General features: G+C 46.8%; 2 protein-coding genes across 2 annotated transcripts; one reads left to right on the top strand and one right to left on the bottom strand.

Moving 5' to 3' along the window:
• Positions 1 to 53,012: 53,012 nt before the first annotated feature.
• On the top strand, positions 53,013 to 88,680 carry rad51d (RAD51 paralog D). Its single transcript, XM_080509450.1, has 10 exons — positions 53,013 to 53,378; positions 54,332 to 54,393; positions 63,548 to 63,666; positions 76,142 to 76,223; positions 76,323 to 76,457; positions 77,365 to 77,460; positions 77,542 to 77,632; positions 87,504 to 87,574; positions 87,984 to 88,133; positions 88,567 to 88,680. The coding sequence occupies exons 1-10, from the start codon at positions 53,297 to 53,299 to the stop codon at positions 88,654 to 88,656; spliced, it is 978 nt and encodes a 325-aa protein (XP_080365576.1). The 5' UTR covers positions 53,013 to 53,296; the 3' UTR covers positions 88,657 to 88,680.
• A 141-nt stretch (positions 88,681 to 88,821) lies between these two features.
• lig3 (ligase III, DNA, ATP-dependent) lies at positions 88,822 to 110,102 on the bottom strand. The gene is made up of 21 exons (XM_080508377.1): positions 110,033 to 110,102; positions 108,773 to 109,307; positions 107,279 to 107,407; positions 100,785 to 101,015; positions 100,373 to 100,524; positions 100,035 to 100,201; positions 97,930 to 98,007; positions 97,682 to 97,850; positions 96,954 to 97,109; positions 95,230 to 95,361; positions 92,020 to 92,099; positions 91,479 to 91,566; positions 91,325 to 91,402; positions 91,038 to 91,161; positions 90,579 to 90,721; positions 90,418 to 90,492; positions 90,099 to 90,245; positions 89,886 to 90,021; positions 89,566 to 89,648; positions 89,397 to 89,483; positions 88,822 to 89,259 (listed from the first exon to the last, which is right to left on the bottom strand). Exons 2-21 carry the CDS (start codon positions 109,278 to 109,280, stop codon positions 89,026 to 89,028), a joined length of 2,997 nt encoding a protein of 998 aa, XP_080364503.1. The 5' UTR covers positions 109,281 to 109,307; positions 110,033 to 110,102; the 3' UTR covers positions 88,822 to 89,025.
• Between the last annotated feature and the right edge of the window lie 34,077 nt (positions 110,103 to 144,179).

The following is a 144,179-nucleotide window of genomic DNA, read 5'->3' as shown; positions in this document are numbered from 1 at the left end:
TGCAGCCGCTGCTGAGCCTTCTTAGTGATTGCCGTGATGTTCTCTGTCCAGGAGATGTTGTTGGAGATGATGACGCCAAGAAACCGGAAGGTGTGAACCCTCTCCACGCACTCGCCGTTGATGTAGAGGGGGGCTAGGTCGGTGCTGTGTTTCCTGAAGTCAACGATGATCTCCTTAGTTTTCTTGGTGTTCAGAGCCAGGTTATTCTCTGAGCACCAGTCTGCCAGCTTCCGGACTTCCTCTCTGTAGGCTGCCTCGTCCCCCTTCGAGATGAGTCCGACCACCGTAGTGTCGTCCGCGAACTTCACTATGAGGTTGTTGTGGGTCGGACTGCAGTCGTAGGTGTAGAGGCAGTACAGAAGAGGGCTCAGCACACAGCCCTGTGGAGAACCGGTACTCAGCGTGCGGGTGGAGGAGAGGTGGGGGCCAAGTCTTACAGTCTGGGGCCGGTTGGAGAGAAAGTCCTTAATCCAGGCACATGTGAGGGAGGGGAGGCCAAGAGTGTCCAGTTTTGTAATGAGGATGTCCAGTATTATTGTATTAAAGGCAGAACTGTAATCCACAAAGAGCATCCGAACGTAGCTCTTCTGTTGCTCCAGGTGGTGCAGAGCAAAGTGGAGAGCTACAGTGATGGCGTCCTCAGTGGATCTGTTCGCCCGGTATGCGAACTGGTAGGGGTCGAGATCTTGGGGGAGGTAGTCCTTGATGTGCTGTAGAACTAGCCTCTCGAAGCACTTCATGATTACCGGGGTGAGGGCCACCGGCCGGTAGTCATTCAGGGTGGTGACGGGAGACTTCTTCGGCACCGGGATTATTGTGGCTGATTTGAGGCAGGACGGGATGACTGGCTGGGCCAGGGAGAGGTTGAAGATCCTGGTGAAGGTGGTGGTGAACTGGTGGGCGCATGCTCTGAGCACCTTGCCAGGAACTCCGTCTGGGCCAGTAGTTTTCCGGGGGTTCACTGCCAGGAGCACCCGTCTGACATCATGCTCCTGTACAGTCAGTGGAGTGGTGGGGGAGCCTGGTGGGGGCCCACAGCAGCACTCATCTGTTCGAGCCCTGCCCCCAGGCAGGGCTCGAACAGATGAGTGCTGCTGTGGTAACTCGAAGCGAGCAAAGAAGTTATTTAGCTCCTCTGCTAGCGGCGCACTCAGGTCTGCTGTTGTTACATCACAGCCTCTGAAGTTGGTGATGTGATGTATGCACCGCCACACCTCCCGGGAGTTGTTGCTGGACAGGTGGGACTGTATTCTCATCCCGTGGTCCGCCTTGGCTTTTTTGATGCCTTTCTTCAGGTCAGCCCGAGCAGTCCTGTACAGAGCTCTGTCACCTGACCTGAAGGCAGCGTCGTGGGCCCTGAGGAGTGAGCGGACCTGGCTGGTCATCCAGGGTTTCTGGTTTGGGAAAACCCGGATGGTTTTGTTGACGGTCACATTCCCGATGCAGAACTTGATGTAGTCCAGTACCGTTCCTGTGTACGTCTCCAGTTCCTGGTGTTCAAATAAGTCCCAGTCTGTTCGGCTGAAGACTCTTCCCCCATGTACTCAGCCAGTCACCAATTGGTTGAAGCTCTCAGGATTTGACACCTTCAAATCCACAAACTTTCAACAAAAAGCCTGCAAAAGCAGTCTTGTAGCCTTCTCCTGTGAACACCGGGGAGATAGGAGCTGCATTTTAGCAGCTCAGCTCACCCAGCGTTAGCATACAGCTAACACCAGAGGCCTTCACTCTTCAACTCCTCTGCTGACTCGACCACGAGGGTCAGACCTTCTTCTGAGCCAGAGACCAGCACCCAGAGTCTGCTCTCTCATCAACCAAGGAAAACCAACCGGTTTCTCCAGGACGGACCAGGGAAACGACACCTCACAGAACCTCTTTGTGTTTTCCTCAACCAGCAGGAAAACCATCACAGACCTGAGCGACCAGCTCCTCAGTCTGGACAAAAAGAACAACCAGGAGCTGCAAAGAAGGACTCCTGAAACATCAACTCCATCTTCTTCTCCTCAGCCTGCAGAACCAGCAACCACAGTTAGCAGGAGGTGCTAACTACAGGAGAAGACACCAGCTTCCCTCCAGCAGGACAACAACTGAACTCCTTCAAGGAAGTGGGAGCAACAACTGGGCTTTACCTGGGATTAGTTAAACCTGATGCTATGCATAGAACTGTTTCTATTACAGTGATTGAGTTCTATTGATAATGATATTAGGAGCAGTTATCAACCTGTAAACCAATGTTAGCTTTGCTAGAAACACAGGGTCTGCATGCTAATCTTTGCTTTACTAACTAGTTAACTCACAATCCTACACATATCACATCAAAGACAACATCACACAGTAACTGAACACCATCTGACGACTCCTGACGTTTTACAAAACAAGTCTCATTCACATAAACTCATTCTAGAAATGGTTCTTTAGCAGAGACACACAGGAAGCAGACGCTAAAGACTAGCTTCCATGTTCCATTGTTCTCCAGCACATGGTTGAGACCCAGGACAGACTTCCTGCTCTCTGATAACCTCCATTTGGAATGTAGTTTCTTGTGATCAGCCATCTTGTTTTGTAGTTCCATCACACGTTTCACACACACACACTCCCTACCTCTCTCTCTCTCTTTCTCTTTCTCTCTCTCCACACACACACACTTACACACACCAAGCCGTATATAGGCAGTTAGAATCTGTGTTTCATTGTAAATAAATATAATTTTTGGAATCATACTTGCTGTGTTATTAATGAGCAAAAAGGTGAATGAAATGTCGACCTCTTCTGTGTCAAAAACTCCAAAATCCTTCAACCTTTACTGTTAATTCTGGTAATTGTAATTAATTTAACTATTAATTCAAGTTCCCGATTAACTGTTAAGTATATCTTATGAGACTGATAGAACTGAATTGGCAATCATTTCCTGTTACGACAGGTGGTGCTCCGAGGTTCTGATACAGATCCGATTAAATTTTCGATAACATAATTAGTAACTATCTTTGATAATTATTAATCATTATCGATAGCCAACCACAACAAAAATGGTTCCTAATGATCCTTATGAGGTAAGAAATCCCTACAGTCGTAATGATCGTCACTCTTGACTTGTCAGCAATACTCAAATGTTTTCATTAGTCATAAACCCTCCCGTTGTTGTTCAAATACAATGCTTTAAGCTCATGACTTGTTTTATGAACTGGGTTTATTGAAACATCGGTGAGTGACACAGCATCGCGGTCTACACACACACACACACACACACACACACACACACACATACTCAAGTAACAGTACTCGCAAAACAAGCGGTGATGTACAGGATAGCTGTGTTTCCACTGCACAAAAAGTGCAGGGATGGAACGGAGCCTTATGGAGTGGTACGGCAAAGTGTAACAGGAGCCAAATCCGGTACCCATTTCCACTGCAGAAAGGAGATTAAAAAGTAGGCGGGGCTTAGAGCGCCGCAGATATGTGATGTTACAACAGTCGTCTTAGCCAGGCGGCAGAACTGGATCTTATAAATCTTCTGTTGTTGTGTCTTCACCTGAGTGTCCAAGACACATGGCCAGAGATCAGATGACACAACTACAACATCTGTCATCGACCTCCGGCCTTGGGTGTCCTGGTGCCACGTGCACTTATGGACACCCCTGTGCTCGAACATGGTGTTCGTTATGGACAAGCTGTGACGAGCACAGAAGTCCAATAACAGAACACCTCTCGGGTTCAGATCGGGGAGGGCCACATTCGCTTCCATACGTTTTAACTTTACGGCTTATTTGCTTTCAGAAATACAGCTGCCAATATTTACCATTCATCCTAGGCCACTGAAATGTTACAAATAATTCACTTAACAACATGAGTCGAGTTGAATATTGGTCACAGGCTGTTGTTGTGGGAGCTCCTCTCAGGAAAAGATCATGCAGATCCTCTGGTAACGGAATGTCATGTTTAGAAACTTTTCAGACCAAAGCAATGGGTTTGACTCAATCAGCGTTAGCCCCGCCCACTGAGTTTGATGGGCAAGTTTGACAGATAAAATAAATTCATGAAGTCGTGCAACACCAAACCATGAAATAATTAAATACATCATGAAATAATTATATATCGTTTTACAAATGAATTCATATTTTAATTAATGACAAATTTAATGACACATTTATATATTTAATTCCAATATTCATTAATTATGACACATTTAATTAATTATTTAATGGCGTATTTAATTTTGGTAGAGTCAGCCCTCCATAACAGTTTGCATGATACAAATGAATCCATGGTGGTCTGAAAGCGCTGTGGTTCGATTTGGTTCATTTTACAGATGCCGTTGTGTTTATTCTTTTTTTTTAGTTGATCAGCTATAATCCAGTAGCCTATTACTATTGCAGGATTACTATTGAAATGACACATCATCAGTAGAGTGAAACTAACCCTCTCACGACGGTCTAAACCAGCTCACATTCCCCATTAGTGCGTGAACAATCCACTGCTTGGTGAATTGTTCTTCACAATGACATGGATGAGCCGACATCCAAGGATCAAAAAGCGACGTTTCTATGAACGCTTAGCTGCCACAAGGCAGTTCTCCTCTGGAAACGTTTCTGACACATCCTGCTTAAAAGCCAAAACATCTGTATTCATTCTGAAAATCAAAATCAAGTGACCTTTTGCCCTCCTGCAGCCAGGAGACAGGTGCTGATGAGCACGAGTGACTTTTCCCATTTACACAACTATAGAGTCTGATCAATTTCAAAAAGTTCCACCTTGAAAGACGTATTCAAATAGTTGCATTGTCAGTGGCTCCAAGTTACGTTAACGGAATTATTGCCGTTTGTTGTTTTCCACATAGACGAGAAAAAGACTCAACGTCCTTGAAGGCTGACGCAGCTTCTGTTCCTGTTTTTATGTTTTCTGAAGTATTTCCTGGTGTTTTATTCCGACAGATAACAGGCCAGTCACACAAACTGTGATCTCTGTGATCGGGTGACAGGATATTTCCAGCGCGGCCACAATGAAGCCTGACAGCAGAAATACCTTTAACTATATAAAACATCAATAGCAAATGTCAGATTTCAGTGTCAGTCCTTCAAAATCAAAGAGAGCAACTTCTTTCCAGACACTTTTCACCGAGGCTGCTGAGTCACAGGGGGAGGATCCATCATCGCAGAGGCGGGCGGAGCAGGTTTGCCCTGACAGCTGCCTCTATAGACCACAATGCAACGTCGAGACCAGACATGTTGCATCATGAGGCGAGCACCGCAGCTCTTCGTGGAACTGCTGAAAGTTGTCTCCTCGCCGTGCTGTTTCTCTCTTCTACATCATTGCCACCTGAAGCTGCTCCTCATGAGACAATGGAGCGATGTCGCCTCCTGAAATAGGAGAGAAATGAAAATCATAACTGTCACCCCCGGTATGCAGCGGGAATCTGCTCTCTTACAGTTGAGCTGGAGGAACTTCTGTTTCTTATTTTTTTTTTTTATTGAAAGAACGACATTTTTAAATACATTACAGTCATTCCAATGTGCTTTTATAGAGACAATTGAAAAGCCCAACATATCCACATGAGCAAGCAGGTGTATTTGTGACTGTGGAAAGGAAAAACTCCCCCAACAAGGAGAAACCTTTGTAGAAACCAGAGTCAGAGGTGGAGGAATTCTGCGGACCGGTTGGGGTGAAAGGATAGAGGAGAGGAGAGGAGAGGAGAGGAGAGGAGAGGAGAGGATAGAGGAGAGGAGAGGAGAGACAGAGAAAGACTTGGTGGGGAGATACATACAATACCCTTGTTAGTGCTACATACAATAATACATTAACCACAGTGATCTAAATATTTTCCAACTGCCATGAGATTAAACCAGCCTGAGCAACAACAGAGCAAAAACCAATGTAATCACAACAATTATAACAAAATCAAAAACAAAAGGACATAAAACAAAAAACAAAAACAAAAACAAAAAACAAACAAAAAAAACAACAACAAAAAAGCAAACAACAACTTAATTTTGATAATTAACAGAACAATCTCGTCAATGAGGAGTGGAAGTGTGTGTGTGTGTGTGTGTGTGTGTGTGTGTGTGTGGTTTGTCCTCTGGATGTGAATGGAACTGTTGTGGGGGGGCCCGCAGTACCACCCCGGGGGCCGAGGCCACCAGGGCCGGACGCCGCCGGATCCAGGGAGGCCCCGACAAACCCCCCCGGAGAGCCACGCCCCAACCCGGAAGCCACCAGATGGAACGTGGAGAGAGGACCCCCCCCCCCCCCCCCAGGCCAGAGGGGCCCACAAGAGAAGTAAAGGGCACAGAGCCCCGGGCCCCGACCCGAGCCGCCAAGCTGGGACCGGCCAGTGCAGCGCCCCCAGGCCACGCGGGCAGGGAGCCCCCCTGGCCCCGACAGCGGCGCCTGCCGCACCACCGAGGGCCATCCCCCCACCACCCCCCCAACCCCGGCGGGACAGAGAGGGCCCCAGCCCCCGAGCCCCAGATCATCCCCCCCAGACCAGGAAGAGTGAAGGCCCAGCCAGGCCCGGCCGGAGGACAGCCACCCTCCAACCCCCAGGAGCCCCAATGCCACCCCCCCCCCCCCCCCCCCCCATCACCTAATCCCAGCCTACCCACACACCCACACCCAAGCATACGCATACGCATACGCACACACAGACACACACACACACACACACACAGACACACACACACATACACATACACACACAAACATACATATCTACATATATACAGACATACGTACATACATTTATTTGGTTGGGAGGGGGGTGCCCCCCACTCCCCAGGCCCCCACCAGGCCACTGTAGGATCTCATTCTCCACCAATCCAACTGTGAATCGGGAGGGAGAACCACTACCCAGCCCCCCCAGGGCGCCACGCCTGAGCGAGCATGCCCCCCGTACTCCAGCCGCACTCACCCCGGAACATGGTGGGACCACAGCGGGAGGTTCTGGGGGGAGCCCCCACCCCCCCTCCACCCTGTGGGGTGTTGGGTGCATGTGGAGGTGTGTATTTGTGTTTTGAAGAGGTGGTGCAATGTGTGTGTCTAGGGTGCGGTTTAAAATTGAGGGGTAGCGGGGGCCCGGGTGTTCTACCACTGCCCAGCGGCAGAACCCCGAAAGCCAGCTGATCCCCTCAAGACCCTGCGTGACTAAGTGTAGTTAAAATTGTGGGCGGCGCAAAGTCGGGGGAGGGGCAGACCACAGTTAAGTGGCCTGGACCCCCCGTCCACTGGCCCCTATTGTTGAATGAGGTAAGGTGAGGTAAGGTAGGAGGGGCTGAGAGGGAGAAGGTCCCCCCGTCGCTAGGACTTAGCCCAGCTGGACCTCCCGCGCCGCCCCACCCCACCCCCAAGTGGCCGGCCTGGAACACAGGGACCAACACCCACTCCGACAAGGCACCACAAGAGGACCCGGACAGGAAGCCCCCCCCACCCCACCCGACAGCCGAAGAGCAGAGTCTAAGACCCGCATGGCCCAGCACGAGCCCGGCTGGAGGCCAGCGGCTAGGGAGCATAGACCCCCCCCACACACACTCACATACTCACATTAGACGACACCCATACTTATATATAGAATACACTCCCCCACACACACACACCTACGCTCACATTCACCGTCCCCCCACACACACACCTACCCGCACACACCAATCCACACTCGTATGAGTGTGAATTGAATGTGAGCGTAGGTGTGTGTGCGTGTGGGAGTGTGTAATATATATATAAGTATGGGTGTCGTCCTATGTGAGTATGTGAGGGTGTGTGGGGGGGGTCTATGCTCCCTAGCCGCTGGCCTCCAGCCGGGCTCGTGCTGGGCCATGCGGGTCTTAGACTCTGCTCTTCGGCTGTCGGGTGGGGTGGGGGGGGCTTCCTGTCCGGGTCCTCTTGTGGTGGCTTGTCGGAGTGGGTGTTGGTCCCTGTGTTCCAGGCCGGCCACTTCGGGGTGGGGCGGGGCGGCGCGGGAGGTCCAGCTGGGCCAAGTCCTAGCGACGGGGGGACCTTCTCCCTCTGGGCCCCTCCTACCTTACCTCACCTTATCTCATTCAACAATAGGGGCCAGTGGACGGGGGGTCCAGGCCACTTAACTGTGGTCTGCCCCTCCCCCGACTTTGCGCCGCCCACAATTTTAACTACACTTAGTCACACAGGGTCTTGAGGGGATCAGCTGGCTTTCGGGGTTCTGCCGCTGGGCAGCGGTAGAACCCCCCCCGCTACCCCTCAATTTTAATCCGCACCCTAGACACACACATTGCACCACCTCTTCAAAACACAAATACACACCTCCACATGCATCCAACACCCCACAGGGTGGAGGGGGGGGTGGGGGCTCCCCCCAGCACCTCCCGCTGTGGTCCCGCCGTGTTCCGGGGTGAGTGCGGCTGGAGTACGGGGGGCACGCTCGCTCGGGCGTGGCACCTCCGGGGGGGCTGGGTAGTGGTTCTCCCTCCCTATTCACAGTTGTATTGGTGGAGGACGAGATCCCGTAGTGGCCTGGTGGGGGCCTGGGGAGTGGGGGGCACCCCCTCCCAACCAAATAAATGTATGTACGTATGTCTGTATATATGTAGACATGTATGTCTGTGTGTGTATGTGTATGCTTGGTGTGTGTGTCTGTGTGTGTGTGTGTGTGTGTATGCGTATGCCTGGGTATGGGTGTGTGGGTGGGCTGGGATTAGGTGGTGGGGGGGGGGGGGGACATTGGGGATCCTGGGGGTTGGAGGGTGGCTGTCCTCCGGCCGGGCCTGGCTGGGCCTTCGCTCTTCCTGGTCTGGGGGGGGGGGGCTGGTCTGGGTCTCAGCGGCTGGGGCCTTCTCTGTCCCGCCGGGGGTTGGGGGGGTGGTGGTGGGATGGCCCCCGGGGGTGCGGCGGGCTCCGCTGTCGGGGCCGGGGGGGCTCCCTGCCGGGTGGCCTGGGGGCGCTGCACTGGCCGGTCCCGGCTTGGCGGCTCGGTCGGGGCCCGGGGCTCTGCGCCCTTTATCCTTCTCCTGTGGGCCCCTCTGGCCTGGGGGGGTCCTCTCTGCGCGCTCCGTCTGGTGCCTTCCGGGTTGGGGCGTGGCTCTCCGGGGGGGTTTGTTGGGGCCTCCCTGGATCCGGTGGGTCGCTGGGTGCCGGAGTGGCGACGTCCGGCCCTGGTGGCCTTGGGCTCCGGGGTGGTGCTGCGGCCCCCCCACAACAGTTCCATTCACATCCAGAGGACAAACCACACACACACACACACACACACACACACACACACACACACACACACACACACACACACACACACACACACACTTCTACTCCTCATTGACGAGATTGTTCTGTTAATTATCAAAACCAAGTTGTTGTTTGCTTTTGTTGTTGTTGTGTTTTATTTATTTATTTATTTATTTATTTATTTATTTATTTATTTATTTATTTATTTATTTATTTATTTATTTATTTATTTATTTATTTATTTATTTATTTATTTATTTATTTATTTATTTATTTTTGTTTTATGTCCTTTTGTTTTTGCTTTTGCTATAATGTTTGTCATTATTTAGGTCTTTTGCTCTGTTGTTGCTCAGGCTGGTTTCATCTCATGACAGTTGGAAAATATTTAGATCACTGTGGTTAATGTATTATCAAAAAGAAAAGAAAAAATGGATGTAGCACTAACAAGGGTATTGTATGTATTTTTCACCAAGTCTTTCTCTGTCTCTCCTCTCCTCTCCTCTCCTCTCCTCTCCTCTCCTCTCCTCTCCTCTCCTCTCCTCTCATCTCATCTCATCTCATCTCATCTCATCTCATCTCATCTCATCTCATCTCATCTCATCTCCTCTCCTCTCCTCTCCTCTCCTCTCCTCTCCTCTCCTGTCCTCTCATCTCATCTCATCTCATCTCATCTCATCTCATCTCATCTCATCTCCTCTCCTCTCCTCTCCTCTCCTCTCCTCTCCTCTCCTGTCCTCTCATCTCATCTCATCTCATCTCATCTCATCTCATCTCATCTCATCTCATCTCCTCTCCTCTCCTGTCCTCTCTTCTCCTCTTTTCTCCTCTCATTCTATCTCTCTGTCTTCCCTCTCCTCTCCTCTCCTCTCCTCTCCTCTCCTCTATCCTTTCACCCCAACCGGTCTGCAGAATGCCGTCACCTCTGACTCTGGTTTCTACAAAGTTTCTCCCTGTTGGGGGAGTTTTTCCTTTCCACAGTCACAAACACACCTGCTTGCTCATGTGGATATGTTGGGCTTTTCTATTTTCTCTATAAAAGCAAATTGGAATGACTGTAATGTATTTAAAAATGTCTTTCTTTTAATTAAACCCCCCCCCCCCCAAAAAAAAACAGAGAGCATGGACATGTATTACATTAGTGTAGCTCGCCCCTCTCTCACCATGCAGTATATATTACATTAGTGTAGCTCGGTGAGGCGGAGGGCGACCTGCTCAGTCTGCTAAGTAGGGACTCAATGCTCTCTGTTTTTTTTGGGGGGGTTTTTTGGGGGTTTTTTTTTTATTCTGAATGTCCTGAATATTTTTTATTCAGGACACTCTGAAGAAACACTATAACATGAAGGACATGGGTCAGCTATCCTACATTCTGGGCATCTCAGTGGTCCAAGACAAGACAAGAAACCATGTTATACTTCATCAGAGACAGTACCTTGAGAATATTCTACAAAAGTCTGGAATGGACAGTGCTAATCCAGTCGCAACTCCAACTGACACAAATGTCAAGTTGAGAAAGAACTATGATGTCAGTAAACCTGTAAACTCAAGTACCTATCAGTCAATGGTTGGAAGTTTACCGTATACTCCTGTTGGGCCCGGAATCCAAGCTCTCCTTCAAGCAGTTCTCCCCCAAGAGAACAGGCTGCAAGAACAATGGGAAGGTAATAAAACAGCAGGGGGGAGGACAGCAACCTGAGAGGGCCACAAGCCCCAGGTTGGAAAAGCCACATTATTGGTTGAGCCCGACCCGGACACCACAGGTGTCTGAAATGCAACTTGGTCCAACCCAGCTCACAACCAACTGCCCCCCACTTCTCAACCTGGTCTCCAAGCAGGGAGCACCGGGGTAATCAAGAGAACACAAAAGTGGATCACAAGAACCAAACCACGTTTCAGCCCGCTGGCAAGCAGAACACACTGTTTGGACTTTCCTTTTTCTCTTTTCCCTTTTTCTTTTTGTGGATCCTGGGAGCCATATGCGAAACTGCACCACCCCCAACCCCCCCACCCACCCTTTCTTTGTACATCGTGTTTGCTGTTTAGTAGATTAGATCTCCGTGTTAGGTGACGTTTGTTACTTGATTGTGTTGGTTTATGAAGTAATTTCTGAATTATTTATGAATTAATGCATTTTTGTTAATAAACACCTGTTGGCTGAATTGATCGATTCCTGGTAATTATTGTGTATTTATTATTGATAATTCGCTGGTTTGTAACAGTTTGTGCTCGAATCTCACACTTCTCCCTGTTATTTAAAGACCTAGTGAAATGTAAAACACTACTTTGCAAAAAACGATGGTTGGGTGACTACTTATAAGGTTTCTCCGACTCTGCCCCACCACTGTTGTCACATAACAAAGTTATTTGAATTTTGAATCTCCAGCCGAGGAAGTCGGGGGAATCCTTCTTTGTGAGCGTGACGTCAAGAGTTGTGCAGATCTCCATCTGTTGTGTTTACATTGGCTTGCGTTGTTTCCCTCTTAAATATCAAAGTTTTAACAGTGTTCTGAAGTTATAGTCGGCGTTTTATGAGCCTTGACGAAAGATTGAGCATGAAAGAGACCTGAGAGAGGAGAAAAGGAGCACAGGCGGCGGGAGCCGCTAACTCGCGCGGCTAGTAGACGATCAAGTAATACCTGGACTCATCTTCGGTGATTCCGCGCAGTCGGAAAAGCGCTTCGACATGATTCACAAAGCCGGGTCGTTCTTCCAAAAGTCAGGAAGCCTCAAAGCCGTGGTGAAAACTGCCGGCTGCTGAGGTAAGGACGAACAGTCTTCTGCTTCCTCAAACATGTTCCAGACAGGGTCATCAATGGCAGAACGACACATTCTGTGTCTTCTTCATCAATCACTGGGTTTGAAATGCCCGATGATGATGAAATATCGTTAAATTCGGCCCTCTTCGCCATCAAAACTGTGATCCGCCACAATGTAAACACAACTTGGGCGTGTGTACATCCAGTGACGTCACTCTATTATTGTCAGAAGCGATTCGCCGAGCAGCGAAAATACCGCTGTTTATCGGCTATTTTCTTGCAGATTGCCGTGTTTTAACATTTTACCCTTCAGCCAGTTAGCATAAAAAGGATCCGAGAAGTGATAGCCAGAGTGTTTTGGAGGTCGAATTTTCATTTCACTAGGACTTTAAGATTGCTATATTTTGCACAGGAATAGTAACTAACTTAAATGACCTTTTTACAAACAAGACTGATATTTTGGTATTAGCTATTTCCAGTTTAGCTGGTGCCCCAATTTCATTATTATTTGAGAAATAATCAATTTATTCAAATTAATAATTTTTCTCACAGCTATGAAAACAATCCTAAGATACTTGAAAGGCACATTAAACCTGGGACTCAAATACCAGAGGTCAGACACTGGAACTTTGGTTGGATTCTCAGACACTGACTGGGCAGGAGATCAGGATGATCGACGCTCTACGACTGGAAACATCTTCCTTCTTGCTGGAGGTGCTGTCAGTTGGTTAAGCAAGAAACAAGCAACAGCTGCACTTTTCACTGCAGAAGCAAAGTATGTTGCTTTGAGCCAGGCTGCACAAGAAGGAACCTGGCTGAGATGACTACTAACTGAACTTGGATTGGAGACCACACCAACATTCATACAGGAGAATAATCAAGGAGCAATTGCAATCGCAAAGAATACTGTTGACCATGCAAGAACAAAGCACATAGATATCAGCTACCACTACATTCGTGAATGTGTCCAAAATGGACAAATGCAACTGAAGTATTGTTCAACGGGTAGAACGAAGGCTGACATCTTAAACCAAGCCATTGCCTAAACAGAAGTTTGAATACCTCAGAGAGGAGATTGGACTGTGCCCAATTTAAAGGGTGTAAAATGTGAAAAAAGACCTATACTGTGTTCATTGTTAAGATGTGTGCCACATGTTTTTGTGTTAAAAGGAAATTAAAGAGTTGAGTTATGTAACCAGGTTTTAAAGGTTGGCAGGTATATAACCTTTTTTTTTTGTTTGTTTTTTTAAAAAAAGACAACAGTCGCTGTAAAATTGAAAATACCATGGTAAAATTAAGTGGGAGTGTTGTTATAGTCATTTTATAATATATGTTCTAAATGCATTACTGCCATCAAGTGGTACGGCTGTGTTACTCTCTTTAATAAAAAACCATGAAAACAAACTACAAGAACATTGACAGTTTGAGTTTGTCATGTGGCAGTGATTCAACAATTATGAATGTAAAGCCTCATTTTTTCAAGTAAAAACACAAAACTTTCATAGCATTTCTGGAGTCCATTTACACGACAATGGAGCTCAGAGACACTGAGAACACAACTTTTTGGAAACGGCTTCCAAAGTGGTACTCTCCGTTGATAGTAACTTGTAGTTCTGCACAAGCTCAGTAGAGACAATCAGAACAATGTTTTCTCCGTGGTGTCATGACTCCCAGTCCATATTTTCCTGGACTTGGAACTTTTATTTTGACAGTCACCATAATAACAATATAACTTGGTGGTCCGTCCACTGGAATGCCTGTGCTTTCCTTGTAAATGTTTAGAGCTCATTGTTCTCTGCTGCATGTGTGTGGTTTAATTACAAAAACAAACAACAGCAACAACTAGTTGACCGACATACTAATTACATTGTTTCCAGAACGTTGCTGTGTAAACATGAATCTTTTCAGAAACGAAAAGGCCAAAATTATGCTTTTCCACTTGAAACGTTGTTTTGTAGATGAGGCCTCAGTAGTCTCAGTACTCACGGGGAACATGCAAACTCCTCTTATATAGTGATTCCAGCCCACTAATCCAACAGAAATCACTGTACCACAAATCCTCAATCAGACTTCTTCCAATCCAGATCAGACTGAAGGTCTGAGTCGCAGCTCAGGTCACACTGAAACTTTCAACTCTGTTGTCTCCCCACCTGCTGTAAATGTACAGATATCAAGTATTTATCAGGGGAGAGAAGGATGATGAAAAAGGACTGAGCAGCTTTGAGTTGCAGTTGATGTGGTCAAGGTGACACCTACAAACAACATAACTGTCTGGAAACAAATAAAAATGACCCTTCAGGTTTCTGTCTGTATGCAGAGCTTTTCTTCACATCGTACATGGATAGAAATGACTTCCACTGCCTGACATGATGCATACTTAGCAAGCAGCAGCAATAGTGAGAATAACCTCCAGCAGGAGAAACTGTTGCAGCTCTGAGTTACTTTCTATATATTTTGGACATGAGGTTTTCTGTTCGAGCCTCTTTATGGTGCAAACTGCCTTCAGAGCAGCAACAAAACCTGTCCAAGAAAACTAAATAGACAGTATGAACTGTTTACCCACATTTAAACTATCCAATACTGAAATAGTTGAGCTGAGCCAGCTACTGTCTGGCTCACAATAGTTTGGTCTTATTTTACTGCCCATGGATTAGTGGAAGTGAGTCAAATCTCCACAAACAGTCTGTTTACGTAAACGTTTCTTTAGCTTTTCTTGGCATTGCTTTACTGTCCGGTGGTGTCCGTGGGCCCCGTCGGCTTGGAGATGCTTGGAGACACTCATAACGGGTCGCTCCATCTTGCTCCCGCTGAATCCTCTGGTCGACCACAGACTACAGACCAGTAGGTGGTCATGGAAAAGCCCTGTAATCTGTGACCCCACAGCCTATGTGAGGCTCCAGAAGTAAAGAAAGTCTGTCATCACCCTCACTAGGTCCACATTTCAGTGAATGAGATCGCTCATCCAGGCAAATCAGTTTCCCTCCATGACATCATGAGAGGAAATAACCCTTCCCTCCAGTTGTGGATTTTAAAGGCAATCTTTCCTATCAGTTTATATTTTCGTATACATGTGTGTTTGCTTTACTACTTGTAAAAAGCTATTGTGCATAATTGACAAACTCTCTGTAATAAGCTCCTGTCAGCCTTCATTGGGATGTATTCAGAAACTCAGGAGTTTTTCATTTAATATATCATTGAATCATTGAACATTGAATTTTCACACAAACACACCTCATGAAATACATCACGCTGTTCCAACTTTTAATCCCAACTCCATTGTTTGATTTGTGCAGCTGTGAGACAAAAACACTCTAATTTGAAACTGCTGTGTAATCTGTGCAGCGTTTGGTGTCTCTCTATCCTCCCACGCCTCCACTTTCATAATTCCAGCATGCGTCTTTTTTCTTTCCTCTGCAGTCTGAGCCGAGTGTCCAGCATTCTGCTGCTCTTTCAAATCATGTGGAAGGAGTTCATTGTGTTCCCAATCAAGATAGTTTTTCAAGCCAAGGACTAAAAAAGGCCTTTGTCCATCACAGTGCAGCAGACAGCTTATTTGAGTGATGTGGACTGGAGGTATGAACCTTTGTAAGCAGGTCCTGTTCTTCCCTTCCCGGTGGAAGCCTGAAAGGTGAAGAGGGTCTGTCTTGTCATACAAGTCATACAAGTAAAAGACACAAAAATAAAGCAGATGTGTCATGCAGCCAAGCTGGAACTGCAGGTGAGCAGATGGCTCATGCAGGAACACCAAACCTGCTTCATCCAGTGTCTGATGAAAAATTCATCCATTCCCTTAAAAATGTAATTCAAATGACGAGATCAGGCTGATGGCTGCTGGATTTGGTGCCGACGGCTCCTGTCATGGTGTCCTGACAGCCGTCCAGACTCACTTGTTTTCAGGGTCTTTCTTTCAGCCGCCGTGAACAGGAGTGTGTGGGAGTGTGTTTGGCTCCCAAAGCACAGGAATCTTAAAGTTGCTTAGCAGGATTGCTTCTGGCTGCACAGTCGACAGTTGTTGATTACAGTGTCCTCTTTGCAAAAGTGTGGGAGTTGTTTACATTGTTAACAAGCCGGCTGGGAGGGAATGAATACATTCATTCATGTAGCTGCCGGTGAGTTCACTCATGCCCCATTTACATGACAACATTTTAGCTGAAAATGCAGAAAAGTGTTGAAGTGCGATGTCTGTCACCCGTAATGATCTTTGCAAGTATATGTGATGTATGTTATTTTCCGTGGTCACTGCTAAATAAAAGGGGCCGCACTTCTTCTCTGCTGGAGAGTGAGTGAGTGCCACATGCCTGAGTTTAGAATATGTCTCATGTGCCATTTTGTTTAGCGACTAGCTACTTTGGTCCGTGTGAGTGTAGTGATGTCTACATCAGCTGTAACATCCGGAGGGAGCGCTGGGACAGTGAGAGATACAACCGCTGCTAGGGATTCCACAATGAATCGTTCTGAAGATTGTTTCCACAGAAATAGCAGAAACAGTCAAATTGATGTAGCACGCATGTTGGGCCACTAGTTGGTGCTGTTGCTTGTGTTTGGTAATGAAACCACACACACATAGCAGAGAACAACAGGCTGTAAACATTAACATTGGGAGAACACGGACATTCTAGTGAACAGACCAAGTTGGATTGTTATTACTGTGACTGTCAAACTAAAAGTATCAAGTCCAGGAGAATATGGACTAGGAGTCATGACACCACGGAGGAAATGTTCTTCTTATTGTCTCTACTGAGCATGTGCAGAACTCCAAGTTACTATGGCTGTGTTGTGTCTTCCTTATTTCCACAGAGTATTTCAGAAAAGTTGCATTTTCCCACGATGAGAAGGAGCCTGAGCGTTTTTAAGAGTTCCACTTTGGGAGCCTTTTTGCAAAAAGTTGCACTTTCAATGACTCCTTTGTCGTGTAAACAGGGATTCGGCTACATTCAACACGATTTTCTGCTCACAGTGACCCATATCCAATCTGTGATCATTGTATTTCAGATTTTTTTCACACAAGACTGAGGCCTCCATCGTATTTGGTTATGAATCGGATAATTATCTGATGTCTTTCAATGTGATTGCTCTGTGAACAGTCCAGTCGCATGTATGCGACTTCCATGTCGTTGACATGAGACTGATGTCACAAATCTGTGCCGGAGTGAGTGGCTCCACCAAATGTGAGGAAAAAACTGAAGAAACAGACATGGTGGACAGAGGTGATGGGACTGATCTTTGGAAAACTTGCAGTTTTGTGTCAATGAATCTCAATATTCACTTCGTAAACAACGTAGCCAAGGTGATGTCATGCCTTCTTCGGCACATACGGTTCATTTTACAGTCAAATAACTTTCACACTGCAGTGTGACGGAGGTCGCGTTTAAAATGTAGTGTGAACGATCATGCAAAGAAACAAGATCTCGGCAAGAAATCAGAATTGAGCCTCAAGACCTGCAGTGTGAACGGAGCAGCTCTGCAGCTTTACAGCAGCATCAATGATCAACCATTTCAAACCTCAGTTATTAGAGTAGTCAGTTACTGATACACCATTGTTGACATCTGCTAAATGAAATACAGCATCAGCATACCTATTAAATTGATGGAAACCCCATGAGCAGGACACCAGGGATCAGAGAAAACCAGAAGCAGACACTTTGTACAAAGCAGGAATCCTCTTAATGCTTTGAATGAGGTTTGTGTCTAAAGGAACCTTGAGGGTTCCTCATGTGCTGCTAGTGAATAAAATAAATATCAGCAAGTCTATTGCTTCTCACTCAGCACATTCTGATTGATTCAGAGTTAGTATTACCTGTAAAAACTGCTAGGCAAAACCCTGCAGCTTCACTTCATACAAAAAAAAACTGAAAACCTTCCTGTCTGGCCTGTTGCCATTGGGCCACGCAGCGATCTTCATGTAATAACTTGCAAATGCGCCTCTCAGATGGTGGAAATGTATTTTTAACCTTTGCCACCTTCACAGTGGGACTCTGGAGCTTTGAAGTTTGGAGCTGGGATTGTGATGTGCTGCTATCACCATGGAAGAGAGAGTAGGTTCCAACGTCTCCGTGCTTTGACTCGCGGAAACGTTATCACCGGTAGCCAACGCCACAGTTCAACACTTTTCAAATGTGATGATACAAGTCACAATGTCATCATCCAGACGTGGTAATTCTGATTACGTTATCTACTGGGGTTGGTGGTGAGTTGAGAATGCAATGGATTACATCCTGATTAACTTTTGCTTGCACACAGACATCGGGCAAGTTGAAGTTTTGGAGCTTGACTGGCTGAGAACCTGAGCCTCCAGTCAGTAAAAACTCTACAATACCATGAGCAGGCAACGTTTCAGTCGACCACACGACATGAATCCTCTCTAGATCAGGAGGAACCAGAGGGTCAGGTTAAGAGGTGTAGTTTAAATCTGATATTTTCTTTATTAGGGTTAGGGGCATCCAGAAACCCTGTGACAGCCTGGGGACCTATTTTATACAAGATTGCTTGAATGCCCAAACACTCTGATTGGTCAAGCACGGAGACATCATTGACTGTTATTTTTCCTGCTATCAATATACATGTATTAAGGTCTAATAAGGCTGACTTGACATGTATATACAATTATATTGTCTTGTTGCCATCAAACCCGCCGTGCATTGTGTGTAACACATTTGTGGTTGTTCAGATGGGGAGACAGGGGACCTCCAGTGCGAGAATGCAGTGGGGCCGCAGCGGACCCTGCCTATGGGGCAGATGACGATTTTGTTATCACTGTGCATGGGGGTCCACATGTGGGGTGGAAGCCACTGATTGACTGGGAAGCTTTCACTCAAAGCTTTCCTCAGGCTGCTTATTGGATGAACTGCTAGAATGAAAATCACTCACTACTCACTATAGGCCTGGGTAAAAAGCATGATCAAATCAGGTGGGCCCGGACCTAAAATGGGTGGGCCCGGACACACCCGGGCCCAATAGCAGTGAAGGGTCGGAGGAGGGCTGGACACGGCCGATTGATTGCAAAAGACGGTGGGGGGGCGGGGGGGGTCTCATTAAATGAGTCTTTAATTCTGCAAAGGAAGAAAAAGTATCTCCAATGCGAAACGCCATCTATGCAAATGACACCGTGAAGTAGGTGACGTGATGACATCACTGCGCTCGACCAATCAGAACGTTGTCCGGACAAATAGCAAAAGTCGCTGCGGTTCCGTGACAGGACAAATATACACTTGGAAAACCTAAATGATCCTTGTATTGAACATTTTGAGTGTACAATGCTGAAAGGGGTGTGTCACACCATACATGTTTAACAGCCATTTAATAGTGTGTGGCTGCAGCACACAGCTGAGGCTGCAGCGGCTGCAGCCAGTGCTGTACCTCACTGTGACTGACAGCGGCTGTCACTTAGATATGATGAAACCAAGCGGTAAGAATGAATATGATTTATATATCACACTTGTCATTATGGCATGACTTGATTTGACTCGTTGAGTCAAAGCGGTCGAGACAAGTGCAAGTCTGGAGTCACTGAGCCAAGAGTCACAGCAAGTCTGAGTCATTTTTTTATCTCATCGAGTCGAATGAAAAAGTCATAAAATCGAGACTCGAGTCCAAGTTTCCTATCTCTGGTATACATGAAAAAGCTGTCGTCTTTTCAGGCATGTAGGTTTTTACTTGTACAAGGTGTTTTTTAAAAACCTTCTAAAAAGATGAAACGCCAAAACCTTCTGAACAAACTCAGGCCCCATTTACTCGACAACATTTTGAAAAAATTATGTCCATTTCCCGGTAAACAGCAGAAATGTGAAAAACGACATTGTTAGAATGTTGCTCCACAAGTATATGTTGTTTGTTTTTGGAATTAAACCACAAACACATGCAGCGGAGAACAATACACTACAAACATTGTTATTATTGTCTGTCTACTGAGCATGTGCAGAACAACTGGTTAATATGGCAATGCAGTAGCAGAATGCGCAGTAGCAGCATTTAAAAAAAGTTCAGTTTTTCATAGAGACAGAGCATTTTCAAAAAGTTATGTTTTCAGGGGGCTTTTTCACCGGAAAGAACCAGGGGCTAGTTTGGAGCCAGGGCCAAAGTTTGCACCAGTTCTTTGTCTTTCCACTGCCCAAACCAGTTCTTAACAGGGGCTAAACTGGGGCTACCCTTCATTGCTTGGCCTGTCAGGGTTTGTGAACTCAATTGCACGGCAGACAAGAAGCTCAGTTCAACAGTGTTTTAGTCTCAAAAAAACAAGGTCAAAACCAGTGCAGGCGATTGAGGAGAAAATCCAGGAGGCAAAGTCGGGCAGGCAGGCAGAAGGTCGAAAACACACAAAGGCAACACGAGGGGAAAAAAGGTGGGTACAAATGGTGTAAGAAACTCAGACGAACTGGCAACTGGAGCTACAAGAGAGGGAACTAAATACACACACTAATGACGATAACAAACAGCTGTGATCAGGAGGAGGAAACAGGAGTGCACAGGGGCGGAGCCAAGGGGAACACAGGAGGGAAGGAGAGAAAGCAGGATCATGAAAGTACCTCCCCCTCAAGGGCCGGCTCCTGACGGCCCAGGCAGGTCCGGGTGGGTGTCATAAAAGTCTTGGATGAGGGAGGGGTCATGAATGTTACTTGACGGGACCCATGAGCGCTCCTCTGGGCCACATCCCTACCAGTCCACCAGGAATTGGTGATCCTTCCCCCAACGCCAGACCGCCAGGAGCTTGCGGACAGTATAAACAGTCTCTCCGCTGTCCAGTATCCGGGGGGGTGGAGGGGGTTTTGAAGGGACCAGAGGGCTTTCGGCAGTGGGTTTGACGTGGGAAACGTGGAAAGAGGGATGGATACGGATGTTCCTGGGGAGTTGGAGACGAACAGCCACGGGATTTATTACTTTGGAAATGGGAAAGGGGCCAATGAATCGTGGGGTTAACTTGCGTGATGGTCCCTGGAGTCGGAGGTTCTTAGTGGAAAGGCACACGCGCTGACCTGGCCGGTAGATGGGTGCCTGTGAGTGACGACGGTCAGCGTAGACCTTATGAGATGCCGCCGCTCGGAGAAGACGCTGGCGGGCTTGGATCCAGACCCCGCGGCACCTCCGAACCAGGGCAGCCACCGAGGGAACATGAACCTCCTTCTCCAGGGCTGGGAAGAGTGGGGGCTGAAAACCATAAACGCAATGAAAAGGTGAGAGTCCAGTTGATGCAGAGGGAAGGGAATTGTGTGCATACTCCACCCAGATGATGTTCTTGGACCAGGAGGAGGGTTGTTGGTGGGACAGGAGACGAAGGCCAGCCTCCAAGACCTGGTTAAGACGCTCTGTCTGTCCATTAGACTGAGGGTAGTAGCCAGAGGAGAGACTCGGGGAGGCTCCGATGAGGGCGCAGAACTCCTTCCAGAAATGGGAAGTGAACTGGGGGCTGCGATCTTAAACCAGATCCTGAGGGAGACCATGAAGCTGGAAAACATGAAGGAGGACTAATTCAGCGGTCTCTTTGGCAGAGGGTAGTTTAGTGAGGGAATGAAATGAGCCATCTTCCGTCAACTACAGTTAGGACGGTGGTTTTGCCATGGGATTCGGGAAGTCCAGTGACAAAATCCAAGGCAATGTGGGACCAGGGACCAGACAGAGGGAGGAGATTTCCTGCAGGGGGTGAGTTACCGGACTTGCAACGGGAGCACTCAGGACAGGCTGCCACATACTCCCTGACATCTGCCCACAGTTTGGGCCACCAAAAGTGTTGTTGGACCGAGGCCAATATCCGAATGACCCCCGGGTGGACTGCCAACTGAGAAGCATGAGCCCATTGAAGGACCTGGGAACGGAGCTCTCGTGGAACAAACAAGCGGTTATCGGGGATGTTGTCAGGTACCTGCTGTCCCATGAGAGCGTCCGACACTCTCTGCTCCACTTCCCTTAGGACAGCCCCGATGACCTTGGCTGAGGGGATGACAGACTCGGGCTGGGCGGTGGCCTCCCCCTCCTCGTAGATGAATGCATCAGGTTTGGCGTTCTTCTCTCCCGGTCTGAATGTCAGAGAAAAGTTAACGCGTGCAATGAACAAACTCCAACGGGCTTGCCTTGAATTTAACCTCTTTGCAATTCTCAGATACTCAAGATTCTTGTGGTCTGTCCACACGATGAAGGGTTGGGGAGAGCCCTCCAGCCAATGCCGCCATTCCTCAAGAGCCAATTTGATGGCCAGCAGCTCCCTGTCTCCCACACAGTAGTTCCTCTCAGACTCTGAAAGGCGACGAGAAAAGAATGCACACGGGTGAAGGCGGCCATCGGAAACTGACCTTTGTGACAGGACTGCCCCCACGCCCAAATCTGAGGCGTCGACCTCCACCACGAATTGCCTCTCGGGATCTGGTTGAACGAGAATGGGGGCCGAGCAGAAAGCTGTCCAGAGGTTCTTGAATGTCTGGTCAGCCTCAGGGGTCCATGAGAATGGAGAACAGTGGAGGTGAGTCTGTGCAATGGGGCTGCAACCATGCTGAAATCTTTACTGAACTTTCTGTAAAAGTTGGCAAAGCCAAGGAACTGCTGTAGTTGTTTGCGGTTCTCTGGAGTGGGCCATGAGGCGACAACGCTGACCTTGGCAGGGTCCATCCGGATGTGTCCTGGGGAAATGATCAGACCAAGAAATGACGCGTCCAGCCCAGTTGCATTGGTTCCTCTGTGCAGGAGGAGGATGCCGGAGGAGCAGAAGGCGGCCGACGAGTGGGCAACGGTGGTCGTCCGTGAACTTATATTGGAGCTTGCAGATCTTTCCTCCTTGAGTCCTGAGTCGCACACCCCCAGTCAGCCGAACACCGCTCCGTTGAAACAGGTTCGTGAATGCCTGAAGGAAGACGGCTGCAGTGATGCATGTAGCTGCCCGGTTAGTCCACTCGGCCGCCGCCGACGTCGCTGCTTGTCCACCCAGGTGGGAAATGATGAAGGCCACATTGACTCGTTCTGTCGGGAAGGCAGCTGACCGGAGCTCGAAATGCAGCTCACACTGGGTGACAAACTGCTGTAGCATCTCCGTTTCACCTGAAAAACATGGTGGAGGAGCCATCGGAACCAGCGACGGAGGTATGACAGGAAGTACGGGGGTCTGGGTCTGTAGTAGGTTCCTCACCTGCACCGAGAGGGTGTTTAGCTGTACGCCGAGAGCGGAGAGGACCTGATCACTTTGTGCGATGTGCCACTGAAGAAGAGTACTCAGGAAATGGAGATCTTGTGGAGCCTCCGGTGGTTCGGTGCAAACTTGTCTGCCGTCTGAGTCCATGGCCAGTTCGTACTGTCAGGGTTTGTGAACTCAATTGCACAGCAGACAAGAAGCTCAGTTCAACAGTGTTTTATTAAAAAAAAAAAAAAAAAAACACAGCAGAAGCAAAGTCAGGCAGTCCAAGATCAAAACCAGAGCAGGCAATGGAGGAGGAAATCCAGGAGGCAAGGTCGGGCAGGCAGAAGGTCGAAAATATACAAAGTAAGAAACTCAGACGAACTGGCAACTGGAGCTACAAGAGAGGGAACTAAATACACACACTAATGACAATAACAAACAGCTGTGATCAGGAGGAGGAAGCAGGAGAGCACAGGGGCGGAGCTAAGGGGAACACAGGAGGGGAGGAGAGAAAGCAGGATCATGACAGGGCCAGTGTAGGGATTTCTTACCTCATAAGGAACCATTTATGATGCGGTTGGCTATCAATAATGATTAATAATTATCAAAGATAGTTATTAATTATGTTATTGAAATTTAAAGTGATCTGTATCAGATACCTCGGAGCACCACCTGTCTTAACAGGAAATGATAGCCAATTCAGTTATATCAGTCTCATAAGGTTCAAGGTTCAAGGTTCAAGGTGTTTTATTTGTCATATCGCCAGTAAAAGCCAGGTTTCACGGAGAATGAAATTCTTATTTTGCCGTTCGCGCTGAAGCCGACCTATATAATAAGTATGCACAAGAGAATAAAATATAGAAAATAAAAATAAAATAAAGTAAAGTAACAGAGCAGTGCAGTGCAAAAAATAGTGTGAAGTGAGATGTGCAAAGTAAACATGTGCAAAGTAAACATGTCAGCAGCTGTTCAAGAGTCTGATGGCAATGGGGAAGAAAGAGTTTTTCAGTCCGTTGGTTTTGCTTTTCAAGCTTCTGAACCTCCGGCCTGAGGGCAGAGGGTGAACAGTCTGTGTTGTGGGTGGGTGGGGTCTTTAAGTACGGAGGCAGCTCTACTGTGGACCCTGTGCTGGTAGATGCTCTGCAGAGAGGGCAGTGGTGTTCTGGTGATCTTCTCGGCCGTCTTAACCACTCTCTGCAGGCCACTGCGCTCCGCCATAGTAGTGTTGCCGTACCAGGCTGTGATGCAGCTGGTTAAGGTGCTCTCAACCACACAGCTGTACAAGTTCCTGAGTATCCTGGCAGGCATGCCGAATTTCTTCAGCCTCCTCAGGAAGTACAGCCGTTGTTGGGCCCTCTTGACCACCTGTGTGGTGTTGAATGTCCAGGCGAGGTCCTCGCTGATGTGGACACCCAGGTATTTGAAGCTGCTCACCCTCTCCACCTCAAGCTCCCGGATAGACAGTGGATGATGAGGTCTCCTCTCCTTCCTCCTGTCCACTATCATCTCCTTTGTCTTGTCAGTGTTAAGGGAGAGGTTGTTGTCCTCACACCAAGCCACTAGACCAGCACCTCCCTCCTGTAAGCCGCTTCATCAGCCCCTGTGATGCGTCCAATCACAGCGGTGTTATCTGCGAACTTCAGGATGATGTTGTCCTTGTGGGAGGCGACACAGTCATGTGTGAACAAGGTGTAGAAGATGGGGCTGAGGACACATCCCTGAGGGGTGCCAGTGTTGGTGATGATGCTGGCTGAAGTCCTGTTTCCAATCCTGACAGACTGGGGCCTGCCAGTCAGGAAGTCTAGGAGCCAGTCAGGAAGTCTAGGAGCCAGTCAGGAAGTCTAGGCGCCAGTCAGGAGGTCTAGGAGCCAGACAGGAAGTCTAGGAGCCAGTCAGGAAGTCTAGGAGCCAGACAGGAAGTCTAGGAGCCAGTCAGGAAGTCTAGGAGCCAGTCAGGAAGTCTAGGAGCCAGTCACAGAGGGAGGGTTGCAGTCCGAGTGTGTGTAGTTTGTGTGTGAGTTTGTGGGGGATGACTGTGTTAAATGCTGAGCTGTAGTCCACAAAGAGTATCCTGATGTAGGATGCACAGCAGACAAGAAGCTCAGTTCAACAGTGTTTTATTCTAAAAAACAAAAAAAAACAAAGCAGAAGCAAAGTCAGGCAGTCCAAGATCAAAACCAGAGCAGGCAATGGAGGAGGAAATCCAGGAGGCAAGGTCGGGCAGGCAGAAGGTCTCTCATCTGTTTTCCAGATGAGAGAGGGAATAGTGGAGTACAGCAGTGATGGGACCATCTGAGGTGGACCTGTTTGGCCGGTATGCAAATTGTAGGGGGTCAAGTGTCTCTGGTAGGCTGCTCTGAATGTGGGCCTTCACCACCCTCTCGAAGCATTTTGCGATGATTGGAGTGAGTGCTACTGGCCTGTAGTCATTCAGACAGGTGGGGGGGCTTGTCTTGGGGAGGGGAATGATGGTTGTGGTTTTGAAGCAGGTGGGCACAACGCTCTGGCTGAGGGAGATGTTGAATATGGAGGTGAGGACATCAGCCAGCTCATCTGCACATGCTCTGAGTGCCCTCCCCGGGATGTTGTCTGGTCCTGGGGCCTTCCGGGGGTTAATCCTCCTCAGAGCTCTGTGTACCTGGCTCTTTGTGACTGTTGGGGGAGGAGAGAGGTGTTGAGTGGCCTGCAGGGTCTGGGTGTGTGTGGGCCTCCTTTCTGTGTCGGGGGTGGAGATCTCGAACCGGGTGTAGAACGTGTTGAGATCATCTGGTAGGCTGTCTGTGGGGTTGATGATGCTGGTGGAGGCTCTGTAGTCAGTGATGTGCTGCAAGCCCTGCCACATCCGCCCTGGGTCCGCAGCAGTGTAGAAGCTGTTCTGCCTCTCTGTACTGCCTCTTAGCTGCTTTGATGGCTCTCCTCAGTCCGTACTTTGCAGCTTTGTACTCCTCCTCATTTCTAGATCTGAAGGCGAGGGAGCGAATGCGCAGCATGTGTCGTACTTGACCGGTGATCCAGGGCTTCTGGTTGGGGAACTTCCTGACTCGTGAGGTGGGCACGATGTTGTCAACACAGGTGCTGATGTACCCAGTCACATGTTCAGCATAGTCCTGTATGTTAACAGAAGAGTCCTCCAGAGTGGCTGCAGCTTTGAACACCTCCCAGTCTTTCAGAGCAACACAGTCCTGCAGGGTGCTCTCAAATTCTGGGGTCCAGAGTTTGACCTGTTTGGTGACAGGGTTTGTCTGTTTCAGTCTCTGTCTGTATGCCGGGTACATGAAGAGGGATATGTGGTCAGAGTGGCCGAAGTGGGGGCGGGGTGCAGCCTTGTATGCACCACGTATGTTGCTGTAGACATGGTCCAGTGTGTTTTTATTCCGGGTGGGAATGTCCACATGTTGGTAGTATTTGGGGAGTACAGTCCGTAGTTTGCACTGGTTGAAGTCGCCGGCGACAATAAAAACAGCATCAGGGTGAGCGGTCTCTAGCGCGCTGATGACGTCATGGAGCTGGCCGAGCGCTGCAGCTGAGTTAGCTCTCGGGTGAATGTAAACAGCGGCCAGAAACACAGCAGTAAATTCCCTTGGTAGATAGTAGGGACGGCACTTCAGCAGTAGAAACTCCATGTCTGGCAAGCAGTGTGTCTGGACAGTCTGTACATCTCCACACCACGAGTTGTTTACAAACACACACACCCCTCCCTCTCTCCCCTTACCGGAGGCTGCGGTCCCGTCTCCTCGGTGTATGGAGTGAGTTTGTAGCTGGATTGCGCATTCCGGTACTTTGCTTGAAAGCCAGGTCTCGGTGAAAATTAGAGCACAGCACTCTCTAACTTCCCGCTGTGTTGTTATCCTGGCGCGCAGCTCGTCCAGTTTGTTTTCCAGCGCCCGCATGTTGGCTAGTAGGAGGCTAGGTAGCGGTGGTCTGCTAGCACGCGATTTTAGCATAGCATGTAGCCCTCCCCTCTTGCCTCGTTTGCGTCGTCGTCTCCGGAGCGCTCTCCTGGGGTCACCTAGCACACTGGGGCTCGATGCTTCGGGGGCTTCCTGGGGGTGGTGGTGGGGGCTGCTGCTGCGGTGGCTGCTGCGGCGGACAATGTGTTGTAGTTCCGGTGGTATGGGTCCAGTCGATCCCACGTGTTTGTGAGAGCTATCAATGTCCAAAAGTGTCTGTCTGTTGTATGTTAGCAGTGCACAGCATCTGTGTACTGCAGAAAGAGCGAAAAACACTATATACACTATATACAAGTCAATAAAAAGTCGGCGTAGAGCGAAGCGAGCAAACACGTCTGCCACGGGGGGCGCCATCTTGTTAACAATAATAATAAGATATACTAAACAGTTAATCAGGAATTTGAATTAATAGTTAAATTAATTACAATTACCAGAATTAACAGTAAAGCTTAAAGGATTTTGGAGTTCTTGACACAGAAGAGGTCGACATTTCATTCACCTTTGTGCTCATTAATAAAACAGCAAGTATGATTCCACAAATTATATTTATTTACAATGAAAACAAATAAGCACCTACCTACCTATATATACAGCTTGGTGTGTGTGTGTGGGGGGGGGGGGGAGAGAGAGAGAAAGAGAGAGAGAGAGAGAGAGAGAGGTGGAGGGAGTGTGTGTGTGAGACGTGTGACGGAACTACAAAACAAGATGGCGGATCACAAGAAACTACATTCCAAATGGAGGTTATCAGAGAGCAGGAAGTCTGTCCTGGGTCTCCACCATGTGCTGGAGAACAATGGAACATGGAAGCTAGTCTTTAGCGTCTGCTTCCTGTGTGTCTCTCCTAAAGGACCATTTCTGGAATGAGTCGGTGTGAATGAGACTTGTAAAACGTCAGGAGTCATCAGATGGTGTTCAGTTACTGTGTGATGTTGTCTTTGATGTGATATGTGTAGGATTGTGAGTTAACTAGTTAGTAAAGCAAAGATTAGCATGCAGACCCTGTGTCTGTGGCAGAGCTAACGTTGGTTTACAGGTTGGTAACTGCTCCTAATATCATTATCAATAGAACTCAATCACTGTAATAGAATCAACACATCTTCATGAAAGTTAAACAGTTCTATCATAGCATCAGGTTTAACTAATCCCAGGTAAAGCCCAGTTGTTGTTACCACTTTGTTGAAAGAGTTCGGTTGTTGTCCTGGCTGGAGGGAAGCTGGTGTCTTCTCCTGTAGTTAGCACTTCCTGCTAACTGTGGTTTGCTGGTTCTGCAGGCTGAGGAGAAGAAGATGAAGTTTGTTGCAACCCCCCCCCCCCCCTGGTGGCCAAGGTGGGAAAAACCTATTGGGATGTGACGTGTGAGTGCGGTGTATTGTGGGTCGTCAGAAAAGGTAAACAGTGAGCAGGGTGGTGTTGTTGGAGGGAAGCACACAGTACCTGTTAGTTATATTGCAATATTATACAATATTGAGACGAGAATAAAGGCCGAGTTCATCTACTAAGTAACCGCCTCGCTGACTGGTTCTTCAGCATGTTGACCCGGACCACTGGACAAAAGTTACCACTACGAGCCGAGGAGTATTGGTGCACTCCCAACTACGGTTCGGAGCGGGAAGCCAGAAAGGTAACAAGTTGATGTTTCAGGAGTCCTTCTTTGCAGCTCCTGGTTGTCCCTTTTGTCCAGACTGAGGAGCTGGTTGCTCAGGTCTGTGATGGTTTTCCTACTGGTTGAAGAAACACAAAGAAGTTCTGTGAGGCGTTGTTTCCCTGGTCCCGTCCTGGAGAAACTGGTTGGTTTTCCTTGGTTGATGGGAGAGCAGCCTCTAGGCGCTGATCTCTGGGTCCAGGGAAGGTCTGACCCTCGTGGTGGGTCAGCAGAGGAGTTGAGGAGTGAAGGCCCCTGGTTGCAGGCCTCTGGTGTTAGCTGTATGCTAATGCTGGGTGAGCTGCCTCCAGCAACCCACCTACTTGGGGAAGACTCACTGCAAGACTCTCTGCAAGACTGCTTTTGCAGGCTTTTTGTTGAAAGTTTGTGGATTCGAAGGTGTCGAATCCTGAGAGCTTCAAACAATCAGTGACTGGCTGAGTATATGGGGGAAGTGTCTTGTGAGCAGAAAGTGGGGAAGGTTCTGCTGCAGCAAAAGGTCCTCCCACTGGGTGTGATGGTCAATCACATTCGTGTGTCTGAATTCATATGTCATGACTGTGTATCATGACAAATGACAATTGCCCTTCCTTAGAAATGAAAAAACTTTATGTGGTCTTGTGAGATCCCAACACCAGTGAAGAACCAGGCTGGAGCCAGACGCGTCATCAGGTGGAGGCGGAGTTATCGCTGGTGCTATCGCTACTTACAAGGCGGAAGAGAAGCGAACCGGCTTTCTGAAAACTACAACCACCACGGAGCCCCGAAATGGTTATCGAGAAAAAAATTAAAATAAAGCATTGGAACGATGTAATCGGTCGCTCCCCGTTGTTAATATTAGGAGGGAACGAGATAATTTAATCCTTGATCGCGGCGCCGCAGCTCTTGAGGTGCAGAGCTCCTTAATTACACTCTCAGATATAGAATTTAGAAGCAGTTTTCTATTGTTTTCACGCTTTTCATCGTAACATCATTCAAACTAATTTCACTTTCATGTCTTGTTTCGCATTATGACCGCGGGATGAGCCGCTGTGCAATCCAGTATGGGGCTGCATTGCGCTCTGCTCAGAGACGCACCACTATTTTTTTTATGACAGAACTTTATAATGAAGCAATACTTTTGCTTCATCAGCAACTAAAAACCAAACTACATACTACTGTAAATGAAAGCTGGATTTTTAACCATAAAATGAGCATTTTAATGGCTTCATGTGAAAGAGAACTTTAATCAGCGTGTGTTTACGTAGGTTTTCCATTATAAACGGCTGTAGAGCTGCATTCTATCATTCTCCACCTCCATTCCTCCTGATGTTGAAGCATTTGATTCAGACACATCCAGAAATAAAATGAAAGGAGCAGAAATTCACTACTGCCCAAATGTTGAAAAATAAGCCCCAAGCTCATTAACACGTCTCTCTCTCTCTCTCTCTCTCTCTCTCTTTATTTTGCTAATATGCAGCGTTTGGGCATCGTGAGGCGTTCATACAGCCCGTGGGCCTCACCGCTTCACATGGTGCCGAAGGCAGACGGATTATGGCGGCCATGTGGAGATTTTCGCCGCCTTAACAATATCACTGTGCACGATCGCTATCCCGTTCCGCATATTCAAGACTTTTCTGTGCGTTTGGCACGTGTGTGTTTTCTAAAGTGGACCTGGTGCGCGGTTATCACCAGGTTCCTGTGCGTGCAGATGATGTGCCTAAGAGTGCAGTGATTACCCCGTTCGGGCTTTTTGAGTTCCTGCGCATTCCTTTTGGCCTTAAAGGGGCAGCACAGACTTTTCAGAGGTTAATGGACTCGGTGCTGCGCGACCTTGCTTTCGTGTTTGTTTACCTGGACGACATCTTGGTGGCTAGTTCTTCAGTTGAAGAGCATTTGTCACACCTAAAGCAAGTTTTTCAGCACCTTGAGGAACACGGCCTTATTGTTAATCCTGCCAAGTGCCAGTTTGGTCTGCCTGTGATTGACTTTTTGGGTCATGGTATTTCAGCTCAGGGTGCCATTCCGTTGCCTTCTAAGGTGCAGGCGGTGACAGATTTCCCTCGTCCAGCCTCGGTTAAGGCCCTGCAGGAGTTTTTGGGCATTATTAATTTCTACAACTGCTTTCTTCCGCGTTCCACCTTCTGCAGCCGCTTTATGGGGCTTTGCGTTTGAAGAAAGGCTCCGATCCAGTTGACTGGACACCAGATTGTGTCCAGGCCTTTGAGAATGCCAAGACTACTCTTGCTGATTCAGCTCTTTTAGCCCATCCAGCACCTTTAGCACCAATCTCTTTAACGACTGACATGTCTGATATAGCGGTGGGGGCTGTGGTGGAACAGCAGGTGGATGGAGTTTGGTAGCCTCTTGCATTTTTCAGCCGCAAGTTACGAGATAGCGAACGCAAGTATAGTGTTTTCGACCACGAGTTGTTGGTGTTATATCTTGCGACTCATCATTTCCGTTTCCTTTTGGAGGGCCGTTCATTCACAGCTTATGTGGATCACAAACCATTGAAATTTGCGATGTCTAAGGTGACGGAGCCGTGGTCTGCTTGACAGCAGCGCCATTTGGCATCCATCTCCGAGTTTACGACCGATATTCGGCATATGGCTGGTAAGGCGAATTGTGTCGCTGATTGTCTGTCTCATGTGCTTGTGTGTCCGGTGCATCTGGGGGTGGATTTTGCTGCTATGGCTGCCGACCAATCCGATGACTCAGACATTTTGACCCTCCAGTCTGCAAGTACGGGCTTTCGGCTGGAGAATGTGGTTTTGGAGGAAGGTGGTCTGTCTCTCCTCTGCGATGTCTCTACGGGTTGGCCTCGCCCCCGTAGTTCCACTTTCTTGGCGCCACCGCCTTTTCGATTCTATTCATTCCCTTTCTCACCCAGGAGTGCGGGTGTCAGTGAAATTGGTCGGGGCTAAGTTTGTGTGGCCGGGCCTTCGCCGCGATGTTAAAGAGTGGGCAGCTGCGTGTGTCGCGTGTCAGCGTGCTAAGGTCTACCAGCACACTAAGTCACCCCTGGAACCGTTTCCCATCCCGGCGAGACGTTTTGATCACGTGCATGTGGATTTGGTGGGTCCTCTGCCTCCTTCGCAGGGTTTTACACAACTGCTTACAATGGTAGTTCGAACCACCAGGTGGCCAGAGGCGGTTCCTCTGTCCTCCACGACTTCCGCAGATGTGGCGCACGCGTTCCTTTCTGCTTGGGTCTCGCGTTTTGGTACCCTGTCAGATATTACCTCCGACAGGGGCCCCCAGTTTGTGTCAGAACTTTGGTCTGTGATTAGTGGGTCTCTGGGTGTGCAGGTACATCGTACCACTGCATATCACCTTCAGGCAAATGGCTTGTGTGAGCGTTTTCACCGGTCCCTTAAAGCAGCGCTGCGTGCCGCACTGTCTGATGGTAACTGGGTGGACCGTTTGCCTTGGGTAATGCTGGGGTTGCGTTCGGCTCCTAAGGAGGATCTAAATGCGCCGCCTGCCGAGCTCGTGTTTTGTCAGCCGCTTCGTCTTCCTGGGGAATTTTTGCCTGTGAGTTCTGCGCCACGACACCGGCCATTTTACTCCAGCGGTTTTTTGGCTCCGGGCCCCATTCACCACTGTTTTCCACGGTCGTTTGTTCCGGCGGAGCTTAATTCGGCCCGTTTCGTTTTCGTACGACATGATGCTCACCGCTCGCGCTAACAACCCCCGTATGATGGCCCCTTTAAGGTCCTGGAGAGGGGTCCTAAAGTTTTTGTGCTGGATATGGGTGGGTGTAGGGAGTGCATTTCATTAGACAGGCTGAAGCCCGCTTTTGTGATGGCCGATGAGGTCGTGTGTCCTGCCCAGCTTCCCCGTCGTGGTCGTCCTCCTTCAAGACCCCCTGTGCTTTCTCCTCCTCATGGACGCCCTGCTCGCCGAGTTTTGCCTGCGGTTTCGCATGACTGACAACGCAGCCGTTATGGCCGACCGTTAAAGCCTCCTGTGAGGTTCTGACTGGTTTCCCAGATGTGCCTTCTGGGTGTTCGGGCGGGAGCTGTGTAGCGGCCGTTGGGATCCAGGCCTCTCACCCAGATTATCATACATATGTGATATGTGATACTGTTTAGTATATTTTTACTTTAAGGCTGTAAATCCTGTTAAAAGCCGCTCGCGGTACAGTCATGTGGTCGGGATGCGCTGCTGCTGGAGACAGATGACCTCCCCCTCCACCCTCCTCCTCCACCTCAAGTGACTGACGATAAAAGACAAAGACCACTGAGCCTTTCCACCGTCCCTGTTCAAATATTTAAGTCACAAATTTAAGAAACAGATAAAACTGAACTTTATCAGTCTGCTGTGGTCTGTTTTGGGGTCCAGCAGTGTGATCGGGTGCTGCACCCATGATGTCACTCTCCTCCATGATATCATTCTCTTCTGACCACCTTCACATCAGATTTTTCTTGCCCACCTCTGCAGTTACTGATCTCAGTGGTTCTCACACAGGGGTGACAAAGTGCTGCTTGTTCTTTCTTTTATTAGTGATTCCACTACCCCTACCACCAAATAATCTCATTTTCCACCTCCTCCATGACCATTTCTCTCTCCATAAATTTCCATTTCTTCATCTTTTCTGTCAGGACTTAGTGTCAAATGCCGGAAATCAGGAGGCTGATTGAGATGCAAAAATATCGATGAGGCAATTTGCATTGACCATTTATAGTAGAAAGTGGGTGATGTGCAAACATAATTTTATTGATCCCAATTTTTTTTGTCGCACGCCATTTTCAGTTTTTCGGCGCACCTACATTTTTAGTAGGAATCCTATGCAACTTTTTATAAATGAGGCCCTTGTTCTGGATAAAACTGGATAAAACGTGTTTTGAAATGGAGGAAACCATTGAACTTTCAAAACAGACTGCTTTTAAATACGATTAAAACTTCTTCAATGCCAGATTGCACTTGTTTGAAATGGTTTAGACCTTAGGCCTCTTACCGGGAGGTGAGACTGCTCACCACTCCTCCGCCATCAGTCTCCTGCTTTGGTGATGAACGACAGGAACATCGAACTGCATCACTCACTCTTCAGGCACCAATGAATAATTTCAGCCTTCTTAATATCAATCAATCAATCAATCAATCAATCAATCAATCAATCACATTTTATTTGTATAGCCCTTTACAATAACCCAGTGGTACCCAAAGTGCTTTACAACAAAGCTATAAAAACAATACATTAAGAAATAAATACAAGAATAATACATAAAAACAATAAATAAAACACAGGTGCTGACTGTGGGAGGTGCGACAGTGCTGCAGGTTGGTGAAGCCTTCCAGAGATTCATAAAAACAGAGCATACAGAATAAATACACTGCTCTAGACAGAGTTAAAAGCCAACCTAAAAAAATGGGTTTTCAGCTTTGATTTAAAAATGCCGAGATCAGTAGTGGTGCGAATGTCGGGGGGCAGTTTGTTCCACAGTCTGGGAGCAGCAACAGTAAAAGAGCGATCGCCCCACTGTTTGTATCTCAACCTTGGAATGTCTAAAAGAAGCTGACCTGAAGAACCAGGGCCCTGCCATGGTCACGTATAGTTAAAATATCAGACAAGTAAGAGGGACCCAGGACATTGATGGCATTAAAAACAAACAACAGAAGTTTAAAATCGATTCTGAAACGAACTGGAAGCCAGTGGAGAGACGGCAGCACAGGGGGAATGTGTTCATGTCTGGATGAGTTTGTAAGATATCTGGCAACGGCATTCTGCACTAGTTGAAGACGTGAAATGGAAGACTGGCTGAGGCCAACATAAAGGGCATTACAGTAGTCCAGTCTTGAGCTAATAAAAGCATGTATTGCCTTCTCAAGATCCTGTTGATTCAGAAACAGCTTCACTTTGGCCAGGAGACAGAGCTGATAAAAACTGGCTTTGACAACAGAACTAATCTGTTTATCAAATTTAAGACCGTTGTTGAACGTTACCCCAAGATTTGTAACAAGTGGTTTAAAATAGGGGGCCAGAGCACCAGAGTGTGTTTTAAAGACATTCGACATAGGTGATGTGCCAAACAAGATGCATTCTGTTTTTGTGTCATTTAAATGCAAAAAGTTGTGTACCAACCACTGCTTTATATCAGTAAAACAATCCATTAGCCTTGTAAGAGCAGTGCTTTCATTGGGTCTCATGGGTAAATATATCTGCAGATCATCAGCATAGAGGTGAAAAGACAGATTGTGTTTTCTTATAATTGATCCCAGAGGTAGCATATACAAGGAAAAAAGAACAGGGCCGAGAACAGATCCCTGTGGCACCCCACAAGGGAGAGATGCACGTGAAGAGCAGAGGTCACCAATCATCACAGAGAAGCTCCTGTTTGCCAAGTATGACCTAAAGCATTGGAGGGCGGTGCCACGGATGCCAGCATACTGCTCTGGGCGAGATAGAAGGACTGCATGGTCGACTGTATCAAAGGCTGCTGTGAGGCCCAGCAGCACCAACACAGCGGGGTTCCCAGCATCCAAGGACAAGGCAATGTCGTTATGCACCCTTAGTAGTGCTGACTCAGTGCTATGTCTGGATCTAAAACCAGATTGGAACTTGTCAATAGCACAAATTGTCTCTAAAAATTTCTGTAATTGGATAAAAACAACTTTTTCTAAGACCTTAGAAAATGAAAGACAAATGGGAAACAGGCCTGAAATTGGACATCACAGAGGGGTCAAGGTGCGGTTTTTTAAGGAAATGCCTAACCACAGCATGTTTGAAGGCAGCTGGGACGGACCCTGAACTAAGGCAAGTGTTTATAAGAACAAGCAGACTGGGTCCAACAGAATTAAAAACCTCCTTCAAAAATTTTGCTTGAATTATATCTAAGGGACAGTTAGTGGGTTTCATGCCACTAACCACCTTAGTGAAAAAAGGTAAAGAAATGGTCTCAAACTGCTGGAAAACAGCAGGTTGCATAGAAGGAGCACTCACATCATCAGGGGACGCACCTAGGGTATTACTGATAGTCCGCTTGACTGATGCCACTTTGTCAGTAAAAAAAGTGAGAAATTCTTCACAGGTTGCGGTGGAGGCATCAGACAAGACGGCGGGGCGTGGGTTTATAACAGAATCAATAGTGGTAAACAACAGTCTTGGCTGATGAGAACTGTTGGCTATAATGGAGGACAGATATCTGGACTTAGCCTCCTTGAGAGATCTCTGGTAAGCAGCCAAACTATCCCTTAACCAGCCAAGAGATACATGCAGTTTGCCTTTTTTCCACCGCCGTTCAGCCTGTCTGCATTGCTGTCTGAACTGAGTGTCCTGAACCCAGAAGCAGACCTCAAGCAGAAAATTGTTTGCAAACGTCAATGTTTTATTGAGGAAACAGGGAAAGGGGAGCTGGAACGGTTACGGGACCCGGGGGAATCTCTGGGGGGCCTCTTGGAACCGGGACGGGGAACTTCTTGGAACCGGGACGGGACCCGGACGGGGAACTTCTAGGAACTGGGACGGGGAACTTCTTGGAACCGGGACGGGGAACTTCTTGGAACCGGGACGGGAAACTTCTTGGAACCGGGACGGGACCCGGACAGGGAACTTCTAGGAACCGGGACGGGACCCGGACGGGGAACTTCTTGGAACCGGGACGGGACCCGGACGGGGAACTTCTTGGAACCGGGACGGGACCCGGACGGGGAACTTCTTGGAACCGGGACGGGACCCGGACGGGGAACTTCTTGAAACAGGGAAGGGACCCGGACGGGGAACTTCTTGAAACAGGGAAGGGACCCGGACGGGGAACTTCTTGAAACAGGGAAGGGACCCGGACGGGGAACTTCTTGAAACAGGGAAGGGACCCAGACGGGGAACTTCTAGGAACCGGGACGGGGAACTTCTTGGAACCGGGACGGAACCCGGACGGGGAACTTCTAGGAACCGGGACGGGACCCGGGCGGGGAACTTCTAGGAACCGGGACGGGACCCGGGCGGGGAACTTCTAGGAACCGGGACGGGACCCGGGCGGGGAACTTCTTGGAACCGGGACGGGACCCGGGCGGGGAACTTCTTGGAACCGGGACGGGACCCGGGCGGGGAACTTCTTGGAACCGGGACGGGACTCGGACGGGGAACTTCTAGGAACCGGGACGGGACCTGGACGGGGAACTTCTAGGAACCGGGACGGGACCCGGACGGGGAACTTCTTGGAACCAGGAAACCGGAACGGGGACCTCCCCGGGGAGGACACTCACTCCCCGGGGAGGACAACACCGACTCACCTGCGGGCAGCAGCCAACAGGGGACTCTCCACACGGACTGAAGACTAGGCAATCCTCTGGCACCGGACCCACCTCACTGCAGGGCTTAAGACTGCATGGCAATCAATTAGCTGATTGCCTGCAGGAGTGCCAGAGAGGATCCGGTGCTAGAGCGAGGTGTGTGACTCCTGACAGTACCCCCCCCTCAATGGTCGCCACCTGGCGACCTACCCGGCGTAGATCCCCGAGAGCATCCGGGGGGGGCTGGAGGAGACTGGGACCGGGGCATCTGGGGCTGGGAGCGTGGTGCTTGAGGTCCGCTGGGTTCATCCTTGGCCAGAGGATTCTGTCACGGCTGGGAGCCGGCGCGTGGAGTGTCCTGAACCCAGAAGCAGACCTCAAGCAGAAAATTGTTTGCAAACGTCAATGTTTTATTGAGGAAACAGGAAAAGGGGAGCTTGAACGGTGACGGGACCCGGGGGAACTCTGGGGGGCCTCTTGGAACCGGGACGGGACCCGGGGGAATCTCTGGGGGGCCTCCTGGAACCGGGACGGGACCCGGGGGAATCTCTGGGGGGCCTCCTGGAACCGGGACGGGACCCGGACGGGGAACTTCTAGGAACCGGGACGGGACCCGGACGGGGAACTTCTAGGAACCGGGACAGGGAACTTCTTGGAACCGGGACGGGGAACTTCTTGGAACCGGGACCTTCTTGGAACCGGGACGGGAAACTTCTTGGAACCGGGACCTTCTTGGAATCGGGACGGGAAACTTCTTGGAACCGGGACGGGACCCGGACGGGGAACTTCTAGGAACCAGGACGGGACCCGGACGGGGAACTTCTTGGAACCGGGACGGGACCCGGACGGGGAACTTCTAGGAACCGGGACGGGGAACTTCTTGGAACCGGGACGGGACCCGGATGGGGAACTTCTAGGAACCGGGACGGGACCCGGACGGGGAGCTTCTTGGAACCAGGAAAAAGGAACGGGGACCTCCCCGGGGAGGACAACACCGACTCACCTGCGGCAGCAGCCAACAGGGGACTCTCCACACGGACTGAAGAATAGACAATCCTCTGGCAGCGGACCCTCCTCACTGCAGGGCTTAAGACTGCATGGCAATCAATTAGCTGATTGCCTGCAGGAGTGCCAGAGAGGATCCGGTGCTAGAGCGAGGTGTGTGACTCCTGACATTTTTGCCGAAATGGTGCAACAGAGTACAGAATTGCAGAGCATGTTGAATGAAACTTGGAGAGCAGGCCATCAGGACAAGGAGGAGAAACCAGCCCCCTGTCAGCATGCAGATGAGAGACCCTAAAGGCAGTGGCAAACTCTCCAGCCGTCGATGAAGTGAAGATACGGCGTCTGCGAGCTGTAGAAACAGGCTTATTGGCAGGTGGGGGGGCAGCAAAGTCAAAAACAATGGGGAAGTGATCCCAGATCGCTGTGTCCACTATTTCTCTGAGGGAAACTGAAAGTCCATGAGAGATGACGAGGTCAAGGGTGTGCCCGTACTCATGTGTTGGTGCATTTATAGACTGAGTGAGACCAAAGGAGTCCAGGAGGCCTTTAAACTCATTAGCCTGTTGATTTGCTGCACAACAAACATGAATATTAAAGTCTCCACAGATCAATAATTTATCAACTTTTGAGATAAAATCAGACAAGAACTCAGAGAACTCTTGAATAAAGTCCTTATTATATTTGGGAGGGCGATAGACTGTGGCACACAACACGGGGCAGGCGAAGTCAATCACAAACAGTTGCAGTTCGAAGCTGGAATAATTATTAGTGGTTATCATTCAGCACCTGAAGCTCTCCTTAAATATTGCAGCAAGACCGCCGCCACGACCTGTAGCTCGCGGGGTGCTAAAGAAGGAACAGCCGGGGGGGCGAAGCTCGGAGAAGGCGCTGTTATCTGTCAGGAGTCACACACCTCGCTCCAGCACCGGATCCTCTCTGGCACTCCTGCAGGCAATCAGCTAATTGATTGTCAAGCAGTCTTAAGCCCTGCAGGGAGGAGGGCCCGGGGCCAGAGGATTGCCTAGTCTTCACTCCGTGTGGAGGTGAGTCGGTGTTGTCCTCCCCGGGGAGTGAGTGTCCTCCCCGGGGTGGTTCCCGTTCCTGTTCCCGTTCCTGTTCCGACGCCTGTTCCAAGAAGTCTCCCCGGGTCCCGTCCCGGTGCCAAGAAGCCCCCCCAGAGATTCCCCGGGTCCCGTCCCGGCTCCAAGAAGTTCCCCCGGGTCCCGTCCCGGTTCCAAGAGGCCCCCCCGGAGATTCCCCCGGGTCCCGTCCCGGTTCCAAGAGGCCCCCCCCCAGAGATTCCCCCGGGTCCCGTCCCGGTTCCAAGAGGCCCCCCCAGAGATTCCCCCGGGTCCCGTCCCGGTTCCAAGAGGCCCCCCCAGAGATTCACCCGGGTCCCGTCCCGGTTCCAAGAGGCCCCACAGAGATTCCCCCGGGTCCCCTCCCGGTTCCAAGAGGCCCCCCTGAGATTCCCCCGGGTCCCGTCCCGGTTCCAAGAGGTTCCCCGGGTCCCGTCACCGTTCCAGCTCCCCTTTCCCTGTTCCCTCAATAAACCTTACTGTTTGCAAACAACTTCCTGCTTGAGGTCTGCTTCTGGGTTCAGGACACTCCACACGCCGGCTCCCAGCCGTGACAGTTATCGCCTGGTTTCAATATGCAATAGTAAATCTAATTCATTTAATAATAACAAACAATGCACACTTCCTGCTTGGTAAATTAGTCTTATTTATGGTGCAAATAGCTTCGAAACGCTATAAGCATTCATTACATGCCAGATAATAATTACAGGAATTAAAGTTTCTTTGTAGCTCTCTAAACAGCACTGCAGTGGCTTTCTGTTAATTTAAGACACTTCTGCCCGAGTCTTCTTTGTATTAACCATCTTATTTGTTTGGAACCAAACAGATAATCAGCCCTGTGCATAGAAATTGGTGGCTAATTCAGAATGACCATGCGGTCCAGAGAGCAGCCAGTCTTTTTGCAAATTTAATCTTAATGTTTTCAATGTGAGGCCTGAGGAGACTGAAGCTGAGAGATTATCTGAATCCACAAAACTCTGGTTTAGGTTTTGTGTCTTTCTGATTACGTAAAGATGTAAAACCTTTTCGAAATAAAGTCTTGATCATTTTCCTGTTGAGATCTTCTAATGGAGTCTCTCCTCCACCAGCAGACATTTTTCTTATTCATCCTCTCAAAAGCATCAGATTTACATTGGTTCTGTCTATTGTGTTCAAATAATTCACGTTACGCAGGAAATCCAATGTTCAGTGTTTCTTCCATTTCTTCACATTGCAGTACAAAGTTGGCCATTTTCCAGGCTCAGATCTTCAGAGGAGAGCGGTCGTACTCAAACAGATCGCACGCTGTGTCCAACAAGAACAAACACAGCGAAGTTGCAGGTGCACTTCCAGAAGGCCGCAGTACTTCGACCTCGGTGACCTCTGCAGGGCGTGAGGAACACGCAATAGAAACATGCACAAAGACGATCTCTGTGGAAACTCAGCAGGACAAATAACCACTTCATCTACTATTAGGTCAAATCTGGCATAAAGCAGGATCTCTGTCTCCCAGAGGGTCCCAGGTATAACCAGGAACAAAAGGCACCAGAGGAAAATCTTTTTTTTCTACTCAGCCTAACTTAAAAGAAAAATTAAATTTCTCACGTAGGAGTGAGACAAGAAAAGACTGTAGTTTGGCATTTTGCTCCTAAAAGTCACAGTCTGTGTTTAGTGTTTTGCTGCAGAGATTCAGCACAAAGGAATAAAAATAAATCCCTCGTTTGGAAAAACACCTCTGCCAGCTGACGTCACCTCACACACCAACCTGGATAATCCTGTGCAGGGAAAATGGTGGAAATGTCACCACAGAGGCGAGGTTGGTTCCATTTCCAGCTCTTACATTTGGTTAAAAATTAGCATTTAAATTCTGTGGAGCTGGAAATATTGAATCAATTTGAAGGACATTTTCTGTACAAATTGATGTGTAACTGATAGTGGAGGAAGGTGCTCTATCATCTGGATGTTAGTTGATGTTACATCAGCTATTTCTTCCACATTTTTAATATAAATTCTACAATCAGGAGACCTGATTATAAAAAAAAGAAAAGAACAAAAAACACAATAAATACCATATGATATGCACCTCAAAAATGAGCACAACTGTTCTTTTTCCTATAATCTTCCTTTAAATTGCCATTGTTAGTTTGGATTAAAATAAAGCAATTTACTGTGAGCCTTATTAAAAATCTAATACAAAAGGGAATAACTTCATGCAGGAGATATAATCTCTTTATTATTACAAAGCTTCTTTTGACCTTTGGTTCATATTGAACATGTGTAGTCATGTTGAATGGCGTTCCAAGAGAGTCACTCAAAGCCTTTTCTAATGGAAAGAAATGTTTTATTCATGATCAGCAGGTAAAACTTCATTACTCCCACATGTTCTTAATCTGGACTTTAATGCAGTTGATTTGAGCTGAATTATATGGACATATCAAGGGAGCCACGAGAGATATTTTCTTCTGTTCCTTCCAAAACATATCAGATCAAATAAATTTGACTTTATTTATAGATTGAATAATCTTTTTTTTTTTTTTTAATGGGGGGGGGGGGGGGGGTTAAACAGTAAGAAGATGTGAATAAGAACTGTAGGGATTTCTTACCTCATAAGGATCACTATTTATGTTTTGGTTGGCTATCGATAATGATTAATAATTATCAATGATAGTTATTGATTATGTTATATACATTTAATCTGATCTGTATCAGATACCTCAGCGCACCACCTGTCTTAACAGGAAATTATAGTCAATTCAGTTCTATCAGTCTCATAAGATATACTAAACAGTTAATCAGGAATGTGAATTAATAGTTAAATTAATTACAATTACCAGAATTAACAGTAAAGCTTGAAGGATTTTGGAGTTCTTAACACAGAAGAGGTCGACATTACATTCACCTTTGTGCACATTAATAAAACAGTAATTATGATTCCAAAAGTTATATTTATTAACAATGAAAACAAATAAAACACAGATTCTAACTACCTATATACAGCTGGGTGTGTGTAGATGTGCGTGTGTGTGTGTGTGTGTGTGTGTGTGTGTGTGTGTGTGTGTGTGTGTGTGTGTGTGTGTGTGTGTGTGTGTGTGTGTGTGTGATGTGTGATGGAACTACAAAACAAGATGGCGAGTCAGAAGAAACGACATTCAAATGGAGGTTATCAGAGAGCAGGAGGTCTGTCCTGGGTCTCGGCCATGTGCTGGAGAACAATGGAACATGGAAGCTAGTCTTTAGCGTCTGCTTCCTGTGTGTCTCTGCTAAAGGACCATTTCTGGAATTAGTTTATGTGAATGCACTTGTTTTGTAAAATGTCAGGAGTCGTCAGATGGTGTTCAGTTACTGTGTGATGTTGTCTTTGATGTGATATGTGTAGGATTGTGAGTTAACTAGTTAGTAAAGCAGATTAGCATGCAGACCCTGTGTCTGTGGCAGAGCTAACGTTGGTTTACAAGTTGATAACTGCTCCGAATATCATTATCAATAGAACTCAATCACTGTAATAGAATCAACACATCTTCATAAAGTTAAACAGTTCTATCATAGCATCAGGTTTAACTAATCCCAGATAAAGCCCAGTTGTTGTTCCCACTTCCTTGAAGGAGTTTGGTTGTTGTCCTGGCTGGAGGGAAGCTGGTGTCTTCTCCTGTAGTTAGCACCTCCTGCTAACTGTGGTTGCTGGTTCTGCAGGCTGAGGAGAAGAAGATGAAGTTGATGTTTCAGGAGTCCTTCTTTGCAGCTCCTGGTTGTTCCTTTTGTCCAGACTGAGGAGCTGGTCGCTCAGATCTGTGATGGTTTTCCTGCTGGTTGACGAAAACACAAAGAAGTTCTGTGAGGAGTCGTTTCCCTGGTCCGTCCTGGAGAAACCGGTTGGTTTTCCTTGGTTGATGGGAGATCAGACTCTGGGTGCTGGTCTCCGGGTCCTGGGAAGGTCTGACCCTCGTGGTCGGGTCAGCAGAGGAGTTGAGGAGTGAAGGCCCTGGTTGCAGGCCTCTGGTGTTAGCTGTATGCTAACGCTGGGTGAGTTGAGCTGCTGGGAAGCAGCTCTTCCCACAGTGTTCACAGGAGAAAGCTCGCTGCCAGATTCTCTTGCAAGACTGCTTTTGCAGGCTTTTCTTGAAAGTATGTGGATTCGAAGGTGTCGAATCCTGAGAGCTTTAACCAATCAGTGACTGGCTGATTGCATGGGGGAAGCGTCTTTTCAGCAGAAAACGGGGGAGGAATGCTGTGGCAAACGACCCCCCCCCCACTGGGTGTGATGGTCAATCACATTCCTGGGTCAGAATTCATATGTCATGACTGTGTATCATGACATATAAAAATTGTCTTTCCTTAGAAATGAACAAACTTTCTGTGGTCTTGTGAGATTCCAACAGAACTAAAGAGGATGAAAGGTTTTCAGGTTGACAGCTTGCACGGTTTGGAGTGCTGTCCACACTCAAACTGGTTGTAGCTGGATTAAATGGATCGTTCCCATCCTCATGTCACCGCCGTGTCACTCCGGGAAAGCGTCTGTGGAAAGGGAATCTAAAGTGGTCCAGCATTGAGCTGCGGAGCGCTGAGACAGTGACAAGCTAAGCCAAAGTCAATGACTTTTTGAGCTGGAGAGGCTCAGTATGTGGGAGTTCATGATGCTCCCGTCACAGCTCCTCTCAACTCTGAAGTGCCTCCGAGCCGCGAGGAGTTCCACGGGAACCTGATTTACAGCCGGAACAAAGTCAACCCCCAAAATCCTCTGGGCCAGACCACCACACACCTCCAATCAACAGTTGAAGGATTTCATTTTTCATTGTGCTCACAGTTTCAGAATTTTGTCCGGTGTTCACCTGCTGACACACCAACTCTGATCTCTGATTTGTCAAAACATTACAGTGAAGACAAACTGGCTTAAGTTTCCAGATCTGCTTTGGGCCCCGTTTGCACGACAACAAATACGAGTGTATCCACACTTTTGGGGGTCCATTTACACGGAACCAGATGCACTGCATACGCAAAGTTTTTATCCCGGCTCCCAAGGTGGAAAGATTCTTTCACAGTCACTAATCCCTCCTGCAGAGACTGATGGAGGCTATGTAGCCTGTTACTGCACATCTCTCCCTCTCCCTCCTGCTCATCCAGTTGTAAACAAACATGGCGGCCCCACAGTGGTATAATTCTTCTGCGTTTTATCATCCATATCAGTAGTTTTATTGTTGAGACTCACCCCTAATAGCATCCAATGCATCATCAGTCCATGCGGATGTTGGGTTCTCTCCATTTTCTTCACATTTATAGTGTATTGTTCTCTAGACTAGTGATGACGCTAAAGGCAACTCGGCATGGCAGCTGCCAGCTCCTTAAAGTCGCATGAGGCTTTCAGCTGGCATGCCCGAGTCAATTCAATTCAATTCAATTCGACTTTATTTATATAGCACCAAATACAACACACTCATCCACAGGTGCTTTTAACAGAGAAAAACCCAATGGATCCAAATGAGCAAGCAGATTTATTTGCGATTGTGGGAAGGAAAAACTCCCTGTAACAGGAAGCAACCTTTGCAGAAACCAGACTCCGAGGTGACAGCTTTCTGCTGACTGGTTGGGGTGAAAGGATAGAGGAGAGTAGAGGAGAGGCTAGATAGAGAGATAGATTAGAGGAGGTATATAGGTACATATATGTACCTATATGCGCATATAGGTACATATATGTGCATATAGGTACATATATGTGCATAAAATATAGGAAAACGGCCAATTTTATATATGTCACATATATTCAAAACCTGCATCAAAACCTATATTAAAACATATATGTTTATATAGGTTCTTTACATGTGGGCATCAACACGGTTCACATTTCACTCGAAAACTCCGGTAAAACTTAGTTTTACGACTCCTTACGCACACAATATTATCCTTAACATGTTACAACCCAGATAATATGCTTTACATTTGTGAATCTTAAGTATTTACCAACCTGTGATAAAGAAAAGAGAGAGCACATGCGTTGATCGCCGTTTACTTCCTGACATGCGCCGTCTAATGGACAGTATAGGAATTACACTTGACTCAAAAGAGCTTGTATTTGAACCAAATGATTCTAAACAAATAAAATAAAAATATGTTTTACGGGTGGGGTGTTTATTTCCATTCTTTCTATAATATAACTATATTAAAGCCTCTACACATTTGGTGGGTATAACGGTGAATGTGTATAAGCTGTAATGTGAATCTGGAAGTGACTTGAAATTGTAAAAAAGGCTTGAATGACAAAATAAAGAAAACGACAAACCATTTTGTTATACATTTCCTTCTTTTCCACTATCTTCATACAAGAAAGAATTGTCCTTATAAATGTTTCTGGAAAACATGTAGACACCATAGCTTTCCATCTCCTCTCACTTAATTGCCATCGTTAAATTACATAACATGCCAATTACATGTGACACCAATTTCACGTGTTCGCACATACATAAGTTCTTCTTGCATAATTGTTTTTTAGTTAGTTCTTAGTTATTGCCTTGATATGACAGTTGCCAAAGTGAGATATGAAGTATCTTCTTCCTCGATGTTGATCATTGGCTGAACAGGCCAAGCCTCTTGGCTGTGGAGGAGGAAGGAGGGACCCTGACTCCATCTATTCGGCCTTGAAAGCTCTTTGAGAGTTTTGCCCCTCGTGATGTCATCCTTGGCGTTTGGTTTGACCAGTCTCTGTCCCTCGACAGCCATTCGAGACGTCTGGTCAAAAACTGTTTTTTCCATTTGAGAAACATCGCCAAGCTAAGGCCAATTTTATCCAACTCTGATCTTGAAGTGGTAATTCACGCTTTTATCTCGTCTCGTTTAGATTATTGTAACTCCCTTTTTACTTGTTTTAACAAATCTGCTTGGAACCGACTCCAAATGGTCCAAAATGCTGCAAAATGCCTTTTAACAGGATGTAGCAGAGGGTCTCACATTACTCCTATTTTATATTCTCTGCACTGGCTCCCCATCAAATTTCGAATTGAATTCAAGATTTTAGTTCTGACTTTTAGAGCGTTACAAGGTCAGGCTCCTAAATATGTGTCTGACTTGTTGTGCCCCTGGTACTCCCCCGGTCGCTCCTTTAGGTTCTCAGGCCAGAACCTCCTCACTGTTCTGCGGACCCTCTTCAAAGGCCAAGTCTCCTCTGGTTTTAAAGCTGTTTCTCCTAGATTGTGGAACGACCTTCCTTTGTCGCTGCGTGTAGCTGACTCTGTTGATTCTTTTAAGAAGCAGCTGAAAACACGGCTGTTCAGACAAGCTTTTAGTTGACACGGCTGTGATTTGTTTAATCTTTATTCCGTCCTTACTATTTTATTGTGTCCGTACTATTTTACTGTGTCCGTACTATTTTATTGTGTCCATACTATTTTATTGTTGTCCGTACTATTTTATTGTTTTTATGCCTCTGTGAAGCACCTTGTGATTTTATCTGTGAAAGGTGCTATATAAATAAAGTTTATTCTTCTTCTTCTTCATCAGCTGGGGGTCTCGCTGAGTCCAAATACCTCCAAAAATGTGGATCTGTTAGGTCCTGGATTTTGGCTATCCGTGTATGGACCAAAACTTTGAAACGGCATGACTCTGACTGCAGCCAACTCAAAACTGTTGTAGAGTCAGACCACAGAGTGATACTGTTTAACTCCAGAGTAAGCTCTGACTTCAGGAGTTTTGCAAGTTGGGCTCCGGTTACAGCTGCACAAAGTTCCAGCCAAGGGATTGACATCTGGCGTTTGGGTGCCACTCGGGAGCGAGCCAAGAGGAAAGAGAGATGGACTTGACCTTGGTCATCTAATGTTCGAATGTATGCAAAAGATCCATAGACCTGCTCTGATGCATCACAGAAGATGTGTATCTGTTGGTTGCTGTTTGAGAGAGTAACATCAGCTGGGGTGCAGCACCAAGGCAGAACAACTTGAGGGAGGGTACAGAACTCACTCTCCCACTCCTCCCGCTACCTCTTCAAATCAGAAGGAAGCAGTGAGTCATCCCAGTCTTGCTTTTTCCCAGAAAGGACTAAGCAGCACTTTAGGATGGGTGCTAAAGGGCAGGCTTTATCAAAGAGGGTGATATTGTGACACTAAGACCTTGTAGATGTTTCACATAGTCAGGATGCCAAAATCAAAGGGCCGATGTTTGTACCCGAGAGTGTAATCATGGATGTGCCAGCTGAGCCCAAGTGTGTTCTCAGATGAGACCATCTTATCCTGAGCAAGCCATAGCTCACTGCTATTTGACTGAGCCTCTTTGGGTAGATGGCTGATGATGTTTGGCTCAATACTTGACCACTGAAAAAGGTAAAATCCTCCTGAAGCCAGCAGTGATCTTAACTTGTCTACTAGCGCTTTGGCTTCCATTGAAGTACCGTATTTTCCGCCCTATAAGGCACCTGAATACCTCAAATTTTCTCAAAAGCTGCCAGTGCGCCTTATAACCCAGTGCGCCTTATATATGGAAGAATTGCTCTACTTGAGACTGCTATTTGACAGCTGAACAACCAGAAGCTTTTATTTTGACAACACTAACTTCTCAACTGGATCTTCAGAGCGGACGACACTCCACACAACACATTCATCACTCATGGTTGCACACCAACATTCTAACAAACCAAAATAAACTAGATGGAATAATGACTCCCTAAACTGGGGAACAAAAACACATAAACACAATCAACACAACACCAAGTCCAACAAAAACCCACAATAACCTCCAACAATACAAAACATGAATTCATCCTGAGCTCCTCAGTGCAGCCGATAGAAACTCCCATAATTCATTGCAGCTGTTTGTGGTGTTTTAAATGCAATTATTGGGGGTTATATTTGGTTTGTGGTGTCGGTAATAATTGTGTTGTGTTGTGTTTTTGTTGCTTAGTTCATGTAGTTTAGTTTATTACCGGTAGTTGTAAGTTGTCAACCAGCAGTGAAGAAGGTTTTGTGTGTAGTGTCCTCCTGGCATAGGCTGCAGGTAGGACTATCAAAATAAAGTGTGTGCACCTCTCTGGGTGTTAGAATCAGTGGAAAATGTAACCTAATGGCTTTGAGCTATAAAGGTTGTGACCACTGGTCTATTCCATGTGCCTTATAATGCGGTGCGCCTTATATATAAACAAAGTTGTAAATTATGTCAATTGATGTAGGTACTCCGGTGCGCCTTATAGTGCCTTATAGTGCGGACAATGCGGTAGGCACACTTTGCAGACAGTTGTCCACATAGAAGCAATGCTCAACAGGGAATCTAACATCTTCACCTTTGGCACTGTGATCCATTACATGGCGTTGCAGAGCATATGTCGCACAACAGGGGCTGCATGTAGTGCCAAAGGGAAGGACCTGTCACTTGTATATATCAGGAGGCTTGTCTCGAACCAGGTCCCACCACACAAATCAGAGCAAGGATCGATCCTCTGGAAGGAGGTGAATTTGTGAAACATGCCTTTGATGTCCCCACTGATGGCAATGGAGTGTTCGCGGAAATGAAGTCGCACCCCCAGTAAGGAAGCACCAAATGTAGGTCCCGGCAGCAAGTAATTGTTCAGGTTGAGCCCTTGATACTGATAAAAACAGTTAAAGACTATTCGATTCTTGTTGTTATGACTCACCATGTGATGGGGATGAACCACAACTCACTTTGCTGTTCAGGTGTTTCTTGATGGTTTTTTGCCACAGCTTGGATTAACTTCCTAATCTCGGCACAGGAGGCTGTGACACGTTCTGGGTCTTTCCTGAGGTGTCTCAGTGCTACGCAGGTTAGGCATGACTGACTCTTGGAAGGCTTGGAAAATGGGTGTGTTCTTCTTCTGCAGGAGAGAGGTTGCATAACGAAAGATCCCGTTGACCTCCACGTGTGTTGTTTTGGTTTTAAGCAGGTTTATTGCCTCTTTGTCTTCTCTGGAGCGTGTTACAGTTTTTTCACTCCTGTATGGCAGGATGTCAGCTTGCCAGAGCTTTTTCACATGTCTCCATAACTCAGCATCTTGAGGAGCACCCAATGTGAACAGACACTGTCTGGGTTGCAGACATCTTTCTATTGTTTTCATAGGCCCCTGTAGAGTCCAGCCCAATTTGGTTCGAACTGCAGACGGTCCATCCACCAACCCAAATCAAGAAGGGTTATGAGCTGAGAATGATCTGTGCCTATGAGCACCAAAGACTGCACATTGTTGAATGAGTGCAGAGGAAGGCCTGAAAGGTGTCTGTATTGTTTCTTCAGGCTCTCAAATGTGTAGGAATGCTATGGCAATCTTTGATGTTCTGCAGTGAAAGCGCCTGTAATGGTAAAGCATTTCTGGCTGTTGAAGGCTGGCGAAACTTGAAACGAGACACATGAACCATTGAGTGTCTGACTGTCTTTTCTGATGGTTCTCAAGTCATGGGTCTCGGGGGGTCCTTGTAAGCCTAGTTTTCATGCAGCAACTGTCAGCAACATTGGATGTCCAGAACCATCATTGCGGAGAGCATATGTTTCTAGGCTCCTATCTTTATGATGCAAAGTCACCTGTATCACTTTCAGCAGGACCTTGCTGTAGGTTGGTGGTCTTTCTAGGTACAGTATGTCTGCAGTGGTACTGACCAGACAGCTTTCCTCTCATCTCTTGTGTTCACTTCATGGAGCGCCTGGAGATGTTTCTCTTGGGTGAGTCCAAGGGAATATATATATATATATATATATATACACACACACACACACACACACACACATATATATATATACACACACACACACACACACACACACATATATATATATATATATATTAGGATACAAAATTTTTTACTGTAATCCGTTACAGTACATAACAAATGTGTAATCTCGTTACAGGTATATTGGATAAAAACTGGGATTACTGAGCAGGATTATAATAGCTGCATATTCTAGTTTATTCCTTCTTATTCTGTGTCACATGTGCCGTCCGCTGGCATTGCGACACTTCCCGAGCTGTCAGGCTGGCTCACTGAAGTGTTGCCATGGATACTGCAGCCAGCTGCTCTCATCACTATGTTTTAAAGTGGGAGGAGTTTCTTCTCTGTACTTCTCTGTACAATGCAAATTATGCCTCCCAGCAGTGAAAGTGCTATGAATGTCCAGGAACTTGACGTCTCACCTGAAGAAACATCTGGTAGGATAAAACCCGCTCACTTTCACTGATCCACTCCTGGACTCTGTCAACTAGTTTTATTAGCTCATAACCTGTCAGTAACCTGCCAATACCAGTACTGGTGCTGATGGTAGGAAGACATTCTCAATATGTTTAGAGAATCTCATGTTTTAGGTATTAATTGGGGCAACACACGCCATTTTTTTTCTCGAGTTTGCTCGTTGACTGAGTAGTGGGTTGTTCAGTTATTATCAATCAGTGATTCATGCTGCCAGATACAGCCTCTCATCAGATTTAGTCTGGGGAAAAAACAACATTAAAACCAACAAGGACACGGGATGAGAGAGAGAGAGATTTTTGGAAAAGATAGACACATTTTCTTGAATAGAAATTAAAAGCTTTATTTATATTGTGGTTTTGATTCTATAAAGAAAAAAAAAATCACACCTGATTGTTTACTGAGTTTTGATAGTTCAAAACATGTGCAGTGCAATTTGTGTACAAGATGTGTCAATACACTGAGCAGACAACACAGTCTATTCTTTCTTGTCTTTAGTTTTTATGTTTGCTGGTAAAGTAATCCAAAAGTAACTAAAAGTCCTCGGTCGATTGGACAACAAAACAGAATAGATTAATGGCGTTTTGCTGCCAGTAGGTGGCACACTAAAACCACAGCAACTCAACTCTAGAAAATCCACACATCAGCATACTCAGTAGAGTAAACAATAACCATTAGTAATGAAACAAACGTGTCCAACTTCAATTCCCTCTGTCCAAGCCTTTCTAACAACCGGCTTTGGCAGTGGAAAGACAAAGAACTGGTGCCAAGTCTGGCCCTGGCTCCAAACTGGCCCCTTGTTCTTTCTGGTGGACAAGCCCCTTGTGTCTGCTGCTGCATTGTAAATGCACTCCGTTTTTTTTACGGATTAGATGTTGTCACGTAAAACGTTGTCGTGTAAACGGGGCCTTAGTTTGTAGAAAATGTATCCTTGTGTTTATATTTGACATGGGCTGAATTATCAATATTTATCCTCACCATGGTCCCATATTATACTAAATCGACTTTTCTGTGCTTTAAACGTCATACAATTGCTATTTGGGGTTCATATACATCCCCAAAGTGTTTTTTTCATTGATTCCCTCAAGCTTGAGTTCACAGAGATCTTTAGCCCCGTTTCCACCGTACAAAAAGTACCGGCCTAGACCGGTCTAAACCGCTCCGGTTCGCGTGTCACGACAGGAATGCGGTCTAAACCGCTCCAGACCGCTCCAAAGGCGACCGCTTTTCCGCTCCCCTTCCGTTGGGGTGCCAGGACCATGGAACGGGTCTGAGGTTGAGCTTCTGTCTGCTGATTGGTCAGTGATTTACGACACGCCCTCAATATGTTAATGTGCTGGCTGGATCCTCTGCTGTCAGTGTGGTCAGCTGTGCACTGGTTGTTTTTATTTTCATTTTCTTTTCTTTGCTGCTCAACTTTAGTGTTTGTTGTGAAAGAGCGGACTTGAGGCAGGGGGAGACCGGGGGGAGGGACTTTGCATCGCGTTGGAGCTTTCTGTTAGCAGCATAGCGCTCGCCGTGGCGTGGATGCGCGTCCGGGACACCGGAGTCTGGAGCTTTCGTCTCCGGCGCTGACCGCGCTCCGGCAGCTCCGCTATCCAGAGGCGGTCAGTGTTCTGTTCAGCCGCGGTCAGTGGCGCTTTATCGTGGGGACAGACCGCGGAAGCGATGAAAAGGAGCTCGGAGCTCGGAGCTCGGCGCCTCCGTGTTCCTGCGCTGAGCTGCCGGACCGCGATCAGCGCCGGAGTGGAGAACCTCCTGCGTTGGAGCAGAAAGCTCAGACTCCCGTGTCTGTGCCTCAGCCAACCGGGGGGAACGCTCCGGCCACTTGCCCCACACCCGAGCGCTTGAGCAAGGGCAAGTCGCCCCAAGTCGCTGGCAAGTAGCCGGAGGGTTCGCTCTCTCACAACAAACACGGAAGTTGCGCTGCAGCTCTCCGCTGCAAAAAATGACTGCTGCAAAAAGTAACTTTTTTTTTTCCGCTGCAAAAAATAACAGTGCAAAGTGGAGAATTTAAGCAACAACAGAGGATTCACAAGATCTACATCTGACGACTTTCTTTTCTGTTATAATGTCACATTTCTGCGGAGCTCATAAGCCCCGCCCACTTTTAACGCTCCTCTCTGCAGTGGGGACACGACCCAAAATTTCGGTCGGGGTCTCTATTCCGTACCGCTCCGCTCCGTCCCGGCACTTGTGTGCGGTGGAACCGGGGCTTTTCTCTGTTCTAACTGTTGGGGGAACTCAACAGGTTGATTCAATTTTTGGATGATGCAGCACAGCCTTGCTGACTCAGCACAGAGCTGGAGAAGCCCGCCTCCAGGAAGATTGGCATGCGGGCAAACCAAAACAAGACACGCCCACGAATGTGCCAAGGAGCGTGTCAGTAAGTCTGTAAGTACATTACTACAACTACGAGCTTGAGCTGCTGGCTACGTCACCCAGGGGGTGGGGGGAGGCGGCTGTGGTCTGGGCTGCAGTCTCCGTGAGGGTGGAGGAGGCAGAGGAGCTGAGAACTACCCGTTTCATTAGAAGTGACGTCAGCTCAGTCCAAGAAATAACTATAATTTCACAAGTTTTGAGTGTTGTATACTGTATCACCCAAATTATTATACAACATGAGCAGGACGGTCTGTGAAACATGAAATATAGCGAAATATGGGTCCTTTAAATAACCATTGACCTGGATGTTAGTGTTTAATTATCTCCATCACGTTTCCATCAAAATGTTTAATATAAAGTCGTATTAGAAATAACGAAATGATTTCAAGTCTTTGATTATTTTTTATTCTATTTAATTCATGACCTAAAATAAAATAAAAGTCTCACAACGTTTCAAGGGGGAAATTACTACGCTACCCAGAATGCAAAGCGGAAAACGGAGCGACGGCAAGCTGAAGCTATTGCCTTTGACACTTCGCGTAATTTTTTGACACAAATCAACAGAAACCCGAAATTAAGGGCAACATATTGCCAAGCCTTTGCTTTACCTACACAAAGAAATACTTTAATCGGTTAAACTTTGAGGAAAGCGTCCAGAAAGTTGTCCATCTCGTCCTGCGCGAACAAACAGGTCGCGAAAAGTTTCACGAGTTAGCGGCTAAGCTAAAAACAACAGCTTGGTCTGAAACGAGCTGAATCGACTTGTGTGTTTTACTAGAACGGCTTTAATCAGAGGTGAACCAACTGCTTCCGTTTTTATTTATTCACGGTGTAAGGTTTTAAATCGGCTGCAACAGCATGGTGGTCCTGAGAGAGGGAATGTGTCCTGGACTGGAAGAAGATTTATTGAGAGAGCTACGAGCTGCTGGCGTTAGGACAGGTATGTGTGTGTGTGCGCGCGTGTGTATACACTTGCCTATCTATGTATGCACCTGCGTCTGTGTGTGTGTGTGTGTGTGTGTGTGTGTGTGTGTGTGTGTGTGTGTGTGTGTGTGTGTGTGTGTGTGTGTGTGTGTGTGTGTGTATACCTGCCTCTATGTGTGCGTGTGTCTGTGTATGTATGTCTGACTGACTGACTGACCGACCCACATATCTGTGTATAAACCTGCATTTGTGTATGTACCTGTGTGTGTGCGCATTTGTATACACTTGCCTATCTGTGTACGTACCTGCATCTGTGTGTGTGTGTGTGTGTGTGTGTGTGTGTGTGTATACACAACATATTGTATTGTTCTCAGACTGTGCACCTTATCCCCACCCTCCTTCTTGCACTATTTTCCTTACCATGTTTTTTGCATATTCTGCACTTTTTTGTTCTTTTTTTCTTAATATGTTTCTTACATATTCTGTACACTGTTGCACTGTTACTGGAGTTTTTTTTAAATCTCATTGTACCTGGTATAGTGACAATAAAAGGCATTCTATTCTATTCTATTCTATTTTACCTGCCTCTATGTGTACGTGTGTCTGTGTATGTCTGACTGATTGACTGACTGTGTGTACACCTACCTATCTGTGTATGTACGTGTGTGTGTGCGCGCGTCTGTGTGTGTGTGTGTGCACCCGCCTATCTGTGTAGGTACCTGCATCTGTGTGTGCGTGTGTGTGTGTGTGTGTATGTCTGTCGCTCTGTCTGTGTGCGTGTGTGTGTGCACGTACCTATCTGTGTATAAACCTGCATCTGTGTGTGTGTGTGTGTGTGTGTGTGTATGTCTGTCGCTCTGTCTGTGTGCGTGTGTGTGTGCACGTACCTATCTGTGTATAAACCTGCATCTGTGTGTGTGTGTGTGTGTGTGTGTGTGTGTGTGTGTGTGTGTGTGTGTGTGTGCGCAGTGGAGGAACTGGTCTCGTCCGACATAGAGGAACTTGCTCGGAGATGCTCTGTATCCTATAAGGTATGTACACATATTTTTATGGTTATTGGTAGAAGTAATGGATTCCAAATACTGACATTACTCTCAATACTCCCCACTGTAGAGTCAGTCCAGAGGGGTTGTAGAGCCACACATGGCTCCAGAGCCACCTGCAGCTCAGATTGGGTTTTGTTGGTTACTGCCGTGGCGTTAAGAGGATCGAAACTGAAAACGCCCACGTTGCTTTTGAAGAGTGGGACGGTCAGAACCTGAACAATATCACATTGATTTCATTCACAGTTTCTCCCACACGCTTAGATATTTTTACTTTCTGTTCACCTTTAACAGATAAAAACCTCCCATGGGGCTTATTATTTACTCTGGAGCCAAACGAGGCGTCCGGCTAAAAGGCATGCAAAGCTCTGCTGGTTCAAATTCTGGTTGATCATCACTTTGAGTGTTTAAATGCAATTTCCACACAACACAGCTGCAGCAGGCATCTTCATGTTGGCAGTCGTTGTAATTGAATAGCAGTATTGAAATTTTAAAAAGTGGCTTCATAAGGGAGTAAAAATAACCTGCTGGCTGTAGGTGATGTGTAAACATAAGTGCGTTGCCACAAGGAAATGGAGAGTCAACTCCCAGTTTTCCCACAAGTCCTGCATTATCATTGAGAAGCTCATCAGAGAAATCTAGTCCAACTCTGAGCTGACCTCAACATGTGTTGTTTTTTTTGTGTTTTTTTTAAATCCGCCAAAGTTTTCAGAGGTGTAAAAGCACAAATCATCACGTGAGGAATGCAGAAGAGCCTCGCAGATAAAGTCAGTAGTCATGTGGGTGGATGGGTTGTTGCAATCAGCCTTTCTTGGATTAAAAAAACAAAAAAGAAAGTGTGAGTGAATAAAACCTCTCTTGCTTGAGCAATCTGGACATGCAGAAACAAAGAAGAAAGTCTTAAAAACTCAGTTTGATTAAATTGAGATATTCCTCAGTAGAAAATAAAGACTTATCTTGTTCTAGTTTGCAGCTGCAGCCACTGATCCTGCAGGAAGGTCCAATGCTACCTGCTAGTTTGTGATCACTGAAGAGTGGTTGTTACCATTTGAAGCAATGCCATTAAGTTGGTCCAACTGTTTCCAACTATTTTCCTTTTTCAGTGAGGCAATAAGAAAGATCTCCCAGCTCTCTAAACCTAAAGCAGCCGATCTAAGAAATGGGTGTAACGCAAGCAGAGCCAAACCACATTGTTATGTTTTATTTTACTATTAAAATGTATTCAGTATAAACAAAGCATATGAAGATGTAACATGAAATCATACCTGTTTCAATTTATAGTAATAATAGAAATCATATTACCTATACTTCTACATACAACGTAGTAGTAAAGTTAAGGATAAATCACGTATAGATTAAACTGTTATCATAGACATTCACTGAGTTCTGACTTTTCTCAAGTCGCCTGATATAACAAACAGTTGTACTTACAAAACTAAAACAGATGTTGGCAACAAAATACATTAAAATAAAGAATAGAAAAGAAAAAGGATAAAAAGTGGGGGGTGTTTAGATCTCCATTGCATGTAATAATGTTTTCCATCTTCTCTCAAATTTGTCTAGTTTCAGTTGTACTCTAGCAGTAGTTTTTTCCATAAAACAACACTTTTTACTCTGTCCATCCACTGTATTAAGTGTGTGTGTGTGTGTGTGGGGGGGGGGGTCATGATTGTGATACTTTTCTTTGCTTATCAGGAGCAGGATCCTCAGTATTTAGTTATGTAATATTCCAAGTAAGGATGGGGCCGATCCGATCCAGTGTCGGTGTCGGGTTCCGATACACTTTTCACTACTTTCCCTACTGTCTATGATCTTTAGGCAATCCCAGAATATGTGTGTGAAGTATTTGACTTCACAAACCACATTTGTGTGTGTCTTTGAAGTAAGGCTGGGCGATATGGCCTCAAATCAATATCACAACATATTGAGCAGTTCACCTGGATAACGATAAATGGATGATAACTACTCCACTGTGCCCCCTGCACAAAAAAACCCCCACTAGATGTAGTAGTTATATTGATAGTATCACTCCCCTGGACCTATTTATTGCCACTTTAAAGGACTGTGAAACTACACTGTCTGAAAATAAATGAAAAAAATACAAATGAAGAACTTTTAATTAAGATTTATTGAAGAGCTGATGAGCACAGATTACTTGAAATGAGAAGAACTGAGAGCGGATTATACCGTGACTTCATCTGTATTGCATCTGAAAACACAGATTTCGCCACAGTGATATGAAAAAAGACCTATCTAACCTAAATCCAGCCCGACGAATGGTCCGTTACTGCAGGGCGGTCTGCTACACGGCACTGTGCACGCGATGGAGGCGTGGATTCCCGCAGCTCGCGTCACTCTGCCGCTGATTCTAAATATGGAGAATTTGCTTCGATGGCTTCTAAAGCCGTTCACTTCAGCCACTGCAACAGCCGCTACAACTTCTGAACCTCCTCCATCGCCTCCTCTCTCCATTTTTATGACAGACTGGATGGGTGGAGTCACGTCTCTCATGCAGTACAGCGTCTTACAGGGACATGCTACCTACACACAACACCAACCTTTTTTTTTTTTAAACACCGAATATACCAACATGGGCAAAATGACGTCGGTAATTTTCCTAAATTTCAGTATCGGTAAATTTTCGGTTTATTACTCAGACCTACTTTGATGATCTCACCACTCTTTATATCAGTGATTCCCAACCGGGGGTACACGGACCCCTAGGGGTACGCGAGGGTATTGCAGGGGGTACGCAGAAAGATTATAAATTAGCCTACAGTATCCACACACAAAAAAAAAAAAATTATACTATATTATATTGTATTATATCATGAATTTTAGTAAGGCCATATGTTTATTTTCCATGAGTAGCAGTTCGTCCACAGTGATTGTAACACTACAATGCACATAATATGAAAAGACTATAAAGTGGCACGCTTTAAAAAAAAAAAAAAAAAAGGTTCACGTTCTTGCTGCGGGCGCGCACGATTCGCGAAGCTAGCTAACTCTAGCTGCATACCGACTGTAAACATGGATGCATGGCTAGGCAGGAGTCAACGTCCAGCTACCGCTACTGCTACCGTCGCCTCGGACGCAGGCACAGGGGAGCCCAGTGAAAAAAGGAATTATGAAAGACTTATGAAAGACAAGCAAGCGCAAGTGTCTCATTAAAAGGTATGTTTTTACACTCACAATAATTGTTTTATTTAAATGAGCAGTTGGATAGATAGAAAGACAAAGGGTTAAATATAATAATCACACACGAGAGAGGGGGTACTTTTCACATGGAAACCAGCTCAAGGGGTACACTGGTCAAAAAGGTTGGGAACCACTGCTTTATATGATGATCTCACCACTCTTTATATGATGATCTCACCACTCTTTATATGATGATCTCACCACTCTTTATATGATGATCTCACCACTCTTTATATGTTTACATTTAGATGAAAAATATTCAGGACACACCAAAGAGGAAAAAGCTTCTATTAGGTTTTGTTTACATGAGAATGATTTCAAGTTAACTTTTGTAGTGTTTCGGGTGTCTGTTTACACGACAATTCAGAGTCGCTGAAAATGAAAACGTCTCTTAATGTGAAGCTTTTGGAAAACGCTTCATCTCCACGGAGACCAGGAATACACAACCTTGTGAAACGCTTCCATTGCACATGTACACCACGGCCGAATTAAATAATTCTTCTGCACATGCTCAGTAGATGAACAATAACATAATGGTTTCATTACAAAAACAAACAACAGCACCAACTGGTGGCCCAACATGTCATTTATATCGTTTTCAGTGTTTCTGCTGTTTCCGTGGAAATGGGCATCATTTTAAAAAGGTTGCCACGTAAAACTTTTCCGAAGTAAAAGCACAAAAACAAGTTTTCACTTGAAACGTCACATAAACGGGCCTGAGTCTCTGAACTTGAGTCTCATGGGGAACATGCAAACTCCACATTTACTGCCTAAAGATTCCAGCTCACAATCGAACTTCGGGTGCTCTGGCAGTGCGACCCACTTCTCCCACCTGCCACCAACCCCATGGAACTTCACAGTCATTCTCTTCTTTTTTTTCCCCCTAATTTTATTTATTTTTTTATTTTTAGGAGAGGAAAGACAGAGAGATTAGTGCTACATACATTTTTCTTTTTTTTCCCATTATAATACAGTAATCACAGTGATCTAAATATTTTCCAACTGCCATGAGATTAAACCAGCCTGAGCAACAACAGAGCAAAAACCAAAATAATCACAACAATGATAGCAAAGACAAAAACAAAAGGACACAAAACAAACAAACAAACAAACAAACAAACAAACAAAAACCACAACAACAACATGATTTTGATACTTGACAATAGCAAAAAATAAGAAAAATCAGCAGTAAATTTCATCAATGAGGAGTGGAAGAGTGTGTGTGTGTGTGTGTGTGTGTGTGTGTGTGTGTGTGTGTGTGTGTGTGTGTGTGTGTGTGTGTGTGTGTGTGTGTGTGTGTGTGTGTGTGTGTGTGTGTGTGGGTGTGTGGTTTGTCCTCTGGATGTGAATGGAACTGTTGTGGGGGGGCCCGCAGTACCACCCCGGAAGGCACCAGACGGAGCGCGTAGAGAGGATCCCCCCCAGGCCCCCAGGCCCCAACCCGAGCCGCCAAGCCAGGACCGGCCAGTGCAGCGCCCCCAGGCCACACGGCAGGGATCCCCCCCCGACCCCGGCAGCAGAGGCAGCCGCACCACCGGGGGCCATCCCCCCACCACATCCCCAACCCCAGCGGGACAGAGAAGGCCCCAGCCGCCGAGCCCCAGATCAGCCCCTTCCCCCCCCAGACCAGGAAGAGCTAAGGCCCAGCCAGCCCCGGCTGGAGCACAGCCACCCTCCAACCCCCAGGAGCCCCAATGCCACCCCCCCCCACCACCCCATCACCTAATCCCAGCCCACACACACACACACCCACACCTAAGCATACGCATACACACACCCAGACACACACACACACACACACACACAGACACACCCACACCAAGCATACGCATAAACACACACACACACACACACACACACACACACACACACACACACACACACACCAAGCATACGCATACACATACAGACACACACACATACATTTATTTGGTTGGGAGGGGGATGCCCCCCACTCCCCAGGCCCCCACCAGGCCACTGTAGGATCTCATTCTCCACCAATCCGACCGTGAATAGGGAGGGAGAACCACTACCCAGCCCCCCCAGAGCGCCACGCCCGAGCGAGCGTGCCCCCCGTACTCCAGCCGCACTCAACCCGGAACACGGTGGGACCACAGCGGGAGGTGCTGTGCCCCTCCCCCCCTCCACCCTGTGGGGTGTTGGATGCATGTAGAGGTGTGTATTTGAGTTTTGAAGAGGTGGTGCAATGTGTGTGTCTAAGTTGCAGTTTAAAATTGAGGGGTGGCGGGGGCCCGGGTGTTTGGGCCCACTGAAAGCCAGCTGATCCCCTCAAGACCCTGCGTGACTAAGTGTAGTTAAAATTGTGGGCGGTGCAAAGTCGGGGGAGGGGCAGACCACAGTTAAGTGGCCTGGACCCCCCGTCCACTGGCCTCTATTGTTGAATGAGGTAAGGTGAGGTAAGGTAGGAGGGGCTGAGAGGGAGAAGGTCCCCCCGTCGCTAGGACTTGGCCCAGCTGGACCCCCCGCGCCGCCCCACCCCACCCCCAAGTGGCCGGCCTGGAAGACGGGGACCAACACCCTCTCCGACAAGCCACCGCAAGAGGACCCGGACAGGAAGCCCCCCCCACCCCACGGCCGAAGAGCAGAGTCTAAGACCCGCATGGCCCAGCACGAGCCCGGCTGGAGGCCAGCGGCTAGGAAGCATAGACCCCCCCCCCCAACCTCACATACTCAAACAAGACGACACCCATACTTATATATAGAATACACACCCCCACATGCACACACTCATCCACACTCACATTCACCCCCCCCCCACACAAACAAACACACGCAGACACTTACACACACCCACCCGTACACACCCATCCACACTCGCACCCCCCCCCCCCCACACACACGCGCGCACACACTCACACCCACGTCCCCGGACCATCTTCCATATAAAACCCCCGGGGGTCATCTCCAGTCAGCTGTCCATCCAGGCCGGGAGCCCCACTGCTCCGATCCAGGGGTGAGCCAGACCCGGAGCACGGAAGCCGGGGACACACGGTCATTCTCACTTTCACAGTGGAAAGTCGGTTATGTAAACGGGAAATAATTGTGTTGTCGCAATGAAGATGCGCTAATAATCTTCTTTTACAGATGATGACTTTGTCACATCCAGAACAGCACCGGCATGGAAACTACATTGCTTTCAGAAGCTTGCTGTGTAAATGTGAACATTTTTCAAAAACGAAATGGGAAAACAAAACGTTTTCACATGAAACGTTGTCGTGTGACCTGGCCGTGAATTTGCCTCCCAGATCATCCTACCAACTGGCGATCTCGCTTTTAACTGATACTCAACAGATTAGTCTCTTTCCCTGAAGAAGTTTCAGCCATTGGACATGAATTGTAGCAGGAGGCTTGAGGAGACACTGATTACACCCTGTTGAAGAACACCGAGCCGCTCTTTCTTGAGAAAGTTGGACTCTCCGGTGATTGATGAGTTCCTCAGACAGTCAGAAGCATTTTCATGTAAAACAGAAATCCAGAGCTGCTGTAGGACAGCAGGGAAACACTGAGTCTTGACCTGATTCATTAGCCAGCGCTCGCTCTTCCTACACATTCTATATTGGCTTCATCACCAGGAGACAGTGAGACATTTAGGAGAACAGCTTTCATACGCATCTCAGAAATGTAGATCTTATCACCATATGTTTGTGTGTACCATTTTGACCACTTTCAGATAAAAATGCAAAACACATTTAATCTTCCGGCTAGTTTATCAACTGAAATTTACTGGAACTTCAGTTGCATTTATGAAATTTAAGAACTGCTTCTAAAACCTTAAGCCATCTTAAGCTGTTTTTGACTGTTTGTCATTTTAGCTGCTTCGGTCATTTTTAGATTACCTCAGCTTTTTTAATCTTAAATTGTAACATTTGTTTTTAGTCTTTCATTTTGTGCCACACACACACACACACACACACACACACACACACACACACACACACACACACACACACACACACACACACACACACACACACACACACACACACACACACACACACACACACACACACACACACACACACACACATTCTTGAGCATCTTCCTCTCAATGTTACACAGTATTATAGCGCATTATCAAGACATTTAACACGATTCCTTTTTCTAAACAACTTATTTTTTATTTGCAGTAAGTCATGAAGTAACTCCACTACTTGTAACTGTAGTCTGTTGCTTAACCTCATCACTTTAATCAAGATTGGTTATTTTCATTGTTGCTTTCCTTCATATTCACTCCATCTCTTTGAATGACACATATGCACAAACATCTTCACAGTCAATGTGGAATATTGTGAAATTATTCCAGCTCTGGAGAGCATAAAAGAAACGTGCATATTATAAATATCTTCAAGTTACAAGAGGAACAAAGACTAATGTGCTTTTCACTTGACTGGGTTTGTAGAGTTAAATGGAATGGAGATACCGTTCAGAGGTGGTGCTGATTGACTGGCCACTGAAAGAGACTGGCAGGCAGCGACCGCCGATCCTCTCCTCCATCACTGTGTCCCCGAGCCCAGGCTCAGACTTTCCTCTCATTTTCTCGCTAATGAATGCGCAAGCAAGGAGCTCATGCAGCTTTTTGTTCATTTGTTGGAGTGCAGTTCTCATGCAGGCTTAAGTGGCTGCGGGCGGGAAAGAAGCCTCAGTGAAGCAGTAAGACATTCCCACCAGTGGCCTCATTTTCCTTTAGCTCTCAGAGTTTACAGGGAAACAGTCTGATAGCAAAGACCAATATCTGTGATCATGTCACAAGCTCCATGTTCAAACTCGAAGACCTTGTTTACAACACAACTTTTCACTGAACACGCATAGATTTAGAATTTTCCTTTTCGAAAAACATTCGCCTTTACACGTTACGAAAAAGGTGCCTGTTTCCACGAAAACTCGGAAATGGTGAAAATGATGTAGTTTTCATGTTGGGCTACCAGTGGGCGCTGTTACAAGTTAGTTCCTGTCGTAGGTTAGTTTGGCTGTGACATAATCGTGAACGATGCTTATGAACATGAGTTATTTTGCTCTCCATAAATGCAGACACCGTAACACTGAAACTATCCAAGTCCGGACGAAGCATTGTAGCAAATTGTTGAAAATCTCACAACTTGAAACTTGAAGTAAAAACGGGACATGTGGTTCTTCAGAAAACAGACCAGAAGATGAACGATAAAACCCTTTAAACAAGCCACAGTTGTGTGTTTAGCACTTTGGATGAAAATCCTAATGTCAGGAAGTGGTCTAGTTCTTCAGGAAGTAGTTCTGTAAGACGTGGTCTTGTTCTGAAGGAAGTAGTTCTGGAGGAAGTGGTCTAGTTCTGGAGGAAGTGGTCTAGTTCTGCAGGAAGTAGTTCTGTAAGACGTGGTCTTGTTCTGAAGGAAGTGGTCTAGTTCTGCAGGAAGTAGTTCTGTAAGACGTGGTCTTGTTCTGAAGGAAGTGGTCTAGTTCTGCAGGAAGTAGTTCTGGAGGAAGTGGTCTATTTCTGCAGGAAGTAGTTCTGTAGGAAGTGGTCTATTTCTGCAGGAAGTAGTTCTGTAGGAAGTAGTTCTGTAGGAAGTGGTCTATTTCTGCAGGAAGTAGTTCTGTAGGAAGTAGTTCTGTAGGAAGTGGTCTATTTCTGCAGGAAGTAGTTCTGTAGGAAGTAGTTCTGTGGGAAGTGGTCTACTTCTACAGGAAGTGGTCTAGTTCTGCAGGAAGTAGTTCTGAAGGAAGCAGTCTATTTTTGCAGGAAGTAGTTCTGTAGGAAATGGTCTTGTTCTGCAGGAAGTGGTCGAGTTCTGCAGGAAGTAGTTCTGCAGGAAGTCGTTCAGCAGGAATTGATCCAGTTCTGCAGTAAATAGTTCTGCAGGAAGTAGTTCTGCAGGAAGCAGTTCTGCAGGAAGCAGTTCTGCAGGAAGTGGTCTAGTTCTGATCCAGCTCTCCTCGTGTGTTTCAGGCTCTGTTCGCCGTCCGCCGGGTTCTGCTGGCTCAGCACACGGCGTTTCCAGTCTCTGGAGCAGATTTGTACCAGGAACTGTTGAGCTCCACAGCCATCCTCTCCACTGGGAACTCCAGGTGACCAGACTGCACGCACGCACGCACACACGCACGCACGCACGCACGCACGCACGCACCAGGCCTCCAGCTCCACCACTGCAGGTGGACTAAGCCTCCAGCTCCACCACCACTGCTGCACTAAGCCTCCAGCTCCACCACTGCAGCTGCACTAAACTGGCCTCCAGCTCCACCATTGTAGCTGCACTAAGCCACCAGCTCCACCACTGTAGCTGTATTAAGCCTCCAGCTCCACCACTGCAGCTTCACTAAGCCTCCAGCTCCACCACTGTAGCTTCACTAAGCCTCCAGCTCCACCACTGTAGCTGTATTAAGCCTCCAGCTCCACCACTTCGACTCTACTAAGCCTCCAGCTCCACCACTGCAGCTTCACTAAGCCTCCAGCTCCACCACTGTAGCTGTATTAAGCCTCCAGCTCCACCACTGCAGCTTCACTAAGCCTCCAGCTCCACCACTTCAGCTCTACTAAGCCTCCAGCTCCACCACTGCAGCTTCACTAAGCCACCAGCTCCACCACTGTAGCTGTATTAAGCCTCCAGCTCCACCACTGCAGCTTCACTAAGCCTCCAGCTCCACCACTGCAGCTTCACTAAGCCTCCAGCTCCACCACTGCAGCTTCACTAAGCCACCAGCTCCACCACTGTAGCTGTATTAAGCCTCCAACTCCACCACTGCAGCTTCACTAAGCCACCAGCTCCACCACTGTAGCTGTATTAAGCCTCCAGCTCCACCACTGCAGCTTCACTAAGCCTCCAGCTCCACCACTGTAGCTTCACTAAGCCTCCAGCTCCACCACTGTAGCTGTATTAAGCCTCCAGCTCCACCACTTCGACTCTACTAAGCCTCCAGCTCCACCACTGCAGCTTCACTAAGCCTCCAGCTCCACCACTGTAGCTGTATTAAGCCTCCAGCTCCACCACTGCAGCTTCACTAAGCCTCCAGCTCCACCACTTCAGCTCTACTAAGCCTCCAGCTCCACCACTGCAGCTTCACTAAGCCACCAGCTCCACCACTGTAGCTGTATTAAGCCTCCAGCTCCACCACTGCAGCTTCACTAAGCCTCCAGCTCCACCACTGCAGCTTCACTAAGCCTCCAGCTCCACCACTGCAGCTTCACTAAGCCACCAGCTCCACCACTGTAGCTGTATTAAGCCTCCAGCTCCACCACTGCAGCTTCACTAAGCCTCCAGCTCCACCACTGCAGCTTCACTAAGCTGGCCTCCAGCTCCACCGCTTCCAAGTGAAAAAACGACAAAACTACAGACAGGTCTTTTAAAACACTTTTGCAGCACATCAGAAAATGAAAATTTAATGATTTGAGTGAAAGCAGAAGTTACCACAGCGTGCAGCACATTGTGCACTGAAGCATTAAACGGGAGCATCTCCTGACCACTGTGTGGAGCCATCATGGGATCCAGTGGATCAACAGAAATCCGCTATATCAACAGGATCCACTACATGCATGTAAATCCACATGATTCAGAGGGTTCAGGGGATCCATGCAATTCACAGTATTAAATGGATCCATTGGATTAAATTGATACACAAGTTTCTCAGGATCGGCTAGTGTTCACTGGGTCCACAAGATTTGCAGGAACAGCATGATCAACTGGAATTCACTGGAGCCAATGTGTACACAGTTTCCTCGGGAGCCGCAGTATTCAACCGATACAAACATTTGCAGGAACCACATGATTTGCTGGATCCACAGGAATATAGTGGATAGTATGGATCAAGAGGGTCCACTGGATCCCTTGGTCAAGAGGATCCACTGGAACTGCAGGTTAAACATTTTACTGCCATGAGGAAAAATGTGCCTCAGTCAGGAGGATGAATGGGGTGATCGTGGCTTAGTGGTAGAGTCGGTCGTCCAATAATCAGAGGGCTGGCAATTTGAATCCCACTCTATCCAAGTCATTGTCGTTGTGTCCTTGGGCAAGGTACTTTACCCACATTATTGCCTTGTATGCATGGGTATGAATGGTGCATGTATGATGGTGGTAGTCAGAGTTGGTGTAAAATGTCAGCCTCTGTCAGCATGCCCCAGGGCAGCTGTGGCTACAATGGAACTTACCACAACCAGTGGGACTGGTGTGAATGAATAATGGTTTCTGTACGCGCTTTGAGTCAGCCTGAAAAAAGCGCTACACAAATCCAAGCCATTATTATTATTATGCTTGTGGATGAATGTGTGAAATAGTCCTATGTGGCATCATTTAGATGTCAGGCCCTTTTTCGTTCCTCTTTTCATCCAGTTAAACTCTCAGACTCCGAATAATGAAGAACCACAGGTGTTTTCTTTTGACTCCTTGTGGCTCTTTTTCAGTGGTTTCCATGAATTACTCAGCACTCTGGAGCAGAGACTTGAAGCTGTGACGAGCGTCTGTGTGTCTCTGCTGCCCTCTGCTGACCACAGATCAGCTGAGGTATTGAAGCCACAGTCAAATCTGAAAAAAAATGTCATAACTCTAAAAAAGTATTAATGATTTTCTATGGTTATACCTGTAATAGAAGAGCAACTGCATTTATAGATTTAATTTTATTATTATTGATTATTGATGATCCAGTGTGACTCAGATATAATATTTATCTTGGGTTTCTGTCTAATATACTGATAATAAGCAATTCTATTGCTGTAATTGCTGGAGGTTGCAGTAACTCTGCATGGTAATATTATATCCAGGTTATATAGCATCTTCCTCCTCTAACATCCAGATTATAGAGCATCTTCTCCCTACTCACATCGAGATTATAGAGCATCTTCCTCCTGATAACATCCAGATTATAGAGCATCTTTATCCTCTAACATCCAGATTGTAGAGCATCTTCTTTCTCTAACATCTATTATAGCGCATCTTCCTCCTATAACGTATATTATAGAGCAACTTCCTCTTCCAAAAATACAAATTATAGAGCATCTTCCTCCGAGATCATCCAGATTATAGCGAATCTTCCTCCTCTAACATCTGTTATAGAGCATCTTCCTCCTCAAACATCCAGATCATAGAGCATCTTCCTCCTACTCATCTATATTATAGAGCATCTTCCGTCTTCTAATTTCTAGATCATAGAGCATCTTCCTCCTCAAACATCCAGATCATAGAGCATCTTCCTCCTACTCATCTATATTATAGAGCATCTTCCTTCTTCTAATTTCTAGATCATAGAGCATCTTCCTCCTCTAACATCCAGATTATAGAGCACCGTCCTTCTACTAACATCTGTCACGGGCAACGGACAGGACCCAAGTGCAGGACTCTGGAGGCAGGCTGAGTTCAATCAAGTCTTTTATTTACAATGACTGTACAGACCGACGAGTTGCAGGCTGCTCCTCGACCTGAGGAGCACAGCAGACTTGTACTCCAACACACTGGACAGGACGGACGAGACATGGTGATGACAGAAATTGTCCACAGGTGTGGAACAGGACCGCCCAGACCTGTTGCCCGCCCACTCTTAAAGGGAGATCTCAGCCTACCTCCTGACAGTACCCCCCCCCCCCCCTCCACGACCGGCTCCAGACGGCCCAGGCCTCTCAGAATGCTGCCTGTGGAAGTCCCTGATCATGTCTGGATCCTAAATGTCCCTAGCAGGTACCCAGGCACGTTCCTCAGGGCCATACCCCTCCCAGTCAACCAGGTATTGAAACCCCTGTCCACGCCGGTGAGCTGCCAGGAGTCGCTTGACAGAAAAAACCTCCTCACCCTCTACAATACGGGGAGGAGGAGGGGCTCTTGAGGAGGGAACCAGGGGGCTAACCCAGGCAGGTTTAACCTTTGACACGTGAAAGGTGGGGTGGACACGAAGCGAGCGGGGCAAACCAGCTTGACTATAGGATAAGGTCCAATAAACCTCGAAGCCAGCTTCTTCGCGTCTGAGCGGATAGGCAGGTCCCGGGTGGAGAGCCACACACGCTGACCCACAGCGTAAGTAGGTGCAGGAGCCTGGCGCCGGAGTGCAAGCCTCTTGCGCTCTGCAGAACACTGCAAGAGCTTGCTTCTGGCCTTGAGCCAAGCGCGCTTGCATCGCCGCACCAACGCAAGAGCTTAAGGGACACTAACCTCCGATTCCAGGGCAGGGAACAGGGGAGGTTGGGACCCATACACGCACTCAAAGAGAGACAGCCCAGTGGATGAACAGGGAAGGGAGTTGTGTACTCTACCCAGACTAACTGCCTGTACCACGAAGCCGGACTGTCAGAGACCAGACACCGAAGGATGGACTCCAGCTCCTGGTTCACCCTCTCTGTTTGGCCATTAGACTCTGAGTGGTACCCGGACGAAAGGCTCACCGTAGTTCCCAACAGCCTGCAAAACTCCCTCCAAAACCGAGACACGAACTGAGGCCCCCTGCCAGAGACAATGTCCCGCGGGAACCCATGAAGGCGGAACACATGAGTAAACATCACCTCTGCCAGCTCCTTGGCTGATGGGAGTTTCGCTATGGGCACAAAGTGGGCCATCTTAGAAAACCGGTCCACTACGGTGAGGATGGTGGTAAACCCTTCTGCGTCTGGGAGGCCAGTGACAAAGTCAATGGATAGGTCTGCCCATGCTAGGGTGGGTACCCGGAGCGGCTGCAACAGACCAGAGGGGTGAGAACGAGCACAAACAGGGCAAGCCCGGACATACTCACGGACCTCCCTGTTCATTCCTGGCTGACATTGCTGTCAGCTGTATTGATGTAAGGAGACATCTAAAACGTGCAGGGCTGTGGCCCTCGAGGACCAGGATTGCCCACCCCTGCGCTAGACCGTACAGGGGAACACACAAACAGGCAATTGGGAGGGCAACCTGGCCGCACCGTCACCCCCTCCAGAGCCCGCCAAACCTGCTCCTCATTCTTCCACGTCACCGCCCCCACCACACAGGTCAGAGGTAAAATTGGCGTGGGGGAACGTGGAGCAGGATCCGGCTCAACGACCCAGGAAAGGGCATCAGGCTTCGCGTTCTTAGACCCAGGCCGATACGACACCACAAAGTCAAACCTGGTGAAGAACAGAGCCCACCGGTCTCGCCGAGAATTTAGCCCATCTTCCTCCTACAAACATCTAGATTGTAGAGCATCTTCCTCCTCCAATATCTAATATTGAGCATCTTCCGACTCCTAACATATAAATTATAGAGCATCTTCCTTCTCTACCATCCAGATTATAGAGCATCTTCCTACTCATAACATGTGTAGGGATTTTCTACCACATCATACTTTTGTAAGTACGGCTGGATGTCTACTGCGGTAGCAGGAAGACAATGGTGGATGTGAAAGCTTTGGGAGATTTCACACCGGAATCAGAGATTTTTTGGTTTGTACCAAAGTGTATGTTGATATTAATATTGCACAAATATGAATGAAAGTCGACTTTGCTATGCCCTCGCGCGGGGCGCCATTATGTAGGGATTTTCTACCTCATATGGATCACTATTTATGTTTTGGTTGGCTATCGATAATGATTAATAATTATCAAAGATAGTTATTAATAATGTTTATGTAATTTAATCTGATGTGTAGCAGAACCTCGGAGCTCCACCTGTCGTAACAGGAAATTATAGCCAATTCAGTTCTATCAGTCTCATAAGATATACTAAACAGTTAATCAGGAATTTGAATTCATAGTTAAATTAATTACAATTACCAGAATTAATAGTAAAGCTTGAAGGATTTTGGAGTTCTTGACACAGAAGAGGTCGACATTTCATTCACCTTTGTGCTCATTAATAAAACAGCAAGTATGATTCCAAAAATTATATTTATTAACAATGAAAACAAATAAAACACAGAATCTAACTACCTATATACAGCTGGGTGTGTGTAGGTGCATGTGTGTGTGTGGAGAGAGAAAGAGAGAGAGAGAGTTGGAGGGAGTGTGTGTGTGAGACGTGTGATGAACTACAAAACAAGATGGCGATCACAAGAAACTACATTCCAAATGGAGGTTATCAGAGAGCAGGAAGTCTGTCCTGGGTCTCGGCCATGTGCTGATAGCTATAGAACAATAGAAGCTAGCCACAGCATCTGCTTCTGTGTGTCTCTGCTAAAGGACCATTTCTAGAATGAGTTTATGTGACTGCGATTTGTCTTGTAAAACGTCAGGAGTCGTCAGATGGTGTTCAGTTACTGTGTGATGTTGTCTTTGATGTGATATGTGTAGGATTGTGAGTTAACTAGTTAGTAAAGCAAAGATTAGTATGCAGACCCTGTGTCTGTGGCAGAGCTAACGTTGGTTTACAGGTTGATAACTGCTCCGAATATCATTATCTATAGAACTCAATCACTGTAACAGAATCAACACATCTTCATAAAGTTAAACAGTTCTATCATAGCATCAGGTTTAACTAATCTCAGGTAAAGCCCAGTTGTTGTTCCCACTTCCTTGAAGGAGTTCAGTTGTTGTCCTGCTGGAGGGAAGCTGGTGTCTTCTCCTGTAGTTAGCACCTCCTGCTAACTGTGGTTGCTGGTTCTGCAGGCTGAGGAGAGGAAGATGAAGTTGATGTTTCAGGAGTCCTTCTTTGCAGCTCCTGGTTGTTCCTTTGTTCAGACTGAGGAGCTGGTCTCTCAGGTCTGTGATGGTTTTCCTGCTTGTTCAGGAAAAACACAAAGAAGTTCTGTGAGGCGTTGTTTCCCTGGTCCGTCCTGGAGAAACCGGGTGGTTCCCTGGAGAGCAGACTCTGGGTGCTGGTCTCTGGATCAGAGGGTGGTCTGGCCCTCGTGGTCAGGTCAGCAGAAGAGTTGAGGAGTGAAGGCCTCTGGTTGCAAGAGCGTCTGGTGTTAGCTGTGTGCTAACGCTGGGGGAGCTGCTCTCCAGCAACCCACCTCCTTGGAGTTTGCTTTGCAAGAGAGAGAGAAGCCTGGCTTCGCAGGCTCTTTGTTCCACGTGTGGATTCAGAGGTGTCAAAGCCTGAGAGCTTCAACCAATCAGTGACTGGCTGATTGCATGGGGGAAGAGTCTTGTGAGCAGAAAGGGGGGGAGGAAGGTCCTGCAGAAGGCCCTCCGCCCCCACTGGGTGTGATGGTCAATCACATTCCTGGGTCAGAATTCATGTCATGACTGCGTCTCATGACAAATGAAGATTGTCTCTAACCTAAAAATGAACAAACTTTCTGTGGTCTTGTGAGATCCCAACACATGCAAATTGTAGAGCATCATCCTCTTCTAACATCCAGATTATAGAGCATCTGTCTCCTCTAACATCTAGATTAAAGAGTAACTTCCTCCTACCATCTACATTATAGAGAATCTTCCTTTTACTAACATCCAGATTATAGACCAGGCCTATTCAACTGGCGGCCCACGGGCCAACTCCGGCCCGCGGGTGACATCAGACCGGCCCGCAGATCAGTTCTATTTACTTTTTTTTTTTTTTTTATAAAAAAAAAAAAAAGAAAGACATTTTAAATACATTACAGTCATTCCAATTTGCTTTTATAGAGAAAATAGAAAAGCCCAACATATCCACATGAGCAGCAGGTGTGTTTGTGACTGTGGAAAGGAAAAACTCCCCCAACAGGGAGAAACCTTTGTAGAAACCAGAGTCAGAGGTGGAGGAATTCTGCTGACCGGTTGGGGTGAAAGGATAGAGGAGAGGATAGAGGAGAGGAGAGGAGAGGAGAGGAGAGACAGAGAAAGACTTGGTGGAAAAAAAAATACATACTTGTTAGTGCTACATACATTTTTTTTCTTTTTAATAATACAGTAATCACAGTGATCTAAATATTTTCCAACTGCCATGAGATGAAACCAGCCTGAGCAACAACAGAGCAAAAAACAAAATAATCACAACAATTATAACTAAAGCAAAAACAAAAGGACATTAAACAAAGAAAAAAAAGGAAAAGAGACAAACAGAATGAAACAAAAAAAACAAAAAACTAAATAAAAAGCCGTGGTATTAAGTCTGTTCGATAAACAGCTTTTGTTGTCAGATGCTCAAAATGTTCAGCGACTGTGTGACATGAAATCCATTGGCAAGTTCAGCTAATCTTTCAATTCTGATCATCTGTTTGCCCTCTTCTGTGGATTGTTGAAAGAAAGGGATTTGTATTACAAGTAGAGATGTCAGAATTTACTAAATTATACAGAAAGACATACATAATCTTTCAGATGTTTCAAATATGTGTTTATGGGGCTGTAACAGCCTTTGTTCCAAAACAAAAACAGTATGATGTGTATAAAGTCAGTGATTTGTACTTTTTGCCATGTACCAAAATAAAACACTTTTGAATGTGGCAGAGCATTGTGTCAGGTTGAGATCAGGAATAATAGCTGAGGGAATTGTCCGGCCCCCGGGTCCTTAGCTTTCTGAAAATGTGGCCCTCCCAAAAATATAGTTGAATAGTCCTGTTATAGACCATCTTCCTCTTCTAACCTTCACTGGATGGACATCCATCACTAGAACTCAGCACTGCATCTAGAAACTTTTTCAATTAATGATTTTTAGTATTTTGAACAACATTGATAAAGAAGAAATGATATAAATAAAAGCTGTCATCGAGTTTGTAGATTTTTCACTGGTCAGGATGTTTGATGATGGAGGTTTCAAAGCTGTCACGGTTCACTCTCAGAGACTCAGGTGCGGACAGAAACACAGCAATCAGGAGTACTCTCATAACACTTTATTAAGTGACAAGGCAATGAACCCAAAACCAAAATACCAAGGAAAGCAAAACTCTAACCAGACATAACTAAAGACTACCCAGCTACTTTACCAAAACAAAACTATAAGGACCCAGCAGGAGACTTAAAGAGCACACTGCCTGGAAGGAAGTGGCAAATGCGGAATGGCGTGGCTGGCGCTGGAGGACACGGGAGGTGGTGTTGTGCGGAAGCTTGGAGTGGGTCAAGAACAGAGTCACAGGCAGGAGCTTGGTGCAGCAGGGTGGGTCCAGTACTGCAGCAGAAGAGAGGCAGATTAACACAGAGCCACACAGACTGAGGCAAGGCAAGGCAGAGCAGGGTACAACTAACTGTTGGTAGTTCTACGGTCTGACGCCGAGTCTTCATCTGATGCCAGCTTTATAGAGAGAGAAGTGCATTGTTGAGTGAAGCCACACCCTGCTGCAGGTGAGAGCACTCAGGTAATCAGCACTGCACTCCTCCACACCTCACACAGCATGCAGCACACGCCCACCTAGGAAAAAGGAAAGGAGGGAGGGGGAAGGGAAAAAATGCTGCCACGAGGCAGAGCCATAGGTGGAGGTCATGACAAAAGCTTCGTGTTCTTGTGGGTTAATGAATTTAACATTTTAAACACTCGCTGCACAGACTGTTTGAACCTCAGAACGGGCCAATCAGGTCGCAGTTTTCTGCGTCTATGACCTTTCATTAGCACGAGTATGACCACATCAAGCTTGACCGTGGGAATCAGGCGTGACGACTGCAACCACTGTTTTAAAAGGACAACGTGGAAGTTTAGGTTCTGTTTTCCACAACCTGCATGGATATATATCACATTGCGTAAACGATACGATAGGAAAACAAACAGGATTATTACATCCGTAATGTGCAATGATGATTAATCTGCAACAGTTTCAGCTTTTTGTGGCTCTTTTGAACAGTTTGCCTCAGTTTTCTTTCCATTTTTAGAGGCTTCAGGTGTTTCAGACATTTTTAGTTCTTTCTTTTATTACCTACTTAGGCTACTTTGACTGTTTCAGCCACTTTTGTTGTGGCTTGAAGTTAGAACCCCAAAGCAGAGCCCAGAGACTGATCAAACAGAGTTAAAAAAATGTATTTTCCAAACGGCAGGCAGGACAGGCAGTGGAGACAGGGGGGGGGCTGGCTGGCAGGCTGGCAACGACACTCCAGGAGAGGCACAACAAACCTGAGCACAGGAACAAGTATTAACATCCAAAAAATGGCAGAGAACTAGACTAGAATCCGAACAGGGCACTACCAAGTAGACGGAATAATCTGGCAGAGGTGTGGAGTGAGAACCAGGGTTCTGAAGACTGTAATTAGTGTGGAGTAGATTCAGGTGTGCCTCACTCTCCTGGAGGAGCTGGCCACGCCCCCTGTCACACACACCCTGCACAGGAACAGAAAAAGGGAGGGGGAACAGACAACAACAAAAACAGATCCCTAACAACTTTGGCTTTTTGAAAATCCTTTTCTATCATTTTACCTGATTGAGGTTGTTTGAGATGTTTGTTTTTGTTTCATTTTTGCGACTTATGCATTTCTGTGATTTAAGCTGTTTTAGCGTTATTAGTTGTCCAACCTTTTTTTTTTTTTATCCAATTTGATTGATTTTAGCTCTTAGCTGTTTTAGTTTCTTGGTTTTTTTGGCTTTTTCTGTTGCAATTTTAACACTATGGCTTTTCCCCCACCTTTTCTGGGATCTTTAGCTGTCTTCACTGTCATCATTATTTCAGCCTTTTGAAAACCGAGTTAAAATGTATATTTCCTGCCCCATCACATCTGAAGCAAGTGGATATCTGACTTTCATGACAATGTTTGCTGGTTTTTGCGGTTTCAACCCCCCCCCCCCCCCCCACAACATGTCTGTCTGTCCTGTACTTTTCTCTCCTTCTATCCTCTAACCCCAGTCGGAACAGTCCCCACCTCCGGGTCTGGGTCTGCAGCTTTCCTCCTGTCTCTGCTCACTTTCCTCCAGCAGAATTAATGGACCCAATGATTTACCGCTCAAATAAAAGGAGCGGATACATGGAGCTAAAAGATGTCACGAACTATGAGTGTATAAAGGCAGAGCTCGGGGAAGATTTCCCTGCACAGCCACAAAGAACCCGTGAGAAAACTGACGGGGGTCATAAATCCCAGGACGGACCCTCCGTCACTTGCTGTGACTGTTTGACAGTTGCGTGTTCATCCGCGCTCGGCTGGCACAACATTTTAATGGCGTTGGCCTTTGTACGTAATTACCAGGAGACATAGACGAGGTGATAAAAAGTGGATGAAATGGAAACAAGTGTATGTTATTTAGGAGTAGGAAGCGACCCTGCAGCTGTGGTTTGAAGGACTGCACTCCTCCACACTTGGTCCATCGTCGCCGTCAACTCGTCCAGTTCCTTTGATTAAACAAGAAATCACAAAGCGTCAAACAATCTACTGCAAAAGGTTCAAATGTAGTTTCGTTCAGGACAACGTGCAGGAAGATTCTGTCATGATAAAATTCATCCCCTTTCATTACTGCAATACTTCTTGTGGTATGGGCACTGCAAGTTTTGAAGTTGTTTTCTTCTTAAATCATGGCTCGCTTCTCACCCACTGAACAATTTTAGAATATTTCCGGGTAGTATTTTATATTTGGCCTTCTACATTATTTGTGCTGTTTGATATTCCACCAGATCTGTGATTTTGAATAAGTTTGACTGTAAGAATAAGGAGTTGGTATGTTTCAGATACATCTTCATCTATTATTATCACCCCGAGGAATTTATGCTGACAAACTCTTTCGATTTCAACTCCATAAATCTCTATCTGGACTTGTGTATTTATTCTGTCGTTAATAAATAGAATTAATTTAGCCTTAGGGTGGCTGGGCGTACCCTTAGAGATAGGGGGAGGAGCTCAGTCACCAGGGAGGAGCTCGGAGTAGAGCCGCTGCTCCTCCACATCGAGAGGAGCCAGTTGAGGTGGCTCGGGCATCTATTTCGGATGCCCCCCGGACGCCTCCCGAGGGAGGTGTTTCGGGCATGTCCCTCTGGTAGGAGGCCTCGGGGCAGACCCAGGACACGCTGGAGGGACTATGTCTCTCTATGGCCTGGGAACACCTTGGGGTGCCACCGGAGGAGCTGGAGGAAGTGTCTGGGGCGAGGGAAGTCTGGGCAACTCTGCTCAGACTGCTGCCTCCGCGACCCGGCCCCGAATAAAGCGGTAGCCAATGGATGGATGGATGGATAATTTAGCCTTATTCAGATTTAGTGATAGTTTGTATCATCTGCAAATAGGATTAACTTAAAACAACTTGTAAATCCATTTTAATGCAACACCCCTGGTGCCATACTTTACTGGTGCCAGTTTATTGACTAATATATCATGGTTTATTGTGTCAAAACCTTTTTTCAGATCAATGAATAACCCCACTATGTATTTTTTGTGGTCTATAGTAGGGATGAGCTGATAAAACATTTTTAACGATTATGAGCATGATACAAGGAAAACTTGTCAATATCCGTGCTATGCTGAAGGTAAAACCCCCATTTGGTAACTGACTGTCTTCACGCTCTATGATTGGCCAGTCACACACAGCGCCCACCCTTCCCTACACATACAGTGGTATGAAAAAGTTTGGGCACCCCTGTAAATGTTCATGATTTTCCTTTATAAATCATTGGTTGTTTGGATAAAAAATTCCAGTTAAATATATCTTATAGGAGACAAACACAGTGATGTTTGAGAAGTGAAATAAAGTTCATATGATTTACAGAAAGTGTGCAAGAATTATTTAAACAAAACTCTCGCTCTGTTTGCCCCTGATGGTGCCAGCTGTGAGTAATGAACTGTCCTTGTTTCTCGCAGTTTTGATAAACTGCTGGATTCGGGCTTGTACACCGGAGAGATAACGGAGCTGTGTGGAGGCCCGGCAAGCGGCAAGTCTCAGGTGAGCATTTCCTCCTCCGTCCTTTCATTCTCATAAACTCTCCTCCTCCTTCCCCCGGGTTCCTTACCTCCTGACAGCTCACACTCTCGCTGCTTCCAGGTGTGTTTCGGTGTCTCCATCAACATTTCCTTCCACCTGAAGCAGAGTGTGATCTACGTCGACACCACGGGCGGACTGACCGCCAGCCGCATGCTCCAAATGCTCTGGACTGAGACCAGCAACACAGAGGAGCAGGTCAGGAAACATTTAGTTATCACCCATCAATTCAAAACTTTACAGATTGAAACTGTGATAATTAGACAAAACAAACTGAAAACTGGTCAGAACCTGTGGAGAAACACCATGATGAAGTAAAACATGGAGGCTTTTAACAATCTAAAGTGAGATCAGGAAAAATAAAAACGTCTCATCAATAGCAATGGTCCACCAGGATCCAGATCCACAACGTGATGTGACCTTCACATTGACCTTCACCAAGACCTTCAGTGTGACCTTCATGGTGACCTTCACCGAGACCTTCAGGGTGACGTTCATGGTGAGCTTCAGGGTGACCTTGACTGTGACCGTCACCAAGACCTTCAGGGTGACCTTCAGGGCGACCTTCAAAGTGACCCGCAGGGCAACCTGCAGGGTGACCTTCACCAAGACGTTCAGGATGACCTTCACTGTGACCTGTAGAGTGACTTTCACTGCGACTTTCATCATGACCTGCAGGAAGTCTCGACTCATCCTCACGGGGCTGGAACAGATTGATCTGATCGTTTTAAAAGATTTCATGGAATCTCAAACTGGGTTCTGTAGCTCTGACTGGTGTCAGCTGGCTGCACGACAAGTTATATGGTTGTTTACGTGAAACAAACCTCCTAATTCAGTGAGAGGAGAGCACCTACAACTCAGTTTCATTTATTTTTGATGTGTCTTCAGTTTCAATACTTTGCAAATACTTTCTCAATCGGCTGCTTCTTCAGTTTTTTTTGGACGTAAGCAAAGAGGTAGCGTGACTTACTGTACCATCTCGTGGTAGAATGTGGAATTACAAGAAATTTAACAGTGATTAACTATTCATGCTTGTGCAGCATTTTCATCACTTTGGAGAGGTTTTTTAATGTGATAATAATTAACAAGGATCTCTTACCCACAGATGGAGGCTCTCCAAAGGATTCATATCTTCCGTGTGTTTAACGTCTACGCGCTGCTGGACTGTCTGCGCGGCCTCCGTGGCGGCCTGCTTCAGCAGGTCTGATATTCTCCCAGAGGAACCTTTGAGAACAGCGGGTCAACGGTTCTGCCATCTGATCTTTGTCACATCGTGTGTCAGGCGTCCGTCGGCGGCGGCTCGGTGAAGGCGCTGATTGTGGACTCTGTGTCGGCCATCATCTCTCCGCTACTGGGAGGCAAACAGAGTGAAGGTGATTGAAGTTTGTTGTTTTTTTTAGAAAGTTAAACCTCCACAATCTCCCGCCAGCTTTCGAGGCAAGCTGTCCATACAAGTTTATTGGCTAAAGGCTGATTCATCCTCCATGAGAACAAGAAGCAAGTTGGGCACTCCGGGGTCCTGCTGAACAAAATGACGTCATTTTCTTCGGCCAGCTCTTTCTGGCCAAAGAAATTCAGTTCAGCTGTTTCAACTGTCCTGGGCGAACTATGTGGGTGCCACACTGCCGAAACGTCTGCACTGCTGTGTGCTTTGCATGCGTATTCCAGCTTGCTAATGACTATCAGTCATATTTTAATCATATTTAGCTTGTAATGTTGCTACTGTATGAGCTCCGCAGCTTGTTAGCATGTCGAAGGGCAGCTACGTAACTGCAGGAGCTGAGTGATGCGTTCCGGTGCATCACGTAAGATGCACCGGAACGCATCACTTAGCTCCTGCAGTTAAAACCACACCAACATGGCGGCCTCGTGATGCATACAAACTAAACCAGAAGGTAGATAGAAATAAAGGCAAGGCAAATGTCTTTATAGAGCACAATTCAAACACAGGGCTTTACAAAGAAATTAAAGTAATACAGAAAAACTTTACAAAGATGTAAAAATGATATTAATAAAATAAATACATTAAAGCTTTAGAAGAAATGAAAAAAATGCATCAAAACATTGGTACAGCGTTACATGGAGTGGACCTTGGCCAGAGTGAGAGTAAGTGAGTGGTGGTCCGGGGGGAGAATCCGTTTAGTAGCAGAATCTCCATTATCTTATCTTATTATTAAGCTCGTTGAGAAAGGAAACGCTAACATTGGGACTACAGTTTTTGGTTTTATAGTCACTGATGGCTTGTATGCCCTGCCACATAAGCCGAGGGTCAGAGTTGGTAAGATGCTCCTCGACTTTTGTACTGTAACAACGCTTAGCAGTGTTGATGCCCTTCCTCAGGTTAGCCCTGGATGTACTGTAGGCCTGTGCATCCTCTGACGCAAAGGCACTGTTACGTGTCTTTAGTAGTAGACGCACCTCCCTGTTCATCCAGGGCTTCTGGTTTGGGCACATGGAGATTTTCTTTACCGATGTGACATTATTTACGGTGCTGTTAATATAGTTCAATACAGCAGCAGTGTATGTGTCCAGGTCAGTGTTGGTACCTCCAGTGCCAGGAGAGGCTAACGCTCAAGTCAGTATGATGGAATTTGTCCTGAAGTGTAGAATCTGCACCTTCTGGCCACACTTTGATGGTCTTAGTTGAAGGCCTCACACGGTTTATAAGGGGAGTGTATCTGGGGGTGAGAAACAGTGATAAATGGTCTGACTGACCCATATGGGGAAGGGAGGCCACAGAGTAAGCGCCAGCAAGATTTGTATAAATATGATCCAGAGTTTTGTTTCGACTTGTATGACAAAAACTGTGCTCCAAAAATTCCACACATTTCCTAAGTTAGTATGGTTAAAGTCACCAGCAACTATGAAAGCTGCCTCCGGATGGGCTGCTTGTTGTTTACTGATAGCAGCATAAAGTTCTTTCATAGCAGTTTTTGCGTTAGCATCTGGGGGAATATAACTAGCAATGACAAACGTAGCGTACTCCCGTGGCAAATAAAAGGGTCTGCACTTAACGATAAGATATTCCAGATCGGGTGTGCAATGTCTCTCCACGATAACAGAGTCTGTACACCAAGCGTTGTTACTGTCGATGCAGTCAACCGCCCCTGGTTTTACCAGAGTCAGCAGTAATCTGATCTGCCTGGTGTAAGTTGCGACCAGCTTGCGCAATAGCAGTATCCGGGATAGCATCATGAAGCTATGATTCAGTGAAAATCATGACGTTACAGTCCAAAAGTCTCTTACTGTCAGTGATGCAGAGTCGTATCTCGTCTAGTTTGTTCACGAATGAGCGTACATTGGCCAGGAATATGCTGAGTTAGGAGAGCTAACCCTAGCCCTCAGTCCGCCCCGCTTCCCCGTCTTTGTTTACGTTCCTGACGGGGTCGGCGTGACCTTCCGCCCGGCCAAGTAGCAAGCGTAGAGTCTCTAGAACACCCGAGGCGGGTGTTCTAGAGACTTCAGGTATGAGTTGAAGGTCTGGGTTGAAGCCATGTGGGATGTGTAGACTAATATCCAGAAGCTCCTGTCGGGTGTCGGATGTTAGAGCGGAGGTGTGTAAACAACCACGAAATGAGCAAGAATAGTTGCAAAATTGCAAATCTAGAGAGACACTGGGCTTCGCAATGCGCTCGCACTGCCATCTTGATGTGTCTTCCTGAGGACCTCAGACAAGGTACAAGTCAATCTGAGATTATTTAGGCCCCAGATTAACCCATTCTAAACATTCATTAACTCAGAGCTTTATAGATCAGAAGGAAGATTCTGAAGTCAATCCTTTGACACATAGGCATTGGAGAGGCTGGAGCACAGTGTAATGTACTCAGTGACATGGTGAAATGTGCTCCACCCTCAGTGTCTTGGTGTAATGTGCTCCACCCTCAGTGTCTTGGTGTAATGTGCTCCACCCTCAGGGAGGGAGTGTAATGTGCTCCACCCTCAGTGTGGTGGTGTAATGTACTCCCACCATCAGTGAGGTGGTGTAATGTGCTCCACCTTCAGTATAGTGGTGTAATGTGCTCTGCCCTCAGGGAGATGGTGTAATGTCCTCCACCCTCGGTTTCTTAGTGTAATGTGCTCCACCCTCAGTATGGTGGTGTAATGTTCTCCACCCTCAGTGTCTTCGTGTAATGTACTCCACCCTCATTGAGGTGGGTGGTGTAATGTACTCCGCCCTCAGGGAAATGGTGTAATGTACTCCACCCTCAGTATGGTGGTGTGATGTACTCCACCCTCAGTGTGGTGGTGTAATGTGCTCCACCCTCAGTGTCTTGGTGTAATGTACTCCACCATCAGTGAGGTGGTGTAATGTGCTCTGCCCTCAGGGAGATGGTGTAATGTCCTCCACCCTCGGTTTCTTGGTGTAATGTACTCCACCCTCAGTGAGGTTGTGTAATATGCTCCACCCTCAGTGTCTTCGTGTAATGTACTCCACCCTCATTGAGGTGGGTGGTGTAATGTACTCCACCCTCAGGGAAATGGTGTTATGTACTTCACCCTCAGTGTCTTGGTGTAATGTACTCCACCCTCAGTATGGTGGTGTGATGTACTCCACTCTCAGTGAGGTGGTGTAATGTGCGCCACCCTCAGTGTCTTGGTGTAATGTACTACACCCTCAATGAAATGGTGTAATGTACTCCACCCTCAGTGTACTTCACCCTCAGTGTCTTGGTGTAATGTACACCGCCCTCAGTGTATTGGTGTAATGTACTCCACCCTCAGTATAGTGGTGTCATGTACTCCACCCTCAGAGAGGTGGCGTAAAGACACCGTTATAATACTCCAACCTACTGAAATCTCAACGTCCTGCACTTGTGGATCTGCCCCCTGAGTCAGAAATCTTTGATTCTTCAATATTGTTCAGATGGTAGGAAGCAAATTTTTTTCTTGTCTTTTTGTGGCTACTGAATGTTAGGTCTGAGTCCAGAACTCCACCCACATTTCTGAGAGAACTCCACCCAGATTTCTGCCTGATTTGATCTCCTGACTGACCTGGAGTCAAGATGAGCACTGACCTTTAATCTATCTTCTTTGGGGCCAAAAACGATGAGCTCAGTTTTCTGAGGGTGTAGTTGTAGAAGGTTCTGACTTATCCACTCATGATTTCATGTATGCATTTCCTCAGTCGGTATAAGAGGATGTGGGCATTCACTGACAGGTAGAGCGGTCGTCTCCCAATCGGAAGGTTGCAAGTTCGATTCCCATATCTGCCTGCCCACATGCCAAAGTGTCCTTGGACAAGGAACTGAACCGGGTCACGGAGGCAGCAGTCCGAGCAGAATTGCCCAGACTTCCCTTGCCTCAGACGCTTCCTCCAGCTCTTCCGGTGGCACCCCAAAGTGTTCCCAGGCCAGCCGAGAGACATAGTCCCTCCAACATGTCCTAGGTCTGTCCCGAGGCCTCCTACCAGAGGGACATGCCCAGAACACCTCCCTGGGGAGGCATCCGGGGGGCATCTGAAACAGGTGCCCTAGCCACCTAGGCTGGCTCCTCTCAAAGTGGAGGAGCAGCGGTTCTACTCTGAGCTTCTCCCTGTTGACTGAGCTCCTCACCCTATCTCTAAGGGTACACCCAGCCACCCTACGGAGGAAGCTCATTTCAGCCACTTGTATCCGGGATCTCGTTCTTTCGGTCATGACCCATAGCTCATGACCATAGGTGAGGGTAGGAATGAAGATTGACCGGTAAATCGAGGGGCAAGCCACCTTTTTCCAGTCGAGAACCATGGCCTCGGATTTAGAGGTGCTGATCTTCATCCCAGCTGCTTCACACCCGGCTGTGAAAGGCGCCAGTGCACGCTGAATGTCCAGGTTCGGTGAAGCGAGCAGAACCACATCATTTGCAAAAAGCAGAGATGAGATCCTGTGGTCCCCAAACCGGACCCCCTCCGGCCCCTGGCTGTGCCTAGAAATTATGTCCATGTTGGTAATGAACAGAACCGGTGACAAAGGACACCCCTGCCGGAGGCCAACGTGCACTGGGAAATGGTCCGACTTACTGCCGGCAATGTGAACCAAACGCCGGCTCCGGGCATACAAGGACCTAACAGCCCTTGACAAAGGGCTGAGGAGTGTGATCCCTCTGTAGTTGGAACACACCCTCCGATCCCCCTTCTTAAAAAGAGGGACCACCACCCCGGTCTGCCAGTCCAGAGGTCCCCGACCACCACGCGATGTTGCAGAGACGAGTCAGCCGCGACAGTCCCTGCACATCCAGAGACTTAAGGAACTCTGCAGGGTGAATCTCATCCACTCCCGGTGCCTTGCCACCAAGGAGCTTCGCAACAACCTCGGTGACTTCAGCTTGGGTAATGGACGATTCCACCTCTGAGAACTCTGCTTTCTCAATGGAAGATGTGATGGTGGGATTGAGGAGGTCCTCGAAGTATTCCATACACCGCCCGATGACATCCCCAGTTGAAGTCAACCCACCTCTACTGTAAACTGTGTTGGTGGAGAACTGCTTCCTCCTCCTGAGGCGCCGGACAGTTTGCCAGAATTTCCTCGGGGCCGACCGATAGTCTTCCTCCATGGCCTCCCCGAACTCCTCCCAGACCCAAGTTTTTTCCTCCACCACAGCCCGGGCTGCAGTTTGCTTGGCCTGCCGGTACCTGCCGGCTGCCACGGGAGTCCTATGAGCAAACAACGCCCAATAGGACTCCTTCTTCAGTTTGACGGCATCCCTTACTTCCGGTTTCCACCACCGGGTTCTGGGGTTGCCGTCGGGACTGGTGCCAGAGACCCTGCGGCCACAGCTCCGAGCAGCAGCTTCAACAATGGAAGTGGAGAACATGGTCCACTTGGACTCAATGTCTCCAGCCTCCCCCGGGATCTGTGAGAAGCTCTCCTGGAGGTGGGAGCTGAAAACTGCGTGGACAGAGGGCTTAGCTTTGCTTCACAACAGACCCTCATAACACGTTTGAGCCTGCCGAGTCTATCTGGCCTCCTCCCGATCCATCGCATCCAACTCACCACCAGGTGGTGATCAGTTGACAGCTCTGCCCCTCTCTTTACCTGAGTGTCAAAGAAACACGGCCAGAGATCAGGTGACACGACCACAAAGTCTATCTGGCCTAGGGTGTCCTGGTGCCACGTGCACTTATGGACTCCCCTGTGCTCGAACACGGTATTCATTATTTACAAACTGTGGCTGGCACATAAGTCCAATAACAGAACACCGCTCGGGTTCAGATCGGGGAGGCCGTTCCTCCCAATCACCCCCTTCCAAGTCTTGCTGTCATTGCCCACGTGGGCATTGAATTCCCCCAGTAGAACAATGGAGTCCCCAGTTGGAGCACTATCCAGCACCCCTCCCAGGGACTCCAAGACGGTTGGGTACTCTGAACTGCTGTTCGGTCCATAGGCCAAGACAACAGTCAAAGACGTGTCCCCTACTTGAAGGCGTATGGACGCGACCCTTTCATTCACCGGGGTGAACTCCAACACATGGCAGCTAAGCTGTGGGGCAATAAGCAAGCCCACGCCAGCCCGCCGCCTCACACCAGAACTCCAGAAAAGTGGAGTGTCCAGCCCCTGTCGAGGAGCTGGGTTCCAGAGTCCAAGCTGTGCGTAGAGCTGAGCCTGACGATATCTAGACGGTATCGCTCAACCTCCCACACAAGCTCAGGCTCCTTCCCCCCCAACAAGGTCACGTTTCATGTCCCAAAAACCAGATTCAGTGTCCGGGGATCGAGTCGTCGAGGCCCCTGCCGTCGACTGCCACCCAATCCACATTGCACCCGACCCCTACGGCAGCCTCTGTGGGTGGTGGACACATAGGAAGAAGAGGAGGAGGGGGCCGTGTCGTCCCTTTGGGCTAATCCCGGCCGGGTCCCGCGGGCAAGAGCCCGCTCACCAGGCGCTCGCAAACGCAAACAAGCCCCAACCCCAGGCCTGGCTCCAGGGTGGAACCTCAGCTGCGCCTCACCGCGCGACGTCTCTCCTCTCTCTCTTATTTTGTAATTCCATGGGGTGTGTTGAACTGCTTTTAGTCTGACCTGTCACCTTGGACCTGTTTGCCTTGGGAGACCCTACTGGGGGACATAAAGTCCCCTGACAACATAGCTGCGAGGATCATTCAGGTACTCAAACTCCCCCACCACAATAAGGTAGCAGTTCAAGGGGGAGTATTAGCTGTGTGTCATCTGTAATTATGATCAGAGATGTTGTAATGTTCCTGATCTGAGCCAGTGGGAGCATGTAGATGATGTAGATGTAGATCAGGGGTCGGCAACTCGTGGCTCCGGTCCCGCTGCAGTTCATCCCGGAGCGGGGTGGCATGGGAGGTAAGGCAAAGCACACCCAGAGCCAATTCCGTTGCGCAGTCCCACTACAAAAAGTGGGGTAAAATGTAGGCGGGTCGTGAACGACACAGCGATGTAACGTCATTACGCAACAATAATGGCATGAAGAACGTAGAATTGTGGCTGCAGGTCATGACAGCGGCTCAACTGGTATCTGAAGCTGGGAGCTTCCTGTACCTTTCACAGTAAAACTTGCACTGTGGAACGCCAACAATTCCAGGAGGTTCATTGTGACTTGTGGAGAGTGACGGCAAATTATAGTGAATTACACAACAACTAAAGGACATTGAAAGCCACACCACTCACTCATGGTTCTAACAATCCCCACATATATCCTCCATTTTGAAAATGTGTAGCAATAAAGGAGCTGAGAGCTGCAATGCATTACTGTGTGTCGTGTTTTAAATGTAATTATTGGGGGTTATATTAGGTTTGTAGTGTTGGTAATAATTGTGTTGTGTTGTGTTTTTGTTGCTTAGTTCATGTAGTTTAGTTTATTAGTTGTAAGTTGGCAACCAGCAGTGAAGAAGGTTTTGCGTGTAATGTGGTCTTGGCATGGTCTGCCTGGGGAGTGTAAAAGTAAAAGACTGAAGTGCACGTCTGTTTTACAACAGTATAAGCTTGGTCTCTTCTTTGACGTTACTCACCATAATATCACAGTGATATTGTGAGTGACAATGTAGGCATGTGTGCGCATGGGCGAGTTGGAGTGTGCACACAGGTGTGTGTGGCTCTCTGGGTGTTGTGTTTAGTGGGAAACGGGACCAACTGGCTCTCGGACCGTTAAAGGTTGCCGACCCCTGATGGAGATAAAAGGGTCCAAGGATGGAGCCTTGAAGAACCCCACAAGTAAATTTTTATTTGCTCAGACTCATAATCAGCTATTGACACAGAATAGTTGCCGTCTTACCAGTAGGATTGAAACCAACTTTGTGCCAGAACTTCCCAACTATTGATTGTTCCAGTGGGTCCAGCAGGATGTTGTGGTCAACTGTGTCCTAAGCAGCACTTGGATCCAGTAAGAGTAAAATTGAGATTCTGGAAGTCAAGACGTCATTCAACACTTTAATAAGAGCTGTTTCAGTGCTGTTCTTTGACCTAAATCCAGACTGGAATACATTTAGCTCATTGTTTTGTGCCATAAAAGCATTCAGTTGTGTAAAGACTACCTTTTATATAACCTTACTTAAGAAAGGCAGGTTTGATATGTGCATGTCGTTACTAATTACTGACACATCCAGATTACTCTTTTTTTAAAAGAGCTTTGATAACGGCTGTCTTTGGAGTTTTTGGAAAAACATCCATCTGACTACATGTGGTCCATCTGGAGCTAAAGTGTTAAAAACGTGTATAAAACCCTTAGTGTGCAGACTGTGGAGGCTGCATCTTGTGGGTTTGAGGTGTTGAACAATGTGGGTTAGTGCTGCTCAGTCTAACAGGTGAAAATCTGCCAGATTAGACAGAACATCTTTGTGTGAAGGCTCAGGTGTTACAGTCGTGATCCTGAGCCCCACTGACTGACTCTGTCTGATCTATATAATTTAAACACATACATCAACTTCAATTAGACCTTTTGATTCTTTGAACAAATCCATCACAACTTTAGAACTTCATTATGCACATTAATTTAACTAATTTTGTGTTTGTTATCAAAAGACCCAGAACTGTGATCCAAAACAGACCAAACACTCAAATCTGAAGTTGAGAAATCCAAGTGGCCCCTTAGAAAGTTCTACAAATCACAACAAAACAGTGTGACTGAGGCCTGAAGGTGCACAAAATGAAGTGATGAATTCTGCTGTGCTCTGCTGGAAGCTGAGGCCACGTTCACATTTATCTTGGTATCTGAAAAAAAACAACTGATATTTCTCTGCGTTTGGGCCCCGCATTCACACATCGCAGCTATGACTCAACACAAACAATGATTCCTGAAAACTCCGGCCACAGAGAAGATCTGGATAAAATCTGTCTCTCTGGTTGCATCTAAAGGCAGGTGAGCCGATATTTACGTCACAATTTGTGACTTCTGATTTTTTTTCAGGATTGTGATTGGCTATCATGATTTCATGCTTAGTACTACACTGCCCCCTAGAGGTCTGGCATGGTCACAGCAGCTCTGAACCAGCTGTATATGTGGGTCAGTGTAAATCAAGATTTTTTTTTAAACGTAGAGAGGGAAATATCAATTTTTTCTCAAAAACTGGGTACGTGTAAACATGGCCTCAGTGTCTCTGGAGTGCAACGCTTATTGATGAAGGAATCAACACTTGATCAGCTTCAGCTGGAGTTCTGGGAGGTCTGACGAATCATTAGTTTCCAACTTTCAGTCCAGAGTTCAGCCTCAAACAGAAACAGGGAGGGAATCGGAATGGTTTAAAATACAGCCAAGACCAGGAACAAATTCAAAACATGTTTCCATGAACTTCCATCTGGGTGGAAGCTGATTTCAACTGATGCAAGGAAACCGGACCTGTAACAAATTTGGTTAATGACTCGACTGTTCTGATCAACGTCCTGCACTTGTGGATCTGCCCCCTGAATCTATCACCTGAATTTATCACCTGAATCTATCACCTGAATATCACCTGAATTTACCCCCTACCCCCTAAATTTACCCCCTACCCCCTAAATTTACCCTCTACCACCTGAATTTACCCTCTATCCCCTGGATTTACCCCAAGGAAGTAATAAGTAGTAGTAGTATTAATAGCAAGACTTCTAAATTATGGATTCTAATTATGGACTTTGGTCAATAATGATGGTAAGTATTGGTCGTAAGACCAAAATGTAGCCCTCCACCAACTAAATGTACCCCACTGTCAAATTAATTTAGCCATCTGGATACTGCTTCTCTACTTACTGAATCTTTTCACCAACTAAACGAGTGAAACAACCATGTACTGTCTGATGAAGATGATCAGCCGGTCGCCTTCCGCCTGCAGGAATCTCCTTGATGATTGAAGTCGCAGGAGTCCTCAAGACGCTGGCCAAGGATTTCAATGTGGCTGTTCTGGTAAGAACCGCAGTTCTTCATCAACAGGTGTTCAGCTCCACACGTCACTGCGGCAGAAGATGGCTGAGCTTCTTTTAATCCAGAGGTTGAGTTTGATTCCCATGTTATGTACGTCCAAAAGGGTCGAGCAATAAAATGACTCATGCATGTTTTAAATGGGTGAGTGAATGAATGAATGGTAAGACCAGCTTGCTCCAGGAGACTGATCTGAGCGCAAGAAGCTACTATATGCAAGAGATGAAACAAGTCAAATTCTAAATCGGCGATATAAAAATCCAGGAAGTTATCAAGCTAACGATCCGTTCCTTCTCTTATAGTCCCACTTTGGAGCACCAGAGGGCCTTTGGTCCTTGTGTGTGGCGTCTTTTCTGGCTCTCAAATGATCTTGTGAGAAACGTTCTGTCTGCAGGTCACGAACCACGTGAGCAAAGGTGTCAGAGGCGAGGTGCAGCCGGGTCTCGGAGTCTCATGGAGCCACATCCCCAGAACCCGAGTCCTGCTGGAGCAGGTGGAAAGGAGGTTGCTGCGTCGTGCCACGCTCATCAAGTCCTCCAGACAGGTACCAAGTCCGATTCCGGGCCCTTCCAACAGCCCATAAATCAAATCTGTACAGCATGTTCAGGGGAAAAACATCACAAAGGATTCAGAAAAATTATTAAAGTTACTTGTTTCAATTACTAGACAATCCTCTTGTAATCTTATTACAACGCTTTGAGCTCCATGTCTCCTCATTTGCTTCCACTGTCGAAGTCTGTTTCACACAGGCTGTAGTTTAAAGTCACCTTCCACACCAAACTGGTGATAAAATATAGAATAATCTAATCTCTGGGATTATCAGTTTGGATGGAAACTAAATAATGAAAAACTTTGATGTGCTTGTTGTTCAATCCACCTGCAGTACTTCAGTGAACCACCAGAGGGCCTTAAGCCTTATTCACTTTGTTCTGTTAAGAGCACATTTAAAGTGCTGAAATGCTCTTCCTCCTCTCCAGCCGTGTCTCTTCTCGGAGGACTTGGACCTGCAGTGGTGGAGTCGGTCTGAAGCTTCGTCCTCAGGAAAGAGGAAGCTTCCAGACTCGTGACGCCAGCCAAAGCTGCAATCCCGGGAAGCAGCTGAGTGCTCCCAACACCTCGCCAGCATCCTGAATGAAACTTGATCCTGATTCAATTTCAGCCTCTCTGTGTCGCGTTTACATGAAATGTTTCCACTTCTCATCTGCGCTGACACACAAAGAAAGAAACTGTGAGGCGGAGGACTGAGACACTTTATTGTTTTCAGTTCATGAGTCGACACCTCAAATGTTACAAAGTTTCCCATAGTGTCAAAAAAAAATTTCAAGTTTTGGTGAGAGGATTTTCATGATCAACACAAGTTTTAAGGTTGAAAATCTAAAAAAAAAAAACCAACAAACTCAACATCCACCATCTATCAGAATAAATAGACGGCGACTTCAGCATGGCGGAATGATCCTCCTTTTCCGGATACACTCCCAGATCCAGCCGGTCGACACTCGCAGTGCCCGGCTCTCTTCCTTGGATTCTGACATGGTGTGCGTGGCCGAGGTGGCATCGTACTCTGGCACCAGGTCGCCGTCGAACGCCACAAAGTAGCGCTTTAGTTTGTGGAAGTCGTGCACAGAGTCGGGTAGGAAGAGCTTCACGCCGGTAAAGATGTCCAGCAGCGTCTGGGGGGGGACGGACGCTACATTAAGACCACCAACAGACCCAACTGTTAACTAAGAAGTTAGCATGCTAACCAACTAGCACCAGTTGTGGCTCATTACTGCCACCTGCTGACCGGCAGCAATGGTGATTGACCCACCTTGTTTCCTCTCGGCTCCAGCAGCTGTGGTGTGGCTTTAGCTCCGCCCGCTTGGCCGTTGCTGTGGACGCTTTCGCTGTTCTTGGACTGCGAGGAGGAAAATCAGACGAGGGTCAGAAGTCATCACTGCTTCAGGAAACTCTTTCCATCAACAGGAAGGAAGAAATACCTTCTTGGTGCTCGGAGCGTCTGAGCCCGGCGTGCGAGGAGAAGACTTGACCACCTTTGGTTTGGACGGCGTGCTATTGCTGCCTGAAAATCGACACGAGACGCATTGTTTAATGACCAGCATGAGAACAGACAACAGGAACTTCATTTTGTGATTTTCTCTCTCTCGTGAAATCACAACTATTTTTTACTTTTGAAAAGGACAAATATTAAGCATTCAGTGCTTCTCTGGTAACAGACCAAACGTCCAGTGCCAGAGGCAACAACAATCTGAAGCTGGCCGGGTTTCTGTCGTCAAGGTGATGGAATTGTTTCTCTTACCGGCCTTCTTGGTGGTGGTGCCGCGGGGCGCCGGTGAGTTCCCCCCGCTGTCTGCGCCTGATGAGCTGCGGTCGTCTCTGGACGGTCCGGCCATCACCTTGAAGTCGCAGTTCTCTTTGGAGATGCGGAACAGCTCCTAAAGACCAGAACACGTTCAGAACGAGACCTGGGAGGAACTCACATCTGGACGGAGGTCAACAAGTGGTGTCTCACTCTGAGCTGGTGCAGGTTGGTAGCGCTCTTCCAGTCCTTGTCGTCACGGACTCGGGTCATGCGGGGGAAGCGGATGGAGATGCCGTCGGCCGTGTGCATCTCTGACTTGGAGAACTCAGCGCCTGTGATTTCCCAGACTGGAGCTCGCTGCGGCACGGAACCAGAACTCAGGTTATGAAAACTTCAACCTGTGACTCTCATTAGTTTGATATGAACAGAGGGAACAGAGGGATAATCAGAATCCTTCTGAGGTGTGGAGTGTAAAACAGATAAACTGTATGAATCTGACCCTGAAGCAACAGAGTGAAGAGAATCGCACCTCGGGGTCACGGATGATGAAGTCTGGATAATAGTTCTTGATGATCTTCAACCAGCCAGGGATTTTACTGGGCTCCTATGAACGCACACGCGCACACACACACACACAGATTAGGATCACAGCTGTGTTGTCACCCTGATGTAGGCGGAGCCTGTCACTACCTTGCTAATCTTGACGACGTCCAGCTCCTTCTGCAGGCGGGCCAACATGGCGTCGTCATAGCCTCCGGAGCACTTGGTGACAGTGCACCACTTCTTGGAGTCCGGGTCAAAGCAGCCCATCAGAAAGCTGGACATGATGCCCCCTGGTGGATACGAGCAGAACAACACATATTTCCACTGGTTCTCAACAGTCACAACAGGAAACGCCACCAGAGAGCAGGACATTCAGCTTTTTTAAATGGAAGCATTTGTTTCAAATCAAAACACTTGAAATTAAGAGTGTTTGATGTTTGTTTCATGATACAGACTTTTCTGTCAGTAGTTAATTAAGGAAGTGTGTGTGTGTGTGTGTGTGTGTGTGTGTGTGTGTGTGTGTGTGTGTGTGTGTGTGTGTGTGTGTGTGTGTGTGAGAGTGTGTGAGAGAGAGAGATTAGAAAAATGAGAGTGTGTGTTGCAGACCGTTGGATCCTTTCCCATAGAACGCGCCCAGAACCACGAGGTCCGCCGTGTCGGCCATCGCCCCCTCGTTCAGGTAGTCCTTCTTAACCTTTAGCCAGTGGCGCTTCCCCGGCTCGTAGGTGCTCTGACACACACACACACACACACACACACACACACACACACACACACACACACACACACACACACACACACACACACACACACACACACACACACACACACACACACACACACACACACACTGCTCGTCTGAACCTCCACAGCTTGTATTTAGATGAACTCACCTTCACGTCTTTGAGCACCAAACCCTCAAGACCTTCTCTGATAACTCGAGTGATCATCTCGGCCAGATCTGCTGCCCTCTGCACACACATGCACACAAAAACAGTCAAGTTGCATGGTAACAGGTGGAGGCTCATCAGCTGTGGAAACACTCACTGTGACGTGTTTCATCTCTGAGAAAAGGATCCTGTTGGTGACTTCAACCATGTTGTCGTGGAGGAACTTCCTGCGTTCAGACAGAGGCCTGCAGAGGAAGTCCACATTATATTCTTCCAGATTATAGAGCTTATTCCTCCACTAACATCCAGATGATAGAGCATCTTTAATGTTATCATGTGACTGCCATAACTAAATATGACAGCAAATACCATTGAGCAATACTGCTGGATAAGACTGGATGAGCAAGAAAAACGTCTCTGGAACGAAAAATGTACACAGCAGAAGCTAAGCCAGGTAAAATATATATCTGTTAGACAAATAATTTATTTATTTATATATTTTTTTTAACCATCCATTTGTTAACAAGTGTCCTTACACTATATTGCCACATGTAGTCCAGAGAATACAGTAATTCAGACACAGTCTCTTTCTGAAATCCATGAAAGGTGCTCAATCTGAAACATCAAAGCTATCTGATCTTGATGAAAAACTTAATTCAAACATGTAACCACTGTCGTCTGGATGAGGAGGCTCGTACCGCTCCATGAGGCTCACGCCATTGAAGTAGATACAGTCGAAAACGAACAGACACACATTGGCGTCTTGAAAAGCAGCTTTCTGAGGAAAGACGGAGGACAGGCAGTTTGAAGTCACAACATTATAAACAAAGTGGAACTGAGGCAGTGTGAGTTGTGTGTATGAGGTGTGAGTGACTGAGGTGTGTATAATGTGAGTGAGGTGTTTGTGAGTTGTGTGTGTATGAGGTGCCAAATTAAGCAACTGAGTCGCTAACTATATAGTGTTTCGTAGATTAGATCTTAATTTTAGATAATGTTTGTTACTTGGATGTGTTGATTTCTGGTGATTATTGTGTATTTATTGTTGACATTGACTGGTTTGTAAAAGTCTATGCTTGGATCTCACACCTTCCCTTTTATTTAAGATTTTACACAAAAATATTAACTAATTTAAATAAACCTTTTCCAAACGAGACTGATATTTTGGTATTTAGCGATTTCCATATTCTCTGGTGGTGCCCCAGTTATTTAATGAATAAATAATTAATTTATTCTAATTAATTATTTTTCATTAATACATATTTTTTTGATAATTTATTCACTTTTATGTAATTACTCAATTACTGCAGGAGTTGTTAATGAGTAAATGACCATTTACTTCCATTAATAATTTAACTGTTTCATAAATTATTTCCGGGTCTCCGCCTGGCCGAGCCCTCTGTCTTCAACTCCCACCTCCAGGAGAGCTTCTCACGGATCCCGGGGGAGGTTGGAGACAATGAGTCCAAGTAGACCTTGTTCTCCACTTCCATTGTAGAAGCTGCTGCTCGGAGTTGCGGCTGCAGGGTCTCTGGTCCCTGTCGGGGTGGCAACCCCGGAACCCCCCCGGAACCGGTGGTGGAATACGGAAGTAAGGGATGTTGTCAAGCTGAAGAAGGAGTCCTATTGGGTGTTGTCAGCTCATAGCAAGCTAGCTGACAGGAACCAGCAGGACAGGCATACCGAGGTAAAAACTCGGGTCTGGGAGGAGTTCGGAGAGGCCATGCAGGAGGACTATCGGTCGGCCCCGAGGAAATTCTGGCAAACCGTCCGGCGCCTCAGGAGGGGGAAGCAGTTTTTCAACAACACGGTTTACAGTGGAAGTGGGGAGCTGTTGACCTCAACTGGGGATATCGTTGGGCGGTGGAAGGAATACTTCGAGGACCTCCTCAATCCCACCATCACGTCTTCCATTGAGGAAGCAGAGACTGGGTTCTCAGAGGTGGACTCGTCCATTACACGGGCTGAAGTCACCGAGGTAATTGCGAAGCTCCTTGGTGGCAAGGCACTGGAGTGGATGAGATTGGCCCAGAGTACCTTAAGTCTCTGGATGTGCAGGGACTGTTGTGGCGGACACTCCTATTCCAGGATACTGGAGAGAAGGATCCGGCTGTTAGTTGAACCTCAGATCCAAGAGGAACAATGCGGTTTTCGTCCTGGTCGTGTAACACTGGACCAGTTCTATACCCTCCACCAGGTGCTTGAGGGTTCATGTGTTGTCCACATGTGTTTTGTGGATCTGGAAAAGATGTTCAAAAACTGCCGGCTGCTAAGGCTGAGGAGACACGGACGAAGCGACGTCACAGTCTTCTGCTTCCTCAAACATGTTCAAAATGGGGTCACTAATGTGGCAGAACGACACATTCTGTGTCTCCTTCATCAATAACTGGACTTGAAATGCCCAATGATGATGAAATATCGTTAAATTCAGCCCTCTCTTCGTCATCAAAACTCCAATCCGCCACAATGCAAATACAACTTGGGCACAGCGTGTGTCCAACTCGTGACGTCACGCACATCGTCTGCTACTTCCGGTCTGGTCAGAAGCGGTTCACCGAGCAGCGAAACTGGCGCTGTTTATCGGCTATTTTCTCGCGGATTGCCATGTCTTAACATTTTACCCTTGGGCCGGTTAACATAAAAATGTCCCTAGAAGGGATAACAGTGTTTTAGAGGTCAAATTTTCATTTCCCTAGGCCTTTAAGAGCTGTTTAGTCCTTGTATGCCCGGAGCAGGAGTTTGGTTCACATTGCCGGCAGTAAGTCGGACCTGTTCCCAGTGCACGTTGGACTCCGGCAGGTCTGTCCTTTGTCACCGGTTCTGTTCATTATTTACATGGGCAGAATTTCCAGGCACAGCCGGGGGCCGGAGGGGGTCCAGTTTGGGGACCACAGGATCTCATCTCTGCTATTTGCAGATGACGTGGTTCTGCTGGCTTCATTGAACCTTGACCTTCAGCGTGCACTGACACGGTTTGCAGCCGAGTGGGAAGCAGCTGGGATGAAGATCAGCACCTCTAAATCCGAGGCCATGGTTCTTGACCAGAAAAAGGTGGCTTTCCCCCTTCTGGGCGCACCCTTAGAGGTAGGGTGAGGAGAGGTAGGGTGAGGAGTTCAGTCACCCTTAGAGGTAGGGTGAGGAGCTCAGTCACCCTTAGAGGTAGGGTGAGGAGCTCAGTCACCCTTAGAGATAGGGTGAGGAGCTCAGTCACCTTAGAGATAGGGGGAGGAGCTCAGTCACCCTTAGAGGTAGGGGGAGGAGCTCAGTCACCCTTAGAGATAGGGGGAGGAGCTCAGTCACCCTTAGAGATAGGGTGAGGAGCTCAGTCACCCTTAGAGATAGGGTGAGGAGCTCAGTCACCCTTAGAGATAGGGGGAGGAGCTCAGTCACCCTTAGAGATAGGGGGAGGAGCTCAGTCACCCTTAGAGATAGGGGGAGGAGCTCAGTCACCCTTAGAGATAGGGTGAGGAGCTCAGTCACCCTTAGAGATAGGGTGAGGAGCTCAGTCACCCTTAGAGATAGGGGGAGGAGCTCAGTCACCCTTAGAGATAGGGGGAGGAGCTCAGTCACCAGGGAGCAATTCGGAGTAGAGCTACTGCTCCTCCACATCCTCCAGAGGAGCAGCTGAGGTGGCTCGGGCATCTGTTTGGGATGCCCCCCGGACGCCTCCCTGGGGAGGTGTTCTGGAAGAGCTGGAGGAAGTGTCTGGGCATCCCCCTTCGACTGCTGTCCCCGCAACCCGGCCCCGGATAAGCAGCGGACAAAGGATGGATAAATTACATCCAGTGATTTATTACTTTCAGTAATCTATTACTGAGAGTAATTTAATGCTAATAACCAAACATAAATCCCAACATGTGTGAGTGAGGTGTGAGTAAGGTGTGTATGAAGTGTGAGTGAGGTGTGTGTACCTTGTGAACTCCCAGCGTCCCAAAAGGCAACGGTTTGCTGGTGTTGGTGTCGATCAGGAGAACTTCAGCATCCAGGATCATACTGTGGCCTCCAGGAAACGCCTGAGGGATGTAGTCTTTGAAATGAGCCACCTGAAACACACACAGGCAGATCTGAGACGTTCTCCAGGACCAACAGCCATTATTAACGGCTAAAAGTTTCTGAAGTTTTAGATCGGCTGGTTATCAGGGTTCCTGCAGAGTTTCTGCATTAAATACAGGAGAAAAACGAAGACCTGTCGGACATCGTTACTCCCATTGTTCATGTTTAGAGTCCAGTGTTCTCTGACGCATGTGTGTGGCTTCATTACAAAAACTAACATCAGCACCAACTAGTGGCCCAACATAGTTCTTAATTCGATCAAATAAAATTGGCCATTCTACATTTCAAAACCTCAAATAAACACAATAATAAACACAACTTTCTCATTCAGAGATGGAAACTTAAACCTTTGACACAATTGTTGTCAAACTTGAAAACCTTTTCAAGACATAAGACAGAAAACATGTTAGATTTCACTAAACTCGTTGCTCAAATATAAGTGACGTGATCTTGTTTTATTTATAGCTGTTTAATAATCTGAAATAATAACGTTGAAATATCTCATTTCAAAGTATTTTATTGAATAAATAATGAAAATATAATAAGAATTTTATTATAATGAATTTATCCATAAAAACCATCAGAATTGTACTGAAACTTTAAATATAAAGATGTGAAAAGTATCAATATGATCTTGTATTTATATGACAACAAATAAAGCTTTCCAATTGTTTTAAACACTCTTCTTTCTTTCTTAGGAATTCTGGTGAGTACACACACTGTTTGAATCTGGCTTTCTTTGAGCCTCTGGCATCCCTCAGGGTAATCTCAGACCTTAGATTAACAACCACAGATTACCTAATGGTGCCACAGGTGGACTGCAGTGCCCTCCAGTGGTCTAAAAAGCTCATTACAAAACAATTAATCCCGTGTGTGTGTGTGCAGGGCCGCCCCTGGCCAAGTGGGGGCCCTAAGCAGGATTTTATTTTGGGGGCCCCCTTCCAATAACATAATAATAATAATTATTATTATTACTACTATTATTATTGTATTGACGTTTGGAAGCCCCCTCTCTCTCTCTCTCTCTCTCTCTCTCTCTCTCTCTCTCTCTCTCTCTCTCTCTCTCTCCTCTCTCTCTCTCTCTCTCTCTCTCTCTCTCTCTCTCTCTCTCTCTCTCTCTCTCTCTCTCTCTCTCTCTCTCTCTCTCTCTCTCTCTCTCTCTCTCTCTCTCTCTCTCTCTCTGTCTGTCTCTGTCTCTGTCTCTGTCTCTGTCTCTGTCTCTGTCTCTGTCTCTCTCTCTGTCTCTGTCTCTGTCTCTCTCTCTCTCTCTCTCTCTCTCCTCTCTCTCTCTCTCCGGCCTCAGGCTGACTTGGTGGTGGTGCTCTACGCGCCTCTCGGCAAAATGCAGCGCATCCTTTGCACATTTGCAGAGAATGATGATACTTTATTGATCCCGAGGGAAATTCAATTCACTTGCGCAAAATGGGGCCCCCATGGATCGCGGGGCCCTACGTACAGCGCGTGTTCTGCGTGTAGGGAGGGGCGGGCCTGTGTGTGTGTGTGTGTGTGTGTGTGTGTGTGTGTGTGTGTGTGTGTGTGTGTGTGTGTGTGTGTGTGTGTGTGTGTGTGTGTGTGTACTGACTTTGTGTGGCAGCACAGGCTTCAGGCTGCGGCTGAAGTAGCTGAAGTTGTCTCCGTGCTTGTGGACCTGCACTCGCTCACCGTCGTACTTGATCTCGGAGTACATGCCATTGGGACATTTCTTCATGGCGTACTCAATAGATTTACAAGCCTCCGCCTGGAAAAGGTTAGAAGTCTTCAGCTCCTGAACCTCCACCATGATCTGATGTCCAGATTATAATTCAGAGGATTTACATGAAAAAAGTGGAAAAACATACTCTGTGAGCCCTGAAACTCTATAGCAGGTAACGTGTAGCGTCGCTGATGTGTGAGCCCTGAAACTCTTTAGCAGGTAGCAGGTAGCATGTAGCATGTAGCATCGCTGGTGTATGAGCCCTAAAACTCTTTCGCAGGTAGCATTGCTCCTTATGAGCGGATCAGTTGAACTACTGTGCAACATCGGGCTAACTCTGATAGTGATGAAGTTGCTGGTGATGTATGAACTATCGTTCTCCTCTTGGTGTCTTGGGAGAACATCTGTACATGTGTCGTATATATAAGTCTGTGAACAGCCACCTGTTAATTACAGCTAAACGCTTCAGACGACCTTGAAGAAACAAAGCATTTTGTCAAAAGCTGTACACATTAAACACATTTGTGGCTTTTTCATTAATCAAAGAATCACTGAAAGTGTTGTGTTGATAAAAAGCTGCTTTCTGTTTGCAGTGGCAGCGGTTCGGTTCCCCTCACCAGCATGGGCTGCACGGGCGTCATGAGCGAGGCTTCCACCGTCAGCAGCTTCCTGGGTCCAGACCCGCTGGACGCCTCCTGCTGGTTCCTCAGCACACGTTCGATCACATCGCCCAGGTTCCTGGAAGCCTTGAAGGCGTCGTAAGCGTTGGGATCCACGGCGTCCAGGCTACATGAGGGAGAGCGAGGCCGGCGTTAAATGATGCTTCCACCACGTATGGACGGACCGGGCTGGACGGGACACTCACACGTGCTTGGCGCCAGCATTCATCTTCAAGTCGTGCTTGATGAGTCGGATAATGCATTTGAGGTCATTGCTGGTGCATCTGTGATGGAGGCACAACAAACATCAGAGACACAACGGTCTGCAGCCGTTGCCTGACAGGGTGTTGTGGTTCCTTCACTTCAGGATCTCATGGTTACTTAAATGCTCATATTATGCTAAATTCACTTTCTACTGGTTTTCCAACAAAATCCTGAATACTAATCGTTCCCATACCTAGAACGACGCCCCAGAAGTGAAGAAAGTGTGTCCTCTCTCTCCCTGGCTTGTTTCAGTTTTTAAAAAGTGTGTTGCTCCACCCAGCCAATCAGAAATCAAACCCCATACTGTGTCAGCGGGGGTTTAGCCCAGTGATTCTCAACCTTTTTGGGGTCCTAGACCCCCTGCATATTAAAGATCAACCCTGAGGACCCCCATCCTGTAAATGGCATAGGAGAGGGGTCCTCAATTATCCCCCCCGAGGGCCAAAATCAGAGCAGCATGCCAAACCAAGGGCCAGAACAGTAGCTGGCTTTTTGCACTTTGTTAGTAAAAATTGTTTTAATTCCAGATGTTTTAGCTGATGTTACCATTATAACTATTATCATTTTGTTATTATCATGATTATTATGAGTAGTAGTAATCAAGGTAGTTATAGTAATAATTTAAGACTGGGATTTTCAAAACTAGTGTTGAGGGTCACATGAAAAACAGTGTAAAACCAACTATCTAAATATTTACACACAGAGACAGAAATACAGGGAGAGATTTACAGCTCACCAAATCCTCCACGCTTGTCGTCGCAGTATTATCTGACAGCGGCAGTTGCTTAAAGGTGCGTTTACAAGCAGCACAATGACTTCCTGACATCCTGACATTCTTAATGTGATGTAATGCATCTGAATAGAGTTCTTAAATTGACCTGACATTCCTGATATTCGTGGAACAGCTTTTTGGCAAATAAATCTTCCAAGAATTTCGAGAATCACCTGTATTCGTGAAGTTTGCAACTGAGCGTGTGGATTAGTTGTGATGTACGTTGATGCGTTATACAGCGTGACAGCATTCGCTCCCTGCAGCATCCTCCTCTCTGATCAATTTCTCTGAATGCTGAGCAATCTGGAGTGTGTGAACTGTTCAGTAGCTGTTGGTAGAATATCTGGGGTGTGTGGAATCATATATTTTTAAACTCAGTTGCAGACCTGACTTGTTTTCTGCCCAGGGTGAACACTGGCCTCTACCAGATTCACCTGAGACGGTGATTCTCATTTCCTCTGTGCGTTGGGCCCTGGACACATCGCTCATAGCTGGCATTGAAGCTGGCTGGATGCAGAAAGTTGAAGTACTGACAGCTTTGCTGACAGCATCAGTCTGCGTGCAGATCAAGCACGGGCCAGTCATATAAAACTAAACTGTTCAGTCCAGTCAGAGTTCAACTGACGCTTTTCCTGCTCAACTTTATCAAGCTGTAGGTCATGTTTCTTATTTTACATTTTGACTGTTGGATGATGTGTAGTTTCGTGGGTCATGAAATTGAAATCCATGAAAATCGGAGCGGGGCAGCATTGTTGTAATTACTTCAGATGCATTCAATTTTGGCTTTGACTATGGTATGGGATGAGGATTAAAAAGGTAGAGCAGCGCATTTGTTTTAGCTGCAAATCGCACTTTATTTCATGTTGCTGTGCAGCTAATGGGTCGCTGTGGGCTGGACAGGAGGCTCCCTATTTAGGACCCCTGTCATAGGATCTTTTTTTAAGGGATGTTTGATTTTCAAGGACCCCTTGTATTTCCACCACGGACCCCCAGTTGAGAATCACTGGTTTAGCCAATCCCAATCAGGGTAGGCCCTCCCTTTGACCTCTCCCATAATTAGGCAGTTCTGCACTGGCACATGGCACCACGAGAGGAAGTACTTCCCCCTCTTCCCAAGGTGGGCATGTGTGGGCGGAGCCAGTCCAGCTATGATCCAATATTCAAATGGAGGAAATGCAATAAACTTAAAAAGAATTTTTTTGGACCAACGAGACTAAGTGAAAGGGTTGAAAAGCTGGATAATATGATGCTTTCCGATCAGGATCTCATGGTTACTTTTTGGCGATGTCCTCCAGCTCGGCCTGCTGTTCGTCCTCCTTGGTGAGTTGGGCCAGGCGGGTCAGAGACGCGTCCACTTCCTGGATAGTGAGGAGGCTCTTGGTGGCCGGTGGGAAGGATTGGCTGTCCTCGAAGAAAATCCTCACTGTCTCAGACACGTCGCCCTATAAGACAGAAAGAAACAGGCTGGATTTGGTTGTTTGGTACTTCGTATTGACAAGTCGCTGAAGTTTATTACTCGTCCTTCATTAGAAATAATCTGGCCTCTCTTTTAAAATCTTCTAATTCCCATGTGGCAACTGGAAACTAAGGCAGAGCCACGTGGAACCACCGACCTGCTCCAGGTCGCGCACCATGTCATCCTGGTTGCTCCTGAAGATCCGGCTGAAGAGTTTGACGATTTGCTTGTCGTTGAGGTTGTAGACACTCTTTACAACACCAGGCAGGAGCAGCTTCACCGTCAGGTACAGATCTCCGTGGAACTTATCTGGGAGTGGAGAGATCAAAGCTGATTTAAACACCCCAAGAGAGATGACAAAGGAAAAATGACTTATTTCCAATTAATCTCAATGCTTCGAATCGGAGGGGGCATGTCTACACAACTCAATTAAAAGGGGTGGGCTCTAGATGTGATTGACATGTCTCTGAGACAGGTACTTTGGACATCCGGCTGCTTGGACTGCAGACGACCAGACGTTGGGGCAGGGCTCAGAAAATCAGCAGATATGTGACAGCGAACCCACGAACCTCCGGTGGAGCCCTTCCTCAGGAACTTCTCGATGATCTGCGTCTTGACGTTGTAGCTGGCGTTCTCTGCCACTGTCGCACACAGCTTACGGAACTCTCGGAGGAGGCAGTCTTTGTGCTGTGGATCACAGAGCTGCGTGGACAGGACGCTGCCTTGGCTGGGTTTGGAAGAGGATGAGGAGGGCGAAGAGGAAGAAGGTCCAGGACTGCTGGAGCTGCCGGCTTTAGCAGCTAAGAGGAGAACAAAGTAAAGTAAAACCTCTGATGTAGGGACACCCTAAAATCCAAGAACAAGTGTCCCCTGAAGACAGGTGTCCTCTCTTTGGAGGGACACCTCAGATCAATTGATATTGAACGAACCAAACATCAAATATGATGATTATTTAAAAGCAAATAACTACCAATACAAGATATATATAATATAAAAACATATATATATACATTTATACAAGATGTCCATCCATCAATTTTCTGCCGCTTATCCGGGGCCGGGTCGCGGAGGCAGCAGTCCGAGCAGAGTTCCCCAGACTTCCCTCACCCAAGACACTTCCTCCAGCTCTTCTGGTGGCACCCCAAGGCGTTCCCAGGCCAGCCGAGAGACATAGTCCCTCCAGCGTGTCCTGGGTCTGCCCCGAGGCCTCCTACCAGAGGGGCATGCCCGGAACACCTCCCTAGGGAGGCGTCCGGGGGGCATCTGAAATAGATGCCCAAGCCTCCTCAGCTGGCTCCTCTGGATGTGGAGGAGCAGCGGCTCTACTCCGAGCTCCTCCCTGGTGACTGACCTCACCCTATCTCTAAGGGTGACTGAGCTCCTCCCCCTATCTCTAAGGGTGACTGAGCTCCTCACCCTATCTCTAAGGGTGACTGAGCTCCTCACCCTATCTCTAAGGGTGACTGAGCTCCTCACCCTATCTCTAAGGGTGACTGAGCTCCTCACCCTATCTCTAAGGGTGACTGAGCTCCTCACCCTATCTCTAAGGGTGACTGAGCTCCTCACCCTATCTCTAAGGGTGACTGAGCTCCTCACCCTACCTCTAAGGGTGACTGAGCTCCTCACCCTATCTCTAAGGGTACACCCAGCCACCCTACGGAGGAAGCTCATTTCAGCCGCTTGTATCCGGGATCTCGTTCTTTCGGTCATGACCCATAGTTCATGACCATAGGTGAGGGTATACAAGATGTATACAAAATAATTATTAAATAAGATTGAATGTACTTCAGGGACCACATACAGTCCAGTTTCATCCTGAGTGGACCAGACTGGTGAAATATTGCTATAATAACCTTTAAATTTACTCTTCAAAGTTTGCCTTTGTTGTGGTCAGTGTATGGAATGAAATTGTCTATATTTCTACAAGATCAAACAGTTAGTACTGAAAATGATTACAATCTCAACATAAAGTAAATTTTAATTAAACATTCTGGTACAAAATACAATGAAATATATATATAAAAAGAACTAGTATAAATCCTCTATAACCTCCTTGCTTGGTGGGACCAGATTGGCGCCTCTTGATCGGTTTGGGCCCACGGGCCTTATGTTCTCTGCTGTTTAGGCTCTGACCCTCTGAGGGCAAACGTGTGATCTGTGTGCATCGACTACTCATGCTCAGAGGTTTTACTGTATTTATATTATGTGTAAATAATAACCCTATTTTCCGAAAATGATTTTATGCAACATTTGTGGTGAAAGGTAAGTGTCTCGTTATTCTGTAATAAAATTTATAGAGATTAAAGGACCCATATTATACTAAATCAACGTTCCTGTACTTCAAACATGATAAAAGTGCTATTTGGGGTTCATATACATCCTCAAGCTTGAGTTCACAGAGATCTTTCTCTGTTCTAACTGGTGGAGAACTCAACACGTTGATTCAAGTTGATGACGGGGCACCACCTTGCTGACTCAGCACAGAGCTGGAGAAGCCCCGCCTCCAGGAAGATTGACATGAGGAGAAACCAAAACAAGACCCGCCCACGAATGTGCCAAGGAGCCTCTTCTCTGTGCTCTCTCAGTCTCTGCTGCTTCACATTGAACGCTGCTGTTTTCACCTTCATGTCCACTGGAGAAAATGTGTTTTCACCATCATGTCCACTGGAGAAAATGTGTTTTCACCATCATGTCCACTTGGAGAAAATGTGTTTTCACCATCATGTCCACTTGGAGAAAATGTGTTTTCACCATCATGTCCACTGGAGAAAATGTGTTTTCACCATCATGTCCACTGGAGAAAATGTGTTTTCACCATCATGTCCACTGGAGAAAATGTGTTTTCACCATCATGTCCACTGGAGAAAATGTGTTTTCACCATCATGTCCACTGGAGAAAATGTGTTTTCACCTTCATGTCCACTGGAGAAAATGTGTTTTCACCATCATGTCCACTGGAGAAAATGTGTTTTCACCATCATGTCCACTTGGAGAAAATATGTTTTCACCATCATGTCCACTTGGAGAAAATGTGTTTTCACCATCATGTCCACTTGGAGAAAATGTGTTTTCACCATCATGTCCACTTGGAGAAAATGTGTTTTCACCATCATGTCCACTTGGAGAAAATGTGTTTTCACCTTCATGTCCACTGGAGAAAATGTGTTTTCACCATCATGTCCACTTGGAGAAAATGTGTTTTCACCATCATGTCCACTTGGAGAAAATGTGTTTTCACCATCATGTCCACTTGGAGAAAATGTGTTTTCACCATCATGTCCACTTGGAGAAAATGTGTTTTCACCATCATGTCCACTGGAGAAAATATGTTTTCACCTTCATGTCCACTTGGAGAAAATGTGTTTTCACCATCATGTCCACTGGAGAAAATGTGTTTTCACCATCATGTCCACTTGGAGAAAATGTGTTTTCACCTTCATGTCCACTGGAGAAAATGTGTTTTCACCATCATGTCCACTGGAGAAAATGTGTTTTCACCATCATGTCCACTGGAGAAAATGTGTTTTCACCATCATGTCCACTTGGAGAAAATGTGTTTTCACCATCATGTCCACTTGGAGAAAATGTGTTTTCACCATCATGTCCACTGGAGAAAATGTGTTTTCACCTTCATGTCCACTGGAGAAAATGTGTTTTCACCATCATGTCCACTGGAGAAAATGTGTTTTCACCTTCATGTCCACTGGAGAAAATGTGTTTTCACCTTCATGTCCACTGGAGAAAATGTGTTTTCACCTTCATGTCCACTTGGAGAAAATGTGTTTTCACCATCATGTCCACTGGAGAAAATGTGTTTTCACCTTCATGTCCACTTGGAGAAAATGTGTTTTCACCTTCATGTCCACTGGAGAAAATGTGTTTTCACCTTCATGTCCACTGGAGAAAATGTGTTTTCACCTTCATGTCCACTTGGAGAAAATGTGTTTTCACCTTCATGTCCACTGGAGAAAATGTGTTTTCACCTTCATGTCCACTTGGAGAAAATGTGTTTTCACCATCATTTCCACTGGAGAAAATGTGTTTTCACCATCATGTCCACTGGAGAAAATGTGTTTTCACCTTCATGTCCACTTGGAGAAAATGTGTTTTCACCTTCATGTCCACTGGAGAAAATGTGTTTTCACCTTCATGTCCACTGGAGAAAATGTGTTTTCACCTTCATGTCCACTTGGAGAAAATGTGTTTTCACCATCATGTCCACTGGAGAAAATATGTTTTCACCATCATGTCCACTTGGAGAAAATGTGTTTTCACCACCATGTCCACTTGGAGAAAATGTGTTTTCACCTTCATGTCCACTGGAGAAAATATGTTTTCACCATCATGTCCACTTGGAGAAAATGTGTTTTCACCATCACGTCCACTTGGAGAAAATATGTTTTCACCATCATGTCCACTTGGAGAAAATGTGTTTTCACCATCATGTCCACTGGAGAAAATGTGTTTTCACCTTCATGTCTACTGGAGAAAATATGTTTTCACCACCATGTCCACTTGGAGAAAATGTGTTTTCACCTTCATGTCCACTGGAGAAAATGTGTTTTCACCATCATGTCCACTTGGAGAAAATGTGTTTTCACCATCATGTCCACTGGAGAAAATATGTTTTCACCACCATGTCCACTGGAGAAAATGTGTTTTCACCATCATGTCCACTGGAGAAAATGTGTTTTCACCATCATGTCCACTTGGAGAAAATGTGTTTTCACCTTCATGTCCACTGGAGAAAATATGTTTTCACCACCATGTCCACTGGAGAAAATGTGTTTTCACCATCATGTCCACTGGAGAAAATGTGTTTTCACCATCATGTCCACTTGGAGAAAATGTGTTTTCACCTTCATGTCCACTGGAGAAAATATGTTTTCACCACCATGTCCACTGGAGAAAATGTGTTTTCACCTTCATGTCCACTGGAGAAAATGTGTTTTCACCATCATGTCCACTGGAGAAAATATGTTTTCACCATCATGTCCACTGGAGAAAATGTGTTTTCACCATCATGTCCACTGGAGAAAATATGTTTTCACCACCATGTCCACTGGAGAAAATGTGTTTTCACCATCATGTCCACTGGAGAAAATATGTTTTCACCACCATGTCCACTGGAGAAAATGTGTTTTCACCTTCATGTCCACTGGAGAAAATGTGTTTTCACCATCATGTCCACTGGAGAAAATGTGTTTTCACCATCATGTCCACTTGGAGAAAATGTGTTTTCACCATCATGTCCACTGGAGAAAATATGTTTTCACCTTCATGTCCACTGGAGAAAATATGTTTTCACCACCATGTCCACTGGAGAAAATGTGTTTTCACCATCATGTCCACTGGAGAAAATGTGTTTTCACCATCATGTCCACTTGGAGAAAATGTGTTTTCACCTTCATGTCCACTGGAGAAAATATGTTTTCACCACCATGTCCACTGGAGAAAATGTGTTTTCACCTTCACGTCCACTGGAGAAAATGTGTTTTCACCATCATGTCCACTGGAGAAAATATGTTTTCACCATCATGTCCACTGGAGAAAATGTGTTTTCACCATCATGTCCACTGGAGAAAATATGTTTTCACCACCATGTCCACTGGAGAAAATGTGTTTTCACCATCATGTCCACTGGAGAAAATATGTTTTCACCACCATGTCCACTGGAGAAAATGTGTTTTCACCATCATGTCCACTGGAGAAAATGTGTTTTCACCATCATGTCCACTTGGAGAAAATGTGTTTTCACCTTCATGTCCACTGGAGAAAATATGTTTTCACCACCATGTCCACTGGAGAAAATGTGTTTTCACCATCATGTCCACTGGAGAAAATGTGTTTTCACCTTCATGTCCACTGGAGAAAATGTGTTTTCAGGTGCAAGTATGGTTCCACACTATTTGTCTTGCTGAAAGAAGAAGCACAGCGGTGAATGTGGCTGGACTTTTTTCCTTTTCCACAAACAATGTTTGTTTGTGAGCGACTCTTCACCAAAGAAGCTTCCAGAACTACGGTACTTTGAAACTGGACTTCCTCAGAAGCTCATCTTGAAACCTGCTGCTATTCCCACAATAAAAGACTAACGAGGCGCAGAGATCTGTAAGTACATTACTACAACTACGAGCCTGAGCTGCTAGCTACGTCACCGAGGGGGTGGAGGAAGCAGCTGTGAGCTGGGCTGCAGTCTCCGTGAGGGTGGAGGAGGTGGAGGAGCTGAGAACCACCCGTTTCATGAGAGGTGACGTCACCTCAGTCCAAGAAATAACTAGAATTTCACAAGTTTGGACTGTTGTATACTGTATCACCCAATATGTCAACAAAACTTGAAAGTTTACATCCCGACAATGTTTTCAACTACGTATCATGCTAAAATATAAAATGCTCACCATGTTTCACATATTGTGATGGTGTGAAAAATTATATTGTATCTGATATAATGTAAAAGTTATATTACATATTATTACATTATAATAACATTATCTATCATGTGGAAAATTCATTACCATATTGTGAAAATAGTAAAAACATTTAAGGAGTAAGGACATTTTCAAGCAGAAACTTTATATCTAGTTCTTAATTTTTTTTAATCAAATATTACTTTAAATAACAATGTGTCAAGTTAAAACGTGCAGTTTCCCAGTAACATTTCTGATATAATGTCAACATTTTTTCACCAAATGATATTAGATATTTTTCTAACTAATACCAGAGTATCCTTTGAAACACGAATTGCAATAAAATCGGTCATCAACATAATGTAAAGATTACATAACGTCCCGATAATTAATTTTATTGAATAAATTCTTCACATATCACTGTTTCACACACTGTGATACTTTGACATCATGTGAAACCTGCATTTCAAATTTCTTGACATGTCCTCCCAAATTTCCTCTTTTTGGATCTTAAAGCCAAGACTTTGTAAAGTTAAAAGTTTCCAGCCATTGTATATTAAAATGAAGATTTTCACCCAGACTGCGAGTCATCACGCGATCAGGTCGGTAAACTTCAGCACAACGTGAACACATTAAACCGTTAAGTAGAAAAGAGTCACCGGTGAATCCTGAGAACTTGCGCGGGGCGTTGGCGGCCAGGTTGCTAGGCGGAGACATCAGCTGTCCGGACGGGTTCATTTTGGCCTGAACCTTCTTCTTGGGACTGGCGTTGACTTTGGCCATCAGGTCTGAAACAGGAATCACGAGATGAAGCACGACGTTCCGCTCCTTGGAAACAAGTCTGTTTCTACCATTTCATTTGTTACCCTGAGGGTGACCAATAAAGGTCAAGAAGAAGAGGAAAAAACTCCTTCACCCTCACGTTTCCAGTTTATTTTCACCAGGATCGACTCGCTGCCTCGTAGAGGTTGTGTTTCTAAGGTTCTACCTGAAACAGCCTTGTTTTTGCATTTTCATTTCAGAACCGTTGCACATTCAAAATAAAAATTTGCAGAAATTCTAAAGGGATAAACAAACAAGCAAAACAAAACAAAATTTCAAGTGGGGCCAACAGTTAGCACTGTGTGATTGTCATACAACCACACTGCCATGTAAACGGGTCCTAAAAGTTCTCAAAGATTCCTCACTGTTGTTTTTTAAACAAGCAGTTAAAATTAGGGATCCTCAATAAATCAAATTTTAATCCTGATTACAATTTTGGTTCCAGACGATCTCAAAATTCATATAATGGAGGAAAAACTATTATGTTGTCGAGCTGATGAACGGCAGTCGGAGGCGGTATGTTCAGCAAGGAACTCCAAACTTTATTCTCCATTAATCCACCCTTCTCAGTAACTCTACTTTTCTCTCTCTCTTCAACATGAGAGTGCAGCGCCACACGCTGTTGCACCAAAATACTACCAACCGGAAACCCCGCCTCTCTACCAAATAGAGTGGTGATCTCTGGTGATCAGTTAAGGTCATAATTCATCCAGTTACTGTGGGGTGGTGGGGAACTTTATTTTGTAGAGAGGCTAGATTTCCAAGCTGAAGTAGTTTTGTTGTTCCACAGTGTTGGAGAGATGAGAGAAAAAAAAGAGAGAAAAGCAAAGGGATGGAAAATAAAGTTTGGAGTTCCTTGCTGAACATGCCGCCTCTGACTCCTGTTCATCGGCTCTATACCACCACCATTTTATTTTGAAACAATTTATCAAAGTATTTATGTTGGACTTATTTATTGAAGTATATCTATCTCTTATTGTATTTTATTTATTTATTGTTTTCAAAAAAGAGATTGAGTGCAGTACAAGTTTATATTTTACTACTACATTACAAGCTATTGTTATATATTTAACAGGAGTCTTTTTGTTTTAAACATGTTTAATATATGCTGTTCCAAATTCAAAGACAATCGTGCAAATAATCATGGTTTCAATATTGCCCAAAATAATCATGATTATGATTTTTTCCATAATCGAGCAGCGCGAGTTAAAATGCGATTGAATCTGTCCAGTTTCACCTGAAACTGCTGTGAGTCAGTTCTGACACGGTGCTTGGATGAAGGCGTACAGGAGACGTCTGAGTCTGAGTGATGCTCAGTGTAGCGGCTGTACCTGAAACGTGTTTGTTGATGAGCTCCTTGTCCTCGTCCTGCAGCTCCTCCCAGCCCTCCAGGTCCGTGATGTCCTCAATCTTCTTGGTGGTGGCCCTGGCGCGCTCCAGTTTCTCGAAGATGCACTTGACGTGGTACCACTCCTTCATCTCCCCCGCTGACTCGCTGAACGGGTTGGGCACGATCTTTCCGATTCGCACGATCCCCTTGGTTATCTTGTCCTTGCACTTCTTGCAGCCAGCCGTGCCACGTTTGGCGTATTCCACCAGGAACCTCTGCTCCGCCATGTCGACCTCGTCAGAGAAGCAACGATTCAGAAGCGGACCAGGAGGAGAGTGATGGTGGTGGAGAAGGGGGAGGAGCTTCTGGGATGCTGGAGGAAACTGATGGTGCTGAATAAGTGAGGGTTCAAAGCAGGAAGAAGCTCGACACACCTTAAAGATCTGCTGACGCCGAGATCGTAGACAAGCACTCACAGTCTGGAGGGTCAAAACTAAAGTCCTCCGCATCCAGATGTGATGGTGTGAAGTTAAAACCTACAATATAATACAAACATCAAAGTTAAAGATGCACATTATGAATAAATACTGAGCTCCACTGGGCATGCTGATCTTGTTCAGTAAAAAACTCAACTATATGTCTTGTCTTTAATCTCTGAGAATATTTTCACTAAATGAGAGAAAAGCATAAAAAGAAATAACCTGAAATTTTTGTCTTTATAGTTGTAGGCAGCAGTGCTTTCCACGCTGCAGTTAAATTGATTGAATTATAAACACAAAAGTGAAGATCAATACAGCAGTTTATTAAAGAACTAAGACAAACAAATCTGTGTCGCTTTTAATAAACTACAAATAAAAATAGAACAAAGATGCAACAACTCAGTTGTCAACTGAGCCCAAATAACTAATTTGACTGTAGAAAATTTAATTTACAAATAGATTTAGTTAAACTTTAGTTTCTTCTGAAAACAGCCGTGAGATTAAAAGGGCACCACTTTTGTGTGTGTGAAATCAAACCACACACGATGTAGGTTTTTTAAATCAATCCGAGCCAACATAGTAACTTCATAGTGAAAGTAACTAAGTAACAAAGTAAGTTTACACGAAGCAGACCAAACTGTCGTCAGTTAGCATTAGCATTAGCGCGACTCACTCTCTTTCCACACATTTACTAACGTAGGATCAACTATCGGAATCCACATCAATTATTACTCTCAGTTCAACGCGTGGCTCGTGTTCCCACTCGAAAGTTCGCCTTTTACCTTAAAGAAGTTCAGAAATGTTTGAGTTTACACTGGGACAATTCCTCACTGTTGTTAGCGTTCAGCTCAGGAGAATTAAGCTAACGTCCGGTCTGAACCAACATAGTAAGAGATTGACGTTTCTGTTTTGGGATTGAAACACGATTTTATTGTGTATTGTGACTTCTTTGAACAGTTACACACTAAGTATACTTGACTTTGTGCATCAAGTATTTGAAAAAGGAAGAAAAATGAGCCTGTGTGGTTATTATATGGTGTGTTTCCTTTATTTTGAAATCATTGAGAGAGCCTCTCTGGTGAGTCGAGGGTGCGCTTCCTGAAAGCACGGGAGCTTTGTTTCTGCAAGTCTCCTCTTTGAAAAAACAAAAGACACGTTTAAACCAAAAGCATGGATCTACTGCCCCCTGCTGACCAGGAGAAATCCACACACACTACACACCAGCCATGTTTTCGCTTTTGGCCCTGTTTATCGAACAATGTGTACAGAAGAGTATTCGGGCCACTGAAGAAAAAGGAAAAAATCAGGAGCTTAAAAAGAAAAACCAAAACCCTTGATGCACGTCAGAAAGGGTCGAAAATCAAAGTCGTGATTTATTTTTCAGAGGTAAAAAAAAAAATATTCATGCACTCCAGAAAAAGTAAAAAATCAAAGTCGAGATTTTTTTTTCATTACGCTGACAACTTGTACAAAATGCCTGGCAGGCAGTTTGAGGAACTGGTTAAACTATACTTTAGAATTGGCTTTACTAACAAAGAAATCCTTTCGCTTTTAGCTCACAAACATGGTGAGCTAATCACAAACATTAGTATGAGGACTTGAAGAGACTGCCGAAAACTGCAACTTTTGTGCAGGATCAACCACACCAGCTTGGAAGAAGTGGCCTCATTTATACAAGTTGAATTATCCGGTAATGATTATCAAGGCTATTGATGGCTGCAGCGGGGGTACGTGGTATCACAAGATACAAAAAGATGTTTGATCAAATTGTTTGATCCTGAAGATGTGGAATTCAGAGGGGCGTGTTGTTTGAGGAATAGGCATTACTGCAACAAAGGTCCCAACGTGCTGTGGCATATGGACTCGTATGATAAACTGAAGCCATATGGCATTGCGATTAATGGTTGTATTGATGGTTTTAGTCACTACGTTGTGTGGATGGAGGCATACAGAACCAACAGTGACCCAAAAGTGATAGCCAACTACTTCATCACATCCATTGCGCACTTGGGAGCGTGTGAAGGAAACTTCAGTGCAGGATGGAAGCTGGAGATAAAACAGGCTTCAACGACACTTCTTCGTTTGGTTAAAAATGTTTAATATCGAATAGGATGACATCCAAAAACAAAAGCTGATGACATGACAGGGTGAGAGAAGCGACTTCCAATATGCAACTCTGACACACAAAGGAACCTCCGTCGCTTATATGGTCAGCAACACATGCAGCTAATTAGTTCACGACAATAAACATCACTGATGTCCTAGCATCTGTGGTCTCACTTAGGACATCTCCTAGCCTGCAGAAGTCCAAACAGAAGATGACATGACCTAACATTTGACCTGACCTTAGACTCTGTCCGGACTCTTTGGAGCCGGCCTGCATACTACAAAGAAGAGCAGCATGATAGCAAAATAAGAAATAAAACATATATGAGACGGTATAAGAAAATATACTTCACGTGCTCGGAGTGACTGTGTGCAGACAGTGGCGCAGAAAATGGGCACATAGTAAACATGCTTGTATTTTTGCGCAGCAAATATACGGATAATTTTACCGGAGTCCGAAGTTTCATGTATGGACGCAGCACCACAAACCAGCGGATTGAATCGTGGTGAGGGATCCTGAGGAAACAAAGTGCACAGTTTTGCATCAACATTTTCTAGACTCTCCAGGATGACGGAGACTTCTCTGGTGATTTCCCAGATAGGAGCCGGATCCAATTCTGCTTCCTAAACATTGTTGAAGTAGGCTTGGAGACTCATTATATTGGCACTCCTGGCCTCTCCTTCAGTTCACCTGGATGGAATTCAACAAAATCAAATGCATGTTAACTTTTGATCAGAGCACATTAGAGAGGAATTAAACTTGATTTTTTTAATTTGGCTTTATTTTTTAATTGAAGAGGGACATTTTCACATTGTGGTGTAAGAATATAAACTGCAGTATGAGATCTGAATAAATAAAAATGATAACCATATGGCCACCTTTCAAAGGGAATCCAAAGTCACCTTAGTACTGCTGCTACTATACTCGCAACCAGATGTTCACTTACACCAGACAGCCTGTCATGTCAGGTAATTACAGACAGGGCTGCAGCACTCTCCAAGGTGCTGAACCTGTAAGCAATAAATAATAATATCAATAATCTGGAGATAAACTTTTTTTTTACTGAGGGTGAGGGAAGGGAACTATGCATCCCACACTCCATTGTGAGTCTCTTGGTTCATAGTGAATGCTTATTTTTCTTCTTTAAATACGTGCAGGCATGCACACATGCACAATGCATTTTAAGTACCACTGTCCAACAATTCAAAAACTAAATATTAGGGATGTCCGATAATATCGGCGGGCCGATATTATCGGCCGATATTGACTTAAAAATGTAATATTTGGAAATATCGGTATCGGATTTTTACAACCGATATTGGAATTTCCGAGTCTGCATGAACGCAGCATGGGACGTTTACGGGCGCGCGCTTGATGACGTTTAACAACAACAAGTACAACACGCTGGACTCGTGGCTAAGAAGGAGAAGCCCGGTGAATGAAATGTCTGTGGAGGACTGGAGGCTCAACCAGGCCCTCTTCCCTGCTGGACCAGTACCTGACTGCACCCTGCACCAGTGTTGACGGTGAACCAGTGTTCAGCACTGGTACCAGTACCTGACTGCACCCTGCACCAGTGTTGACAGTGAACCAGTGTTCAGCACTGGTGCCAGTACCTGACTGCACCCTGCACCAGTGTTGACAGTGAACCAGTGTTCAGCACTGGTACCAGTACCTGACTGCACCCTGCACCAGTGTTGACGGTGAACCAGTGTTCAGCACTGGTCCCAGTACCTGACTGCACCCTGCACCAGTGTTGACAGTGAACCAGTGTTCAGCACTGGTACCAGTACCTGACTGCACCCTGCACCAGTGTTGACGGTGAACCAGTGTTCAGCACTGGTCCCAGTACCTGACTGCACCCTGCACCAGTGTTGACAGTGAACCAGTGTTCAGCACTGGTACCAGTACCTGACTGCACCCTGCACCAGTGTTGACGGTGAACCAGTGTTCAGCACTGGTACCAGTACCTGACTGCACCCTGCACCAGTGTTGACAGTGAACCACTGTTCAGCACTGGTACCAGTACCTGACTGCACCCTGCACCAGTGTTGACGGTGAACCAGTGTTCAGCACTGGTACCAGTACCTGACTGCACCCTACACCAGTGTTGACAGTGAACCAGTGTTCAGCACTGGTACCAGTACCTGACTGCACCCTGCACCAGTGTTGACAGTGAACCAGTGTTCAGCACTGGTACCAGTACCTGACTGCACCCTGCACCAGTGTTGACGGTGAACCACTGTTCAGCACTGGTACCAGTACCTGACTGCACCCTGCACCAGTGTTGACGGTGAACCAGTGTTCAGCACTGGTACCAGTACCTGACTGCACCCTGCACCAGTGTTGACGGTGAACCAGTGTTCAGCACTGGTACCAGTACCTGACTGCACCCTGCACCAGTGTTGACAGTGAACCAGTGTTCAGCACTGGTGCCAGTACCTGACTGCACCCTGCACCAGTGTTGACGGTGAACCACTGTTCAGCACTGGTACCAGTACCTGACTGCACCCTGCACCAGTGTTGACGGTGAACCAGTGTTCAGCACTGGTACCAGTACCTGACTGCACCCTGCACCAGTGTTGACGGTGAACCAGTGTTCAGCACTGGTACCAGTACCTGACTGCACCCTGCACCAGTGTTGACAGTGAACCAGTGTTCAGCACTGGTACCAGTACCTGACTGCACCCTGCACCAGTGTTGACGGTGAACCACTGTTCAGCACTGGTACCAGTACCTGACTGCACCCTGCACCAGTGTTGACAGTGAACCAGTGTTCAGCACTGGTACCAGTACCTGACTGCACCCTGCACCAGTGTTGACAGTGAACCACTGTTCAGCACTGGTACCACCCACATGGAAAGAACCTATATGAGGATATATGCACATATATGAAACCTATATGCAGCATATATGCACATATATGACAATATATATGCTGCATATATGCACATAAATGCTGCATATATGCACATATATGACCATATATATGCTGCATATATGCACATATATGCACATATATGCTGCATATATGTACATAAATGCTGCATATATGCACATATATGACAATGTATGGGCTGCATATATGCACATATATGACAATATATGCTGCATATATGCACATATATGCTGCATATATGCACATATATGACCATATATATGCTGCATATATGCACATATATGCACATATATGCTGCATATATGCACATAAATGCTGCATATATGCACATATATGACAATATATATGCTGCATATATGCACATAAATGCTGCATATATGACCATATATGACCATATACATGCTGCATATATGCACATATATGCTGCATATATGCACATAAATGCTGCATATATGCACATATATGACAATGTATGGGCTCCATATATGCACATATATGACAATATATATGCTGCATATATGGAAAGTCCCACATGGACAGAACCTATATAAACATATATGTTTTAATATAGGTTTTGAATATATGTGACATATATAAAATTGGCCATTTTCCTATATTTTATGCACATATATGGACCTATATGCACAGACAGGTACATATTTTTATATACATATATATAGCTCAGGTGGCAAGGCAACGGACTGGTGCACGGGAGACCCTGGTTCGATTCCCGCTAGGGTCACTGAGCAAATAACAGCATTCGGTGTGGGCCCACATGGAAAGAACCTATATAAAAGTTAGGATATATGTGGCATATATAAAATTGGCCATTTTCCTATATTTTGTGTGCATACATGGGCACATATAGGTGTGCATATAGGTGTGCATATATGGGCACATATAGGTGTGCATATATGGGCACATATAGGTTTGCATATATTGGAACATATAGGTGTGCGTATATGCGCATATAGGTTTGGAATATATGTGACATATATAAAATTGGCCGTTTTCCTATATGTTATGTACATATATGTACATATATGTGTGCATACATGCGCATATAGGTTTGTCATATATGTGACATATATAAAATTGGCCGTTTTCCTATATGTTATATACATATATGTGTGCATACATGCGCACATATATGTACATATATGTACATATATGTATACAACATATAGGAAAACGGCCAATTTTATATATGTCACATATATGCCAAACCTATATCAAAACCTATATTAAAACATATATGTTTATATAGGTTCTTTCCATGTGGGCAGTACCTGACTGCACCCTGCACCAGTGTTGACGGTGAACCACTGTTCAGCACTGGTACCAGTACCTGACTGCACCCTGCACCAGTGTTGACGGTGAACCAGTGTTCAGCACTGGTACCACTACCTGACTGCACCCTGCACCAGTGTTGACGGTGAACCAGTGTTCAGCACTGGTACCACTACCTGACTGCACCCTGCACCAGTGTTGACGGTGAACCAGTGTTCAGCACTGGTCCCAGTACCTGACTGCACCCTGCACCAGTGTTGACGGTGAACCAGTGTTCAGCACTGGTCCCAGTACCTGACTGCACCCTGCACCAGTGTTGACGGTGAACCAGTGTTCAGCACTGGTACCAGTACCTGACTGCACCCTGCACCAGTGTTGACGGTGAACCAGTGTTCAGCACTGGTACCAGTACCTGACTGCACCCTGCACCAGTGTTGACGGTGAACCAGTGTTCAGCACTGGTACCAGTACCTGACTGCACCCTGCACCAGTGTTGACGGTGAACCAGTGTTCAGCACTGGAACCAGTACCTGACTGCACCCTGCACCAGTGTTGACGGTGAACCAGTGTTCAGCACTGGTACCAGTACCTGACTGCACCCTGCACCAGTGTTGACGGTGAACCAGTGTTCAGCACTGGTACCAGTACCTGACTGCACCCTGCACCAGTGTTGACGGTGAACCACTGTTCAGCACTGGTACCAGTACCTGACTGCACCCTGCACCAGTGTTGACGGTGAACCACTGTTCAGCACTGGTACCAGTACCTGACTGCACCCTGCACCAGTGTTGACGGTGAACCACTGTTCAGCACTGGTACCAGTACCTGACTGCACCCTGCACCAGTGTTGACAGTGAACCACTGTTCAGCACTGGTACCACCCACATGGAAAGAACCTATATGAGGATATATGCACATATATGAAACCTATATGCAGCATATATGCACATATATGACAATATATATGCTGTATATATGCACATATATGCACATATATGCACATATATGACAATATATATGCTGCATATATGCACATAAATGCTGCATATATGCACATATATGACCATATATATGCTGCATATATGCACATATATGCACATATATGCTGCATATATGTACATAAATGCTGCATATATGCACATATATGACAATGTATGGGCTGCATATATGCACATATATGACAATATATGCTGCATATATGCACATATATGACCATATATATGCTGCATATATGCACATATATGCACATATTATATATGCTGCATATATGCACATAAATGCTGCATATATGACCATATATGACCATATACATGCTGCATATATGCACATATATGCTGCATATATGCACATAAATGCTGCATATATGCACATATATGACAATGTATGGGCTCCATATATGCACATATATGACAATATATATGCTGCATATATGGAAAGTCCCACATGGACAGAACCTATATAAACATATATGTTTTAATATAGGTTTTGATATAGGTTTTGAATATATGTGACATATATAAAATTGGCCATTTTCCTATATTTTATGCACATATATGGACCTATATGCACAGACAGGTACATATTTTTATATACATATATATAGCTCAGGTGGCAAGGCAACGGACTGGTGCACGGGAGACCCTGGTTCGATTCCCGCTAGGGTCACTGAGCAAATAACAGCATTCGGTGTGGGCCCACATGGAAAGAACCTATATAAAGGTTAGGATATATGTGGCATATATAAAATTGGCCATTTTCCTATATTTTATGCACATATATGTACATATATGTGTGCATACATGGGCACATATAGGTGTGCATATATGCGCATATAGGTGTGCATATATGGGCGCATATATGGGCACATATAGGTTTGCATATATTGGAACATATAGGTGTGCGTATATGCGCATATAGGTTTGGAATATATGTGACATATATAAAATTGGCCGTTTTCCTATATGTTATGTACATATATGTACATATATGTGTGCATACATGCGCATATAGGTTTGTCATATATGTGACATATATAAAATTGGCCGTTTTCCTATATGTTATATACATATATGTGTGCATACATGCGCACATATATGTACATATATGTACATATATGTATACAACATATAGGAAAACGGCCAATTTTATATATGTCACATATATGCCAAACCTATATCAAAACCTATATTAAAACATATATGTTTATATAGGTTCTTTCCATGTGGGCAGTACCTGACTGCACCCTGCACCAGTGTTGACGGTGAACCAGTGTTCAGCACTGGTACCAGTACCTGACTGCACCCTGCACCAGTGTTGACGGTGAACCACTGTTCAGCACTGGTACAAGTACCTGACTGCACCCTGCACCAGTGTTGACGGTGAACCACTGTTCAGCACTGGTACCAGTACCTGACTGCACCCTGCACCAGTGTTGACGGTGAACCAGTGTTCAGCACTGGTCCCAGTACCTGACTGCACCCTGCACCAGTGTTGACGGTGAACCAGTGTTCAGCACTGGTACCACTACCTGACTGCACCCTGCACCAGTGTTGACGGTGAACCAGTGTTCAGCACTGGTCCCAGTACCTGACTGCACCCTGCACCAGTGTTGACGGTGAACCAGTGTTCAGCACTGGTCCCAGTACCTGACTGCACCCTGCACCAGTGTTGACGGTGAACCAGTGTTCAGCACTGGTCCCAGTACCTGACTGCACCCTGCACCAGTGTTGACGGTGAACCAGTGTTCAGCACTGGTCCCAGTACCTGACTGCACCCTGCACCAGTGTTGACGGTGAACCAGTGTTCAGCACTGGTACCAGTACCTGACTGCACCCTGCACCAGTGTTGACGGTGAACCAGTGTTCAGCACTGGTACCAGTACCTGACTGCACCCTGCACCAGTGTTGACGGTGAACCAGTGTTCAGCACTGGTACCAGTACCTGACTGCACCCTGCACCAGTGTTGACGGTGAACCAGTGTTCAGCACTGGTACCAGTACCTGACTGCACCCTGCACCAGTGTTGACGGTGAACCAGTGTTCAGCACTGGTACCAGTACCTGACTGCACCCTGCACCAGTGTTGACGGTGAACCAGTGTTCAGCACTGGTACCAGTACCTGACTGCACCCTGCACCAGTGTTGACGGTGAACCAGTGTTCAGCACTGGTACCAGTACCTGACTGCACCCTGCACCAGTGTTGACGGTGAACCAGTGTTCAGCACTGGTCCCAGTACCTGACTGCACCCTGCACCAGTGTTGACGGTGAACCAGTGTTCAGCACTGGTCCCAGTACCTGACTGCACCCTGCACCAGTGTTGACGGTGAACCAGTGTTCAGCACTGGTCCCAGTACCTGACTGCACCCTGCACCAGTGTTGACGGTGAACCAGTGTTCAGCACTGGTCCCAGTACCTGACTGCACCCTGCACCAGTGTTGACGGTGAACCAGTGTTCAGCACTGGTCCCAGTACCTGACTGCACCCTGCACCAGTGTTGACGGTGAACCAGTGTTCAGCACTGGTCCCAGTACCTGACTGCACCCTGCACCAGTGTTGACGGTGAACCAGTGTTCAGCACTGGTCCCAGTACCTGACTGCACCCTGCACCAGTGTTGACGGTGAACCAGTGTTCAGCACTGGTCCCAGTACCTGACTGCACCCTGCACCAGTGTTGACGGTGAACCAGTGTTCAGCACTGGTCCCAGTACCTGACTGCACCCTGCACCAGTGTTGACGGTGAACCAGTGTTCAGCACTGGTCCCAGTACCTGACTGCACCCTGCACCAGTGTTGACGGTGAACCAGTGTTCAGCACTGGTCCCAGTACCTGACTGCACCCTGCACCAGTGTTGACGGTGAACCAGTGTTCAGCACTGGTCCCAGTACCTGACTGCACCCTGCACCAGTGTTGACGGTGAACCAGTGTTCAGCACTGGTCCCAGTACCTGACTGCACCCTGCACCAGTGTTGACGGTGAACCAGTGTTCAGCACTGGTCCCAGTACCTGACTGCACCCTGCACCAGTGTTGACGGTGAACCAGTGTTCAGCACTGGTCCCAGTACCTGACTGCACCCTGCACCAGTGTTGACGGTGAACCACTGTTCAGCACTGGTCCCAGTACCTGACTGCACCCTGCACCAGTGTTGACGGTGAACCACTGTTCAGCACTGGTCCCAGTACCTGACTGCACCCTGCACCAGTGTTGACGGTGAACCAGTGTTCAGCACTGGTGCCAGTACCTGACTGCACCCTGCACCAGTGTTGACGGTGAACCAGTGTTCAGCACTGGTGCCAGTACCTGACTGCACCCTGCACCAGTGTTGACGGTGAACCAGTGTTCAGCACTGGTGCCAGTACCTGACTGCACCCTGCACCAGTGTTGACGGTGAACCAGTGTTAAGCACTGGTGCCAGTACCTGACTGCACCCTGCACCAGTGTTGACGGTGAACCAGTGTTCAGCACTGGTGCCAGTACCTGACTGCACCCTGCACCAGTGTTGACGGTGAACCAGTGTTCAGCACTGGTGCCAGTACCTGACTGCACCCTGCACCAGTGTTGACGGTGAACCAGTGTTCAGCACTGGTGCCAGTACCTGACTGCACCCTGCACCAGTGTTGACGGTGAACCAGTGTTCAGCACTGGTGCCAGTACCTGACTGCACCCTGCACCAGTGTTGACGGTGAACCAGTGTTCAGCACTGGTGCCAGTACCTGACTGCACCCTGCACCAGTGTTGACGGTGAACCAGTGTTCAGCACTGGTGCCAGTACCTGACTGCACCCTGCACCAGTGTTGACGGTGAACCAGTGTTCAGCACTGGTACCAGTACCTGACTGCACCCTGCACCAGTGTTGACGGTGAACCAGTGTTCAGCACTGGTACCAGTACCTGACTGCACCTTGCACCAGTGTTGACGGTGAACCAGTGTTCAGCACTGGTACCAGTACCTGACTGCACCCTGCACCAGTGTTGACGGTGAACCAGTGTTCAGCACTGGTACCAGTACCTGACTGCACCCTGCACCAGTGTTGACGGTGAACCAGTGTTCAGCACTGGTACCAGTACCTGACTGCACCCTGCACCAGTGTTGACGGTGAACCAGTGTTCAGCACTGGTACCAGTACCTGACTGCACCCTGCACCAGTGTTGACGGTGAACCAGTGTTCAGCACTGGTCCCAGTACCTGACTGCACCCTGCACCAGTGTTGACGGTGAACCAGTGTTCAGCACTGGTACCAGTACCTGACTGCACCCTGCACCAGTGTTGACGGTGAACCAGTGTTCAGCACTGGTCCCAGTACCTGACTGCACCCTGCACCAGTGTTGACGGTGAACCAGTGTTCAGCACTGGTCCCAGTACCTGACTGCACCCTGCACCAGTGTTGACGGTGAACCAGTGTTCAGCACTGGTCCCAGTACCTGACTGCACCCTGCACCAGTGTTGACGGTGAACCAGTGTTCAGCACTGGTCCCAGTACCTGACTGCACCCTGCACCAGTGTTGACGGTGAACCAGTGTTCAGCACTGGTACCAGTACCTGACTGCACCCTGCACCAGTGTTGACGGTGAACCAGTGTTCAGCACTGGTACCAGTACCTGACTGCACCCTGCACCAGTGTTGACGGTGAACCAGTGTTCAGCACTGGTACCAGTACCTGACTGCACCCTGCACCAGTGTTGACGGTGAACCAGTGTTCAGCACTGGTACCAGTACCTGACTGCACCCTGCACCAGTGTTGACGGTGAACCAGTGTTCAGCACTGGTACCAGTACCTGACTGCACCCTGCACCAGTGTTGACGGTGAACCAGTGTTCAGCACTGGTACCAGTACCTGACTGCACCCTGCACCAGTGTTGACGGTGAACCAGTGTTCAGCACTGGTACCAGTACCTGACTGCACCCTGCACCAGTGTTGACGGTGAACCAGTGTTCAGCACTGGTACCAGTACCTGACTGCACCCTGCACCAGTGTTAACGGTGAACCAGTGTTCAGCACTGGTACCAGTACCTGACTGCACCCTGCACCAGTGTTGACAGTGAACCAGTGTTCAGCACTGGTACCAGTACCTGACTGCACCCTGCACCAGTGTTGACAGTGAACCAGTGTTCAGCACTGGTACCCACATCATTGATGAGAAGAGAAATCTCATACATTGCTGAGATGCTGAGATGCTTGTATTCATACAGAACAATCTCCCTCTTACACATGAGGACATGGGGAAAGAAATAGACCAGTTATATGGACGAGTCAACTTCAGTCTTTGTTTTTGTTGCACTTTAAAGGAGGGCTGTTTTAATTTTGTGAGCATTTCTGTGCCTTTCTTGTTTATATTTGCACTATTTTGTTACTCTTAAAAGAGATTGAGCCAGTTTGAGTCTATTATTTGACAAGTTATGTCCAGTTATTCATTCATTGACTGTTTACAACTAATGGACTGAAGATATGCCTCTTCCTTTTTTTTATATTGTCTGTGGTGTTGTTGAGTTTGTTGTTGAGGTTTCTCTCTAACACTAAATAAATATGGCACTTTTTTCCAGAATTTAAGTTGTTGTTCTCTTATTTTTCTCAGTGTGTACATTTGGAAAGCCATGTTTGATTCACATATGCATCCAGTGGGGCATCACAATAAAATTAGGCATAATGTGTTAATTCCACAGTAGGAGATATTTTATGTTGTTGTTACCGAACAGTTTTGATGTAAAAAGACAGCAGATATCGGTATCGGTGATATCGGTATCGGAAATTAAGAGTTGGACAATATCGGAATATCGGATATCGGTAGAAAAGCCAATATCGAGCATCCCTACTAAATATGTATAGCCTATTTCATCCATCCATCCATTTTCTGCTGCTTATCCGGGGCCGGGTCACGGAGGCAGCAGTCCGAGCAGAGTTCCCCAGACTTCCCTCGCCCCAGACACTTCCTCCAGCTCTTCCGGTGGCACCCCAACATAGTCCCTCCAGTGTGTCCTGGGTCTGCCCTGAGGCCTCCTACCAGAGGGACATGACCGGAACACCTCCCTGGGGAGGCGTGCGGGGGGCATCCGAAACAGATGCACCTGATCCACCTCAGCCGGCTCCTCTGGATGTGGAGGAGCAGAGGCTCTACTCCGAGCTCCTCACTGGTGACTGAGCTCCTCACCCTATCTCTAAGGGTGACTGAGCTCCTCCCCCTATCTCTAAGGGGGACTGAGCTCCTCACCCTATCTCTAAGGGTGACTGAGCTCCTCCCCCTATCTCTAAGGGGGACTGAGCTCCTCACCCTATCTCTAAGGGTGACTGAGCTCCTCACCCTATCTCTAAGGGTGACTGAGCTCCTCACCCTATCTCTAAGGGTGACTGAGCTCCTCGCCCTATCTCTAAGGGTGACTGAGCTCCTCACCCTATCTCTAAGGGTGACTGAGCTCCTCACCCTATCTCTAAGGGTGACTGAGCTCCTCACCCTATCTCTAAGGGTGACTGAGCTCCTCACCCTATCTCTAAGGGTGACTGAGCTCCTCACCCTATCTCTAAGGGTGACTGAGCTCCTCGCCCTATCTCTAAGGGGGACTGAGCTCCTCACCCTATCTCTAAGGGTGACTGAGCTCCTCACCCTATCTCTAAGGGTAACTGAGCTCCTCACCCTATCTCTAAGGGTGACTGAGCTCCTCCCCCTATCTCTAAGGGTGACTGAGGTCCTCACCCTATCTCTAAGGGTGACTGAGCTCCTCGCCCTATCTCTAAGGGTGACTGAGCTCCTCACCCTATCTCTAAGGGTGACTGAGCTCCTCACCCTATCTCTAAGGGTACGCCCAGCCACCCTACGGAGGAAGCTCATTTCAGCCGCTTGTATCCGGGATCTCGTTCTTTCGGTCATGACCCATAGTTCATGACCATAGGTGAGGGGAGGAACGAAGATCGACCGGTAAATCAAGAGCTTCGCTTTTTGGCTCAGCTCCTTCTTCACCACGACGGACCGATACAACGTCTACATAACTGCAGACGCTGCACCGATCCGCCTGTCGATCTCACGCTCCATCTTTCCCCCACTCGTGAACAAGACCCCGAGATACTTGAACTCCTCCACTTGGGACAAGGGCACTCCACCGACCTGGAGGGGGCAAGCCACCTTTTTCCGGTCGAGAACCATGGCCTCGGATTTAGGGGGCAGATCCTCATCCCAGCTGCTTCACACTCGGCTGCGAACCGTGTCAGTGCACGCTGAAGGTCCAGGTTCGATGAAGCCAACAGAACTACATCATCTGCAAAAAGCAGAGATGAGATCCTGTGGTCCCCAAACTGGACCCCCTCCGGCCCCCGGGTGTGCCTGGAGATTCTGTCCATGTATCCCACATGGAAAGAACCTATATAAACATATATGTTTTAATATAGGTTTTGATATAGGTTTGGCATATATGTGACATATATAAAATTGGCCGTTTTCCTATATGTTATGTACATATATGTGCCCATGTATGCACACATATATGTACATATATATGTGCATAAAATATGCCACAGCTATAAAATATAAAATAGCTATAAAAAATAGCTATAAAATAGGCCACAGCTCCGAGCAGCAGCTTCGACCATGGAAGTGGAGAACATGGTCCACTTGGACTCAATGTCTCCAGCCTCCCCCGGGATCCGTGAGAAGCTCTCCTGGAGGTGGGAGTTGAAAACTGCGTGGACAGAGTGCTTGGCCAGGTGTTCCAAGCAGACCCTCATAACATGTTTGGCCTGCCGCGTCTATCTGGCCTCCTGCCGGTCCAGCGCATCCAACTCACCACCAGGTGGTGATCAGTTGACAGCTCTGCCCCTCTCTTTACCCGAGTGTCCAAGACACGTGACCGGAGATCAGATGACACGACCACAAAGTCTATCATTGACCTCCGGCCTAGGGTGTCCTGGTGCCATGTGCACTTATGGACACCCCTGTGCTCGAACATGGTGTTCGTTATGGACAAGCTGTGACTGGCACATAAGTCCAATAACAGAACACCACTCGGGTTCATATCGGGGAGGCCGTTCCTCCCAATCACCCCCTTCCAAGTCTCGCTGTCATTTCCCATGTGGGCTTTGAAGTCCCCCAGGAGAACAATGGAGTCCCCAGTTGGGGCACTATCCAGCACCCCTCCCAAGGACTCCAAGACGGTTGGGTACTCTGAACTGCTGTTCGGTCCATAGGCCGAGACAACAGTCAGAGACCTGTCCCCTACTCAAAGGCGTAGGGACGCGACCCTCCCGTTCACCGGGGTGAACTCCAACACATGACGGCTGAGCTGTGGGGCAATAAGCAAGCCCACTCCAGCCCGCCGCCTTACACCGCGGGCAACTCCAGAGAAGTGGAGTATCCAGCCCCTGTGGAGGAGCTGGGTTCCAGAGTCCAAGCTGTGAGTGGAGGTGAGCCCGACTAAATCTAGACAGTATCTCTCAATCAGGTCACAACACTCATTAAAAATAAAAAATAAATAAATAAATAAAAAAATAAATTAACAACCTTTCTTTTTAAACTCATAAAACAGTTGTTAATTTATTTTGATATTTTTCTTTTTATCCTCTGCTGCTTCAGTTCAATATATAAAGAATTCTCTACAGTGTGTTCCTTTTTGTAATCTCGCTATGATCCATGGTCTGTTTAAATACTTATATATTTTAGTATATTTCTTTATATGTTTCATTTGACTAAAGTTTGTATACAAGCTCCTACTCTCAAAATATATAATATAAAGTTTATTGTCTGATTAAATTGTCCTTGGCAGAAGGTGTCAAGTTTAAAGTTAAAAAATACCTCTCTCATCAATGTGCCCAAATTTCTCCTGTACTTCTATCCAGTGACGTGCAGGTGAGGCATTGACGTCATCAGATTTACAAATATATGCGCTCAGGGCAGATTATTTGCCATTTGATTGGCAGCAGTTTACGGGTTATGTTTAATTTCTGCATTCTTTACACACACAAACTGTGGCCCACAAAATGCACATTTCATTAAAAACAAAACAAAAAAAATTTCATCGCTGTCTTACCTTTACTTCTAAATGAAGTCCATGCGCCGGTCCTTCTGCATAAAAATATCCATCCTGTTGATTGAAACAAACCATTCAGCTCCAGCGTTGGTCTTCCTTTAGTAATTATCCCCTGCTTCACTTGAAAGTCCACTTTAGAAAACTGTTTAAGTGTGGAAATATAGTCATCCATGTGGAAAGTCGAGGTGCGCGAGACGGAAAAAATAAGTTGCTATGGCACTTGACTCGCTTACGCCACCGTAAAGCCGGAGAAGCCGTCGGTGGGGAATCCACCGCCGCCATCTTGTTCGGCCATTTTGATCCGAATCACCACCCCAGCGCCACTGTTGGTGGGAGGCAGTACTACATGCAATATGTTTTGTTCCGACGCACAATTACAGCGTCACTGTCGGTGGGAGGCAAGAGTACATGATCCGCAATGCAACCGCGCTCCTCCAGACTTGAAACTTCGCCAGTGCGGTATAAAAATGGCGGTGTACGGCCGCTGACATGCTTGTTTGTGGACGCCGCCATTATTGCTCACGGTCAGCGCCATACTACTCTCAAAACGCAAACCTCGCCACTGCGGTATCACAATGGTGGCTTATGGGCACCGACATACTTGTTTTTGGCCGCCGCCATGCGTGTTTATGGTCGCCGCCATATTTAAAAGGACAACTGACGTCACTGCTTTAGTGACGTCACGGTTTCATGGATCATGTTCAGTTTGAAGAAGCACAAGAACACTGGAGAAACATCCAGGTAGATATTATGTGAATAAAGCTCAGAGTGTTTATAAGGTCCAGAGCCAAGTGGATTGAAGAGGGAGAATCCCCCCCCCCATCATATTCCATATTCAATATCTCTCTGAACCGATTTCAACAAGACACTGCAGCTGGAACCACATCTGTAGAGTTCAGCTACTAAACTGATCTGCCTTCTTCATTCATGCAGTGACAATGTGTGGTGCATTAAGCAAAACTAACTACAAAAATGGAGAGTAACTGTAGTTACTTCAGAGTAAATGTCCATGACAAACCTTCAAAAAGTACCTCTGACAACTTTAAAAGAATAAAACCATCCATGAATCATGTCATTGTTCTTTATTATATATTAAAAGCACTTTTAAAGACAAAACCAAACAAATCCACATGAGCAAGCGTGAGCGACTGTGGAAAGGGAAAAAGTCCCTCTAACAGGAAGAAACCTTTGCAGAAACCAGACTCAGAGGTGGAGGCATTCTGCTGGCCGGTTGGGGTGAGAGGATAGAGGAGAGGACAGACAGATAGATAAAAGATACACTCTGAAAATTGGGACAGGAGACTTCAAACCACTATATTGATAGACATCCGGCAGGGAGGATGAGAGCACAGACGACAGGAGCTTGTTAGAACTTTCTCCCACTGGCTATGATGACCTGTGCTTGAAGCCTTGTGTGACCTTCAGCCATCAGGATGTTGATGATGATCTGAAAAAGATGGACAAGGTGCATGCAGATAGGTTTCAAAAGACACAAAATATTGACCACTATGATGTCCTCCATTCGATTGATCATCTTAATTCTGGAAGCAGAACATCAAAAATGTAATGGATGAGTCTCTGGTCCCCCTTCTTGATTTCCATGACCTCCTCCATCTCTTTCAGCATCTCGAAGATCTGTTGCAATACAGACGAATAAAAATAAACAAACTGAGCTTATGTTACATAAAAAATCTCAAACTTGATTGATGAGTCATAGGAGTGTTCTGCATGCAGACATGGACACTCAATTCCTTGACGGTCTCTGGATCCGTGGTCAGCACAGATGCTGTGTGCATTGTTGGGTGTGCATATGAATGCTCCATGCCCACGCATTCGCTGCTACGATGACGTGACATTCTGATTGAACACTGCGTCTGAAAAAATATTTAAATCAGAATCATTAGTATTTGTTCAAATGTACTGATCTCATTGATGATTGCAAACTGACAAGCATCCAAGTGATTCATTGCAGTATGTTATATATAAGATATTCAATCTCCCTCACAACCATTAAACTTTCTCTAATTTGGATGCACTGATAATAACACAGAAATCCCAGTCAGGTTGTAAAAATCCAGTAATGCAGTATGATAAAAAATACCAGTACGGGTCTAAATAAACCAACACATGGAACAAAGATAAAAAAAGAGCAACATAAACTTTGAGCTGATCTTACTTGAATTGCTCCCAACATAACTATACAACGACTCTTCCTCTCACTAATACTGATATAATGACACCTATCAACCATGTCCTACTTATTAGTGCAGGCTGATGCACACCGTTTTGAGGCTTTTCACCCACGTGACAAAATTCAGCCATTTAGGACGTAAACACAACTAAATGTTGTGATGAAACTGCAGTTAGCAGGAGTGATAAGTGAAGGCACACAGTAAACTGTGAGTTGTCTGGACGGAGAAATAAAGCAGCAGAGACATGTGGACAGACTGACACAGTTGGGGAGAGATGAACATGGAAGGTTGTGAAGCTGATCTGGCTCCGGTCTTCCAGTGCGAGTATAAACATAGTCTCTAAATACTGGTATAACTCCACCTACCATTTCATTCTTATTAGTGCAGGCTGATATTTTACACATAGAAAAAAATGCAATTATTTACCTTAGCAGAAGACAATCCTTTACTCTGTTGAGCTTCGAGTACACGTGTGAAGAAAACAATGCAATGGGAACAAACGTGCGCGGCGCACAGCTTTTTTCCGGCGAGTGGGTCCTCCTACGTCACTTCCGGTGGGGCGGCCTCCGAAAACGTAATTCCAGACGTTCGCGGTCTGAAACGTCACTTCCTGTATGTCGCGTCTGTAAACGTCACTTCCGGTACGCACTATTTCAAAATGGCGGCGACCGGTAAATAAGTATGGATGCGCCCGCAACACCGCCATTTTTGATTCCCCACCGACATCTCTTGTAAAGCCGAGTTTGTCGCTGTCACTTACTCTGCGGTGGTGGAGTCACAAAACGAATATCTGGGATCATGAGTGTCCCTGTCGTGAGGCAAGAGAACTGTTTGCCCCACCTCAGACTTTTTTCTCTGCCGTTTTGATCGCTCAGCAGCACACAAAGCACGTTACACACGCACAGTTGGTGACAAAAAACTCTGTACATTATATACGTAAGCCAAATTATGGAAAATCTGTTCATATATTAAACGTGTTTGAACCAGACAGGAATGCGCTCTGACCGCAGCAGACAGAGCAGTTAACGAGGGATTGTGCAATCCAAGGGGAGGTAGAGCCAGCTTAACTTCCAAGCATTTGAATGGGAAATTGCGAAAATTCAACAATTTTGAAGAAAAAATTATCAAAATTGGTGAAGCTAAATGAAAAATAAAAACTTTAACAATCAAAATTATATTATCATTATATATTTTCTTTCTTTGCATGATGCACTGCCTCCCCTGCCTCCCCTGACCGCACATCACTGCTTCTATCATATTATACATCAAAGTGTGGCAACAGGCCATGTGCTTCAAATAAGGAGCCAGTATTGTCAGTTTTGTAACATGGGCAGTTCTCTCTAAACATGCTTTTGTACGCAGCAAGTGCCAAATTTCCTCCCATCGACTTCAATATATTGTCGCGACCGCTGTGGAGTGAAGGGGGAGGGCCTCTTGTAACCTTGTTTATGTGTTGCCTTAGTTAGGTGTTAGTTGTACATTGTAGTTTTACTGTCACAGTTAGTTATAGTTTGTGTATTTGTGTACCTGTTCTTACCGTTACAGTTTGTGTATCCGTGTGTCTTTGTGATTCATGTGCATTTTATGACACCATGCGGCTGAGCGCACCCCTCCGAGCAGCACATGTACAGTATGTGTGGTTCAAATAAAGTTATTCCTGACCATTCCTGAGTCTCCTGGTCCTTGTATGCGCACAGCGGTGCCACAGTATTATTGGGAGATATTTTCTCGCTCAAACCCAGAAGTTGATACATTTTTATGGACTGTCTTGAGGGAGACAACCTATACGACATGAGAAGCTCACTCTAAGTCCATGAATGTCCTCTGATGCTCATGATGGAAAGATTTTTCAACTAAGTCTTACAGTTCTCAAACAGAAATCAGTAGTTCGGGAAGTGCGCATCCCATTGGGGTGCTATTGTGACTGACAGCTCTGCTTCTCAGTGTCAAATGCAGTTATACATGGGTGTGTGTTGGAAACATTAGAGTCGCAGAAGGTGTCGAGTTACACACACAAAAAAAACACAACCTCTCTTTCTCGGACCATCATTAAAACATGAGAAGGTCACTATTAGTCTTTGAATTTCTTCTGACGCTCACAGTGAAAACATTTTTCAACAAGGAATATAGGTTCTTGAACAATAATCAGCTGTTTGGGATGAGCGCATTGCATTGTGATACTGTTTTTCTGACAGGCAGCTCTGCTCATCAACCCTCATGTATGTGTCTCCTGTGTGGGTCTGTTGCTAAGATCTCTAATTTGCCTGGCAACATTCCTCTGAATTAAATCGTGGACGTGTGATGTAATTTTTTAACATGAAGTGCTCACACTCCCACGCATATAACATGAATACATACACAATAGTATTACAAGGTAGCATGCTTATTAATGCAAATGCTAGGCTAGTTAGCTTAGCAGATTAGCATGTGGGATACAACCAGATTCCAGGTGAGGGACACTTGTGTTACCAGTTACCTTGAAAAAGTAAGCTGATTAATGATTACTAGTTACTCCTATAAAAAGTAACTCCATTACTTTACTTGTTTTTGAAAGTAACTAAGTTAGATTACAAGTTACTTTTTTAGTTACTTTCAGAAGCTGCCAACAACACCCCTATCGTCTCAACATGAAAATGAAATGAAAAAAACCTCTGCTGATCTCTGCCTCCTGCACCATGTTTATATATTTTAACCTTTGATCTACATTCTTTTTATATCTTTCTATTTGATGATGATTAACACTATAACATTCAGAAGTTAACTCAGAACAGTAACAGAATGGACTCTCAACTCGGCGGTTGCTAACACGCTAACTGAAAACAGAAAGTTACCCCCGGTATCAACTGTCCCACTGGAACCCTTTAACCTAACTTAGGTGCCGTGGGTGAATTATGTAAACCCACTACACAAGCCCGTCGTAAGGGGTGGATGCAACGGCCCGCGGCGGGTGTCGTGGGGGATGAATACAAGCCCCGCCGAGCGCAGGTTGGGGGTCACCCGAGGAACAGGGGTACCGTGCTGTGAGGTGGGGACACGGGAAAACGCTCTGGCGACCTCCCGCAGAGATGACCGCTGCCCAACTGCAGACCAGGATGTCATGGCATCTGGAATGAACTCCCCGGACACTTGCAGCACCTGGCCGGGGACGAGCTTGGTGGACGAGGATTGCAGGTCCTCCTTAGGGGCAGTACCTGAGGCCCAGCTTTACCCAGGGGAGTTTGTCCTCCCAGTTACTATCTGTCAGGCTTGCATGCAGAGCCACCTTCATGAAGTGGTGGAAATGCTCGCACAACCCATTCGCCTTGGGGTGATATGCGGTAGTGCCGTGCAGCGGTAGCCACTGCTCAAGCACAGCTCCAACCGCATAGTCGGAAGCGTCGGCTGTGAGGGTGATCGGGCCCCGGGTGATGGGTGGACCAACATAGCAGCCCGGCATAACGCAGTCTTCATGTCGCCAAACGCCGTGACCCTCTCGTCGGTCCAGTCGATGTCTTGGTTGGGGGTCTTACCCTTGAGGGCTTTGTACAGCGGGTGCATGATGTGAGCCACCTGGTGGATGAATTGGTGGTAGAATGTAACCATCCCGAGGAAATTCCGGAGCCCTTGAGCTGATCGTGGGCAGAGAAAGGCGGAAACAGCCTCCACCTTTGAATGGAGGGGGACGGCCCTGTCACTGTTGATGAGATGTCCCAGGAACTGGATGGACTTCGCTCCAAAGACACACTTCGCCCGGTTAATAATCAGGCCATGCTGGTCGAGCATTGTGAAGAGGGCCTGGAGGTGCGTCAGGTGTTCCTCCTTAGACGAACTAGCGACAAGGACGTCGTCCAAGTAGACGAAGATGAAAGGCATGTCCCTAAGAGTCCATCAGTCGCTGGAAAGACTGAGCTGCGTTTTTCAGGCCATTTGGGGGGCTTATTTTCACGGACCCATCCAGTTTTCTTGAGGCCCACCCACAACCAAAATCCTGGCGCCGCTACTCCTGTGTGTGTGTGTGTGTGTGTTTGGAGGAAAAGGAGCAGCTGGTTCTGTTTAATAAAAAAGCGACTTTGCAGACAAGAAACTCATCCTGCTGGATGCTATAACAGTAACACACAGTGACTTGGATAAATAACTTAAATCTGATTACTGGTTTAGAAATAGTAACGCGTTAGATTGCTGGTTACTGAAAAAAGTGGTCACGTGAGATTAACGCATTTTCGGCATCACTGTTGGGGAGTAACGTCTTATTTTCAGGTAGATAACAGGTATTAACCTAGCATGCTCGTTAGGATGTTAATAGTTTGTTAAATTGAGCTGATATTTGGGGGATGGCCTAAAGGGGCAGGGCTAGGATAACGGATCACGAGCTAATTACCTGGGTCCGCCCACTTTTGAGCCCACCCTAGGGTTAGGTTTGCAAGACCAAAAATAGCTGAAAGTGGTTAAAGACCACCCCCACCATCCATACTCACTATAGTAGATCCTTATCTCTGGAAACCAGAAATTGGGGTTAGGTGGGGACCTATATGCCAGGCGCCAGATTAGAGGTCAGTTGACTTTCAAAATAAAAGCCCCCCACATTTTTCAAAATAAGTCCTTTTTTGGTAAAACCTTCGAAATGTATATTTGATCAATATTTCAAGGGCTTATGCCACCATATTCCATGTTAATTTAATTATTTTCGCCGTTAAAAATACCAGTGAAATCATCGGATGCCCCCCGGAATTTACCGTTTTTATTTTGCACTGTTGACAAGGTAACCTACTCTGGGAGGTTGGAGACTGGTGAGGCATGCAGAAGTGACGTAGCAGGAGGAAAGCTTTCTCTCGGTCCACAGAGAATGCTGCGATTTCACATTGTGTGGGGGATTTTCAACACAGAATGATCTAATACATAGACATATAGTAATAGTGCTCCACTACATTGTGTATGTCTACACAAAGAGATAATCTGTAGCTCCTTCACTACTGTATATCATGTAGACGAGAGGCGCTACACATATAATGAAGAATCTACCGACATATGTCTATGGCAAACAGTAACATGTTTACAGTTAGATTTTTGACGTGACACACAAAAGCAGTAAATGCAAAAGAAACTAAAAGGCATTTTATGCTGCAGCAGCACCTCCTCACTTTAGTTGGCTAACAGTCTTATGTCAGCTCCTAATGTTTTATAATGAGTGCAGATTAAATTATCAGTAACATCACACGCACATCCTCAAACGAGAAGCTTACGAAAAGTTTGCCACTAAATTAAAATGATTCAGATTCAACAAAATTTCCATTCATCAAATGCAATTTTCCTTTGTTGTAATTAAAAGTTAATTAATTCAGCTGTAATACCACTGTTGGGGGCCGCTCAACCTCATGGAAGGGGGAGGGGAGACCACGTTTTGAGAACAAAGGACCACATGCCTACAACTGAAAAAGTCTGCCATTGGTCACGTGATCACCCCCTGGACCCCCCCTTCCAAGGTGCAATACTAGAGGCCAACGGCAGGGGGCGCACGAGAGCTCCCTCACCAGCTGGAAGGTCCAGGGCGGGCCCTCCGTCAGGATTGGTCCACATGACCCAGAGCCGACCGGTAACACGAAACCACAACAAGAGGTATAAAACACCCCCGCCGGGGTGATTTCTGCCTCTCCAATGTTGAAACCTGCGTAAAGACGGACGCATCCGTTTCGCACGGAGACGAAGTGCCACGTGTGCCCGCTGACCGGGCCGGAGTTCCACACCCGGCCGGACGAGCCGAGAACCACCGTGGAACTACGTCTACTTTTCCCTTTTTCCTTTTTTCTTCTTCACCGGAGTCCGAGTGTGCAGCTGCCAGCGCACCGTCCTCCCGCCTGCAGACCTGAAGCCGCTTCTTCTCCCCCCTCCTCAAAATAAGCGCTTGATCCTCCTCGGATCATCCTGTGGACTTTTCCCTGTCCACAGACCATTTGAGCTTGTTTTCCCTGGGACGCCAGAGAGAAAAACAATCTCCAGCCGGGAAATCAACGCACTTTCCCGGCCGCCGCAGCACGTTCACCCTCATCAAACTGAGTAAGGCTTAGAGTCTGGGCAGACAATGAGAATAACGTGACTGTGTAATATTGCTGTGTGTTTATTATTGTGTTGAAGTCAGGGACGCCGATCCCTGTTTCCAACCAATCTGTGTCTGCGCGTTGGATTTACATCCACGCGAACCTCCTCTCTCTCTCTCTCTCTCTCTCGCTCGCTCGCTCGCTCTCTCAACTTGCACAGACCATTCCCAGACTGTGGAGTCCAAGACAGTGTGCAGAGCTGAACATATTCTGTCCACTGCCCTTCTCCCTCCCTCCTTTTCATTTTTCCTCTCCTCCTCATAAACGATCGCGTAAAAGCAGCCGCGCGCTGCTGCACCCGCTTCTGTGACCGTGTGTAGTTCACTGTCCCTGGGATTTCTCAGCCACGAGCCCCCAGGCGCGCTCCGAGCAGGCTCACGAGCCGTGCACGAGCACAGTGACGTCACGCTGTCCAGAAAGAGTGCACTAAGCGCCTCTGGTGGCCGCGTTGGTGATTGCAATCTCTTGAAAGACCGCCACTCGGTGGACAAGTCGAGTCATTGCATCTCCCTCCGTGCGCCGCCGCGCCCCTAGTGGTCGTTCCGGTTACTGCCTCGAACTAGACGCCTGCCGCCATCTAGTGTCCGTTCGAGGTCATTACACCCACACACACTGACCCTCCAACGCCTGCCGCCACCTGGTGGACGTTCGTGGTCATTACACCCCACTCAGGCTTCCACACACTCACTCATACACACTCTCACACACACACACACCCTCTTTCTTTGTACATAGTGTTTGCTGTTTAATAGATTAGATCTTCGTGTTTGATTGTTTATTACTTAATTGTGTTGTTTTAATAAATAATTTATGAATTATTTTTGAATAAATACTTTTTGTTAATAAACGCATTTTAACTGAATTGATCGATTCTTGGTTATCATTGTGTATTTATTGTTGACAATTCACTGGTTTGTAACAGTCTGTGCTCGAATCTCACACCTTCCTTGTTATTTAACATTGTTATATTTACACAGAAATATTAACTTTACTTAAATAACCCTTTTTGACAAACGAGACTGAAATTTGGTATTAGCTATTTCCAGCTTAGCTGGTGGTGCCCCGATTTAATTATTATTTGATAAATAACCAATTTATGCAAATTAAAATTTTTTATTAATAAATTATTTTTGATAATTTATTAACTTTTGAGTAATTACTCAATTACTCTAGGAGTTGCTGATGAGTAACTAACCGTTTACTTCATTAGTAATTCCAATTTTTCCTAAATTACTTTTAGTAATCCATTACTTTCAGTAATCCATTACTTACAGTAATTATTTATGCTAATTACCAACCATAAATCCCAACATAATGGTGCCCCGTGTGAGGCTGTTTTAAAACCAGTATTGTCACAATATCTGCATAATTTATCCAGAATTGTCTGTTTAGTTTTACAACCGATAACTTTGTTTCTCTCAGAACTTAGTTTTTCGAAGAACACGTTACAGCACTGCTAAGCAAAGTCAATTGTGTTTGTGAAGTGGTAAAGCCTTCTTTTTCTTGCATTTTCATGCATTCTTTTATTTCTAGCAGAGAGATAGATGTACACTTACCCGCTATTGCTCACCCAAGGTGCTAACACCACCCTGTTAACTTCAGAGAGGTTACAGTTAGAGCAATTAGCAACCCACAGAGTTGTAAGCTACAGGTGTAACCATCACCTGTGCAGTAACAACATTTTGGCACTTTTCAAAACACAGCTTTCGCGTGACTCCTACCATGAGTAGTCAGAGACACTGCGTGCTCGGAGCAGAGACTCCTCGGGAGCCACATGACCCAGCCCTGCAGACTGTGGTCGCTGGTCTCCTATGCCTCTCCACACAGGAGAGAAGAAACCTCAACAGCTACAGCTTAGAGACCTGTGAAGCAGAGATCAGGCAGCTGTTAAGCTATGTGAGGAACCCGGTTGGTCAGGTAGAGCTCACCATTCCGGATGTGTTAGGCCACATTGCACTGCTCTACCAGCGCAAGGCCGAGCTGCAAGCTCTCGAAGCTCAAGAGCAGCTCTCCCAGCTGCAACTTTACAGTTCGCAGCTGAGGATTAACCATGCCCAGCTGAAGCTGGAGAACTCCCGCCTGCGACAGGAGATCCAGGCCAGGGACGATCAGGCTCCTTATACGGAACCTATTGGGTTACTAACCCGAACTTCTGCGAAAGAAGTCAAAACAAACACATCATCTGATGATTCATCAGACGATGAGTCAGGTTATGGCTCTCAGCACAATGAGCCAAACCACACTGGGGTAAAACCTGGTGCAGCTCTCAGCAGAGACGCAGCACATCTCCGCAGTCTGGAAAATGTCCAGTCAGATGGACAAATTACCCCAGTTATGCGCATTCTTGAAGCTGTCCAGTCAGGTGGACAGCCTCCTCCAGGTCTCTACAATCCTGAGGTGGTCCAGTCAGGTGGACCGCCCACCACAGGTGAGTGTAGACTTGGAGCTGTCCCGTCAGGGGGACAGACTGCATCAAGCTTCCCCGCAGCCATGGCGAGGGGGGGGCTTGACACACAGCCAGGGGGGCGTGGCATAAGACACCTGCCCAGTGTTGTGGGAGTTGACTGCATCCCACTGAACCGACACCCAGTCCCCCCAGCTTTTCACTTTAAGGACCGCAGGGTCCCGGTGTGCTATGACACACATCCATCGGTGATTAGCCGCACACCAATGCGCTCTCACAGCTCTTTCACTCCTTTTCAGGAGAATGAAAGGAGTTATTCCCCAGCACCTCACCGTGCTATCAGCTTTGGTCCTCCACTCACTGGAGACCCTCTTGGTCATCATGACCCTCACTCTCTCCACCGGAGAGAACCAGGGGGGTCCAGCTCAGATGACTCGGACCATTCCGGTCCCCCAAGGGAACGTGGTCTTCGGACCCGCCAACTTGAGTCCCTTACAGAGGACATAGAGCAGTTCGACCCAAACAACCCGGAGGTTAGTATAGAGGACTACCTCCGGGAGGTTGAACGCTGCCTCCTCGACCTGCCTCATCCTTCGTCACGTGAGAAGCTGAAGCTTCTCTGGAAGACGACGTCCAGGAGTGTCCATGTTTACATGGAATCCCTCCCACCTGCCGTCAGAGACCATTACTCATCCCTCTGTCATGCACTTAGGGAAGAGTATTCTCTGTACAATGATCCTGCCTCAGCAACCTTTGGTGCACTTGCCATTACTCAGAAGGAGGCGGAGCCTCCCAGAGAGTACTATAGGCGCCTTAGGGCCGCCTACTTCCAAGGCCGCAGCGCACCGGGGTTGGATGAAGACCAGACTTTAAAGTCGCTCTTCATGAACAACCTCCACAACAGTGTGCGGTTCGATGTCGCTCTGTTCTGCAGGACTACAAACCCCACCATGAAAGACCTCCGCAAACACGCGCAGATGGTGTGGGAGCTGCGTCACAGTTCAGGTGAAAACCATGATGGTGACGCAGGCGTCCTGAGAACGCAGGCGACTGGAAACACGAACCTGGCACCTGTAGGTCACGAGGTCCCCTCCCCCGCACTTGCTGTGGAGGGGGGACCCGTTAGGTGTCCACAACCTCGATCACGAGGTGGACAACGGCACAGAGGTAAGAGATCAGGCAGACCGAGACCTCACCACTCCCAGCGGAGAGGTAAGTCTCACAACCGAGGCCGAGGTCAGACCCAAAACCACTGGGACGCAGACGTCCCACAGTGGGTTAAATCCTGCCTCAAGGAGGTGATGCGGGACCTGGACCCGCCTGGTCAGAAGGGACCCGGCTCCCCTGAGGAACCGGACTCCCGGCCCCTGACCACATGACTAGGCCGGTCGCCTCTCCCCTCCGCACACAAAGTTTGCTTTGTCAGGAGGAGGAGGAGGAGATCCAGGAGGTCAAAGAGGAGCCCCCTTTGACATTCTTGGGTGATCTTGTACGCAATGGCAATGCCAACTGCGTATACACTTCAGTGATGGCAGGGGGTGTAGACACCCTCGCCCTGCTTGATTCTGGGTCAGAAATCACCCTCATGTGTTCAGCCACCTTCACGCAGGTTGCTAGAACCATGCGTGCCCTAGGAAAGCCACTTCAGGTGGAAGAGTGTAGCATAAACATCAGAAGCTTCACTCAGGACTCTTCTCCCATCACTAAACGTGTCTGGGTCGACATAACTTTCCAGGACATGTCGGTGACACATCCCATCTATGTCACTGACCTGAACACAGAGGAACTGCTTATTGGTCAGGACCTCTTAAACCGACTGGCTGTGCTGATGGACTGCAACCAATGGCGCCTTTGGTCCCAAGTCACCAGCCCGACTCTTCTTGGCCCTGAACCAGGCCACCAAACTTTCAACAGCAGAGTCGATGCCATCCAGTCTAGAGGTCCCCTACCAATACTTGGGTCTCTCCCAAAGTTTGACCCCAGCCAATCCACTTCAAGGCTCCCTGACAGTCAGCATCCGCCGCAGGTGACGAGCCGAGACCCAGTTCAAGCACACCACTCTTTACTCTTGTCACTGAAGGACGTGAGTTCTTCTTTGTATATGAGTACTTCTTTGCACGCCCACCACACCGTGGGGGGTGCACACATGGATGTAACGTCGGTTCCGGAGGCACCTTTGGCGCGCTGGTCCGAGAAATCGGCCACCGACGCCGGCCTGCTTAAAGTTCCGAGCCACCGCTCACTTTCAGCACGGTCACTCCAGACCTTAACCAAGGTCCCTGGTTCATGTGCCTCCTCGACTCGCTGTCCAGATCCCGACCCGGTGATCTGTGACACATCTCTTCTGGAGCTGAACAATTGTTCAGCCAACCTGCAGGTCCACAATCTGACACACGGTCAGATTAAAGTGACCGCATTCCCACCTTTAGAGATGTCAACTGACAGTTCATTTCACAATCTTGAACTGATGGTGCCTCTCACTGACAACCTGCCGTCGTCCCCCACCAGTGACGACACGCATGACACCGCTCTCCTCATTCCCACAACCAAAACCATCACCAGCGCTCACCACGTTAACCTTGACCAGGTTCTCCATGGAACAAAACCGAGCACTGAAGGTGACCTGGTTGTGCACGCTCCGATGACTCAACCAGAGAATACAGACACTTCAGGGAAACAGACCGCGTCTGAACCAGGAGAACCTTATTCAGGTTTCGAGTCAAAGACCGAGCCACACCCTGCTAAAGCTAGCGCTTTACACAGCAGAAACGAGGAGATGCAGTCATTGAGGTCTTCCGCGATTATCACACGATCTTCGCGCGGGTCTCGCACGAAAGGGGGGTCACAGACCCCCACCTGGCGTGCGTCCCCACTGACCTCGAGGCACCGCCATCTTGTGTACACCAGTACATACTCTTTCTAGCTGTATACGCGGTAAAGCGGTGCTGGACCACGAAGGTGGTCCCCGCTAACCAGTAGCAGCTAGTTTCTTCCTTTGGCAACCGCCAGTCCGCCTGGAACCGGTGCCACTTCGGCTACTTAGACCCACCATCGGTGTCTACCATCCTTCTCCACACCATGATGAGTAACATTGCTGCTCACGGCAACCCTCATCTATGTGGATGACTTCCTCATGCGTCACTGCACCTGTGAGAAACATTTAGCCGAGACACGACACGTCCTTTATCAACTTCTGGTAGCGTGAACCAAACTTGCTCTCAGCATAGTTTGGGAGGCCGCACCAAAGCTGAATTCATTGGGCTCATAGGTGGCGCTGATGGGACTGAACCCCAGCAGGGAGAGTTCACGCCAGTCAAAACCTCAGAGCCCGACTAACGTGTCAGAACTTGGGAGCCCCCATCTTGACACAGCCATTCCGGCTGCTGCCCTCCTTCTGAACCAAGCGTTCAGCCATTGGAGCTTCCCATCTGTGGTCGACTCAGACAGGCACACATGCCACACGCAGTGTCATGGTTGCCCTGTACGACATTTTGGTAATGGAGGCCAACCTCCATTCACCATACCACTCCTAGTCATTTTCCCAGGTTGACCGAGTCAACCACAGCACCACCCACATACTCCGGTATGGCAACAGCGGTGGTGCAGATGGAGACGTGAGCCTCCAACGGGTGTTGGTGACCAATCGGTCCACCATACACCACTCCACAGGTTCCACTCCCTCCAAAGAATGACTGGTAGAGAAATGACCTTACACTGCACCTTCTGGACCAGCCAGAAGAGGTCAGTGTTGTCACGGCCTGCATCGCAGAGCCACTCAATCGATTTACTCCCTCGGAGTAAGGTTAACTCCTCCCCTAGCGAGGGGGGAGAACCTCCATTCCAGGAGCAGAACAGATTTTAATCAGTAGGGTTTAGTGCCAGCATGCTCAATCCCCAGCAGGTGCATGTACTAACCCCTGCCACCATCAGAAATCTAACCCTGCCTCCTTAGACAACGTGAGCAGTTACAAAGCTCGAGTTGAACCATTCAGGGAAATATAGTCACTGTAAACTCATATCCAGCTCTGTTAACACCACTTAGCATGCCTTAGACCAGTCAAGTATTGTTTAGGAGAAATAACCCCTGTGTATAGTCAGAAATCTCACACGAGATCGAAGGGAGATTAGCTCCTCCGTTAGCAGCTTCAGTACAGGTAGAACCACCTTACTTAGCTCCACTAACCCGGGTTGAGCAATTTCTCAAGACTAACACCACCACGGTTATACAACCTTCACAGATACATCTGACAGTCTCGGCAGTGCTATTTTAACCTCTGTGAAACCACAGAGCCAAGAGTTGTGATTTCTTCAAAACTTAGCCATTATTAACAGAAATAATGTTTACAGTTTGAAGCCTCTGTAGTGAAAGTTGGGTTTTGGAAGGGAACACACACGTGCACCTCCACACACCACACTTCACTCTCACTCCTCACCGGAGCAGGTGCACCAAAAGCCCAGACGGCTGGTGGCTTTTGGACACTTGCTCACTGGTGCAACCACATCCACAGTTTACAGATCAGACTCTACTCCTTGTATCCGGTACCTCCGCTTTTGTAAACTTGTCCTCGAGCTGCCTACTAACCCATTTCCCTCCTGTTCTTCAACTTTCCTGCCCTTTCCTACCTCTTTCATTTTCACTGGTGATGCACTTGTAAGAAATGAAATGTATGAAGGCTTAGATAGTTAGAACAGGAATAGTAGGTCTGCCCAGACTAGCCTTACCCTGCCCAGACTAGCCTTGCCCTGCTCGGACAATAACCTCCTGTATGAACTGTTGGACAGAAAATGACCTTGTGTTCCACAGGACATTGGGACATTCACAGACTCATCGACGTTTCGGCCCAGGTTTGCTCCAAAGCCTGAGATCCGCATCCCACTCTTCGGACCAAAGGGGGGATGTTGGGGGCCGCTCAACCTCATGGAAGGGGGAGGGGAGACCACGTTTTGAGAACAAAGGACCACATGCCTACAACTGAAAAAGTCTGCCATTGGTCACGTGATCACCCCCTGGACCCCCCCTTCCAAGGTGCAATACTAGAGGCCAACGGCAGGGGGCGCACGAGAGCTCCCCCTCACCAGCTGGAAGGTCCAGGGCGGGCCCTCCGTCAGGATTGGTCCACATGACCCAGAGCCGACCGGTAACACGAAACCACAACAAGAGGTATAAAACACCCCCGCCGGGGTGATTTCTGCCTCTCCAATGTTGAAACCTGCGTAAAGACGGACGCATCCGTTTCGCACGGAGACGAAGTGCCACGTGTGCCCGCTGACCGGGCCGGAGTTCCACACCCGGCCGGACGAGCCGAGAACCACCGTGGAACTACGTCTACTTTTCCCTTTTTCCTTTTTTCTTCTTCACCGGAGTCCGAGTGTGCAGCTGCCAGCGCACCGTCCTCCCGCCTGCAGACCTGAAGCCGCTTCTTCTCCCCCTCCTCAAAATAAGCGCTTGATCCTCCTCGGATCATCCTGTGGACTTTTCCCTGTCCACAGACCATTTGAGCTTGTTTTCCCTGGGACGCCAGAGAGAAAAACAATCTCCAGCCGGGAAATCAACGCACTTTCCCGGCCGCCGCAGCACGTTCACCCTCATCAAACTGAGTAAGGCTTAGAGTCTGGGCAGACAATGAGAATAACGTGACTGTGTAATATTGCTGTGTGTTTATTATTGTGTTGAAGTCAGGGACGCCGATCCCTGTTTCCAACCAATCTGTGTCTGCGCGTTGGATTTACATCCACGCGAACCTCCTCTCTCTCTCTCTCTCTCTCTCGCTCGCTCGCTCGCTCTCTCAACTTGCACAGACCATTCCCAGACTGTGGAGTCCAAGACAGTGTGCAGAGCTGAACATATTCTGTCCACTGCCCTTCTCCCTCCCTCCTTTTCATTTTTCCTCTCCTCCTCATAAACGATCGCGTAAAAGCAGCCGCGCGCTGCTGCACCCGCTTCTGTGACCGTGTGTAGTTCACTGTCCCTGGGATTTCTCAGCCACGAGCCCCCAGGCGCGCTCCGAGCAGGCTCACGAGCCGTGCACGAGCACAGTGACGTCACGCTGTCCAGAAAGAGTGCACTAAGCGCCTCTGGTGGCCGCGTTGGTGATTGCAATCTCTTGAAAGACCGCCACTCGGTGGACAAGTCGAGTCATTGCATCTCCCTCCGTGCGCCGCCGCGCCCCTAGTGGTCGTTCCGGTTACTGCCTCGAACTAGACGCCTGCCGCCATCTAGTGTCCGTTCGAGGTCATTACACCCACACACACTGACCCTCCAACGCCTGCCGCCACCTGGTGGACGTTCGTGGTCATTACACCCCACTCAGGCTTCCACACACTCACTCATACACACTCTCACACACACACACACCCTCTTTCTTTGTACATAGTGTTTGCTGTTTAATAGATTAGATCTTCGTGTTTGATTGTTTATTACTTAATTGTGTTGTTTTAATAAATAATTTATGAATTATTTTTGAATAAATACTTTTTGTTAATAAACGCATTTTAACTGAATTGATCGATTCTTGGTTATCATTGTGTATTTATTGTTGACAATTCACTGGTTTGTAACAGTCTGTGCTCGAATCTCACACCTTCCTTGTTATTTAACATTGTTATATTTACACAGAAATATTAACTTTACTTAAATAACCCTTTTTGACAAACGAGACTGAAATTTGGTATTAGCTATTTCCAGCTTAGCTGGTGGTGCCCCGATTTAATTATTATTTGATAAATAACCAATTTATGCAAATTAAAATTTTTCATTAATAAATTATTTTTGATAATTTATTAACTTTTGAGTAATTACTCAATTACTCTAGGAGTTGCTGATGAGTAACTAACCGTTTACTTCATTAGTAATTCCAATTTTTCCTAAATTACTTTTAGTAATCCATTACTTTCAGTAATCCATTACTTACAGTAATTATTTATGCTAATTACCAACCATAAATCCCAACACCACGTTCAAGCTCAAGCTGGTGCGTTGCACCATAGTAATGTTTTTTCAGTTCAGTGAGGAAAGAGGCAGAGTAACAAAAATGTTACATTAGGTTTGATGGTATAATGAGATTAATTTGTTAATCTGGAGGCTTATGTTCCCAGTTTATTGACTAAATGGCACATTACAGTAAAAACGATTCCTGTTGGACAGCAAAGATGTGGGGGAAAAAATCCACAAAAAAAAAAAAAAAACCCACCTGGTTTATTTTTCATTTTGTCAACACAAGAAGTTCCAAATGGAAATGAATTGGACTCAAAATAAAAGTTTGCTTTCTCACATTTGTAACACTGATAAATATTGACTTTCTGCAGATGGGTGAGATCTGAGGAGTGGAAAGGATGCCCTCTCTGTTTTCACATCAGTACAGCAGGTCTGGGGGGGGGCTGCATTAAAGTGCAGACTGGGGCAGGAGAGGGGCAACTTCCAGACCTTAAAGCACCCCGTAGGGCGTGGGGGGAGGAAGCCCCCATCGCTGTAGCTTATGTTTAGCACTCTTACACTCATGAGTGTTCATGAGTGGCAGCGGCGGTTCACACTGCGAGCAGCGGAGTCATCGGCAAAGAAAAACACTGTTGAACTGAAACCACACGAGACTTGTCGGATGTGAAGGATTCAACGTACTTTAATGCTATTGTTAGAAATGCACTGATACCAGTTGTGGGTATTGGGTCACACGTCGGCAATGAAAGTGAGCATGAGTGAAGTCCGCGGTTTGGAGATTTGAAGACAAAGGTAAATCATGTTCTGATGAAATATAAAGAGGAGAAAGATAGTTGGGAGCAACACCAGCAACTGTATCAGCAGCAGTTGGCCTGATGTCACTCAGTAGTTTAAGTGCCCAGTGGACCCAGTAGCGCCGGGCTACATGCTAAAGAGTTTCAGACACACACCACCGATGCTACATGTCAAACATGGTTGAAGTGACTACGGCCGCATCTATATGAGCCAAAACCATCTTGTTTCTCC

Source organism: Blennius ocellaris (assembly GCF_963422515.1).
Source record: "Blennius ocellaris genome assembly, chromosome: 14".
NCBI classification, from domain to species: Eukaryota; Metazoa; Chordata; class Actinopteri; order Blenniiformes; family Blenniidae; genus Blennius; species Blennius ocellaris.
This window is presented reverse-complemented; position numbering and strand designations above follow the sequence as displayed.

Excerpts from the sequence above, each read along its gene's own strand:
- rad51d (XM_080509450.1), top strand. The coding sequence starts at position 53,297 with ATGGTGGTCCTGAGAGAGGGAATGTGTCCTGGACTGGAAGAAGATTTA. Across the intron at positions 76,458-77,364 it reads CCAGCAACACAGAGGAGCAG|ATGGAGGCTCTCCAAAGGAT; the intron begins GTCAGGAAACAT and ends TCTTACCCACAG. Across the intron at positions 77,633-87,503 it reads GGGAGGCAAACAGAGTGAAG|GAATCTCCTTGATGATTGAA; the intron begins GTGATTGAAGTT and ends TTCCGCCTGCAG.
- lig3 (XM_080508377.1), bottom strand. The coding sequence starts at position 109,280 with ATGCGGAGGACTTTAGTTTTGACCCTCCAGACTGTGAGTGCTTGTCTA. Across the intron at positions 90,246-90,417 it reads TCATCATCCGTGACCCCGAG|CGAGCTCCAGTCTGGGAAAT; the intron begins GTGCGATTCTCT and ends TCCGTGCCGCAG. Across the intron at positions 89,260-89,396 it reads TGGAGCCGAGAGGAAACAAG|ACGCTGCTGGACATCTTTAC; the intron begins GTGGGTCAATCA and ends GTCCCCCCCCAG.